Source organism: Dermacentor variabilis, chromosome 7 (assembly GCF_050947875.1).
Source record: "Dermacentor variabilis isolate Ectoservices chromosome 7, ASM5094787v1, whole genome shotgun sequence".
Classification (NCBI taxonomy): Eukaryota; Metazoa; Arthropoda; class Arachnida; order Ixodida; family Ixodidae; genus Dermacentor; species Dermacentor variabilis.
In genome coordinates this window covers 128,617,546-128,739,441 of record NC_134574.1, presented here as the reverse complement: position 1 = coordinate 128,739,441, position 121,896 = coordinate 128,617,546, and the positions used below count along the sequence as shown (strand labels likewise).

The window sequence follows — 121,896 nt, the reverse complement described above, 5'->3', positions numbered from 1 at the left end:
GTGCGCTTCAGTACACAAATGTTTTCGCAGTTTTCTCCCACCTAAATGAGGCCACGGCGGACGGGCATCGAACCCATGACCTCGCAGTCCGCAGCAAAATAGTACTGCGCATATCTACTCCACTACCGTGGCCAGTTCCTATTCAGCAGTGTCCAGCTAAACTTGCAATAAAGTCTCTGCGAACAAAGACACAACAAATAAAATATATAGAAAGAATTTCTGTTTATTCCATTTATGCACTTCTTTCATGCGCTCTATGAACCTCATTTTCACCACGCAACGCAGGCGCACATCAAAAGAACCTGTGCAGTTAATGGCTGTGGCTCATGCAAACCTATGTACAAACACAACCACGGCTAAAAAACAAACAATGCAAAAACGACACCAATATCATGCAAGTTCCTTCACTTCCTTTTATAGAAATCTGGCAATACAATGCTAGAGTCTGAAATGAAAAGCAGGCACAACCAAAGAAGATGCTTTATTTGCAGAGCCACAGTAGTGGGTTGCACCCTTGAGAGTGACCATTCAACCTTAAATCAAAAATTTCGCTATTAAAATACACATTAAACACAGTAATACTATCACCGTGTAAATGCAGACAGTTTGAATAACACTTGAATTAAATTGACTTTTGGAAGCACAATTCTCATTTAGGGCCTCAAATTTCTTGTACTGCTGAAAATAACTTCAAAGAAATTCAAGCACCATGTTCAAAACTCGATACCCAAGAACAGAGACCTATTAGAGTGTTCAAAATGAACAAATGTGATACATTAGTTTACAGCTTACACAGAATTCTAGCATCAGCTTGTCATTTTTGCAAAAGTCCTATTCACAAATATTTCGGGCCAGTTTACAAGTTATCAGTTTCCTAGATTTACAATTTGCCGATGATAAGTCTGCAAATTCTCCATGTTGTAGATTGTACAGTTTCTGTTGCCTAGTTAATCAGTTATAAACTTGATGCTTCCTTAGCTTTTACATTTCATGATTTTTATGGCAACTTTCTAGACCGAAATACGGAAGAAAAAGAAAACGCTACTTCAAAGGATCGGTAGATTTAAACCTCCTTCTCTAAATGCAACAAAGTGCATCAAAATCAAGCCAGTGAATGGCGAGCATAATCCATCAAAGATGGGAGCTCCTGCAATAAAGTTTGCTCTAAAATACACTAATTTACACAACAAATACTCGGATGATTACTGTTGCAAAGTGACTCAGAGGTAGCTAAAACTAAGCTAAACAAACTAACTAAGCTAAAACAAACAAAAAGAAACACTTTCCCACAGTTTGTGTGCAGGTAAAAAAAAAAAGCAAACAATCATAGTTACCAAAGATATGTCACCCAGCATTAGTTGAAAAGTTACGGATCGCATCAGCACCAAATACGTTGCAAGAAGGTCTTCATGTTGGTACGGTATGACTGAAGTTCACTAATAGTGGCAACTTGTCTTGCAAACACGCAAAAAGAAAGAAAAATAAATGCCACTGACTTGCGCAGAGACTAGACCAAGAAGACTAAGAGTGAATTCCACTGGTCGACGTGGAGCAGACTTTTCCTTTTTTTCTTTTGTGATTCGAAGTGGATTTATATTTTTAACTGTTTGTTTTTATTAAACTTGCTCCATGGTGCATTGGTGAGCTATCGGTGCAACAGGAGTACTGCCCAGCAGATGTGCCTCCTGCTTCACTGTTGAGGTATGGGTGCAAACGAAGCGCTTCGTGGTGTATCTCTCTCCTGCTTTCCATTAGGGTGTGGCTGCACCCTAATGGAGAGCAGTATGCAGTTCCCACCTGAGATCTCTGGATCTGCGAAGTTACAGTGCGGTCTAGGCGCCCGTTTGAGGATTTTGGTAGTGCCCGAGAATCGACCAATGGAATTCGTTACGAGTGAACTGACTGCGCAACCGTCAACCTGCACCGTGCAAACAGCCAAGAGAAAGCTTTAAAGTGTGCTAGGTTGATTTACAGGGTGCAAGAGAAAATTCGTGCCTTTTACTTCTAGTGGCTGTAACACTTCACGAAAGGAGCAACACTGCTCCAATGACCAGCTATTCCGCACGTACGCAGAACGGCACGCCACACATCACAACGCTTACCAAAACAGGCCGTGACGCGGTCACGTTGCAAAATACAACAAACACATTTATTGCCGCGCATATTTCTTGCTGCATTAGTGTGCTTTTGTAGTAAGTGTACACTTGGCAATGGTAATACACGCTAAGAAAGATTAAAAAGTGAAATGTCTCAAAAGCATGGCAGAACTCGCAGGAGACACAAAGTTCTAGCAAACGAAAAACATTGCGGGTTTGCCTTCACATGCAAGAGTCTTCATTCTAGAGAATCACAGAGAAAAGCGTAGCTTCAGTTCGATCACGTTAGCAACCTCCGGCAAGGCATATTCAGGTTCGGGGGTCCCTCGCTTTTGGCAGGCGATTTGCAAAAATGCATCAGTATGAGCCGGTAGAGGGAACGGTTCCCACCGGCTTCCCCGACAATGACCTTGACGGGCAGTAAAGAATGCATTCATAAATACCGTACGGAGAGTTCAAACACTTCCAAGTCACAAAACCTTGCCTACGAGCAACGTCCAGTGTTCCACGTCCACAGTACCTTTTGCTGTATGAACGACTAGCCGTGCTGAAGAATTGACGGCCGCATACTCCGAACTCCCTGTGAAACACAAGCAGATGAACGCCGCCTGGTTTTCTCAGCACCAATGTTTGGCTAGATGGAGTGCAGAGAATTTGCAAAAAATGGCGGTGGAAGGCGATGATCCAAGCTCTGATCCACGGCAAAAAGAAGAAAAATAATAATAATAAAATAATAATAATAAAAAGCAACACAGGCACCAGAATTAGATGGCACACGGGGATGAAAATGAGGCAAAGCAAGGTACAGGCAGGAGTCTGATTGAGAGTGCGCCAGCAGACGACACATGCACGGCACCTAGAAGGTGCCGTGCATGTTGGTGCTGCCGCCTTCTTGCCGCATGCGCTTGAGTGCCCGCAGCGCCCTCTTGGCGGCTGTGCACTTGGCGATGCGCTTGTTGCGGCCGACGCCGACGAAGCGGCCCTTGCCGAAGACCTCCACTCGGATCCGCACCTTGCCGTTGAGGGTCATCTCAGCACGCCTGCAGTGAATAAGCGTTTGTTTCAACACTACGGATCAACTGCCTTCTTGGCAATTGCAGGTGTTACCAGCGCAATTGTCTAATGAAAACCCTTCTGCATTTTGCATGTGTACGAAAAACACCTTGCCATTGAGGGTCACCTCAGCACGCCTGCAGTGAATAAGCGTTCGTTTCAATATGACTGAACTGCCATCTTTGTGATTGCAGGTATTAACAGCGTGATTGTCTAGTGAAAACCTTTCTGCATTTTGCATGTGCACGAAGAGAAAAATCGGATCAAAACTGTAGCTTCCTCCCAATGCCTCCACTAGATTCTCCATGGTTCAGTTCAATGAGACAGAACTCCCAGTCCCTTTAAATAAACAACCGTAGCCAGTGTTTACTTGCTGACTAGCCAATCAGAATAAACTGGCATGGTGTTGGTACTCACTCGAACTTGGCAGTCTGAGGTTCCAGCTCCAGAAGTTCCCTGATTGGGGACTTTGGCACGTGCGTGCTGAAATACTCTGGAACGAGAAGCAACAGGAAATGCATTCCGTTATCCTTTTGTGCAGAAACAAACAACTGCATATTTAGGGCATGCTCTTTGAAATAAAAAACAAAGCATGCTTAACTATGGATGTTAAAGAACCAGTGTATATCTTAATAAATGTGCAGTCGGGAACTGTCTCAAAAATGGGGACATGAAAATATTTGTTTCTCAAGCGAACCTAATATAGCGAGGGATCGAGCTAAAGCTTGTTAAATATGGAATTAAACTCTTCATCCACGCTGGGTCTTGGAGGAGGTGGGAGGGTTGCTTTCTGCATATCTTGTGGGTAAACTTTGGTCTGAATTTTGTGATCAAGCAGACAATATAATTTACACTAATTTACACAAAAAATATCTATCCAGGAAGGCCACGGCTGGCCACAGGCATTGAAAGGGCAGCCTTTACTGCCGTGAAAGTATGGATATACTGCTATATGCTCATAGTACTAGAGACATGACTATGTACAGTAGATCACATTCATTGTTTTCTCCATGTTTTTTTTCTAAGTGGAGCTTTCCTTGCCTACTTCTCCTGGGTTTGGCACATCTTGTGTCTGGACTAGCAAAAATTATCAATTAAAAAAAGAAGGCATGCATCCAGTGCTGAGTTTCAAATCCAGTGCCCCAGCCCGGCAGCTCGATTCTCTACCCCTTAGGCCACAGACGCATGCCTAAAAAAGCAACATAACATCCTTACTAGCTCCCTTTGTGCAAGCTAGCACTTTGAGATGCTTGGCATGTGAGTCACATCACATAGCAACAATTTACTTAAACTCTTTCCTTACCACCAGAGATTGTTTATTTTTCGTGTTTTTACGCTTTACCATTTTATTCCAAGAAGCATTATTCGCAACATATGTTACGATACATATTACTGTAGCTTAATCGTTGGTATTTTGAATTAAAGCAGAAATAACTTCTCAGAAGGGTTTTGAGAACTCTTAAGTAAACTTTTTAAGAAGTACCTCAAGATGCATGAATAAACAGAATAAACTGCGATTTTATTGAAAGTGTTGAGAGAAAAAATAAATCGGAAATACGAAAAATGTCATGTTCCTTGCTCCTGCATTCCAACTGCTCAAAGTTAGACTAGACGAAAAAAAAAATAAATGTATCCACATTTGGCAGCATAAATATTGGCCACAGTGATTCCCATGTTACGCAGGAAAACTGCAACATTGCAACTGTGAAATGAAAACAGGTATGTGCCAGTTGTGCAGGGAGCATTTGTTCTGACTCCTGTCACGAAGTGCTTGGTTACATTCTCTCTGCATTCTTTTCAGCTCTTGAATGCAGTGGTCGCCATGTCGAGGAACATACACTTCATAAGACTCGATTATCGTGCTCAATCGGCTTCTCTCAGTAATCAACCTGGCCTTGCGTCCACCTTGAACTTACACTGCAGGCTTCACATGGTTTCTACGGCATTTCTAGTAATGAATTAGGACACTTGTACAAGCTGTGCTTAAACAGTAAACAGTCAGACTGCTACTGAAGCTTGTGTGGAAGGGTGGTCAGTAATTGACTGCATGCCCCCTAGCGACTGAACACTCCACACGCAGTGTGGAAATGCCAGCAGATAAAAGCTGCGAAAAAAATTTTTAAGTAGCTTTAGATACTAGTAGAACATCATAATCTAGACATGCACTCATCAGCATGTGTTGATATTTGAGGCATTGTTAGGGCAGCTAGCCATCTAAGCAAAAAATCAGACAACCCAGCAAACCCTCCTATGTCTTCACTGCTGCTGTCCTCTCAAAATTATTTACCCGAGCCAACCAAAAGTGCACATTTTGCATTGCTGGATTTGGGAAGTGCGAGAAGCACCGGAGGCCAGTTTGAACAATACCTCCTGTTCAATTTTTATATATTGAGACTCCCCAATGTGCCGAATGTTTCCAAAGCTGATGAAAAGTAAAAGCGCAGTTTTCATTTCAAATGGTGCATAGCACTGTTTGTGAAGATTTACAATGTAAATGTTTGACAACATGTTGAAATGCTGCTGATTGAATTGATTGAATTCCAATGTCCCAGTAAGGAAAGAGCTAATGCGTTAATCCTCATGGTTACAGATTAACATTGCAAGTAATGAAGAACAGCAAAAATAATCTAACACGGGCATTAAAGGTTTGGCGGCACATTGGCAGTACATTGGCAGCACATTGGAAGGAGTGTGGCTCCAATATTGCTAGCAGCAACAGAAATAGGCTCACAAGAGAGATAACAGCAGCAGCTGAAATAGAGCGCTACAATACATTACGCGCCAGTACTCCCTCACCATCGTTATCAAGAAGGAGCTACAATTTTGCCAAGTCACATGTGGAAGCCATGTAACACAGACAAAGATCTCTTGTTCATTTGTTTGCTAGTTCTGCCTGTATAATTAGCACATGCAATTCTTGAATCAGGGCTTTCAGGCTGCTTTTGTAATTACGTGCTGTAAAATTGTACACTATCATGGCTGCAACAGTTTATAAATTGAACTTGGGGCATATTCATGGCTAATAAATTTCACGAATTCATGTTTGGGCCGTACAACTTATTTGGGCCGCCAAAAAGTCATATTTTTTTTCATTTCTGACTTTTTGAAACAGTGCAGTCTGTTCAGCCCTCTACGTGGCACTTCAGTCACACACGTTTTTCGTGCATCGCTTCCGGTCCGAGAGATCCATTGGTGAGGCTGCACCCGCAATCAAGCCAGCAAAATAATCTTTAATGCAATTAGCATTCTTTGGTTACCTTACCCAATTTCCAGTTTGCTTGTATCTAACCTCTTTCATACTAACTTGGGTCACTGGGTTAGTGCCACTGGGTATATGACACTCTTCAATGACCAAAAAAAGAAAAAGAAAGAAAGAAAGAAAAATGTCTTTAAAGTTAACCTTGTATACAGGTTGTTTCAGCGAACACTCTCAAACTTTTTAAAACATTGCCTGTGGCAGGTAGCTCAATCCTAGTTTGAGGTGGTCTACTCGAAGCGCCGGACACTACTAGCACAACAAACTGAAACGCAAGATAAACTAATTAGCTTTTTAACTAATTGCCTTATGGCACAAGTTGCAATTCACAAATTCTAGTCGTGGAGTTTGCAAAGTGCGTCCACTCGGAATAATTTTACAGGATAACACCAGTTTCGAGATATTAATTCCCAAACTTTGTGGAGAAATGCACTGGCGTTCCAGTTACTTGTGTGCTTCAATGCATAAAACGACATTTTGCTAACAAATTAACTCTAACGCCAATGCGGTTCTCCACAAAGTGAGGTCGGGTGGGAGCAGGACATGGCATCGTTACGACACTCGCTCTAGCTCGCTCGATCACCTTATATGTTGCTAGTTGTAGTTATGGCCGATGTAGTAGCAGCATTACAGATGAACGATTTAGCCGGAGCAAGCGTCCAAACGTTGCAATGTCCTGCCCCCACGTGACCACATACTGTGTCATGATGTCACAGCACAGTATCCTCCTGGGAATTGAAACCCAAACTGGCTGCAGAAAAGCTATTATATTAAATTATTGACAGCACTTCAAGGTTCCCCGCTACATTTTCTTGAGTTTAGAAGTCTAGAACTTTCATTTAACACCAGAAAATGAATAGTCGAAAATATAGTGTCAGTAGCCCTTTAAGAACTGGAGTAAACGACTTCATGGTGCAAAGAGTTCCAGCACACGCACCAATTTCGGGCTTCATCATGGCGTAGTACACCTGCCAGACGGTGTCCAGGGACATGTTGGAGTCGAGGAAGATGGCGCCGGCCACCGATTCAAAGATGTCGCCCAGGGCCTTGGGCACTTCCACCTCCTCCGCCTCCTCGCACTCTTCTTCCTCTAAGTAGTACTCCTGTGGAGAGAGAGAGGCGCTTGCCTGATGTGCTTGGAAGGAAGCAGGGATGACAAAAGAAGCGTGACATGGACATAGCCAAAACAACTTGCTTTTCTTGGAGTGCCACGACGGGTTAAAGGGAGACTAGAGGAAAGTATTAAGTTGAGCCTGACTGAAAGACTGAGCTTATGCGATAACGAATTATGCAATAACGAATTCATCGCTCGTAGCAAGAAGAGAGTTTGCGCAAGCGAGAAAATGACGAAAATGGAAAACCAGAGTGGTGCCACCTGTCATGGAGTATGGAACCTCTCTTGTGTGACGCATGATGTGACGTCACGACACCGGGCGACAGGTGGTTTGAGGAACGCCGCCAATGCACATTGGGAGAGAAGTGCCTGATCCGCTGGTAGCAGCAGAGGTGGCGATGTGGAGATTATGCCACGGCCTCAGTTTTGGCGTGGGCGATTCAAATTGAGGAGTGGCAGCAAAACTTTCAGTGGAAGTTTTCTATGTGACAAATTCGTAAATTGGCATCCAGAAAACAATGATAGGCTTCTGGATAGATAGGTCAGATAGGTCATTGAATTAACTCATCAACTTAATATTTTCCTTTTGTGTCCCATTAAATTCGATAGGTTGTCAGTTCTTGCTGGTATTCTTCTACAGTGCACTGACTTGCTCTAGCTACGCTTGCATCTGTGGAGTATAAAGTAGCAACAGGGTCACGAGTGTTCACAACTGTTGAAAGTAGTGCTTTTGTGTGTGTCTATGTGCCTTCTTTACGTCTACCCAGTTTGCGCTTCTTTACTTGTCTTTATGGAATACCACTACCAACATGCCCTACTGCCACCTTTACGAGAGAAGTAGGCATGTGGGAATATTGAATAATGCCCGATTCGACTTGGTCTTCGAATCAAATAGTCAGTATTTGTAAATACAAATATTTTTCAAATAATTTAACAATTCTCTAGTGTGTGTAATCAAACATAAAATTGGAGGGAAAATGTAATAAATTTCATCCTGGGGCCCATAGTAGACATAAAACGCAAGTTACATATGGCAGAGCCAGGCTTTCCTTTCTAAACCGCTATCATAAACACTCTCTGAAGAATTGCAGGTATGCAAGCAAACTGTCTATCTGTTCCAAATGCTCCATTTGGACTCTTATAAAGCAGTGCTTTATAACAGACAATTTTACCACAAAAACTTGCTAAAATTGTGAATACTAGCACTTGAACAAGATTTTAATAGTATTAATGGTTCAAAAGACTATCTTTTATGAGAAAACTATTTGAGAGGTATTTGATATTCAGTTAGTTTCTGGTACATTCGAGTTTACAAATCCGTAACTCTGTGCCAAAGATAGATATCGCAGTTCAGTAAGCTGCATCTTTTAGAGCATCTCAAGGGGACAATTTTGATACATGAATTGACAGCTTATCTCAAGCTGCTACAACGATTATGAGGGTTTTGCAAAAGTCCTACTCAGAAATTAGTGGTGTATTTCAGAGCAGTGTATAATACATCAATTTTGTCTGCTTTAAATGCAGTATGAGGTGCAGTTTACAGAATTGTGACATCCTTTTCTTTTTTATTACCAAGTTATAAGTTGTAAAGTTGACACTTCAGCTTTCTGAAATTTTGCAATTTGAAAAATTTTCTAAAAGAACTTGTGGCGCAAACTGAAAATCCACTTCCTAGAGTTACTGATTCTAACTTTCCCCTTTAAATAAAACAAACCTCATCAAATTGATGCAGTGGTTGCCGAAAAAAATTATTCTCCCATTGTCACGTGTGTATTTAGATAAAAGCTTCCAAGCTAAAGCTTTCTTTTAATTGTGCATTTATTGAGAAAGCATAAGAAAGGTGCATATCGCAGTTTGTTACCATGTGCTAGGGTTCTCACAATGATGAAAGGTAAAAAAGGCAAAAGGAAATTCAAATAGGAAATGAAACGAAACACATATACTGTCTTTAAAAAAAAGCAGTTTCTGACATCATTATAAAGGAGTTGCACCAAAATTTCCCCTTTTACACAGAAGCACTGGCAATCAAGATGACTGTTAGAATTTAGCACCGATAGCGAAATCGTGGCAGAGCGGCTCAGAACATCCGTGGGTGCTGGTCGGAGAGTGCAGCTACTAGCTTCGAACAAGCCTGTTCCCGCATCTCCCGATTATCTAAGAGACCCCACGCAAGTCTCAGTTGGTTGCTAGCAAAGCATCAATGTCACTGTGATGCAATTACCTGCCAGTGACAATTCAAGCACTCAGTTTTGGCGCAAAACGGAACTGGAAGTGGATCTCGAAATCTCAAAAATTTGCAATGGTGCAAAGAGGCTTTGTCGGAGAATTTGACTCTATGACATTGTTCCTCATAGCAGGATCTCATGTAGACTGCATATAGTGGCATCAAACAGCCTGCTCAGGTGTACAATAATTACAGAAACTGATGCAGAACAAAGCAAAAAGATTGTGGAAAGAGGGTGCTCCAGAGATCATGAAGGTTGTAGGAATGGGGGCCTATCTATTTACAGCACAGTCCATTCTTAAAGGGAACACCTAGCTGCTAATAAATACAGTATAACTGAAACGCCTCTACTTTATCGAAAGGAAAAAAAAAAAAAGAAAAAAGGAATGGCTGAGAGGGCACATTAGGCTTACAGCTATGCAATGAAACAGTCTGCATGCCTAAATTCCACAATCAAGCTGTAATCAGCAGCTAAATAATAACTACATGCGTCCTTTAAAAGCGGATCACACTGCACATTAAAATAGCAGAGACGTGCCTTCTGCACTTTCCATGGAAGCATACCAATGGGAGAGTTCTTCCATTTCCTTGTTTTCCTGCATTCACTTGCAGGCACAAAAGGCTTAGGATGAGCTGTTGATTACCACCAGCAAATGTTCAAGAACATGTGCAACCTCTCGGTGATGTTAGTGCCAAAAATGCATAGCAATTCAGACAGATGGAGCACTTGTACCTGCCACTGTTGGCAATTCAACATTCTGTAATGGTGTCAACAACTCACACATGAAATACCAGCAGAATGTTTTTCTGCAGACAAAAGCACTGCAGCCGTAAGAGGACTTACCTCATGGTATCCAAGCCCGTTGTTCAGTCTCTTCATCTCAACAAACCTCTGAATGACTGCAAACAGACCCGGTGACACATTCTTGAAGTAGCGATGGAAGTCATACTTCACTGCCAGCGAGGCAAAGAAAGTGTTGTTCACGAGCGCTGACCGCAGGTCAGTCAATGTGCCTGGCGAGTGGCGCTGGGGGTCATCATAGAGGTGCCGGGTTATTAAGTAGTCCAACACTGCATCACCCAAGAACTCAAGCCGCTGATAACAGTCTGTGAGTCGGTTGTAGTGATATGACGCGTGAGTGAAGGCCTGGAGGAGATAGGCACGGTCCCGAAACCGATAACCGATGCGTGCCTCGAACGCATCGTAGCCAGAGAGAAGCTCATCTAGCTGCGGTCCCGCGTCGGGCACAACAAGCGGTGGCTCTAGCGTACCGTAGAGCATGACACCAAAGTTTGGCAGCGTCTCCGCGGTGCAGTTTTTGGGAAGCACATCGAGTCCCAACCAAGACATGAAGAGGAGGGTTGCGTGAGGTCCGCATGACACGAGGTAGGCACCAATCAACGCTTCGACACAGTCCGCAATGCTCTTGTCAGGAATGCTGTGCTGTGTCAGGAGGTTGTACGGCACGTAGGGCGCGGTGTCGAGGGTCTGCTCGTCGGCTAGGACCTCGTCGAGGTTTCGGACCTTGTTGGATCGCTCGGCGAGGGTCTGCCGGATCTGTGCCTCATCCATCTGGGTGAGTCCAGTGAGGGCTGCAATGTTCCAGTGGCCTGCCGGGAGGCCCGATTCGATGAGAGCCCTCTCGAGTCCAGGAGGCACAATGTAGCCGGGAGGAAGCCAGTTGTCGCTGGGCTCAAACTTGGTGGCCACCATCAGACCGCCAAGACTGCGAGCCCGGCCGAGTCGGTAGAGGTTGAGATTGCTGATCTGGCGGCTCCGTAGGTGGGACAGCTTGCCCTCGTGCACGCTGGGATACGTGCAGTAGAGGTGGGCTGTCACGGCGTACTTGAGAAAAGAGTCGCCCACCGTTTCGAGACGTTCCAAATTTATGCCATCGTTGGCGTTGGACATCGTCAGTGCCTGGAGCAGAATGCTGGGGCTCGGGCCACAGTGACTGTCGAGATCGGGCCGCTCGTCGAAGCGAGCCTGTGACGCGTCTCCGCCTCCGAGCTTGATGGAGTCCCTGTCCGGCAAGAGCTCGCCAAATGGTAGCACACTCCCTTCCGGTGCCTTTGGGGCCTCCCCTCCAATGGTGGCAGCTCCACCGTCACGGACTGCTGGTGCCAGAGGCTCATCTTTCTTCAGGGGCCGGTCGTCTTCGTACTCCGCAATAAGCTTTAGTGCCTCCGAGACTTTGCGAAAGGACTTGTAGATTGTTTTCTGAGCAGCAAGTTTCGCTTCGTCTTCGTTGCATCTCCAAACTTCCAGTTTCTTGACGCACTCCTCCCTGAGTGCCGCGACCTTCTCTTCGACAAAAGGATCGACCTCTCGTTGTTCTTCCTCTGGCTCCTCCACGAAAGCATTCACGGACTTGCTGCGCTGGTCCTTGCTGCAGTGTGATAACCAGTCCAACTGTTCCTCGGGCCTTTTCTCGTCGTCTTTGTTCTCCGACTTGTCACTGATTTTGAGCAAGTGGCCTTCATCTTCGTTGCCGCCGGCCTCAGACGGAGACTGGTTCCACTCGGATCGTGAGAAGTCAAGCTCAGGATCTTCCTCGTCCTCGTCAAAGCTGTCCCAGATGTCGTCGTCACGGCACGAGGCCAAGTCTAGCGACAAGCCCTGCATGTTGAACACTCCAGGTGCTGAGATGTAGCCCAGTCCCGGCATGTCCAAGGTGACGAATGAGCTGTCCTCCATGTCCGTGTCCCACTCAGAGTCCCAGCCCTCGGCTTCGAAGTTACTCGGAGATCCGTAGCGGATCCGAGGAACCGGTGTGGGCTCGCCTGGTAGTTTGGGAAGCGGTTTCCAGTCGAAGTTGGGGCCTTTGGGTCCACCGAGGTTCAGCGCGCTGACCTCAGCGTCAGCTAGCTGGTCGAGTTGGTCATCGTCCGGAATGTGGACTTTGCTTGGATCGAACGTGTCGATGACGAGTTCCTGGTCCTGAAAAAAGCAACAAATATGAAACCATTAGAATGTGAACACAGAGCTCAAGTTTACATGGAAAATGGCTAAGGAATTAGTTTGTAACAATGGGTTTCTACTAGAACTAACCTTGGAAGTATTAGCCAGCGCCGCCACTCACAAACCTTGGCGGCGTAGTTCTAGTAGTAAAACATAAAATACCTAAGAAAGTGGATGGGAAAACAGCACCGCAGTAGTTTAGTTGGTTAGAGAATCGCACACGCAATGCGAAGACGTGGGATCATTCCCAATCTGTGGCAAGTTGTTTTTTCATCCACTTTCATTGCATTAATTTATCATTTTTTAATTCAATTATTTAGTACAAGTAATTTCCCCTATGTTGTCTTTGGTATCTTTGTTTGTTGGCTTCTTACGATATGATTAACAAAAATCAGACTCCTTGGTTAACCCCCTTTCTTCTCGTTCACACACACACACACACACACACACACACACACACACACACACACACACACACACACACGCACACGCACGCACACACACACACGTAATTGGGCCCCTCGGTTAAGCCACTTTCTTCTCGTTTATTACATAACGAGAGTCTTGAATCCGGAAACATTGATGCTTTCAGGTAGCATGCGTGGGTTTATTGACCAGTTGCCTCCACCCAAAGAGATCACAAACTCGTGATGCCTGCAGCAGAAAGGATGTTCCACATCCACTGCCAAGGTTTGTTAGTGGTGGCACTGGCTAACACTCCCAGGCTTCTAGTAGGAAGCACAAATACCCAAGAAAGTGGATGGGGGAATGGCGCCGTGGTAGCTCAATTGGTAGAGCATCACATGCGTAATACGAAGATATGGGATCGTTCTCCACCTGCGGCAAGTTGTTCTTTCATCCAGATTCACTTTCATTAATTTATCCATTTCTTTAATTCATTTAGTAAAGTACAAATACTTTCCTCTATGTTTTCCTTGGTGTCAATGTTTGTTGGCTTCTTCTGATATTCTTAAGAAAAATTGGGCCCCTCGGTTAGGCCCCTTTCTTCTCGTTTATATATATATATATATATATATATATATATATATATATATATATATATATATATATATATATATATATTTGCACTATGCCTCTGCTGTACGTTAACCTCGGTGTTGAACGTGTGACCTTGTGCTTAGCAGCAGAATGCCACAGCCATTACGACACTACAGTGGACAAGCGAACAAAAGTCGTAAACAAGATTTCAGACTGCCACTTGAAAGAAATCTTTTAAAGAGACACTAAAGAGAAACGCTAAATCATTCAAGACATCTACAGCGCTCCTTCAAAGCTTTATTTTGATTAATTCTGCAGCAACAGGTTGATCATTTGAATAAAAAAATGAAGGTCAATGTTTAATTTCCTGAATTTCACACTGCAACCTCAGCCCTGGTACGTCGGTATGACGTCACAAACTTCACAGTACATAATATCTTTAGATAAAAAAAAAAAGTTAAATACTATATATGTGCAGTTTTAACATGGTTCATCGTTGAACACATGAATAATATAGCCTAAATAATGTATTTAGAAATGTAATAAAGGCCACACAACTAATTTTTTACGCTTTAAGTTGGTTTTGACACAGTCGGGGCTTGTATTTCGAAACACCCCATTTCGTCTCGCTCTTTAATCGTGCATTGCATGAAGGGAGCAATCCTAGCAAAATCAGCGAGGCGTAGCCCAGCCACGTGCAGACCAATGACAAAAAGCCAGAAAAATCAAAAATTAAGTGGGCCATTAAAAAATTACAGTCCCAGGGACATGCGGCCATAGCGAAAGCAGGGCGTACCATGCGAGTGCCTACAAGCAAACTCAGTGGTGGCCCGCCTGTTAGGCAAACAAAGTGTGCGAGAAACTCGCAGTAACCAACCATTAGATCACTAGAGGTTCTATCAGTTCTCGTTCATCACCTTGCAAATGGAGACGCACGTATGACAGTATCACCGGGTGGTGAATGCCAACCTCCAAAAAAAGTTATCACAATCTCATGGAAGAGCCATGCGGGCTAGCCTGTCATGCCAACAGTTTGAGAGGTAAGAAATGAGATAAAAATCAGTTTTCTTTCCAAACTCATAATTCGGAACAGTACTCGGGACAGTGCCAGTTCAAAAGTGTGGGAGCACAGGTGCGAGCATGTGTAAAGTGAACTAGGCGAAGCTGTAATATAGTCGACTTCCATTAATTCGACTCTGGTTAATTGAATTTTTCAGTAAATTCGATCCTGACCGAAGGTCCCGGCCGGTTTCCATGGAGCCAAACTTTCGTTATTTCGATCCTAAAATTGGCCCTTGCCGAATAACTCGAACTTGACCACTCAGCAAGCATGTGCCTGATTCCTATGGTGACCCAACAAGAGACTCCTTTTGGTGGCAGCATCTGCCTCGGCAAAGCTTAGGGAACAGTGTATGTGTTGAACCATCACCTTCTTTACTTTTTCAATGCCAGCACAATCACTCGATCCCTAACAGGAGCCATTGGTGCACCTTAGTGCAGGGAGTTGCAGTGATGCGACACTACCCAGATGGTACGACTGCTTGCATCACGTGCTTGCGTCACATGTGCGTCTGAGCACGTGCTGCTGCCATTCAGGTGGAGGAGTGGTAAACACTCTGTCCCTGTGTCTGCCAGGTTATGCCGCATCTGTCAGTGTTGCTCCGACTTCCACTGTGAGGCGCCACCCGGATGGTACTCTCCCCCGTGACCGTAAAGCAGGTGCAAACGCTAGACGATGGGGAAGAGTAGGAAAGGACGATAGGAGAGGGTGGTGAACGGTCGAATCTGGCTAGCATTGAAAAAAATAGAGGAGGCGCTAATTGAACACACATCCTTTTCTGTCGAAGACGCCTATTTTCGGCCTGCCCTAGGAGGATTTTCAAGCAATAACCGTAGCTCGCAATGCCTGATCACGATATATACCTGATTCTAATGTGCACCTGTTATTTTTTTCAAGAAAGGTGAGCCGAAAATTGCTTGCGCGGTGCAACTGGACGTAAAACGAAAACCAGCTTTGTGACGTTCAAATGCTTCACCGCATACCAAGGCTGCATTGCGGCAAAGCCGACTTCAAAGAACTGCGCGGCGAACCTCACTTTAGGAAACCGGTTACCAATGTGCAACCGATATTAGACTCTAGCCCATCTTTCTTGAGAACAAATCAGGCGCACGTTACATTTCTGCACTGTTTAGGAGCTTTAATGTCATTTCTAAGTTTTCTGCTTCTTATGCATAAAAAGTGTGCACATTTCATTTGGGGATGCGTTAGAATAAGGCAAATACTGCCAACTGAATCAGTGGTTTGTTTTGGCATCCTCCCTGCATCTTGCTTAATTTGGCATCGGTCTCGTCAGGGTTGAATTGATGGAAGTTGATTGCACTCCCAAACTACCGCAGTGAAGCGTAAAATCAGTTTTGGCAGAAGCACATTAAGAACTTTTTTTCTAGAAGCCACGGAAGGTTGCAGCACCTCCAGTGCTATGCTAGGCGGTGTTCCATTTCAAAAAGGTTAATTTTTTTAAACATTTGGTTGCCGCCATACATGTACGGTTGCAAACATTTTGGATTTGTTTTGTGTTGCCATATATGTATCATGGTGACCCTCAAAGGGTTAGAGGAATGATGCGCTCGAATGTGCATATTGTTGCAGTGGGGATACGTAGGTGGCGTTAGTTGTTTTGTTACACAATTCCGCAGTCATTAATCAACACATCTGTAGTGGCATAGATGAACATGACGAGTGTCTCAAAGAGCTATACCAGTCGGCGTTCCATGATGAGTGCACCCTGCAACTTGGTTGTGTGAGAGCATGAGCTTTTTGCATCGGCGCCTTTGTAAAGGTGGCGAAAGTGCACCCTCAGACTATGAAATGGGGTGAAAGAGCCAGAGAAAGGTACTTGCTTTAAAGGGTGCTTTCAGAGATGCCAACGTCACCCTTACCTGCTGGAACATAGGCGGCTGGTAGGGCTGGGGCGCACGCCACGCGTTCATCGCTGGCGGCGGCGAGATGCAGACCGGCTGGATGCCCGTGCGCTCCATCAGCTCAGCAGCCCGCTCTTCTTCGGCCTTGGCGGCCTCCTGGGCCTTTTGCAGCACGTCGGCCAGGGTCCAGCCAAAGTCCAGCGTGGGCCACTTGAAGCCCTTGGGGAGCTCCAGCCGACCCACTTGCACCTCGCGAGCCACCGTCAGCCGCAGCTGCTCGGCCAGCAGCAGCGAGTTCATCCTGCAGTGTGGGGCGTCAACACGGATACTTTTTGTTGTCTCACTTTGCTCTTAAAGGGACACTAAAGGCAAATTATAAGTTGATGTGGACTGTTTAAATATCGTTCCAGAAACCTCTCAATGCTTGTTTTGTGCCACGAAAGGACTTAGTTTACGAGAAAATAGCATCTGAAATGTGCGAATACCTTTTTCAAAATTTAAATCTCTCGCAGCCCAACTGGGGGAGTGGTCACGTTGAATACGCCATCACCAACCTTCGCAGCTTTCGGTGAGTAAAATGGCGCCCGACAGACGGCGGCACTGAGCCAAGACAGACAGGTGGATTCGCCGGTGCAGCTGCTTTTTGGTCAAGTGGCGTACACTGTTCGGGCATCCCGCAGCACAACATGGAAGTTGAATTCTCTGCTGCTTGGAGTTTGTGCAAGTTTCGCGAGCCAGCAAAACCAGCGCAGCACTATGCGATAACGGAACTTCTGAAACGCGAAAGCGTGGGCAGTGCAGGGTCAAGCGAAAACGAAACCTTTCGACTGGCCGCGTCGTTGTGAAGGTTAGTTTCAATGAGTTCTTTTTTCTAAAAAACTAAATAGAACTCGATAAGCAGCATTTTATTTCATCTTATTATACAATACAATAATGCTTTTTGCAACAAGTGGTTGAATGCTAGTCACAGAATTTAACTGAGGAGTGCTTTTATCATCGGGCAAGTGCTTGAATGTCCCGGGGGAGTCTCTAATCATGTCCTGCCTTTAGCTCAGTTTCTCGATTATTAAGACCCTCTTCGGGATAATATTGATGCCTTAGAGATTATTGAGAAGTAATCTATCACTATAGCTTGACTTTATATTTGCCTTTAGTGTCCCTTTAAGGCATGTTGCAAATATCGATAGAAATTTTGCCATTCTTCCACTGAACAGGGTGTGGAACAGGGTCTGATCTTGGGTGTGTTCCAATTCTGTTCAAAATTAAGAGGAAGCTTTAGCTTGTGAATTCTTATCTAAATATATGGAAACGAAGAAATTGTTTTTCTCTGCAACTGCTCACCGACTTCAATTAAGTTTTCTGCATTTGAAAGAAGTTAAAGTCTAGTAAAGTATAAAGTGAATTTGCAATTTATGCCTTCAATTTCGGAGAAAAATTATAAACTGCGAAATTAAAAGGCAACAACTTAAGTACCACAGCATAGACTGCTTATAGCATAAGCCGCCGCAGTCACGAATATCCAGACTATAAGTGGTACCACATTATAACCAAAACAATATTTTCCGAAGACTGCATATGTGCAAAACATGCATGCCAAGCACCTACATGTATTATTATGTAAACCGCATTATTTTCGTCTCGTGTGGCTGCACTATAAATGGCTGACCACATGGAGCTGGGATACGTGTCTCGCAAAGCAGATACATAAGCACGTGTGCCTCCAAGGTGCACATGGAAGGGAAGGGCAAACTGCCACACGGTATGCACACAATGGAGAGGAGCGCTTCGTAGCACGGAGCACAGTGTTGCTAGATCACCTTCGGGGTAAACTTTTATGTTTCAGATTTCAGGCAATCGTGACTGAGAAATCTGATCCCTATTGGATCCCTATTGGGCTCAATTGCAATCGAAAGCGCCTCGTGTGAAGCCTGTACAAATTATGAGCACTTGCCTATTATGGCAGCCTTGGGCATCCACATTTCTCACCATCTCGGCCCACGAGTGCCTCGTCACATGCTTATTCTTATGCTGCTTGCACATCGCCGGCCAAAGTGCAGGCCGAGCCTCAACGCAGGTGACCAGCATTTCATTGGTGATAGTGTCCATCGTCTTTGTGCGACACGGAACCAGCGATGACTCCCAACATCTCAGCACAATTGCGAAACCCCAACAACCTGTTTCAAAACTCGTGCAGAAGTTTACATGCCGGCCACGTCATGTCAATGCAGAAGCTATTTCTGTCGCGTACAATCAAAATCATGCTCAAAATAAAGCACTGCCTACGCACACGCGGCCTGCATGCCTCCCGTCTCAGACGGGTACGACAGGCGCGCAAGGCCTCACAAATGTGTTTAATTGAATCGTGACTGAGCATCCACTTGGCTTGGTCGCTTTTGCAGCCAAACGCACTGCGCGTTTCTGGAGCCCTTTTAACCCTCCATGTATCGGCTGTGCAAGCATGTCGATACCGTGACAGTCCGGCAGTGCCGGCTTGTGCGTCAGTTCAATTACCACTGCAATAAAAGTAAAATGACCACGTGTGGCAATACAATAGAAGGAGACATAGCAATAAACACCACGGGGAAGCACACGACCGACCTGTAGAGGATGCAGGGCAAGCACACAGCCTTGCGCCACAGCGACGCCGGGAACGGGTGGATGGCACACAGTTCGGGCACCAGGATCTGCTTTTGCTGCAGGCTCTCGCGTTTAGCCCGCTTCGTCTGCTCCGACGAAGTGGGCAGCGTCACACCCTTGCGGTTCACGTAGCGAGGCGTCAGCAGGTTGAGCCGTGCCGACGTGTGGTCCACGTCTAGCAGCGGCTGCCGACCGTCCACCACCCGGATCTGGTACTTCTCCCTGCACGGTGGAGCAGGGCGATCACGCAAGCTCAAAGTTCGAGGGGTATCAAGTTTGGAAGTACAGTCAAATCTCGAGATAACTAAGCTGCACTTGCAGCGAAAAACTTTCTTAAATTGCAAATTTCATTCTTTTGAGGTTTTAAAGTTTCAACACTCAAGACAACTTCACGATTTCCCAAAGCATTCCTGGAAGATAGTATCTTGTCAGTAAAAATTTATTAACAAATTGCAAGAAACTCGGGTAATAATAGTGTGGTTATGAGCGTCAGCGTGTGCGGTGCAGATTGTGCTGAGAGCAATGTATCAATGTGGTTCACAGCATCCGAGATTTGCGTGTGTTGCATCGCGGGGCACCTTACATCTGGGACATTATGCCTGACTATGCTTGGTGCCCGCAGCCGTCATCAGATGGCGCCCACAAATTAAGCAAAAGTGTAAAAGGATATGAATATTGTGATATTGGATGTGAACTTGTGATAATTTCACGAGAACTTATTCTTGGCCTCGTTGGTGCTTACTAAAGGACATGTTTATATTACTAAAGAGACAAAGCACATACAGGAAGAAAAATGACGACATGATCGGTAACTTACAACTTGTTTACCAGGTACACAAAACAGGAATACTATGTATACAAGTAGATGACACGTGCAGAGTAGAATGTAGAAGTGACAACACAATCAATGGCTATAGGGGCATTCAGGAGTTCAAAGTTCAGTACTTGAAATCTCCCCTATTGTCCAAGTCAATAGCCGACAACGAATGCAGTTGTGACCTCAAAACTGTGGTCTCAAATGTGAACATTCCAAGAGCGCCTTTACACTCATAAAGATGTGGTAGTAGAACCTTGCCTGTAGTATGCGTCGAACGTATCGAAGCCTGCGTCTGGAAAGTCGCTGAGTGGGTTCAGGTCGTGGCAGATCTCGGCCACATAGAAGAACTGGGGCTTGTCCAGGTTGCGGTACCAAGGTGTCACCTACGGGAGTTCCAAGAGAAAACATACGAGGGGTTCTGTAGAGTTGTATACTAACACTAGATTCCTTCGGCATAACGTAACCTAGACAGCCACCAAGAGATGGCTTCTACTACTAATGGCGACACTAGATGTTGAAGCACCACTCTCCACCTATGCGGCAAAGCACACAAATGCCGTGAAGGCAGTTTTGGTTTTGCATGCGACTGCACCGCGCAGGCAATTTTCGCTCCATATTTTGTGGGGAAAAAGAAAAAGAAAGGGCACGCATTAGAATTGAGTAAATATCCTAATCAGACATTGCGAGTTACTGCTGTCGATTAAAAACATCCTTAGGGTAGGCAGAAGATCGGCGTTTTCGGCGGGAGATTTTGACGCATTCACTGTACCCTAAGCTTCGCTGAGACAGACGCTGCCGCCAAAAGTGTCGCTGTTGGGATCGCCATAGAAGCCAGGCGCATGTGTGCTGACGGAGACGTTCGGCCCAGATCGAATTAATCGGACTCGAATTAACAGAAGTTGGCTGTAATAACAAGAGGAAACAAGAGCACTGAATACATTTTCTTCTGCACTCATAGGTGTCATCTACAGGAATGGAGTGAGTCGGTATATATTTCAGTAAACGAAAACTGAAACTGGTTTGCAGAAACAAGGACTACAGTAAATTGTTTAGGGTACTTCGATGTTTGCCAGTACCTTTGTTTAACCCTTTATGGACGTCTGCTGCCTACAGGCGACATACCAGAATTTTTTTTTTCTTAGTGAGTTTCGGTGTCGAGTACAAAGTTTCTAACTAAATGTCTTGAACCAACACTGAACGACAGACAGCTAGCGTCATTTGTTGGTTGTTTTGGGCATGCAACGCATTTTCTTTTGAAAGCACAGGTAACAGACTGATGCATGATCTCCGGCTTCAGTGGTATAACACATTAAAGCAAATGAAATGTACATTTGTGGATCACATATGACGAGAGCTGTCTGTACAAATTCCAAACGAAGCCATAGGTGGGCTAGGGTGAAGCCCACCTCCAGTTTTCTGCCTGGTGTATCCGCCATATTACTGAAGAAGTTCCCTTGATTACGCCTACCCTCAATGCGTTTTGCACATTTAAACAGAAAATAACTTTTCAGGTATTTATGCACCTTGTCCTTAAAGGGTTAACACAAGAGAGAGAGAGAATACAAGTCAAAAATGTCATGTGTGCTCCTCTAAATCAAAACAGAACTAGAACACAGCCTTTTTCAAGCCATGAATGTGACCTTCTGGGTCTGAAATCACAGCACTGGGCTAGTTAAAGGAAGGCAGGCTTTCTTTCTTTTTTGTCACACTGGACCACGGAGGAAGAGAGGTGCGATCAAACACTCACCACAGTGTCGAGGTAGTCTTCTTCCTTGAACACAAAAAGCTCGCGTTCTTCCTCGGGCACTCGGCGCGGCATGAACTTCTCTTCCTCGCAAATGCGCTCGACGAACTGCCAGTCGATGGTTGATGAGCCTGGCTGGTTGTCTGCTGTTTGCGCTGTGAGTGGCACAAGAGAGTAGCAGCTTGGCTTGAGCCCATCGCAGCCCAACCTGTATCATGTTTGCTTTCCTCCACACTAAGCGTGCCTGCTAACCCGTAAACATTAAAATTCGCAAAAAACACTCACAGACACGACACAAAGGAGATGGGGTGAGGACAGGGAGCTGCATGCATTATTGTTTGTTTGCCCAAAGCACGCACATTTTGCAGGATACATATGCATTTTATTTATGATTATTTATGCTTAGACACAGCACAAAAAGAGCAGCAAGCTAGGCACAGCAGAGACTTAAAAGCAATACAGTGTATTAGATCACAGTGGCTTTTTGAGCAACTTTGCCTTTGCCGATTTAGACTGCTTTAGGAAGTTGTCTGAATAAAGTTGCTCAAGCATTGGCAGCACACGCTGGCGTCAGCGCAGCACGCCCGACCGCGGTTGGTGCCGACAGTAAAGAGTCCTCAAATTGGGAGACCCGTGGCAAGTTAGCACAACGGAATTGCAGGAGTGAATACTGAACTCGCGTATTCGATGCAATCAGCGTGCCTTCTGGTGAATAATCAGACAGACCTTCACAAATGCTCTCATGCTTTCTATACACGCTGCTGTTGTAGTTCCCTCTGTCCGTGTCATGTTAATCGTGTTGATCTGCGTCGTCGACCTGAATGAACCTTGTAATGACTGAAATCACACGCCGTGGGAATGCTGCGCATGCCAGGGCACCGACCACAGTCTGATCATTCACCGAAGGTACCGACATGCAAAAAATTGAATATTCGAGAAACCGAATATTAGATATTCTATTCATGATTCAAATGAATCAAACGTTCCCTATTCAATTTAAAATTCAATATTCGAGTATTCACACACCCCAACATTAAAACATTTTCGTGAACAGTCTATCTTTCACAGAACTTGATGTAGCAATCACAAGATCACAGAACAGGCCCCAAAAAATTTACTACGAATTTGGGAGAGTTGGCAGGTACGCTTTAGCAACAGATGCATGGTCTTCTGGAAGATGCTGAATGTTGCAGACTGCTTGTGTGCCCCAAATACTGTTAGCAATTCATAATAACCTAAACAGCTAGAATGCACAACAAAGGCTCGAAACGGAGCCCGTGTTACAATGAATGACGCTAGTTTCATAACTGCTAACCATGCTGGTTATTATAGCATTTACTGTTTTGCTTCCGCGATTTGTGGGCAGAAGTCTGCCCAGCAAACTACAGTAAATCCTCTTTAATTCGACCCCAGTTCGACCCACACCAGTTGATTTGGACAACTCTCAGAGCTTGGCAAGCGTGGAGTGCCATAAAAGAGCAAAAGCAGCGCTAGTGTCCAACCAAAACGAAGCGGCGGAGTCCGGATCGCAATAGTTGTCAGCCAAAATTGTATGTGAACGGCGGGAAAGCGAGAAGACTTTGTGCCTATTTGTTCCCTCATTATTGCGTTTGAACAATGATGTGAACTTACACTGTGAATGGCAACCCTTAGCAGACTCATTTCAGGGCATAACGTTGCGAGTTGGACACGTCTACGCAGCATCACCCAATGGATAGCCCAAAGGCTTACATCCTGTTCTGCCTTGCTGTGTGCGTCTTGTTCACCTGTCATGCACTGCACTTTGGGATGGTGTAGCACTGAATGCCGCAGATTTTACATTTCTTAAGCTTTCGTGAAAGCTGGTGCTCATGCAAAGCAACTGCTAGCAAAGCCTTGCAAGGTTAAACCTTCCTGCAGACGTCCTCCTCACCCTCCCGAGTTGATTACAGACTGAACGATGCCTTGTGCGCATAATTAAGCACCTCACCGGCATTGATGGGCACCACCAGAAAGGAGCATGCGTCGCCCTCGGGGTTGAAGGTCATTGGATACTTCTCGAGCCGCAGAACGTTGGTAAATGTGTATCGGTGGAAGGTCGTGAGGTCACGGACCTGCTTTGTAGACAGCGGGCCAATGTCTGAGCTCACGTGTTCCAGCTCCACCGTCACCTCGCCCGACCGCGTGAACACCGGGAAGCTGCAGATCTGCCAAGGGGAAAACGCGAATGGAAGAACAGATGCAAAACAAGAGCATTAAGCATTTACTTTGAACAAGTACCATGCTTTTCGCACAGAAAACCAACATTTTTCAAATGGAACAAGCTCTGCCTGCAAACAGTTGTTGCAGCACCTGATCATGCTTCCCCTGCTGCGCTTCAGCAATAGCTGTGCAGCAAGTCTTAGAGTATCGTGTCAACAACAGTTTAGGTTATGAACGTGTGTTGCACTAAATTGCAGGCCTGCGATTTCATCAATGTGCCCACCTTGTGTAGCATTTGAAACAGCAGCACTTATAGGTTTGTATTTTACGAGTACATACGATATGGGTTTCATCCTTGTTAAATATGTTAAAACATAGTAAATTTTTTTGTGTGTGAGATCTCATGCCATGTGACTTGTAATGGTGAATTGTGATCTCCTTATGCATGTGCGTGTTTGTCTCTATTCATGTGCGTGTTTGTCTCTATTAACCGTTTCAGGTGCTAACTGTTTCTGTTCACTTAAAACTGACCACAACCACATTTCCTACATATTCAGAATTATAAAAAACGTACAGCTATGAAATAGATTAACAATTTTCCATCCTTTGGTGTGTTTTGTCATGTTTAAAAAATGTAGACTCCATGCGAAAACTCATACGGAACATTCAAATAGGAAAACAAACTATTTCCTGCCTAGCAGGCCTGAAAAGCACCTATCCAGTCATGCAAAAGTTGCGCCTGGTACTCACACTGAGTAAAAATACCCAACCGTCTACATTTCCATTTATGTTACAAAGCAACTTGCACTTGCTATTCAAACTTGCAGCACAATTCCAAGCAGAAGTGTTTTAAAATGTATGTGACACATTTTTAAATTCCATTACTTTCATCAGTGTCATTGCTGTTGATGCACAACCTTGGCATACACAACTGTGTACACAGCGCCTCAAACGGGTTAATCTACTTCTTTGCACATCATGTACAAGCGCCTATGTATTTGCAGCCATCACGTAGCCACCAGCCATCTCGCCTCACCCAACCTTTGCACTTGCCAAAGATTACCTCAAAGATAGGGCACGAGGGGCCAATGGCAGGGCTAGAAGAGGGTACGTGTGCTTACGTAGCGGCCCTAGCACGCACTTAATCAAGGTACTGCACACTCATCTCCTCCCTTTCCACCTTGTGGGAGCTTTATCATGTGACCTCCGACATTAAGGGCGTATCAAGCCACAATCCTTCTCATCTTACCCTCACATGCATCCCCTCGCACTCGCAGCGTACAGCGTGTGAGGCGTGATAGGATCTTATCACACTTGCACTTTAGAACCTCATGCTGATGCCAACTGCCTAAATTTGCCTGGAGTGTCCATATATTTGGTCCATATAATTGATATTTCAATCTTAAGCATACAGAATGCATTCTGTTTGTTAGTGGCATAGGTGAGCGCTAAAAGCACAGCACCTTCACTGCACTCAACAAAAAAGAAAGCTATAAAATGGTGCGAATCACAACATACAGACGGAAAAAGAAACGTGCTAGTACAGTCGAACTTACTTATAGCAATATTCAAATGACATGAAAATTCCATTGTTATAGCCGATACCTGTTATAAGCGGGTTGCTTGAAGAAAAAAAATCAGAATGGGGGATGGCGTAGCTACTCTGAGGAAACTACAAGGGCGGGGAGGCCAGTTCTCCCCATCACCTTCCTCCATCCGGCTACGGATTGTGTTGACTCATTTAGCTGTTTAACTCTGCTTCCTGCATGCTCCGATTGCATGTTGTTAACAAGCTGCGACTGTCAGCGTTCAAAAATGGCACTGCTATAACAACAGCAAAAAGGGGTCATGGGCGGCAAGTTCTGCCGAAGCATCGCTCTGGTGGCCCCAAAAGGCACCTTTTAAAAAATGCGGGAAGGTTGCCGCAGCAGCATCTGAGCTTGAGAAATCAAAAAGAAACACTGGGACGTGATAGCCACAAGCATCTTGCCACATACTTCCCACTGGCTTGCATGAGAAAACCGCATGTCTATCAGCCTTGCTTGCTTTACGCCCGAACAGAGGCCCGGGCGGGCGCATGCGGCCGCCCAGGCCGCTGTATAGAATGCAGCCCCCCTCCCTACCCTCCCCCTGGAGCCTTGCGTGTGACTTAAGACGCTGCACTTCCTCCCAACTTCCCTCCCTTGTGTGCGCAAGATTGAGCTGCGATCGCCAGCTTACCCTCGCCTGCGTTCGCTCGTACATACAGCATACACCGTGCAGCAACGATTTTGTCGCCCCTTGAACTTTATACGGAACCGCACAGCGACAGAAGAAATACGCCTGGACTGTCCATGTAATTGCTATCGCAATAAAAAGAAAAAGAAACCTGTGTGCGATCTGTATTAGTCCTGATTACAGAGTAGAAATCATGCAACTCAAAGCAGACATGCCAAGGCCACAAGTGTGCCAGAAATGCGTTCCACGAGGCAGCAGCTTCCCAAGCATAGGGAACAGACAAACTAGACGTACCAGTGGGATCCGCCTGGAGGTGACCAGTCCGAAGCCTCGTGTGGTGTCGGCCGGGTCATGGATTTTGCGGCCACGCGTGTTCTGCTCCTCTGGAATGGGGCAGGTGAGCTTCATGCCGAAAGCGTACAGGTGGAACTCATCGTTTTCGTCCACCCGCTTGCCCTTGAGCACCTCGGACACCTGGCATGGAGAGGTGAGCGACAGGGGAAGTCAACCGTGAGCAAATGAAAAGGTGCGCACTGTACCCTATCACTTGATGTCTTTGCTTGAACGTTTGCTACAAGCACGGTGACTGGCTCTTAGCAGTGGCTCTGGATGGGGTTTTGCCTAATACACGTGCTTGTGACTCTGGCCTCGTCGCCCACTCCCTCTAATTACCATGACTAAATGACCCTGCTGTTTCGTGCTTCCTTACCAGAGTTTGCTCGGGATAGGCATAGCACTGCAGGACCACCCAGCTCTCAAGGCTACAGTTAATAAAGAAACATTTTCTCGTGTCACCCCTCCCGCTTTTCAGATACTGGCTGTCTTGCATAGTGTAGCCAAATCAACTTTTATGAATGAAGTAATTCCACAAAAAGTGGTTGCTTACAGTCGACTTTCGTTAATCTGACCCCGTCGAGGCCGACGAAATTGATCAAATTATCTGGCGGGTCGAATTAAACAAGATGCGGAAAAAACGCCAAACACACTGCTGCTTCATTTAGTAGTATTTGCCCTATCGCCAGGCTAACTACCCACTATATGTGGACTGGCCAAAAAATGGTTGGATTGTCTTGAAAAAAAAAAAAAAAAGCCACAGGGTGGCCTTATAGGCAGCCCACAGCACCTCAAAAGCAGTAAATTGTTTTATGTGTGCCATCTTTTTAATGTCCACAGGACCAGCTTGATTTAATTAGGTAGGCCGTACATGTATTTCATGTACGTATGGCGCCATCCTTTAGATGTTATGTCGAGACAATGAAAGGACCATACCTGGATGTTGATAGGATATCGGTGGTTCACTGGTACAGCCAAAAATCAAACTCGCACCCACTTTCTATGTATCCAAAATAGAACACTAATGTAGAAATGACATTAAAGCTTCTAAATAAAGCAGAAATCGACAAAAATCTAACGAAAAAAAAAAGTCACTTGCCTGCACAGCACACCCAGCACAGTCACAGTGCAAGCTGGAGAAGCGGCTCCATAGGAGCTTCATTTTCAGCAGCACGTACTAGAGGGTCTTTGCGGCAAAGCCTCTTTGCGTTGTTTTCTCAAGAATGATCTGCGCTGTCCGGCCAGCGTTGACGACGAGCTATAGATTGGGATACTCACTGCACTGCAGTCTGCTGAGCCTGACTGTAGCCGCGCGCATTTTACAATTCTACGACACGCTTCTTAAGCAGCGGTTCGTAGCTTGCAAGTACGCGTCATAAGGTGTACTGAAGTGTAAACACAGGTAACGAAGCTACGCGGCACTCTAATTGCATCCCTTGACCCATGGCATGATATGATGGTATTGAGGATGATGATAATGATGATGATTATTGATTGCAATCCCCTTTGATACGGGGCGGCGACAAATATCCATCAAGCCTGTTTGAGTTAACCAGGTTTGGCTACATGCAACTGCCACATGTTGGGACGCCCAGTGTAATACCATACAACTGCAATGCCAAGTTTTGCATGTATTGACGCTATGCAGCATGCAAGCCATGTGTGATGAGGGGGAACATTTGGATGCTGATGATTTATTAAGGCAAAAGCTTTAAGTGGCTCATACTCGCAATGGCCTTGAAGAACATGCATGATAAGGTCCAACAAGAACTATCACCATCAGCAATGGCTCCTACCCCAATAAGCAAGCAAAAAACGCAGTGGCTCATCCCTCTCACAATGCACAGGCTACAAGCACTCAGCAAAGTGAAGCATATCGTGCATACATTAATTGAAATCACACATAAAATGTACAGAAACGCAGCGTCTAGTCGATTGGTAAAAAAAAAAACATGTGATTTTCTCAATAGCTCATACCCCCGTAAGCCTGAGGCTACAAGCGCTCAGCAAAGTGAAGCGAACAGAGCATACATTTGTTGAAATCACCCATAGAACACACAGAACAGCATACATTTCAATCCCCTGCTGAGAGGGTGCAACGTAAAGTCGAAGACAAACGTCGGTGGCGCGAGTCTGACCGCTACACGAGTGTAAAGCTGCAGCTAAGCGTCAAAAACAAGCCAAAGAAGCCCAACTGCGAAAACAGCAATGCGACGATGCGAGACAGTGCATTACTAAGTGTGCAGCAGGCTTTCGCCTTCACGTGTTTACAGGAGTGTAACATACTGCCGGACTTTTGGCATCCCCTTTGAATAGGGCAGTGAAAGTTGCCTAGCTTGCTTGATGTAATCAGGCATGCTATACATGCTTTTCATTCTGGCATTTATATACATCTCCTTAATCTTCTTTTTCTTCCTCAAGACAATCCATTTCTTGGCCAATCCCCCAATGTGGGTAGGAGCCACATACATGATAGGACACCCAAACAACCTTGTACTGCTACCTATGCAACTGCTACATGACGTGCGACCTAGTGTAATAATATGCAAACGTAATGCAAAGTGTGCATGTATCGGATGCTTTTCAGCGCACATCTCACATCGCGTGACAATGGCACAATAGGATGCTAATGCTCATGATGATTTATTGGCATCTCCGTTGAAACGGGAAGTGACTAATAGTCACCTAGCCTGCTTGATTTAATTAGGTACGCTGCGCATGTATTTGATGTAAGCATGGCGCTGGCCTGTGACTTTTTTTTCTCCAGACAATCCATTTTTTGGCCAATCCCCCGTAATGGGTAGGAGCCTGGCGATAGCTGCGACGGACATCGGCCACCGGCGGCGGCGGAAAACATCGCCAACCGAAACGGCTACTGGAATGAGCCCACAACAGCTTACGTTTTAATATAGGCAAGGGTTTAATATGTGTTGCACAATGGCAGTTGGTTTCTTGAAGTCAGCTTCGCCGCAGGGCTTTGAAGTAAGCTTCGCCGCAGTACACTTGTGTTATGCGGTAAAGCATACAAAGACCTTTTTTAGGCTTGCAGCGCAGCTCAGAAAGAGCAAAAAAGGAAGGAGGTAGGGGTAGTATCACAGTACCAAAATAGTACCAAATCGTACCAACAGTACCAAAACCGCCTTTGCGGTTTTGGCACTATTGTGTCTGACTGCACCGCACAGGCAATTCTCGGCCCAATTTTCTTGAAAGCAAGAAAGGCACGTGCTGAAATCGGGTGGTGGTGGTAACAACTTTATTGACACTCTGCTCAGTTATGACCTGGCAGGCCCGAGTCCTAGAATGGCCCCTCACGAGGAGCGACCCTTTCGGCCCAGGCAACGAGGGCTTTTTGTACTTTTTCTTCCGGCGTTCTGAGCAGCTCTTCCCACGTCTGTTGTGAGGGAGCTGGCAGGAGCGACCTGGGAGGGGGTAAGCCCTCGCACCCCCAAAGAATGTGATTTTGGGTAGCCAATGTTTGATTTGTGCAATTTTGACATATTGGGTTCCATTGCCCGTTGGTAATTATGGCTAGCCAATGTGGGTTGGGGAACGATTTAGTTTGGATTCGACGCAGGATCGAGGCTTGCGCTCGCGTGAGGCTTGCGTTTGGAGGCGGGTAAATTCGCCTTTTTTGCTTGTAATAGTTTGTTATTTCCTGGTATGTCGTCGGTGCCTCATCCATGGGATCCGAGTCTGAGGGGCACATCTCCCGGTTGATTAGACCTCGGGCTACCCAGTGCGCCTCCTCATTCCCTTGATTCCCCGAATGGGCAGGGACCCATTCGAGTTCAACAGTGTTTTCATTATTAAAGTCCCGTAGGACTCGCGCTGCACATACGCCTATGCTGCCTCTCGAAAAGTTGACTATTGCCCTTTTGGAGTCGCTTATGATAGTTTGCACGGAGGGATTCATGATGGCCAAAGCAATGGCAGTCTCTTCCGCTTCCACGGTGGACGCTGTTTTTATGGTCGCGGCGTTGAGGATACTTCCCTCTCCGGTCACGATGCTCACTACGTAAGTTTGGTGATTTTGCTTTGCTGCATCGACATAAGCGGTGTGCTGGTTGTTTTGGTACCTTTCCTGAAGGGCCTTGGCTCTGGCAGACCGCCTCTTGTCGTGTCTCCCAGAGAGCATGTTCTTGGGTAATGGTTTTATAGCCAAACAACGGCTTTTGACCGCACCGAGTAATGTTGTTCTTCCTGCTGAATTCATAACGGGATTCAGCCCGAGTTTACTTAGAATAACTCTGCCAGTTGCGGTGCGGGAGAGTCGTTCACGTTGGGCTGTTTTATGGGCCTCCACGAGTTCGTCTAGGGTATGGTATATACCTAGCTCAAGTAATCGTTCAGTGTTCGCATACCTCGGGAGACCAAGGGCAGCTTTATGAGCTGTGCGAATGACGCTGTTAACCTTTTCCTTGTCAGAAAGGCGTAGGTGGTAGTAAGAGAAGGAATACATGACGCGACTGATCAGGAAAGCCTGCGTCAAATGGCAGATATCAGCGTAACCAGACATTGTGAGCTACGGTGATTACTTGAAAAGCTTCCTAGGGAATGTCGAAAATAGGTGTTTTTGACAGGAGATGACATGTGTTCAATGCATTATTCACTATCCCCTAAGCTGCAACTGCAAGGGGTCGCTATTGGAGTCACTGTGTGGCCTAGGTGCGTGTGTGCTCCCTGGTAAAGTACCAACACCTTTCCAGTGCCCTCATTTGTGTCCTGGCCTGGGCACCTTAGCTGTTTGTTTGGTTCAAATCTAAACATCAGTTCTGCTAACCAAAAGTGGGACACTTCGTACTTTCACTGCCACAAGTTCAACCCACAGGACAACCCCAAAACCGACCTACTGAAAGTGCATAAAAAGACCGAGGACATTTCATGTACAATGGCTCCAAACATTTGCTTTACCAGACTCTATTGTTGAGGGCCAGCTACCTAAAAGCTAAACTTCGTTCCCCTCTCTTTGGCTTAGTCTTTGGATAACTGGCCTTTGGCTAAGGAACATTATTTCTTTTCGTGCTAGAACACGATTACGCAAGCAGCAATAAATTCGATACCTTGGCTTTGCCAAGAGAGACCAGCGAGTGCAATGCGAGTGCCGACCTTCTTGTCGTAGTACTGTCGCCGTTTCGTGGTACCGGGCCGTGGTCCACCAGGCTGGATGTCCTCCTCGGGAAAGCGGCCAGCCGACCCTTGGTCAAGTGCCATCCGCATGGCCTCCTTCCCCTGTGGAACCAGGTTGTCGTCAAGTTCGCCTGCGATGAGTGGTGAGTGAGCCACATACATTTGGACAGCAAGCTCAACCGACCCAAAGAGAGCACAATGGACCCCAGTGAACCAGATGGCACAGCTCACCCATTCTGTGCAGCTCTTCACATGTCTTCAGTGCTGCCGCCTGCTTTGCCAGAAGCTTGCTTGGCATTGGGTCCCCCTGTGAATCGACACAAAGATTAGGTGAGAATAGGCTCGGCTTTGCTGGTTTCACACACCAGCTTGAGGGTACCACCATACCAAGGGTGGTACCCTCGAGCAATAATTTTCAAGGATACAGTACCTTTTGTCAGGTTTTATGTGACTTGGCACTGGACATGTTGAAGTGCCAACAGTTTTCGTGGCCCTGTGCAGCACGGTGTTGGCAGTATACTTCAACACATCTGGTGCCCGGTCACTCAAAATCTTGCAAAGTGACCATATCTCATAAAGCGATCACTTGAGAGTACCGCCCCAAGACGCTGAAACAGCTCGGCGCCATCTTTACTACAGCAATGTAACAAACAGCGCACTTCCATGTGCATAACTGGTTCTCTTAATCAAAACCTTTCAACAAAATGGGGCGGGGGGGATTCTACACATATATGACAACTGACCCACGCAACTACTTTAATGCAACGATGCTTGAATATACATTGCAAATACCTTAATGCATTACATTCCATTAAGTACAATTAATGATGTGGAACAATAAAGAATCCAAGTCCACGATGTAGACTGTTGTCCGTTAACAAAAGGGCTGAATTCACGGAAAAGCACTGCTCCTGGTGAAGTCCACTTGCCGGAGGATCGGCTCCAGATTGACCGTTTCCCTTGTTAGCTCACTGTTGACCAAATGAAGGGACTAAGACATGCTGCAGCCTCGACAGCAGCCACTCACCACGATGCACCGCCTGAGGGGGGAATTGATGGGCAGCCGCAGCGAACAGCTGTAAAGGGTCTCCTCAGCGCCTTCCGTCTCGACCTCCGCCATGCTGCTGATAGGCGTTAACCTCGTGAACGTGTCGCTAGGCAGCTTGGCGCAGTATCTGGGTGTGGAAAAAAATAAATAAATAATGCACCAGAGGCAGGGACGTCAAGGCACAGGCTTGTGCAGCACAAGATACATGGATGACGGAGGACTTTACCCAAATACCATGGTTCGATTTCAACCCAAGTTATCGAGGCAGGGCATTGTGCTCAAACTAAAACACCAGATCATAGATGCGGGTGCAAAAGCTCTAGTCACCAAGGCGATACTAGGGCTCAATCTGTCACGCACAAGGCAATACTACAAAATCTCCAAGAGCTGGATGTAGGCAGTAAAACATACGCCTACATCAAAGACTTCTTGACGGATCGTACGGCAAAGCTTTCAATTCGAGAAACCAAATTGGAGGCACTTAAACTAGGTAATAGGGGTACCCCGCATTGTGGCAATGATCCCGCAACGGGGTACCCCGCAACGAGGCAATGATTGGTCTTCCTGCAAGACTCTAAAAGATAGAAAGACTCTGACACAGCCCATACGTGGACGACATCACCCTCTGGGTGGCGGCTGGAAGCAATGGGCATGTGGAAGATATCCTCCAAACAGCAGTGAAGACGGTCAAAGACTACATCAGAGACAAGGGACTAAGATGTTGCTAAAAAAAAAAAAAATCAGAACTTCTGCCCCATAGACCCACATGCAGGCATCGAAAAAGCGCTAAAGAAAGGCTGGGAATTGTTGTCACAGTAGAAGGCACCAGGATACCAATAGAGGAGAGCCTGAGAATACTGGGACTCCGCATGTACGAAAACGGCCACAATGGAGAAGCCATTAGACTACTGGACAATAGTGTTCAACAAACAATCAGACTAATAAAGCAGACATCCAACTGGAACTGCGACACGGACGAGTACAATCTCATCCGACTAATAGAAACATTCGTAATCGGTCGTATTGTATATGTGGTCCCTTACCTCAAGCTCTACGTTGCGGAGAAAGCCAAGATAGAATGCATTATTAGAAAGGTGGCGTATAAGCAAGCCTTGGGACTTCAGGCAAATACGTCAAACGAGAAGTTCCTGGCGCTCGGCATGCACAACACACTAGACGAACTTATTGAGGCCCAGAGAGTGGCACAGTATGAAAGACTCGCACAGAGTTTGACGGGGAGACACATCTTAGACGACATTGGAATAACCTACGAAGCACAGCACGGACTGCGGAGAGACATCCCAAGGAAAGTAAGGGAACATCTTACAATACCGCCAAACCCTAGGAACATGCACCCGGAGTTTCACCAAGATAGAATAATCGCAAGAGCGAGAGCTCTCCTCAAAAGATTCCGTAGTGCTAAGGACGTGGTCTATGTGGACGCGGCGGAGTACGCAAATAGAGTATGTCGATAGTTGCTACGAGTCTAGAGGGTGACTCCAGAGTTAGTGGTAGTGTAAAAACAGGAAAGGCGGAGGTGGCGGAGGAGGCTGCCTTAGCACTGGCAATAGCCTCCACGGAGGCTAACATCGTAGTCAGCAACTCCAAGACAGCCGTCAAGAACTATGCCAAAGGACGAATCTCACTGGAGGCGCCGAGAATTTTAACCAACTTTCGTGAAGATTGAGACGTTCACATTATATGGGCACCCGCACACTCCTCCCTTCCCAGGAACTAAATAGTGCACAACATGGCTCTATAAATGATGGGCCGAGCAGGTGACATGCAAATACTGGGAACGGAGAGAGACCGGATGACCAGCTTTAACGAGATCACCAAACACTATAAATTGGGAAGGGCCCATTTCCCCTGGCACACTCCTCGCTAAGTAAACAGCAAGTGACGGCAAACAGATATATATCGAAACCCAGTAGCCTACCACCACTACTACCCGGAAAATTACGCAGGTAGATGTAGATTCTGTCAAGAAAGGGTGGACCTACAACATATGGTTTGGTCTTGTCCTCGGACACCCATACAGAATAAAATACACAAGACCAGAGAGCAGCGGGATACCGCATTGCTCAGTTGTGCACCGGAAGCCCAACTTAAGGCAACCCAGCAGGCCAAAGATGCCACCAGGGCCCAAGGCTGTCATGTAGGTAGAGAGGCCTAGGTCTCAAATCTGCTGTACTAAAATAAAGATTATTCCTCCTCCTCCCCCCTAAACTTTCTGTTGCAAATCCCAGGTCCCATAAATGCAGCTTCACAATGCCTGAAAAAATTAACAGGGGTTGGTGAAATTCAAAGGCTTTTTGGCTTCGCCACAGCTCAGCATGAATAGGCGATGTTGGTTAAAAGTGATCAAATCACCTGTTGACCAAGGCAATGGCAGTGGACATGGTGACCCTGGGGGCATCTTCAGCCTCCAGCGGCTTGTATGCTGGCTTCAAGCTGTCCGCATAGGCTGCGTCGACTTCTTCATCTATCGTGGTGTCCTCCACGTGGCTGCGTTCCAAAAGAATCTGCAACGATTTAAGCCAATACACTTTAAACATGTGGACATGTGCAAACATAAAAAAAAATTTTTTAATTAAAAACTTAGCACTCCGCGCTTGACAAAGAGATACAATTAAACTTTGATATAACAAAGTTGGTAAAATCGGCAATTTGCTTTGTTATATCGAAAGTTCATTATACTGAAGTCTGCCCTTTTATGCAAATGAGTATTGTTGCCGATTGATCTTTCTTAAACGAAAGGGACCATAAAATCAGTGCGATATGACACAGGGAGGTGCAGCCAGCCAGCCCAAGTCAAGCCAATGCAGCAAGGTCTGTTTGCCTGCTGGCTGTGTGGCCAATCTCTTCGCTCACACAGCAGGGTCGCGTGAGAGCGGCGGATGAGCTGCCGTGACACAACACAGTTGGCACGCCATGTTATGTTAAGTGGCACACACTGCTTGACCACAACAGACTTATGTAGCGTGCCATCTGTTCAAACGTGTTGCCGTTTCACTGGTTTCACGACAATATAAACAAGCCAACTGGAAAGTGGAAGCAGTAGACTATCCATCATAAAGAGTGTTGTACCAGCTGCTAAGAAGCCGCAGTTGCACGTGCTGAAGACTTCTTCCTGTTGTATTAGTGTTACAGTTCATTTTCATGTGCAGCCCCGTAGCACCATATTTGCACAAATCTAACGCACACCTTTTTTCCAGAAAAATTCGACCGAAAACGGCCTGCATATCAAAATCGGATACGAAATGGAAACCGTATTCGCAGCGTTGGCAACAGCCTGCCGTCAGAGCCGTCAGGCACAGCATCACTGTCATCGCGAGATGTGACAGAGCATGTTTTCGTGAAGGCTGCTGGCTACGATATGGAGCAGTATTCTCAGTCAATCACATCGCCAGGTACTAGTACTTTTGTGAGATTTCATGCAACTCGGCACCAGATCCGTCGGCGTACACGGCCGCCAGCGTTTCTGGTGCGGTGCCAAGCTCGCTATCGGTGCACAGTGCCGGGAATGCTCTCGGCCGCATACTTCGACAAGGCTGACAGGTGACCGCTTGAGAATAATGTCCCTGTGTGCTTGGCATCTGTGACCAATTAAACGCAAATGGCGACGACCACGTGCTGCTTTCCTTAAGAAAACTCACACAAAAAAAGTTTTCCTTCTGTGAAGGTAAATTCTGGCACGTCTCATTTTTATTGTCATAGCAATTATTTGGACCCTCCAAGCGAATTTTCGTTGTTGTCGTCGTCGCTGCCATTGTTGTCGCCGTTGCCGTGGGGTTCCGTACGCGTTTAGCTATATGTAGGCTATATGCCATGCCATGCTATATGAGATGCGGTATATGTGCATGATAATGCCCCACCATTCTATCACTAAAGTTGCTCTTACCAGGTTTCACATTCTTGCCAAAAATTATTCTTAAGAATTTTGAGAATGGTACCCCGCAAACAAATGCCAAAGAACGAAACACCGACTTTGCATGTGTTTTTTTTTTAATCTTCTCAGACTTAAATAATATAAGTGCGAAACAATAACAAAGCTCAAACCTGAAACTTATGTTGTTTTACTGGCATGGCTATGCACTACCTCAGGGATTGGCCCAGGAAAGAGATTTGAAACATACCCGATACGGGAAAGTGGTGGTAAAGTCTCTAAGAAAGACGCTGGCTTCCATTAATAAACATGAATGAAATTGTCTGATGGTTGGATTAAAACAGAGGACACCTAGCACAATAACTCATTTTTACTTGGGCAGATCACGTTTACTTCAATTCATGCTGCCACTGCAGCTACAAGTCTGACACATCGTGTAATATTCTAACATATTGCTAATGCATTCATTGCTTTGCCATTGTGGTGAAACTGTGATACTTTTTCCTGATTGTTAACATTAGGGGCACACTATCTCTTGCCTTTCTAATTGGCTGCATGTTACATTGAGGTGAACTTTTCTTTTTCCTATTTCAATCCTGCGATAACGGAGTGCGTGTTAGATTTGGGGGTGCATTAGAATCGTGCAAGTGCAATAGTTTGGTGGGCCACGAAGTTTTCTGCAAGTTTAAAATTTTGTGCCTCAGTGGGAATACATGCAGTAAAGGGCAATAACTGATATGTAACGTAATGAATATAACAAGTAATGTTGACTTCCCCCTCAACTTTGTTATAAGGATGTTTAAATGTAAAGGCAGCAAGGGTCAGTGTACTGAAAAGCCTTAGGCTAATGTTAAGTTCAGGCTGCAGATTTCTCAATGCATGCAGGAATTGTTCTAGGAAAAGCTTTATAAAGAAACAACAAAACATCCGTTGCGCCCCCACGGGGATTTGAACTTTCAGACCCACAGATTGTCAGATCAACTAGGTGCTAAATTTAAACGAAGCGAGCAGTAAGAGACAAAAGGCAGGCTAAGTAAGAGGAGGAAGAAAATGCTGCATCTCGGCATTTTTCTGTCACCGTGGGGTGCCACCTCCTCAAAGAAAGATCACAAGAACTAGAGCTTTCACTGAATACAGGTTTCTTCTTCTTGAGATGAGATTGCTTGCATGTGCCTACTAATGTTTACTCCAACCGATACAGTACAAAATACTGAAAAACTTATTATGTATAATGCTATTGTGCAAATTATCATGTCACTACTTTGCATTAGGAGCGAAAGTGCACCTTTTTTTATTTTTTTATTTTATTTTTTTTTTTAAGATTAAATTTGTCCTATTTACAGCCATCTAAATGGAGCTAGATAAGCTGAGAATCGGAACTAAAACCTCACGCTTATTAGCTGGATGCCTCAAAGACTGTGCTGAGAGAACAGAGCCTGCTCCAAGAGGGACCAAATAGACAAAATATTATTCTAGAGCAGCAGTTTCCAACAAGACTTCCGAAAACCCACAGACTGTCCTCCTGAAATTAAGGGCAACTTCGAGGTGACGTCAATGAGGCGATCTCATTTCTACATCAGGAAAAATACCAAAATGCATGTGGTGCACTGGAAGCTGCCTTAATTACAGCAATTATTTCTAGTTTTGGTATGGAAAACATGAACTTTTCCGAGTTGTTCCTGATGCACTCTGCGTTTTGCCCACAAGATATTGCAGTCAGCCTTTTCTCTGTAGTGGCCCTATCACTACGATGACTTCTCTATGAGATGCAAAATTTTAGAGCAGTTGGTTTTTTAAAAGCTGAGCCACATCAGCAGAAAAATTCGCTTGGCAGAAGGGCAGCACTCCTGTGCCAATCAAAGGACGGACCTGAGAGCTTTCCTTTTTCTTTTTTTTTTTCAGCATGCTGCACACCGCCCATAAAGGCAACCAATGAGAAGCACAATCACGTCATATGGGCTAGTGCCATGAGGAACTATGGCTTCCTACAGGCTACTCCAAGATCATCGCTGACAGAGGCTATCGTGACTGCCGTGGTGGAAGAGACGCTGGCCAGTGAAAACACACCAACACCAGCACAGTTTCCTGTCAGTATGGCCCCGCCTTTTTCGTCACTTTGAAAGTGGCATGACATTTACGGCATTTTTCAAGAGTTTCAAGGACCTTTGCATACCCCTACCAAACATGATCAATGATTCAGCAAGATTGTTTAGCAGGATTGCAGGAATTAGGCCTCAAAAAAAAAAACAAAACACAAACTTCGTGTTGCGCATATTGCACACCTTGTATCCACTTCAACCGGCTCCCAATTCCTGTAATCCTGCTGGAGCAAACTTCACACATCACAACATCTCACCTGCTCGGTGGTCCGGTAGTCATGCAGGTCGCCCAGAAAGCGGCCACTCTCGTCATGGGGCACCAGGACGAAATAGCGCGACCCGGCGGCCTTGGCCTTGCCCTTGGACTGCACGTAGGCCCGGAAGTTCTCGGGTGGATCAAAGCGCACCACCAGGTTGCAACGGGGGACCTGTGTGGAATGGCCGCCCTTTCACAAGACATTCTTTCGCATGCTCCGATTGGTGTATCGTTGCTGCTGTTTAAACACTCGCACTTGCAGGCTATCTCGCTCTCAAGTTTCAAGTTTTCTGTACGTTCCTTTGAACAACGTGCTGCGTAAACCCGCTGTAATGACTTAGTGCCTATGGCGTCCCGCTGCTAAGCACGAGATTGCGGGATCTAATTCCGGCTGCGGAGGCTGCATTTCAATGGGGGCGAGATGCAAAAATGCCCCTGTATCGTGCATGGGGTGCGCGCTGAGGAACCCTAGGTAGCCAAAGTTCACCCAGAGCCCTCAACTACGGTATGATTCATAATCAGGTCATGGTTTTGGTACGTAAAACCCCGAAATTTATTATTATGCAGGATAAACAGGAGTTCGGGGTATGCACAACTCTTCCAGCTAAACTGTCAGCTCATTCATACTCGGATATTGCAGATGCAGCATTTCGTGGCAGACGCAGCTTCCTACAGCATTTGGGTGCATCACTTGCTTGTTTCACACAGAGTGATTCCCTTTCCCCAGCACAGGGTAGCCAGCCGGTATTTACACTGGCTAACCTCCCTGTCTTTCCTTCCCTTTTGCCTCTCTCTCTCTCTAAGCAGGCGTTGTCTGCAGCGACACTATACAAGAAATGCCGAGTTTGCAAGAATGTAGCTGTGATTCCGGCCTCTTACTGTAACAGTAAAACAAGGCATGCGCCATGCTCTGCTCTAACCCTGAACAATGGTACAAAGAGCCAGGACCGCTGGTCCACTGCCTGTTTCGCACCTACCTATTCCGTTATGCATTCATCACGAACTGATAACGGAAGCTAGGCAAAAATGAGAAAAGGTGACAGGGTGAACATTAGTTAATAGAGCATAAACTAGCTAATACGATTTCCTGACTCTGGCCAATCAGGGCAGCGTATGAAATCTCAATTTTATCCACTTCAGGTGCCAGACAGATACAGCTTATAGATAAGGCTGCTGAAGCTTGTGACATTAGCAGCATGTTCAACACGTTTGCATAACACGTTTTCCCCGCTACTACCTTCTTCAGAGGAAGGAATGCTGGGCAAGTTGGCATTACATTACGTTGATCTACCAGCGTTATACACGAGGGGTACGAAAAGAAATGACAATGCAAGTGCTGGAGATGTCCCTTCTTTCAGTGCTTCTTGTGCATTGTGCTACAGTATCATCACACAGTCTACGCTCGTTACAATGGAACCGCGTACAACAGGCTTTTGGATATAACGGACCATTATTCACCCTTAGTTTGTTTTACCTATGTTGTTAATGCAACAAAGTTCACTTTTAATGGAATGCGCTACAACGGACTATCAGCTAGAGCAGACGAAATTAGCGTCAATTTTTTTTTCAAGATCGGGCACATAAAATGTACTTTTGCGGTGTTGCGACGGCCTGACAACTGACTTGCGAGGGTCATTCGACGATCGTGGCTCAGTACCGCGTGCGCAAGGGAGGGAGGCGGAGCAGAAATGTGCGATCTTCTTTTGCGCGCTAGGCACAGAGGAGGCGGTTCTACTCTGGTAGTGCTACTTACGGCGTGGCTGCCGTATCTTGAAACCAATCTGCGATGTCGACAAAGTGTGCCCAGTGCAGGTAGCTTCGTATACGCTGTGCCTTCAACGTTTAGTTCTCATCGAAGCAAGAGATAGCACAAAGGTCAATTCACTCGCTGATGATGCCACGCTTATCTTGCTTAATTTGCAATCGCAATCTATGCTTCACCTGTCGGGCGAAACTGCAACTTTCTTTGTTCATTTTTTACTTTGGATGCTCGTCACTCACTGTTTTGCAATAAACTTGTTATACATCACGATGAAAGTTTCGGAGAGGCATTTCGGGTATCACGGACTTCGGATAAAACGGACATTTCTTGTCAGATTATCAGGGTCCCTTGTGACGAGAGTCGACTGTACTATGTTCTATTTTCGCAATCCAGCAAAAAACATACTTTATGGGTTACAAAAAAAATTAGCACACTCAACTTGCCACTGTTGAGAGCACCAGAGTGCATGCTTTAGATTCCAGCTGACTGAAATTGAGCGCTCAGAACCTGTTCACCTGGTTCTTTCACACTGCTTGGTGGTGGTCTCACTTTCATTCTGAAAGCGCGACCCAGATCTGCAAGAGTTTGGGTCAAATGGCTGCAGCAACTTCTGTTGTTAGCACGCCATCTGCTGCAGTGGCAGTTATGTGCGTGTGTGCCGTGCGTGCATCCACCCCATCCGCTTACAACAGAAGCCGTGCTGACGTGCTTCTGCATCAAGCCTGATAGCTCTGGAGAGCAACTGAACGTTTGGCTCAAGCACACTTTTTCTGGCTACGATCTAGAGCGGGCTTTGCATTTTTGCGATTGGAGTCAGGGCGATCTAGAAACTGGCCAAATGCATCCCGACACGCGCAAGCGTAGAGACCTGGCTTTATAGTTGACCAGATTACATTTTTGTCCATAATATGATTTCAAAATTTTCTACAAGCTATAAAAATTTTGTATGCTTTTCTTGTGGTTGGGAAGCTTCATGTTCATACGTAGCACTGGGACTGTGAAACTGCTACTTGGCCTCTGAGATCAGCGTCGCTTCGCACGAACACAAGTCTTGGAGGCAATGCAGAAATGCAGCAACCTCCATAGGTACTGAGCCATTGTTATTTATCCCACTGCTAATGTTCTCAGCTCACCATTACCTGCAGAAAAAATAGCTTACAGATCCAAAATGTATTCTTCATAGAGCACTTAGTAGAACTGCTGCAGACTTGTGTATCTAAGGCAAAAAAGCTTTTTTAAAAGATGGGCATACACCAAAAAGAACACCCAAAGGTTTAACTAGCAGAAGAAGCTGCATGCCACAAGCTCGTCTCATTCTAAACAGAAAGAAAATAATGACCATTCACACTGACCTCTATCCCTTCTTCCACGACACTTGTAGCCACCAACAAATTGCACTCTCGCGACCGGAACTTCTGAAGCACTTCCTCTTGTCTCTGAAGGCCCAGGGGGGTCAGGGTGTTTGGCAAACTCCGCAGACTACCACTGCTACGATTTGAGCTCGCCTCCCCGATCGCCGACGGAGCAGTCCTTCCCACCAGAAAGTTGGGGGTGATGAAACCGTACTCGTTCGGGCACCGCGTCGCCAGCTTCGAGAGCCACATGCTCAGGATGTAGGCGGTGATCCTCTGCCGCACAAACACAATGCCGCACAACGCGTTCGGGTCGTCGACTAGGTCGGCCCGGTGGCCCGTGGTTCGGAGTGGCACACCTACACTGGTCGACACAGAGGGTGTCAACACACTTGTTGCTGACGCACTACCAGACACGTCAACTTTTGGAGCAGACGACAATGCAGTGACTCCCACGCCTGTTGCAGCGCACGACGTGGTGTCGCCAGTTACGGGAACTTTCTTGTCTGGCGATAATATGGACAACCTGTTGATGTTGTTGGACAATGCAGTGACGGAGTCTTCCGCATTTTGCACAACACTTTCCACATCACTCGGAGCTGTCACGGGCTGGGCAGAAGAATCCACCACAGCCGATTTGCTTGTTTCCTCTGTCAATGATTCACATTCCTTGATGGAATTTTGCAAAGCTGCACACTTGTCCTGTCCAACATGCGAGTTGGCAGTGGTACCTGCAAAGGAAGGAAAAAAAAGCGAAACAATTATTACTAGAACACACTCTTAGTTGCTAGACGGCGGAGAATCAAAAACAAAAAACAAATGGCAGTTTTCCGCTACGACAAGCAGTGAAATCGACAGCAAGGCTTAGCACTGTGCTGAAGGCACCTCAGAATGGCGACATAATGCGGAACGCTGACAGAAACGTTACAGGTGTCACACCTCAGTGGTGCACAAGATGAGACCGAAGGATAACTGTCGACGTTTGTGAGTGCCTAAATAAAGGATCCGATAAACGCATCTTAGAGTTTACTCTCCATCATGATGACACCAGGGCAGACAGCATGGTGCGATAAGCACGAAGCTGCACAGCAGCAGGTGGAAGGCCAGAAATGGAAGGCTGGACATTGCTCTGGCTCTGCTGCAGAGCCAATTGAGCGAAGCACAATGATACGGCCATTTGGCTTCGTCGCTTTTGCATTCAAATTCACTGCGCATCTACGGAGACCTGATCCTCCATGTGCGGGACACACATATGCGTCGACATCACGGCAGTGGTGCCGACGGTGTGAATGTACCTCGTACATTTGCTTAATTGCTATTGCAATAAAAGATCTTAATGTTCCCATTCAAACTCTGCCTCTTTTTCTTTGAGAAACTTGGCAGTGTGTTCTAATGCACCGCTGTAAGCAACTCCGAGATGTATAACAGCAGCGAGACGCCATCCAGCATTCGCTCTGTTTAGCCATGTTCGACTACAACCACGAACAATAGAATACAGTTCGACCTCGTTAACACGAAGTTGTCAAAAGCGGGGGAAATTTCGAGATAAGCGGAGTTTTCAAATAAGCAAATTCACAAAAATATAAGGCCCAGGCCGCGCGAAGACCCCATACAGCTTTTCAAAGTAGGCACCAGCGGCCGCTTTATTTCTCGCAAGAGCTAAATATACCAGGAGCAGTATTTATGGCAGATCACTTTTGCGAGATGCCGCACAACTTAGCACCCGACACGTCAGGCATCTATGAGCAACAGCAATCTCTGCACAGAGCAAAGCAAACGCTGCTGCACGTAGGCACTGAAGTGTCCAAAGCCTTGTCATGTGAAATATAGCGAAAGTGCTCATATCCCACCAAAAAAGAAATCAACCGGCAATACTGCCCTAGGGCAGAGATTTCGTAGCCACGCCTCCCGCTCAATTACGTGCCACTATTTCCTGCACCGTTCTTGGCAGGCTTATCCCACTGATAATGCGTGCGGAGCGTCACTATGACCACCGACGAAGCATGACAAGAAACAGCATCGGAAAAGGCATTGCTACAACATCGCAGCACTGAACTTGTTACTTAAGAAAATGCCAAACACATTCGAAACATTCAGCTCAGCTCGCATAGCGCACGGCATGGCCTAGTGAGCTGATTCACATAGAAGCATAGAGCAAAGCGAATAAGTTGGCTGACGACTCCCAGCACGCACGTGAGCTGGAGTTGTCGAGGTCATGCGTACCTTCTCAAGGCCATTGCCCTTTGTCACGGGGTCAGAGGAACACTTCGCCGAGATTATCAATGAGATTGCGCCTGGCTGTGAACAGCAGATGATAAGAGTGGCCCAGAATGAAGCGGAATTTGCTACAGACTTGCAGTCTTGTCCCTTTTTGGCGATATCACAGCTGCGCACGAAGCATGGAAACCTCTGGGTGCCGACTTTTTCCCGGTATTTTCGCAGTCAAGATTTTGAGGTATCCGGAGCATAGCGCAAAAGAATTTTGAGACAAAATGTGAAATATACGTGGAGTTGACACAGAGTCCGGAAAAAATTTCGACTTGACCGATATCTTGAGATACCAGAGTTTGAGTCAACAAAGGTTTACTTGACATGCCAGACTTGGGATTCTGGGAAAGAAATCTCGCCTTATATTTGAATAAATACACTATGTTCACTGGGCATTACGGGGTTAAGATAACATAGCAGTCGGCAATGAGAACCAACTTGAAAAGCTACTGTGAAAAGCTTTTTGGGTCTGAGGAGGTTAATGTGGATATTGGACATAATGAAAGTGTTTTTGCATTGGATGAGACATTGTTGAAATGGGGTATGAGTCTAAAGATGCAAAATTTCTGAAAACCTGTAATGACTTCAAAAAATAATTATTTTTTTGCAGGAAAAATTGTAAATAACTTGGTTTCACACTGTTCACTAACATATTTGCAGCAGAGCAATTATACAGGTGAAAAACATGAACAGTGTCAACATATTTTAATTCTGTCAACTATAAGTTCAAGAGTACAATAAACCCTCGTAATAACGAAGTGATAGGGATGGCGAAAATAACTGCTCATTCAATAAAAGTGAATACCTCTTAAATGTTAAAAAATCAAAGGTGGAATGGCACAATTCCGCGAAAGTTTGATGCATGTGTCACGGGGTGCATTTCTGATCACAATCGCGCCAGATCTGGATCGATTGTGATTGTAAGCGGCCATTCAATGAAGCAAACCTTTACTGAGATGCAATAAGGACAGTCAGCTGAGCATGCCAGGTGTTTCTGCCATGCATGTGTAATGCCTGCTCCAGTTTGGTCAGGCACTGCATAAGGTAATGGGCACAGCCTATGCATTCAACTTTGTTTCGCAGCAGACGGAGACTCTCCCGCGTCTGCACCATTGTTGGTGTATCACGACACTGTTGATCCATCGGCTTTTCATCCTCATCGGGCCACCACGAACCAGGTCTAATATTTTGGTATCTACAGCTGGGGTGATGACGGAACATCAGCGTCAGCCAACGCGAATGAATCGAAGTTGCCCTCCACTTATTCGCTAACGTTGAATTCCAATGGCAGACCATGAGCGCTCGGCCAGAACACGAACGGAGCGCGTCGTTCCGACTGAGATCACTCTCGTCAAATCTTCGAATGGAATGTGTGTGTTCCTGCGGGTGCACTTAGTACAGGGAAATCAAGTGAGAGAGCGCTAGACTAGAGGTGGATGGGGTAGGCCTCACCACCACCATCATCTGTATCATCCTAGCATTCCAGGCATTTGTTTTTCTTCTGTGTAGGAAGAATCATTAATGGACTTGGGAACTTACAGTGCCTGAGTCGCAACTGTCACTGTCCAGGAGCGGGAACAGAAACGCATGGCACGACGTAGCGTCCATGTTTTCCATGTCGTTCATAGCTGCCTGTGACCGGAAACAGGCTACCATGAAAGGAAGCAGAGGTGGATGAAGGAAATACGTCACACGGACTTCCGGTCAAATCTTCCGATTTCGGCGGAGCAAATATTTTTGCTCCACAGAGCGATACAGAATCGGTGGCTGCTCCCAATCTGCCATTGGAACACGCAACTCACACTCTCATTCTGCCATTGGAATAGGATTGCTCCATACAGAGCAGAAAAACTTTATCTGGATCTACCTTTGTAATTCAACATAACGTTTCTGTGCACCGCTTCGTAAAGATTGTTGCAAACGTTGTGACCATCGCCAGGCTCACCTTGCAGCCGGCATATGCAAAATAGTCTGCGAACTTTGCAGGTGCCAGCTCTTTCCATGAATGGTTTAACAAATGTGTGGCACGATGCAGGTCTATGTTGAAGCCCTTGTTGGCATCATATCTGATGAGCATGCACTATGAAAGACTCTTGCAGCATAGCTTTCGCCTGGTCTCAATAACGTCCTGTTCCATAGGCTGCATAGGGCCAGTCACCCTTCTCCAACTCGCATATCAAAGACTTTTTGCTCTAAGGTCAGACACTTTCGCGCGGGGACTGGTGGTACCGTTTCCAACTGAATACCACAAACGCACATGGAATCCACAGCTCTAGGTTCGACCATGTCCTGTGTCCCAAGTGCACTGCCACTGTGTCTGCAGCCGATCCACGAAACTGTACTTAGGAATGTGATGCTCAGAACTGATCAACAAGAAGACTATGAATGATGGTTCACGGACAATACATTTCAGAAGTCGCTTTTGCAGTATCTACACGATACAGGACTCCATGATTATATGCAATTTCATCTCATTCATCTAAAAAAAGAAAAAGGAGAAGAAGAGGAGACTGTAGCAACAGCTACCTTGCTGCTGCTGTGGCTGCTGCTGCGGCCTGTACTCTCGCAGTATCCGCAGCAGGTGCCTGAACTTGGCCGGCTGATGGATTGCATCACTCGGCTCGAGATCCGTAGCCAAACCCTCGGTGAGTCGTGCGACTTGCTGGATCACCGTGTGGACCACCAGGAGTGCCATGCGTGACCAGTTCACGGCGGGACCCAGGCTGTCCACCGCTTGGGACACCTCCTACAGATGCAGCAAATGAGCGACTGATTCGACAATCTTTTGTGACCCTTTCCACCAACTAGAAGGTGCAAGGTCTGTCCAAGCAAAAGTTTTAAAGCGAATAATTTATTATTACTTTTATTTTTTTTACCTGTTTCACCCGTTTTCGTGGTTCGTCAGTGGTCGGACTCGGCAAGGAGAGTGTTTTTTCCCTTACAGCACCAATCAATGTTGCTTACATTGCCAATCAATATAAATAGTTTCTGCACAACCTTTTGTCTTGATTCTAACTTTCTAGCATCTTCCTAATCTTAACTTCCTAGCATCAAGAGTCAAAAGCTTTCAGCATGAGTGTCTACTGAAGTGTGCCAATATTAGACATTTTAGAATAACAAATTGCATATTGCCACTTCGATTTGGTCTTCGAATAGAACATTCACTAGTCGTTAATATGACTATTTCTTCGATAGTTTTCAACTATTTTAGATCAACTATGCATGAATAAGCGCAAAACTAGAGCGGAAGTGCGATATATTTCTGCGGCGAGAGTAGACATAAAAAGTGACAATTTACGCAGTGGAGCTCTCTATGCACTGCTCAGGGAGATAAACTTTTTCTTTGAAACCCGATCAGTCCCACTCTCTGAAGAATCCGGGGCTTGCGAACAAACTGTTTATTTGTTCCTAATGCTCCATTTATGTTTTTAATAAAAAACACAATCATAATGTGCAGTGTAATGACGGAAGCTTGCTAACATTGTGAATATATGAGGATGTGAACATCCTCGTATATTCATGCAGCCTGACAAAAAAATATAAAGAATAAAGGAGAATTTTTTCAAGGTTACCCCCAACCGCAATAGTTTTACCCCCGTATGTTGTAATACAAAACTCCCAGCCCCTACAAGAACACCTTCCACAAGAGTGAGATTTGGATAAAAATTGTTGAGGAGCTGGGGTACAGCAGAAGAGTAGCAGGAAAGTATTGCCGTGTCCAAACTTCTAATGCTTTTGCAGAGCCAGGTGAATCTATCACCACCACCTTCGAGACTTCCGCTTCTTCAGCTGCTCCTAGCGCATCTCCAAAAACAACAGGCTAAGTGGAATAAAACTATTTATTCGCCTTCTATATTCATATTTAAAATCAGTGCGGGTGATGTTGCACGCAATCACTTTTTATGATGAGCAACAGATCCATGAATGAACACGTTGCTTGAAATAGTGTGGTGAAAAGCGCCACCACGCAGACAAGCGTGCTCACAGCAGGCAGAGTTGTCAACAGCGGTGCCGGCAGAACAAATGACAACAGCTTGGATACGTGCGAAAGACAACTTCCGTCCGTGAGGGGGTTTTGACTTTGTTTTCACTTCCCAAGTGTGAACAGAGCATAAATGTCTACAATGGTCCCCCCGCACTGAAAACCAGGCCACAAAGAAAGACATCCATCGTCAAACGGCGACCGCTGCGTGATTCAGGTGCCCAACAACCCGACACAGGAACCAGACAGGAAGCACACAAAAGGGAGTTCACCTTGAGAAACAGGTCGGCCACCTCTCGGGCACACCACGGGCCCAGGGTGACGAGCATGTAGCCCAGCTCGACGAGGTAGCGCTGCGACTGCCGCAGCGAAGCCTTGTTCCGCTCATCCAGCTGACCCTCCGTGCCCCCCAGGAACTCCATCGCCTCGTCCAGCAGCCTCAGCGCAGTCTCCAGGTTTTTCGCGGACTCCCCATCGCCGCTGCCGCCGCCATACACAGCGTACTCGACGACCACTTCCCTGGGCCGGCTGCCGTACTTGCCAACGACCGTCAGCTCGCTAGAAGTGCACGCGACGCTCTGGAAGCCATCCTCGAGTTCAAGGATCTCCGCCTCAAGCAAAGAGGGTCGTTGTCTCTTCTTTGTTGCGAGTGGTGCCGCAAGCCCCAGCACACTCAGCCGGCCCTCAATGACGTAGTCCATGACGAAGTTCAGCACAGGCTCAAACTCAATGCGGCGCAGCGCCTGGTTGCACTCATCGAAGACAAGAAGGTTCAAGTGGTCGACGAGCTCTTCGGCGATGTCTGCATCCGCATTGACCAAGTGGCAGGTGAAGGCGCCGGCCGTCATTACGAGGACGTGGTGGTCGCGGAACAGTTTCGGGAAGTCCATGCGCTCCTCGGTCTTGCCGGTAGGATCGCCGACAAAGACGGATTTGAGATCGGTGTAGTCCTCCATCATCTTCTGGTGCCGCACGCCGGACTCGGCTGCACGAAACAAACCCCTTTGATTGCATACATCAACTTCTCTGGTACTTAGAAGTATTTGTGCCTCCTTTTTGACTTTTCCCAGTAATAAATTTATGTGATTCATATTTCACGAAGCTATAATAATTAAAAAGGCCTTGGCTAGTGAAACCTGCTAATAAAGGTAAGCACATTCAGCACAATGAGCATTCTGAAACACACTCTGCAGGCGCAGTATGTTAAACACAGCTGATATGAATACTGTTCGAGTTGAGTTTTCTCTATCAACCTGAATGAGAATGCCAGAGCTGTCCTTACCTGATGGAACCAGAATTAGCACTCGCTTGCCACCTGCAGCAAAGTTTTGCCGGACCTGGTAGGCTAGTTCCTTGACCAGCATCACCACCATGAAGGTCTTCCCTGATGACAAGAACACGATGGAATTCTGCTGCTTTGCGGTGTCCAGTAGCTCCACCTGGAAGCGGCGCAAGATTGCTGTTGCAGTGGGAGTGGAGCCGGGTCTGCTCCATGCAAAAGCTGAATATGTGCCGGCATTGGGGAAGGCCTAGCAACACATTTAACTAGAGGTGTGCGAATATTGGAAACATTTGAGTAACAAACCAAATATTGCCTCATTTGATTCGGTTTTTGAATCAAACAGTATTTGAATATCTCAAATCGTCAACAGTGTATAGAACAAAATTGGAGCAAAATGATAAATTTCATCCTCGCTGCCATAATAGGCTGGATGTGAGATGTTACACAGTGGAACAAACTATGTTGCTCGAGAAGTCAAAATACTTTGCGCTCGCCAAAAGTTCCTGTGCATACAAACGAACTGCTTATTTGTTCCTAATGCTCCATTTCTTATGTTAATAAATGGCACTTAGAACATGCAGCATAATTACAGAAACTTGCTTACATTATGAATACTGGGAAGTGAACATCATTTTATAGTTATCATGAAAATGACTGTTCATTATTAAAAAACGATTAGAAAAGTGTTTCATACTTGGTTCATTCTTTGCACTATTAAATTCGTATTCGATTTGGTCCCAAGATTTAGTATTCACACACCCCTACATTTTGCAGTGACAGCTGTTAAGCGACACCAAAATGCTACACTAAGTTCAGTCTGAGGTACTCTTGCAAAAATGAGATTAGCATCTATACAAAGAAAAATGGGCTCATTACTAATGGAGAAAACGAACGGACAAGTTTTGAATTTTGTGCCCAAGCTACAGCACTGATGCGTCAGTATGAAGTAACGGATCTCGGAGTACTCTTGCATGTCTGAGTTATCTTTATCAGAGAACATTCTCAAGACTAATTTGAGCTGACTAAGTATTAGGCAAATACAATACAATCCTTGTTTGCAGGTGAACTACCAACAAGCAACGGGCAGGTGCTGTCCAAATTTTGCCAATGCCGCGTGGAAAAACAGCACGAACATGAAGCCCATTGTTTGCTCTTGCATCTTTTCTGCCTCACCAAATCTTACGATGAAACTGACATTTCTCGTATTACAGAAGCGTAAGCTACAAATCCAGTTTATCATACCTTTTTACCGTAAACCTTTAAGTGTACACACCTCAGCTGACTTGCAGCATCTGTGGCTGATATTACGTTTTCTCAATCATTATTTCCTTTGGCCAAAAGAGGTTGCTGGAAAATAAAACCACGCTTGTTCCCGTCCAAGTAGATTTATATCATTTGGTTTAAAAACATATATACAATTGATGGAGTGAAAGATGTGGGAATCAGCGGGCAGGCAACTGCAACTGGAAAAGGTGCAATGCTTGCGTATTCCTTAGGAAGGAAGGGAGAGAGACATAGAAATTAAAGACAGGAAGGGAAGGAAAGTCTACTATGTATAAGCCGCAGTCAAAAGTTGGTTGAAAACGCACCAGGTGAGGGCAGTAGACTGCTAAAATAAAATTAGCACTGGCCTAAGCACTTGCATAAATTGTCTAGTACTTAGCTATGGCTTATACAGTTAAAACGAGTGCTCACCTAAGTACTCAGCCAAGTACTTAGGCGAGTGCTTACTAAGTATAAACTGTATCTTCATCTTTGTAGTTGTCACTGTCAGCACGTGTGGCTGTAGTCATTGATTATTGTTTGTATGTCCTGTTGCTACATCTCTGGGTGGCACTTACAAGCTTTCCTTTGGGTCACTTCTATAACACGGTAAATAAAGACCACCTAGATGCTAGGTAATGTTGTTATGAGTGCCTAGGTGCCCAAACAACCAATGACAGGTTGCGTGTAGGTCAGCTGCTTCTTGATAACGGTTACAAACATATCAGGGACAAATTTCACTTCTTTCTTTCTCTTTCATTGTATTCTTCTTGTGGACATATATTTTGCCCTCTTACTGTCAAATAAACAGTTCGCTTGAGCATCATCAAATATGTGTGATGATATTCCTTTGTACGTGTCTTGTTTGAGCTATGCACTGATTCACAATGACCAAAAAAGAATGAGCAATCTGTCTTAAAAGATAGTTTTGAAGATGCGTCCCTGTCAGCCCTTCGAACTAAATAAAAATCTCAAGATTAGCTATTCATGAGGTAGTGCCCTTATTTTCTTAGGAGGCACTTCGAGCACTATATATATATATATATATATATATATATATATATATATATATACACATTCATTGGAGCAAGAAATAGGTTATTTTTTAATAGGAATACACGGGGGAAAATCAGGGGTTTCATTGTCTGGCAGCCCAAAGTCCGGGATTTCTCTGGTAAGGTTCACGAACTATTAACTCAAGCAATTCCCTCCATATGGACACAAATATTCTCTTTGAATAAGTGAAATTCCACACAGGAACATGTAATAGATGGTAAATGTGTAAGAACATGTAAAGGCAAAGAGAGTTGCTCGCAAATCATGTGACAAACTCAGTTCTATACAAATCATCATTGCCAGGCATTATTAACAGATTGAAATGAAACGACATTAAGAACAAACAACAGAGAGACAGGTTTTGCAATCTATTCTTTACTTTTTTTATCTGCACTTCTTTAAACAAAGGAAAAAAAAAAGTAGTGCACATGGTTATGCTTCGTAGAAAACGTGATGCTTTTCCTTATTTTACAAAGCCGTTGTTGATGTACATTATGATATGCATCAGGAGCATTTCTGTGTCCACCCTAGGGACATGTCGGGCCTTTCGTCCCTATTAACCTGTTGGTTACCAGTGTACGCTGTTGCAAGAAAATTAGTGGAATACTAACTAGACGACTCAGCCACCCTTTGATGAATGTAACGTAGTTGGATAAACATCCTCCTAATATCACAGCTGCCATTCGCAATGAACACGTCATTAACACTGCGTTAATCCACTTTGTAGTACATTACTGCCATTTACATGCATGTAAAGTTCAGGAAATGCAATGCAATGTGCCATATGTCACATTCATGTAAACGGGGCTACTAAGAAAGCAACAAGCTAATTCATTCATTCGGCACTGGCACACCCTGATTATGTATATTTATATATGTTGGCCTTCACTCGAGTGTTGAGTGAGAATGAGGCATTACCATATTCATATAACAACAACGACGACGACAACGACGACAACAACAATAACAACAATAATAATAATATATCTTGACCAATTGCCCACAAACGCTGGGCAGTGTTCATTAGCTTTGTTACACCTGCATTTATTATTATTCTTTAGAAAGGAGCAAATGTCGAAGAGAAATCGAGATTAATGCTATGTTTATAAATTTTGTTCGGGGTGCAAAAATCCAGAATTATTGGGTTTTACCCCAAAACAAAGACACTATGTACGTGTTCCCTCGTTTTGTACGGCAACTCTACTTACCACTACCACCGTACGCCTGAGTCATTACTGAGAGCGATGAAATTCCAGAACTATGGGAGCGACTTTCTCAAAGCCATTTCTGCAGTTACTGATGAGACAGACTGTCGAGACAACAAAACCTGCGAGTGACTTTTGCAAATGCCCAGCATCTACCAAGCACATTTTATTCTCTGTAAGTGTCAGTGTCTCTACGCGATGCCTCTGAGACAACTTATTGTGGAAGGATTAGTAATATGCAAGAACTACCGCAATGATCTCACTCAATTTCACTGCAACCGCTGATATGACATCATGGCGTGGGCCATATTCTGAAACCGATGCACTTTAGCGATACTATAGCCTCGACCATGCCTTCGCCATCTGCGCGCACAGATTGGCTGTCTTAGCGAATTCGGATGAGCTACGTCATCCAACTTTGCTCAACCAGCCAATCAGGACGCGCCTGACGGCGATAGTATCTCCGAAATGGATTGTTTCGGAACACGGCCCATGAGACATGAATAAAGCGCTTGTTGCTATTATCGTGCCACAAGCAGCAGCATCGGTGTCGTGGCATATGCGAGGATAATGAATTGCCAAAGGACAAGAATGAAGCCCTCGAACGTCGTTTCGCTATAATGTGTGCAGCCATCGCAACATAGCTAAACCCCGCATACACAATCTGGAAGTCAGCGGTAGCTGCGAGCCACTGGCTGACAGCACGTTATCGCAGCTACACAAGATAGTCAGCAAACAAGAAAACGAGAGATATCGGCACCGCAGGAGCAGATAAAATATCCCAAGGCAAGCAGTGTTTGATCGGCTCTCGCGGGATCAAGATGTTCCCGTTCGAAAGATGCGAGAAGTGGCGCCTTGTCGTACGAAACGGCGCAAATCGCGAGCGTATCACTTGCGTCTTGCGGTCCACGACAACTTTCGGCGAGAAAAACTTTGTGTCCGAGTTATTACCAGGCAGAGGAGAGACGGAGTGAACCATGTATGTATCTGTCAGGTGTGTCTAACCTGGTATTCCAAGGGCGTGAACGTCTTGGTTTGCACGTTTTCGAGGAAGTGGTGCCGACGTTGTCTCGGCTGCGGCGCCTCGCCGACGCCGGGTCTCTTCACAACCATCTTGGGCGAGTCGCAGGGTGATTCTGCGCCGAATCTGCGAGCACGACGCAGCGTGCAGGTCTCGTAGATTATCAGCAGCCCGGGACAAACTGGACCACCGGTTTACAAAAGGCAATGCCGCACACTTCACATACACGCGCGCGCAAAGCGATAAAAACTCGCAACCTCCGAGACACGTCTGCTAGCCAAGCCCCATTTCGAGTCACCGTCCGATGTTTCCAGTGGTATGCACGGTCAGCTCCTGACGGCCATGCGACGTACTGGTAGTTTTGGAATCTTTCTGTATCCAAATAAAACGGCGATTGCTTTCAGGGCATCGTCGTCTTCCGACGGCAACAAAATACACACACCAGCGGGCAAAAACCGAAAGGCGCACAAACTGAACCGATGTAGCGATTGGTTGATAGCGTTCACGTGATCACTTGTAGCCAATCACGAAGACAAAAGCAAATTCGTCTTGGGTAACATGGCGGCGCCCATGTGCGGCTTGGCCGGTGATCTGGACAAATTTCGAATCACGTCGGTGAGGGTCGTTACATTCGTTGTTTTGTGTTAGTAAAAAACTTCTGAAACGCATGCGTTCGAGGAAGCCATGTTCAATACTTTCTCGTGCGATCGGTGTAGTATAAGTGTTCTCTTGTTTTCAGCTGCCTGACAGCGTCTACTACGTTCCGAATTTCATCACAGAAATTGAAGAGAAATACCTCCATGACAAAGTCTACGACGCACCCAAGCCAAAGTGGGTCCAACTCGCCCGCAGGCGGCTCCAGAACTGGGGTGGGTACTAAGGCGGACAGAATTCGAACTCCAGGTCGCATGGTTAAGTAAAAGTCTACGTTATACTTCGGTTTACCTTCGCAGGTGGACTGCCCCATCCCAAAGGCATGGTTTCGGAAGCTCTGCCGCAAGTAACTTTTTTCTGATATTGCCCGAAGCTAAACTGCGATAACGAATAACTGAGCGCGCGAGATGGAGAAGGTGCTTTGAACTCGTTTGAAACTTTCTGCATCTTTGCGTCGCTCCCATTTCATCAGAATGCTCGGAAAATTGAGAATTCGTTTCATCTTGATTATAAACTGTCAGCCGTGGTCGGGGCCTCCCATCGCTATGCACACGCCAAGTCGTTACTATGTGCAAGAAAACCTAGAATCTGAATAACGCTAGCGTGAAACTGCAAAGGCAAGGGTATAGGTCCGATTGAATGCGGATTTTCTCTTGATCTGAGAGCACTTGCAATAGTACAAGCTAGTGTGAAAATTGACGGTACGATTGACGAGGCCATGCGCACTAAAAAGTTTCACTAGACATAGCTTTCTTGTATGCTCAGCGAAATCTTCACTTCTGATTGAGGTACGTAAGGCAGAGTTGCATCTCGGTTATTGCATTGATTTTTGCTGATGGACACTCAACCTTGATGCAGTGGCTGAAGGACATATCTGCCAAAGTGGCTAGCCTGGGAGTCTTTGGTGAGAAGCTGCCAAATCATGTCCTCGTCAACGAGTACAAGCCTGGTGAAGGAATCTTGGTGGGTTTCACAAACCATTGTCGTGCCACTTTCACAATTCCTGTCTTCAGTAGCACTACTGTAGTCTGTAGCTAGCAGGTGGCTATGTTTTCATTCGGGTGATTGCAATTGCAGCTTGTGTGCAATTAATTATGCATTTTTCAAACTTGACGATGATCACTAATGGCATCCCCTTTGCATCGAGTGGTGACAGATAATCGCCTAGCATACCCGAGGCACATGTTTCCATAACCTAGCAGTCTTACCTATCTCTGCTTCATCTCAATGGCATGCGTCTGTGGCAGTCCTGTGAACATCCCTTGTTTGTTGGTTTTGTTTGTTGCCAGTCTTCACTGCTGACAAGTTAGTGGAGTACTCCCATCGGCTTTGAACGCCAAAGCTTCTGCAAAGTGAACATACTTGAGAAGAATGATGATTTATTGGCATACCCTTTAACCATGGGTGGTGACACATAGTCACCTAGCCTGCTTGAGCTAAAGAGGTACTCTATAAATGCCTATCAGTGTAGCATTCTGCCTATATCTCCTTAATATTTTCTGCTTCCTGAAGACCTCGATATTCTACCTTGTATGGTTACCTATTCCTGTAATGGATTCAGTCCTATCAGTCTCTTTGCTGCATGTTTCCCACCAATACTCAACTTGTGCAGGCTGACATGCGCTTCCTGGTCACTGATGATCGTGGAAATATTCTAATGAGCTTGTGAACAGACTTGTGGCTTACATGACTGAGTTACTTTGCATACAGTTATCGCAGAATGAAATGTGACAGTGAGAAAACTGAATGGATTGCACATTTTGCTTTCCACATTCGCCAGTACTTACCAATGCTTAGCATTCCGGCTGAAGTACCTATATTTCATTCTGGCATGACTATGCATCCTCAGGATTGGTTAAAACGTGCCTGTTTTCTGGGAACCAGGTCTTTATTAGAGAGGTCAGTGACTCTGTGGAAAGGCTTTGCTGTCTGATATGCTTGTACATATCCAGGCCTACACAACACTGACAAAAAGAAGATTTCAGTGATTTCATTGCTGTGCCTATGTGATATACTTGTGGTAGAGATGGTCTGGTTGACTTTTGGCCATCCGGTGCTTCTGCACATTGTTGCTTTGTGCAAAGCAGCTCGTCACGGCTACAGAGTGAAAAGAGAATAAATTTTCCTCCAATTTTTTTCATAGCACTTTATTTACGCTATCGATGTTGATCATTTGGACACAGGTGAAGTCGAGCTAATTAAGCTTCAGGCATGGTGTGTTTTTGATGGGCAAGACATCCTAGCAAAAGTAACAGTTTTCAAGCGACGCTTGTATTGCCTCGCTAGTATCGGCGTCAGTGTTGCTGTATGAAAAAACTCAAGCTGCGTGAAAATAAGAATTGCTTGTCGGTCTGTGGATTCGAACCCCCGACCTCCGCGTTGCGAGACCACCACGCTAAGCGATTCAGCCACTGTTGGACCATCATACGCAGCCTTTAAAGCAGGATTTTATATGCCTGAAGAAGTAGACACAGCGCAAGGCATGAGCCAATCACAGGCACCCTTCCCTCTGGAGGAGGGAAAGGGTGATCACATTTACTCGCTTTGCGCCCTCTAGTTTGGCGCCCAGCAGTCAGATGGGGAGGCTGCATTTGGCTCGTTCTGCTGGAGAGCAGGCTGTGTTCAAACAACAGGAGCGCTTCTTGCGTTCGGCTGAAGAAGAGGCGGCGTTTCATGAACGCTGCCTGGAATTCGCTCGAGAAAGGGCTCGTCGTCAACGTGCCGACCTCGCCGTGAGGGAGTGCGAAGCCGAGGTGTTACGACAACGGAGAGCCGCAGTCCCCGAGCTTCGCTTGCAGCCATTTTTCGTTTGGGGAAGGGTTTGTAATTTTCTATTTCTTTTTGATGTCTTCTCGTCACAGCCTCACGAAGATGGCCCACTGTACTACCCAGTGGTGACTAACATCACCTTGAATTCGAGTACCGTCATCGATTTCTACAAGCCACGGAAAAGCACAACTTGCGAAGTAACTGCCGATGCAAAGGTATCGAGACTTGCCACATATGTAACCGTTAATGTCCACCTTAGGCTCTGTATTGAACAGTATAGTATACATGTCTTGATAAGGTGGAATCACTCTTAGTTCTGTTGTGCTCTGTGGTGTCTTAAATGAAGGTGTGTTACTGGCATGGAAACTAGCTTGTATCTCTAATTTTCATTGACTGTTGTCTAAATAAGAGCACCAGCTAAACATGACTATCACAGTTAAGCCACTGGCTGGTTAGTTAAGTTACAGTTAAGCCACTGGCTTGGATTTTGCACAGAAGTAACATTTCACGGTGGGCTCAGTTTAATGCCACATTCATGCGCCTTACTTCCTGTTTTGTTCACAATAGCTCTGAAACGTACATTTTTGATGCCTCTAAAGACGATTTCATTGCAACGGAATGGTGACACTGCAAGGCTTTGCAATGGCAGAATATTTGATTGCCAATTACTCTGCTGCTCACACAAAGTGCATTTCACAACTTTTAATCTGAAGATATTTTGACAACCGAGAACCAATTCTTGTGCTACCCGTTCCTCCTACCCGTACCATGCATTGAGGGACACCGTGGCTTTGCCATTTCACTCGTTGCCGCTTTTCTTTAGTCGTAATGTGCATAGATCAAATTGCAAATGTCTATGTGACGTAAAGACTGCAATTTTAAACTATAAGTATGGTGCACTTAATAACAGCAGACTTGCGTATGGTAATCTGATTGCACACATCTCAAGTACTAAGGTTTCAATGCCACTTCGCGCCACATACCAGTTTTCGCAACTTTCCATGCCAATTGTAAATTACAATTCCTACTGAAATCGCAAATAGTATGCTTGATTTTATCATTATAAATCACGGTCATTCCATTTCTGCTAACGTCTTGCAACACGTTCTGGCCGATGGTCAGTCGATACATTCCATGCCTTTTCTAGGAGACAGTTCAAGGTGCCTTTAATCATGCACAGGTGTGTGATAGTGTGCGTGATACAAGTTTACAATGCCTACGCAGGACACGGAGACGAATTCCCACATAGGCTCACTTCTGCTGGAGCGGCGGAGCCTCTTGATAACAAGCGGGGCCATGTACACCGATTACCTCCATGGCATTGAGGGCAGGACGAAAGACATCATCGACGATTCCATCAAGAACGTCGATGCCTGTTCCGTGAAACAGGGCACAGTGCTACAGAGGGAGACAAGGGTTTCCCTCACCATACGAGTTGTTCCAAAAGTGCTCCGAGCAAATGTGCTCCAAGCACTGTTCAAGAAGTGAACCATCTTTACAGTCGGGGACATTTGAAATATGCTTCTTTCGCTCTGTCATGATGCATTTATTGAGGCAATGAAATTGGAAGGACTCTGAACCAAAATGAAACTTTTGGCTCACAAACATGCTTTCCGTCCACAGGGTGCGTATGAAGTGTTTACGAGCCCGTCATCACTTTGTGTGCCTACCTCAACTTTGCATCAGGGGCATAACAGTCAAGGAAGATTGTTTTTGTTTGTAATAAAAGCAACCACATGTCTTTGTTTATTTGTCTTTTCCATCTGCTTTCATTATGACATATCAAATGTGTTTCATTTGATACATCGTGTGCACGGGTGTCTGCAAAATGTTGCTTTGCTTATCACTTCGAAGGTCCTTCATTCTTGTGGAGTACAAAAGCTGTGCTGAGCAGAAACGGTGCCAACAAGCGTTGTTCTACAGGAGACTTCAGTTGATAGCCTAGCGGGAGATATGCTTCAGATGCTTCTGAAGTTTGTGCTTTTGTTAAGGGTAACTCGTTACACATGCAGCATGTTGATAAAAGAACTGATCTTGTGACTGTTTGTCGTAAATCTTCTCATTTGCAGCAAAAAAGCAACTGTGCCATTTAATTGGCATTCTTGCATCATAGCTGGAACTCTCGAATAAAGACGTGTAAACAAGAAGAAAACTGCCCTATTTGATTTGACAATTATAGTAATAAAGTTTGTCAAACGAAATTAGTTAATGCACTTGTGCAATAGATATGACCCTCGAAAATTTTGTACATCGTGAATAAGGAACTCGTAAATTCGATCAGGCGTGTTTTCTTTATAGCCCCCCACACCTTTTCCTTTAGGTGTTGAGCTGTGCTACCTAACGGGTCGCAAAAAAAAAAAAAAAAACGCACACACACGCAGAGAGACATCTCCCTCTCCGCAATCATTCCCTCCTGTTGAGGCGCATTCTCATTTTATTGTACATACACATTTTTAATGTTTCTGCATTGGAGTTTCAGTGGAACAACGATACGTTTGGATATAGGGAGTTACAAAATCTATGGTGCAGAAGGGGCGAATGCGAGGTGCTCCGTTTGCGACATGAAAATTGCGTGCTAGGTTTCGTAGCAGACGACGACCGGTTCGACCGTCGAGCAACGCATTACGTTTGTGAAGTTTCCCGTGCCACTGCTTACATTTAGCGGTAGTCAATGGGCAGTCGTGAGTCGCTGCCTCTCTCTGCGCAAATTTATATGATCGGCGAGTGACGCACAACAATGGAAGAATTCATTATTTGAATTGCTTCAATGAAATAATTCCGTCAGCTCGATACCGTCTCATCTGGTAGGCGCCGAGTAGCCGCGGTAGCGTGGCCGAGCGGTCTAAGGCGCTGGTTTTAGGCACCAGTCTGATAAAGGCGTGGGTTCGAATCCCACCGCTGCCATACCTTTTTAAAACTGTTTTTTTTTTTTTTTTCAGGATACACGTTTACCAATTAATTTAACGAATTTATATCTAACGACTTCGAGAGCGTGTACTCGAGGTACCTTTTTTTTTCACTGGCACGATTTTCGCAATTGTTGGCACGATTGGGACGAATACCGCTTTACCAGGGAGTAGTAAAATCCTGCTTCGGTATGAACGTCGTTTCGTAATCTAACCCTACAAAAAAAAAAAAAAAAGCGCGAAGGCGAAGGTTTAGTCAAAGTGAACACGTGGTCAGCTATCGCTTATCTGCGAGCTTGTTTGTACACTGGATCTGTACATTATTTTTCATATAGGAGAGGAAGCGTGTAGGCACTTGTTCTTTGATTGGTTGTGGAAACTACTTCTCTACTACCGAATATGTGTTTGCGAAAAAAAAAAGAAGAAGAAGAACCGAAGGCGCACTACGGTGATTGCAAAGCAAGCAGACGGTTCAAGGCTTCTAGTTTTGTTCGCCTGTATTTATTAAAGCATACGAGGACACTTAGTTTAAAAGTTGGTACATTAGGGTTCGTGATAATCCAACATGGGCAAAAAAAGGTTAAACTAAATTACTCGCGCTAACACTGACGATGATTATGAGTGAATTCCGCGTTGAAACTGGGCGGTTGCACCTGCTCCCAAAACGTCATTGGTGCCACCACATTAATTCCGGCATATGCTATTAAAGTTCACGTGTAACGTTAAAGAGCCTAAATGTTTTAATTCCACGTCCTTGATGGCTGTAGCAAATAGATGATACATCATTCTGAAACACGCAATTTTCATATTCGACATCGCTTTGGTTCGTTACCGGTTGCGCCATCAACATTCCAAAAGTATCGTACTTAGTTTGCTGCCGTAATGTTTACCCGTTCATTACCGTCTTTAAACCCCAAGGCTTCGTGGAGACTGAGCCCATTTTTTTTTAATCTATTTCTGGGCGTGTATTTTGACATCCCAGCAACCTCTCCGTATTTGTCTCCGCAAAATACATTTTGCTTGCTAGTATGCCGACAGATCATATTCTTGGGTAATTGTGAACCTTCTTAAATGACTTCACGTTGTTACATATTACGCAGCCTGCCCCATAGCCTGAAAAGAAAAAGTTTACTGCCCCTCGAGTTACCGTAGAATATTCCCTGCTTCATCTCGATCTTCGCTACGCTGTAGTTTTCCTTTGTTCTATCCGTAATGAGGCCTGCATACTTACCGGCCAGTTTTCTCGTTATTTTTCGTCTCTGAGAAAGCGAGAGTTCACATGTTTCGTCTACACAAATACACTCAACATACACCCAACATGCTGTTTCTTGTACGTCTCTTTCCACAAGTTAGATTTTACTTAGTATTCCTAACCCATAGAAAGATGTCCATTCCATGTCTCCATGTACTACATTTTTTTTTTCATGGGCTTCTTATAACGCTAATCTACGAACTGATATTTGGTTTCCTTCGAGCCCTGGCACTATCACCGACCTTAAGCATATAGCACAACATTTCCGAATGCCTATCCCCAGCTACCACTAACCCTTTCCACAGTCGATCTGACTATACTCCGTAATGCAATACCCAGATAACGTTATCTGTTTTATTACACCTGCCTTTCTCTTACCTTTTGCTTCAGCAAGTGCACCTTCGTGAGTTGTCGCCGCACGAGCGGACGCCATGTTCGCGCCACAAAAACACGTGAGATTCCGAAACCATGGCGTCAGCGCCACGCAGCGTGTACTCCCACACCATTGTAGCTCGACTTTGTAGTTCACCATTGCAGTTCACCGTTGTAGCTCGACCGAATTCGTCGAAATTCTGCACGAAGTATCGCATTTCGCAGCTTTGGGAATATACGGCCATAAGGTCGAAGGGGAGCCAGCTTTAAAAAAAAAAAAATTGCAAGGACACTGCGTATGTGTGTTACCGCGGTATCGCATTTAACTCACACCGTAAGTATAATCACACTCCGGCAGTACAATCACACGCCGTTCTGGCATTTCATTAACTTTTGTGTGAAATAAAAAAAATACATTAATATTCGTTCGCTATTTAGGCACCTTTAATGCACTAATCGAGCTAGGCTCCACTGAAACCATAAAGGAGTGGCAAGCTAGGTTAACGCAGATAAAATATAATATATGCTAGTGTAGTCCAGCCATTATACTTCCAACATAGGCCATTAATTATGTTTGGAAGCACGTCTATTCGACCTCCTCGCGTAGAGCAAGTCTGCCCTAGCCATTCGTAGATGTTATTCTAGACTTTTGCAACACGTTCTGTGTTTCGTGTGCGACTGTGTGCTCGAGAAATATTCATCATGAAATATTCACCATGCCAGGTGTACGTGTTTTTTTTTTTCCTCCTTGAAAACTGCAGCAATTATGCTGAAAATCGCGTTTGCAAATCTTTGCGGCCTTTCAGGGGTTCGCCCTCAGACGATAGCCCTATACTGTTCTTGACGTGTACTTGCCTCCTAATGATTTGCGTATAAAGCTATTCCGAAGTTTGACTTTTGATTCAACGTCGTGGCATACAACGCGAATCTTTGCACGGAGGAAGCAGTTTGAAACATTAGTGGCCGAGCCAGCGTTCTACAAGCCGCCTGTCAACGTGAGCACCGCATGCAGCAATGCGAAGAAACGCATGAACCGGGAATGAATCGACGGTCACGGTTCTACGGTGTCCCAAAACGAAATTTGTTTAGCGCCACCGAATTACGTGGCGCTTTCGGAACCACTAGACAAATAAACGGTGTGCGTGGGTGGATAGGAAGGATGGGAGTTTAATAAGACTTTTTTTCGTTCGCGAAAGCTATACATTTGCCATCTGTTGCGCCCGCATTCGTCATACCACGTGTTGAGCATACTAAGTACGAAAGGTTTGGCGCGTACTCACGCTGACACAGCGGGCGTACATTCGGGCACGCAATTTTCTGGACCGTGTGTGACGCGAAAACCACCAGCACTGCGCCGAATTCAGCGTGTACAACGAAGAAGCGAGAGGCAACGAGAACATTTAGCTGGCCCTTTTTTTGACTGGGAGTTGCATGAGAAGGCCATGTCAAAATTCGGCGTTTTCCCTGCGGGTGCGGTCCACAAACTTTTGTCACCGACTGGTACTACACCGAGCGGTTTCTCGCGAACAACGCAGGCCCGTGGAAACTATTTCGCTTGCGAGATAACCTGTCGTATACAGATTCGCACAAGGGTACACAGACGTGCGCTTGGGTGCAAATCATATCCTCTATTCGTAATTTATTTATCAACTCATATGTTCGAGTTCAAGCAGAATTTTTTTTTTGGTGGGGGGGGGGGGGGCTAGTTGGCGCATGTTACTGAAGCACTAAAGCGCCAAACAGACGACACAAGAGACAAGGACGAGCGCTTTCCGTGTCTCTTCTTGTGTCGTCTGTTTGGCGCTTCAGTAATTCAGTAACATGTGTTCGAGTTCTGTTTTTAAAAATGCTGCTCGCAATGGTGATATGCAAATTGTGGATTTATTGTCTCTTGAGCACCCCAAAGACAGACGACGTACTCGTAGAAGTGCCTTTATTGTGAGGAATGTTTATTATTATTCTTTTTTTTTTATTAACGCGAAAGCCTTAAGTGGGGCTCGTTGCAATGGATCATACCCGAAAAGAGCGGCGTCTGGCCCAGCGAGACAAGAAATATCGACATCGGGAATGGCTCATACTCCCGTTAGCAAGCAAAGGTGCAAGAGCTGAATATGAATGTAGAAACGAAAGAAAGAAGGAAGGAAAGAAAGTAAGAAAGAACGAAAGAAAGGAAAACGTAAAGAAAGAGAACAAAAGAACATTTAGGCAGTGCATTGGGGGCCCGCATGTGTCGTTGAGGAGGCCGACCTACGACGCCATACATTTACTTAACACTGCAGTTCATTATGTCGCCTTCCCGCGTTACAGGAGTGTAACATGCTGCCGAACTTTTTTTTTTTTTCGAAAGTTTGCCCACGGCATAATTCGGCGGCTGTATATATAGGTTGCATTAGGACGTATAAATGAACCGTATGAGGAAAAATTTCACTTTGAGGGAAATTTAGTTCCGTGTTTCACACGTCACATGATTAGACAAAAGGTCGTCAGGGTTTCGAGACGAATACACGTTCAGAATAAAAAAAAAAATGTCCAATGTGCAGGTTATCGCACTTAATTCTGAACGGTAACCAACGCCGATGTATTAATATAGAGAAAAGGTAGGTTTAGTATTGTTATTACTCTTCCCGAAATGCCGCGTCGCTGGAGAAGAGTACGGATGGTAGTAACAACGCTGGTAGTGACGTCATTGTGTGCCTTGTCCAACCAGAAGACGTTACAATGTTACATAGGTGTTTTCCGCCAAATAAAAAAAAATTAGAAAGGACTGCTAGTTAACTATTACGTCACTGGCAGTGCTTTGGACAAGCGGTCATAAGCAGAGTGTCGTAGGTCATTGCACTAATAGATTTAATTGTGTCATATCTGGTTATACTGTGCTCCACAAGATGACATCTACCAACGCGTCTGCTCGCGTCTACGTCACCGCTAATCCGAAATGGCGTAAGTTTTAATGCATTACACAGACAGAACAATACTAATTTCTCGCACTTTCTAGGTTCACCCCATAATTTGTCTGCATTTTGATTAAACATTCGGCTCTGTGGAACGTACAGCCAAAGGTATAGTCTGAGGGGGGGCGATTACGACGGAGGCCCGTCTTACACGGGGCTCACGCCGCCTTGATCGGGATACACAGCTGACTAGATATATAATCAATGAGCATGAATACTATCTATACATGGATAGCTGGAAGTGTAGCTCAACAAACTGAACGACACAAATCAACTGGTGTCACGCTTTGTTACACAACACGTGAAGTAGCCATACCTCAAGCTGGGATTGGTTCGGCGACCGCGCGTGCCCACCGTCAAGCAACCAATCACGTAACGGCGAGTACACGTCCGTCTTGGAAACACGTATAGACATATAATAGAAGACATGCGCGCTCTGCGAGAGAAAAACGGCCGGCTGGATTTTATTTCTCTTTTCTTCGTGTACTTTGTGACAGGAATAAACACTGATTGAGTGATTGGCGTTGGGAGGCCGAAAGTCCCATTTGGGAACCATGCTATGAAAACCCCCTACACCCCCCTCTCCCCTGAGCATGGCCCTGACTTTACCGCAGGTACCTACATCGTCGGACGCGTACAAATAATCTCGATGCCACTGCATATGTGAGGACAATATCTTTGGTAGAGCCTGGCACACGCACGCATACACATTTCGCGGCTGAATTCCAACCACACTCTTTATGACTAGATCGAAAGGAGCTGCATCGCGCGCTCTCCGCGGTTAACTGGGAGGTAACAACACGGCGGACATCAATCGCGGTTGTTTGCGACGATAGGTGACCGGCAACCTCGTAAGGACCCAAATATTGCACCCCCGGGTCGTGCTATACTCTCGCCCGATCACGTGCGAGGGTGTTCTGAGCCCACCGCCTGACAGATGGCGTGCATCCTGTCAACGCGCTTAGAAAGTACGCGACTTGAAAATAACGTTGACTAGAGGTCGGGTACAACTTTAGAAGGCAGCGGCGTTGGCCCCTCCAAGAATGATTTCTTGGTGATTTACGAGCGTATAGTTGAAACGCTGCAAGAACGTCAGAAAGCTAGAGAAGCACGAATATCAACCAAAATTATGTACCATCGTTTCCACCACGGAGGAAGGAAACAATTTAAACTATAGGGGGGAGTATTACGTCTTATTTCCCAAACCAACTTTCCGTGAAGCCATCCCATTCGCCTTTTCTCTCTCAGAAAGTTGGTCCAACACGCAACCCTGCTCGGCAGACCCGGCCCAGTTTGCTTGGGTCCCGGTAGGTTTTAGTCGACGCGCACTTGTTCACGGTACTCTGCCAACCGCTCTGTGAACGTTTTCTCCAGAAATATGTTTTCGCAAGCTCGGCGGATTATGTTGCGACGCATATATATATATATATATATATATATATATATATATATATATATATATATATATATATATATATATATGTCTCCTTTGCAACGTGGGAGTACGGCGGGTTCAAGTTTACTGTCACACCTTTTCGTCTTCTTTCTTATTCTTTTTTTTTTTCAAAGAGAGTGCGCTGAGCGTATGCAGGTAGCGTGGCTGTGAAAAACACTAAAACTTACCCGGAAGTGATAATGTGATCGGCCGACTCTTCCCTGCGTAAACGTTATCGCCTCACCCTCCCTTCCCGTTTTTCTTCCCTTCCTCCACGATTCCCACGGCTGCGGAACGATCGCAGCGCCAGATTTCCCCCTAGCAGCCTTTGTAGGGAACTCTACGGTCGCACCCATTTCAAATGGCCGTGCACAGCGAATTCTGCACGCACTGAGAGTGACGTATCACCGGCAGTGTCGGACTAGGAATACAGCCGCCCCATACATGCATAGACCTTATAATCACGGCGGCGACGATGACAAGTATAACGACGACTCGCGCGGGCGGCCATTTTGCCCGCGTCGCAGATAGGCCTAACGGCAGCAGTCCGCCGCGCGTAGTTAACAGCCGTGCAAACACATATGGGCGCTATGTCAATCGCGTGGGAAAGAGTTGAGGCGATATCTCGGGCAGCTCGAGGGCTCCCGCACGAAGGCGTAAGCCTCCAGTCACGACTGCCTGGTTTTCCTCTGCCTCCGCAGGTTGAGGAGGGCCTGCCGCTCTGACAGCTGCTCGTTGTCCTCAGCGTTGTCTTTCCGACGGGAGGCCAAGATAAACTTCGCGGCGACCAGCAGCCAGGCCATCGTGAGTGCTGAAAGAACACGAATGACAGAGAGAGAGACACACACACAGAGAGAGGTTGACTCTCTGGCGTAAAAATGTGATACGCCAGCACGTTATCATTTGACGCGTGTTCGTTATCGGTAGCAAGGTTGGATATTATGTGATCCTACAGTCGCATAGGCGCGAGCGCATAAGCTGACACACACACACACACACACACACACACACACACACACACACACACACACACACACACACACACACACACACACACACACACACACACACACACACACACACACACACACACGCACGCACGCACGCACGCACGCACGCACACACACACACACACACACACACACACACACACACACACACTGGAAAATCATCGGGAATACGTGATCAGCAGGGCTGCTAAATAAAAGATTTGGCAGCTGTGAAGCACTACTGCGCTGCATACTATTTCTCAAGCTCGCAGAGGGCGCCTTCTATATGCCCTTTAGCTCCGCTCGTTATTGTACGGGCTACATGTTTTTTTTTTTTAATAATTATTCTCACATCATCACGATCGAGTCCGGCAACAAAAACAAGGCGCAATAAGTCACTCAAATCAAAGTGTGCAACACGTCTGCACGTACCGCTCAAAAAGATGGGGAACCAGGTCGCTCCTCGCATGGCTACGGATCGATGCACGAACAATTCGTTGCCGAAGTAGCCGAGGTAGAGCGCCAGGGCGCACACGGTCATGGAGAGGATACTGCGAGGGAGCGGGAGACCAGAATATCGGTATAGTACGAAGCACTAGACAACGAGTACATACGTGCGTACGTACGTGTGTGTGTATGTGCGTATGTATGTATGTATGTATGTATGTGCGTATGTATGTATGTATGTATGTATGTATGTATGTATGTATGTATGTATGTATGTATGTATGTATGTATGTATGTATGTATGTAAAAGGAATAGAGAATAACCAGATCAATAAATTTGACCGATTCATCTGTATTTAGTGACACAAGCCGCCACACATAGTCTACCCGTATTTTACATAGATTCATTTCACTCTCTTGAAATGATTAAGCATTGCGGGCGAGGGAGGTTAACCCGCATGCTTCAGTGGTGGCGTCCCCTGGCGGTAGTGGCTCTCACTGGCGAATCGAAAGACAACTCTGCTTTGAAGCAGATTTCTTTCAATATTTCTTTTTCCTCTTTACATTTCTTGTTTTTTACCCACTGCAGTAGCTTAGTGACATGTGGCCTGCCTTGTAAAGCTGTCTTGTTCTGTAGCTCTACCAACCGAATACGTCTTTCACTGTGAGTTGCAATACCGTATTTGCTCAAGTTTAAGCATCCCCGATGCTGTGTTGACACACAGGAAGTGCAAAAGCGAGAATAAATGAAAAGAAAGTGCATGCCAACGTTTTATTTACTGCTAATCTAACCACCCAACTTTATGAATTTGGTCATCATGAGCGTTATGAAAAGCGATTAGGGGGCTGCTTAAGTTCGGGAAAATATGGTAATTGCACCGCGCGTGCTGGCGAGCGCGCAAATGTAAGTAAGGTGCACATACGGCGGCTTTTCGAGGAAAAAGCTGCAATGCATAAACACCAGGCCGTTGAATATCGACCAGAAGGCGAACGTTCTCTCCAATTCTGGACATCCTGGAAGGCCTGCAGGATATATATGAGACTTTGTGGATTACTCGTTCACAGTGCGAGACTCTGTCCAGTCCATGCGAAAAGTTAGACACCAAGACAAGATAGATAGATAGATAGATAGATAGATAGATAGATAGATAGATAGATAGATAGATAGATAGATAGATAGATAGATGAAAAATATGTCGAATCACGGTAAGATAACTAAAATCGACCAAGGACGTACTTGAATAAGGTAGCACGATAACGGTCTGAATTTATAAGAGTTCATGAATGCCGAAGCAGCCGTATGTCAGAATTTGCAAGCATTTGCTTATATATAACCATTTATTCATTCATTCGTTATTCGTTTGTGTGCTTATTTGTTTGTCTGCTCGTTTCATTGCTTAAAGCTTCCTTCTGGGAGCTTTCTCTTGGAGATTGCTCAGATAGGCAAACGCTATCACATTGTCGAAAGTCGTGTAAGCTGTTTGCAGGACACATGAAATTGAAATAACCTAGTTCTCTCGAACAGTGGCAGGAGAAAACAAGATTTTCGAATCAACACTATTAAGAAAAGAAACGGTTCCTTAGTCTGACCTGATTTCCATGCGCCGCGTTCTCTTACTTCAGCCTCTTCGAACCATTAAACAGTCACAGTTCAAGAAAAAAAAAAAAAAGTCTACACATTGGCTCGGGAGCTACGCCGACATCAGTTCAATGACCCCAGCGTCAGGGGGAACGCGAAACTCCTGTAACTCCCACTTCACTGCGCACAGAAACAGTATTTAGGAGAAGCCAAACTCTGAACACCTTGCGGGGACGCATTTGGATAAGGCACAAGGCGAAGTCAGTATTCTTAAATGAACAAACACGGCTTAATCCGAGTGTACGTGTTCCACAGAGAGCAAACAAATCAGGCAAGCTCACCGTCGGAGCATCTGAGCTCGATGAAGACCCTTTGCTGCAAGAAATTGTCGTCTCTGAGGCATCGAAAAGCGGTGGCAAAATTTGCGACCGACAACAACGCCAGCCAACCCCGCAGGGGATGCACAAGCCAATGCGTCATTTCTTCGACCTCTTAATTGCGAACTCCAGTTTGCGTCGGCCAGGTATTAATAAACAACGACAGACTTTTTTAAAAGCACACAGCATTTGGTCTTGATCTACAAGTGGCGTGTGGCGTCTTTGCCGACACGCGCGGACAAATGACTCCGATCGTTGTCGTAAATAGGTATTTCATCAGCGCCCTCCATGGCCAGTTTAAAATTTTTACGTTCACTAAATTAAACCTTGTAATAGTTGAATTTACTTTCTAATAAAAAAGTATTGAGTTAATAAAAAAAGAGCAGTTATTATAGTTTATAAATAGAGCCCAATACCCGACGCCTATGACGTGTTTATAGTTCTCGCGGTTCTCGCAATAACTTCCGCCGTATTGAACTAGCAAAAGCATAGCCTTTAAGATTAGCATATTAAATTCAGAGAGCGTCACCATTTAACGTAGATTCGAATACCGCCAATTTGGAATCGCTGACATATAACGTGCAAGCATCGCATTAGAAATATCAGACAATAAAAATGTTTGTAGCGCGTTCCTGCTTTTAGAGCTCAATCCCAGATGCAAGCAGTGAAATATCACTTCATCAGCAGGCGTGGCTCCTCACTCAATGTTGCAGAAGGAAAGAGAACGCGAACATTGAGGTGTTGGCTGTAACAGTTTTTCCAAGGAGCAACGATCTTGCTATCTCGCGCAGAAAGCCCGCCACTGCGTAATTTACAGCGGCCGAACGCCGAACCAGACCGCACCCCCCCCCCGCATTCTTGCTGCTCGCAGCGCCGCAGCGCGGCAACCACAGCGGCGGGGAGGGCGGAGATGGTTCACTATAGAGTTACTGTATACAGTATATGCTACCGATGCTACCGCAGGTAGCAACATGCAGCAACTCTAGTGCACTAGGGAAGACATGCACAACGTCGCTTCTGTACGTGCTGCCACCGTGTTCAAAATCTGGTCTAAAGATCAAAGTTATGCAACTGCATACCTCACCACAATATGATTTTCACTTTCAGCCTCAAAAAATTTGTTGCGTACCGGTTCAGCGGCTGCTGTGCCTTGAGAATCCCGCGTATTTTCTTTTTTCCCTCCTTAAAGGGAAGCTGAAGAGTCGGTCGGATTCAATAAGACGCTCATATACGGATGCGGGAACCTTATAAACCATGTAGGTAAAATTTTGGGGGGGATTTTTCAGTTAGGAGCGACGCAATCGCCAGTTAAAATTGCGCTGTAGCTCCGCCCCCCGTCGAACGCCACGCGCTGCAGCTGACGACTATCCTGACGATGCTAGTGGAGACCGGAAACCGCGGCGTAGTGACGTCAACACTGGTGTTATGTTCCTGCGCAGTCTCCGCGAACGTGCCTGACCGTGCTTGTTTCTGCTGGCGTGCCGTCATAATCTGCTTCGATCGACCCTGCATTCCTTTGTTGGTGTGTTTGCGTTTATGTAGAGTGGCATAGTCAACGTGCGCAGCATCAATTGAAGTGGTGGGCCGATCATGCCGGCTTTCTGTGCAGCCTACGGTTGCACGAGCACCAGCGGCCGCGACGATGTTGTCTTCCATTGCTTCCCGCAAGACGAGAAGCTTTCAACTAAGTGGGAGGCTGCTGTGAGGCGAAAGAATTTCAAGCCCACAAGAACAACAGTGCTGTGCTCTAACCACTTCCGTGACGACGATTACTACCAGAATTTATCAATAATGCGTTCGTTGGGTTTGCCAATCAAGTCGGCTCGACTAAGGCCCGGAGCAGTTCCGTCAGTGTTCGCGTACACAAGCAGCTCGTCACTGCTGTCAAGGCCAGCTTTCGCGCAAAGAAAGAAGCTTGAGGTAAGAACCTGACCACGCGAACCGTTGTTCAGTGTAGTTTACTGCGTGTAAACTACTGATTGCGACAATGCTTTTTATTGCGAATGCAATATACTGCTCGCACTTTCGGCCCGTCGGTGGTCGTGGCGCGCCTCCTTACTGCACACTTGATCAGCTGTGAACGTGCAAGAACTGCTTGTACTGGCTGACTTCACTACACAATTTTTATTTTACTTTTCTTCAGCGTGTCGTTTTCTACTGTTTTATCCCCACAAGAACAGGCCGTTTGCCTGCTTTTCGCATTGTTGCACGAGTTCTACATGATTGTGCAGGAGGGTACGTTGTCACTGTGCCACTATAGCAAGCAATTTACTTAATCTACTAGCTGTACAGTTAATTACCTTGCAGAGCAAGTGTTCATACAGATGCAGTAAGGATACAAAGTCCGCAACATAGTCAATGTTTATTGGTTTCTGTGCAAGAAAAAAAAAATATCCAGAGAAGAGGTGCAACTTAACGTGCATGTAATGTTTTATTCAAGCCACGGATTTAATGCTATCGTAGCAAATTCATTACGATAGCCTACACTTTCGCTCTGTCAAATTTAGACCGAATTCGACGATCCACGTCTCCGCTCATTGCACTTGTCGTGCTAGACGCCATTTTCCAAAACAAACCGGCGAAATAGCTCCGTTGACAGCTGTCCGTGCAATTTCGACGGAAGATCGCAGTGATCGGTGCGACTGTGCGACCAAACGGTTGGTCGCAGCCGAAAATCGGGGGGTCGGCACTGCGACTGCGATTTTCATCGCAAACGACGGAAATCGCACTTCCGGTGCGACGAAAATCGCATCATGTGAAACAGGCTTTACATGTTTCTAGTAAGTTTCTAATAAGCTCATGATCACATATATTAGTGTGTAAACACATATAACGATATCCGCTGCGATTACTATCTTTATAAGTAATGAAATACCATGCTACTTGCAAGAACATATATCACCCGAGGATTTTAGAACAAATTTCTGCATTTCAACTATACGCAATATGTGGTTTATTCAATAAAAGACCACAAACTGGGCTTTTTTGCGATGACAAACTTATTCCAAACTTTACTTACATACAGGCAAGAAAAGAAATTATAGACAGAAATATTGTTTTCCTCAATTTGTTCACCTGCCACTGTGGCTATAGCATTCTGCTGCTAACACAAGGCGAGGGGTTGATTTGCCAGCCATGGAAGTTGCATTTCGATGGGAGTCATAGGTGAAAAAAAAAGCTCTTGCACTTAGATTTAGTTCATCACCTTTTATTGAACCCTTACACTTCAAAATACTATTGCATAGGGGGCATGCTTATGCAAAATCTAGCACCAATAGAAAGCAAAGGGCAGAATTGTAAAACAACCATCTTTTGTGATAATTCGAGTGTGTAAATATTCATTGCATCAATATGTATTGTTCAACAGCACTGCACAAATAAGCATGATCAGGTATAGCAAGTACTCTGTCATGAAGCTGGTTCTACAGATGTATAAATGTCAAGGCATGAATGTTCATACTACGTCGCACACATAGCACAAAGAAAACCTTTTTCAAGAGTTGTCCCTTCTAGCAAATATGAGTGGGCCATAAGCAGCGGAAACTTTATTGCAGGACATTGTGTAATACCGCTTATGAAAGAATGAAGATAGTGTAGAGGCTTTTAACAGCAGTACCTCATGCTGCTCTAATAAGAGGAACAATGAGCAAAAACGTTTCTGGTAGAGCACTTAAACAGTAACTTTCTGAAAGACAGAAAATTCCAGGTGAGAGTTGGAGGTACATTTGGTCCACACCACACCAACAACATGGGTATACTACAAGAAACACTACAGCCTATGGTGTATTACAATCTATGGGAAAGCTATCTTATACAGAAATCAAGAATAATGCAACAAGCCCTCGATAACACCGCAGACTTTCTTGTCCAGTCTGGCCTCTCGCTTTCTGATAAGTCAGCTCATATCGACGTCGAAAAAAAAAAAAGAAAGACTAGAATCAAGAACTACCCCAGATGGCACATTGTGATCCACATAGCTGGACAAATATGCCCGCAAGTCAACTTCCACAAATCCTCAGCTAGTGTAAGCCCATGACAGCAGAGCCAGTACGTGGGTGAAACAATTATGCAATGCATGGACGCAACTTCCACACCTGGTGAAAAGAATAATCTCGAAATAGTGGGGGTGGACGAGTGGATACTATAGAAAATCGCAGATGCTGTGCTTGTGTCGAAGGTATGGTACGGTATGAATTACCAGCAGCACACAAAAAAAGACAACTCATCGAATACAGGCATCGGGTAGTAATAACAGGTCTTTCCAACTTTACCATGCTTGAAGACCTCCATGAGAAAGAGCTAACGAACAAGCACCTAGACAGAGTAGAGTTGCAGCCTGCAGCACAAATTCTTTGTCTCAAGAGATAAGAACCTCGTCCCAAGATACTATGCCAGCTAGCATATGAGATGCAAAGACGACTACCCCTCCCTTCAGAAACACAACCTCGGGATTACCTGAACTTGAAACACAACAGGCCCATACCGTGGAATATGGGGGCAAACAATTAGGCCAGGAGACTATATGCAACTGCCAAACACACAGAGGAGGTTACTAATCATGAAGATGCAAGCAAACATAAGGCACATATAGTACACTGATCTGGCAATAGCAGTGTAACAGTAGTATGACACTACATAAAACTAAACCCCATATAAGTGAGTACCATTCCAGGTCATCCTACACCTAGAAAAGCTGAACTGAAAGCAATCAAAGCAGCACTTGTGCAGATTACACCCTGCACAACACCCTGCCTGGATTCACCAGAAACTGTCTGGGCCTGCACATCACACAAGATTGTCAGGAAAGTCAGGAGACTGACACGCGACTTGCAAGAACATGGTCAGAAATTAAATTACAGGATACATAGCCATGCAGATATTCTAGGACACAAGCGGGCTTATAAGCCTGATATAACTGAAAACTAGATGAGTTTGTGTGTATTCATTATTAACTAAAGTGCAACAGATAGACAACAGACAAGAACGAAGCGCTCTGTGAGTTCACTTCGTTCCTGTCCATCGCATTTCTGTTGCACTATAGTTAATGAATTCATAAGGCTGCACAGGAGAAGAATGATACCTCTGCCCAAGGGCCCGATCTCGCATCCAAATCCACGCGTGTGCACACACACACACACAAATGTTGCAAGAGTGCATAGCATGAAGCAGTATCAACAAGATGGCACTAGATATGGATGAGGACTAACTTTCAACTGAGGTTCATTTGTAAAAATGTGGCGAGTTATATAAATTTCCAGAAAAAAAAAGGATGGTGAGCAAAACGAGAACAAGGTGAAAGCAGGAGCCAACGTTTCGACAAGTGGACTTGTCTTCTTCAAGGTCCACTTGTGGAAACGTTGGCTCCTACTTTCACCTTGTTCTCATGTTGCTCATCGTCTTGAATTTCCATCTCCTGCGTTCCCCGAGTTTTCCCCAGAAGAAGAAAGACATCTTTGAAGGATAGATAAAAATTGGTACTTGATGCAGCCAAACATAAATAAATATGCTACGGAAAGAAAACACAGAAAAATTCCAAGTGCAGGAAAAAAATTACAATTGCCAATCCTGCATGCCAACACCTTTCAAGAAACACTGTTGTTATTCCAATAGACAGACTGACAGCTTGCTTATACAAGCACATTCTTCCAGTTCCATGCCATTGGGAAAAAAATGAGTTTCCTGGAAGGTAGCCACATGCACACTTGGTGATCGCAATGTCGTTTTTTCCTGGACTTGTATATCTATATCTATTTTCTCCCTTTCCTGCTTTTATGTTTGGTTTCATCAAGCACTAGTCTTTATCAGGTTTTATTGCTGTACTACTTTGTGGTAACCTTTATAGATCACTGCATTTTCACAATAAACCTTTTAATTAGAAGTTAGCGTACCCTGTTCTTACTGCTTCACACTGTACATTCTTGCTACATTGGCCAAATAAAAGATTTTATAAGGTATCATGAGGGCCACTAAAGTGACTTGTTGCAACCTAAAAAAACAAAAAAAAGATAGCCTGGCTGCAAATGGCACTAGAGAACACATAGGACAAACAAGAAAACCGAGATGATCTAACAACCAAAAGTTTAATGTACACACCGAGTAAATGCTTGCTGACAAGCAATAGACTGAACATACACAAAAAGGAGAAGCAAAAATTCAGGTGCATTTCCTGACAAGAAATGCATCCATTTCTAACGGAGGCCGTGCTGACAAGATTAACCCAGCATTTTTAGATCTACAGTTTCCGTAATTTCTCTAGGCAGCCGATCTGCACAGAATGCTAGCTTCTTCCTCTACAATGCACGCTCAGATGTGGAGAGTGCATTGTAGAGGAAGAAGCTAGCATTCTGTGGAGATCGGCTGCCTAGAGAAATTATGGATGCTGTAGATGCAAATACACTGGGAGAATCTTGTGTCAGCATGGCCGCTGTTACACTTTCAGAGATGGATGCGTTTCCTGTTGGGATATGTATGGACACGCATCAGATCTTGCTTCTGCTTTTTGTGTAAATTCAATTTATTGCTTGTCGACCAGCATTTACTCGGCATGTTCAATAAACTTTCATTTGTTAATACACCTCATGATTGTCTTGGTCTCTAGCAGAAAGGTGTTCATTCTTTTTACAGTGAAGCTGTATATGCCTAGGCGAAACACTCATGGTACGATCCCAAAAACCCTAGTGTAGGGGTATGAGCCATTGTTTAAGGGGGTGTGAGCCATTGCATTTGTCTGGCATGATGGACGGAGACATTTCTTGTTGGGTAGACATAGAAATGCTTATGCATTTCAAACATACATTTATTTGCGTATTATTGCAGGGAAGGGACACAGAGGGGGATGGGGTTAAGACAAGACCATGATGTCATTATTATCTCGCAGCAAAGGTGTGGTGGGCCATTGGCTAGACCGATAGTGACGTCGTTTCTCTCTAGCAGCAGTCTCTCTCCGACTTCCCAATAAGTTTGAAAATGTGTCTCTGTATTTAATTAAATGAAATGTGCAGCCCCGGTGTGTCACTTCGTAACTACAATGCATAACTGAGTCATAAACATTATGATTAACGCATTACAAAACACAAGTGCGTAACATAATTCAGAAAGACTTTGATGGACCCGCTGGATTAACATAATGAACCACTCATTGCACTTTCCATGATGGTGATCTTGCAAAGTGCAATGTGTGGCATTCCAAATAAACAATGTGATAAACCCAAGCCAAACATGTGCATAACCTCATTAAGAAACACAGACATAACCAATAATATAGAAAGACTTGAATAAACCATTGGAATTAACCCAGTGATAAACACCGGGGCTACACATTTCAGCTTCGCTGGCTTACCGTCTGTACAGGGTGCATGGGCAGTAACTTTTTCTGTTATTATTTGTTAAGTATTATATAATGTTGTGCCAGTAAAACACATTGGGCTAGTTGGTGCAATGTATTGTTATTGCTTTTTTTGCTAGTTTTTTTCTTAATGTTGTGCCCTTCTTCCTTTTGTAACAACTTTTTTATTCCCCCTTGCATAATACTCCAACCTTGCAGCCTGCGAGGTATATAAATAAATAAGTACATAAGCACGCCATTCATTCATCTGCATACACCTTGCACCATTCCTTGCTCAACAAACGTCACTGCGTTGACGTCTCGCAGCGTGCATCTACATTAACTGCCGTTTGCGTTTCGGTATGGTTTGTGAACAGTGTAATGCATAAAGATTACATGACATTAAGGTTGTGACCTGTGCGGTGCATAAGCAAACCTTGCAAAAGATGACATGTTGGATTGTTGAAAATAAGACAAATTGTATACATCGCAGTTACCTTAACAGCATTTAATTGACCTCTTGACAAAAACTTCACATCGCATAGATTCCAACATGTACACTGAATCTGCAGTTTTCTTTTTTGCTTATTAATGCAGTCTTTACTGCATGGGCCACATTGTAGATTTGAAAACAAAGTGAAATAAATTTGTTTGTTGCAATATAACAATATGTGTAGATCACTGCAATTGTAACACCAGAACTTGATACAAACATGCACACTATATGATGCAGACAAATGCTCAGGACAAACTCCAGAATGTTTGCATCCTGGTACTTATGAAAGTGAACGGTTTCATTCCATGGCTGTCAATGAGAGGGAGAGAGAAAACTAAATTGTGTTCGTGGAACAAAAACGCATTGATAAGCTTAAACATATAGTCATTGCTTAACACTTTCGAAATGAATAATTATAGCTTGCCATCGACATTGAAGCAGCCTTTCGACAGCAAGAAAAGGAATCAGTTTTTCCAGCTCTGCACATTGAATTGCAGGAAATGCAAGCAGGCATAAAATTCTGCCAATATAATCTGTCTAGGAATACCAAATTGGAATAAACATTGAGGCTTGCATTTGTACTTTCTCTGGCTGAGCAATCTAGTTTGAAATGACTCCCATAAGCATGTCGTAACAATGTTGATCTAATACAGGTTAAATGCATGACTAGCTTAAGAAATCTGGATGATTGTTATAAATTACAGTGAAGAAACTATAATATCTAATAACATTAATAATATAATAATAATATTTATTTCCACAAAACAGGCTAACCGTGAGAGGCGTGCGAGGCTGAGCAGAAAGCTGAAAAATTGTACGGCAAATGCGCCTGCCGTGAGCCTACGATCCTGCATTATGAATAGCGCGTATTGATATGGTATTCTTGTTAGAAGTTCCGAGTATACTACCAGCGCGAGACACGGGACAACAAAGTGGACGAGAAGCGTGTCTTTTAGAATGCTATGTTACAACGTACAGGTTTCTACAAAAGTGACGGTAACTGCTCGAAACATTTGATGCGTCGGCTTTTGCGCCTTTAGAAATATTTAGAGAGGGCTCCTATATATATATTCGCAGCGCAAGCACAGCGATGGACGAACCAGGCTAGCGCTAAGGTTGAATTTCACAACACAGTTTTCATTCCACGTCGTAATCACACAGATCGTTTGAGGCTTCGTTCAGGGGCACACGCGGGCGTTCGGGTTAATACTTCTTGTTGCGTTTGGCGTAAGAATATGGCTAGGAGCAGGCACCACATATGCGCAATGAAGGGCAATATACACGCATCATTTCTCCAGAAGCTGACGCCGAGCACGGGTAGCGCGAGGATCTTGTTGGGCTGACACGACGACTTCGTGGCAGCCGAATTCCGAATGCTGCATATGCGGTGAGGGTAGCTGTATGAACTTGTCGATAGGTCATCTTGTAGATTGTTGTAGCGCAGGCAGAACGAAACGGTCATAGAAGGTAGATAAGACAACACACAGCGCTGAACCATAGAATAAAGAATCGCTGAACCACCTGCGAACAGCTGTTTACGTACGCGATGTCTACTGAACTACAGAAACCGCCGTCGCGCACTCCAAGACAAATCTTAACTAGCGTTTTTAAATTAGTAAACGTACATATTATTTGTTTCTAATCAAGATAAGTCAATTGTATTATAGTGTAAACGTTTTATTCACTACAATAAAATAATTATGCAGCGTGTGCATCGAAACCTGGCAGTAAGCAACCCTGGGCGTCGCACCTGTCGCATTGTTGAAATCGCAATAATGTGAAATGAGCCCTCTAAAAATCGCATTGCGACGCGTGCTAGAGCACCGATTTTCGTCGTTGCAGTCGCAGCATGTGAAACAGCCTTTGCACACCTGCGCGTCACGTGACCGTGTGACGTCACGCCAGACCGAGAGACGGGGCCTTCGATGGTGGAGGCGAAGCCTTGCGCGCCGCTGCTGCGGCGCTGCCGAGAGAGGGCGTTCGCTGGTGTGACGTCACGCCAGGAGGATAAGTGGGGCTACACAGCTCGGCTCCTCGCAGTGGTCGGCGCGCCATAGAGTAAGAAATTGACGCGCTGCCTTGCGCTATGTCGGATGATGTGTACAAGGCGTGGCTGGAACGATCTGCTGCGGCCAAGCGACGGCGCCGTGCTGAAGAAACAGAAGAAGAAAGAGAAAAACGGCGAGCTAAACAACGTGCGTATGCAGCAGCGTGGCGAGCACGCCGATCAGCATCGCTTGATGCGGGTGCATCTACAAATTCAGGGCCAAGTTTAATGAGTGGTGTTAACGGTAGCGAAACTATGGAGACAACCAGTAGTTCGGAGACAAGTTCCATGGACGCTCTTAATGCCGAAGAGACTATCATGGATGCTTCAAATGGTGACGATGCTGCATCTATGAATAGTATAGAACGCTACAACTTCAACAGAAGAAAGCGCCGTGCTGAAGAAACGCTGGAACAGAGAGTAGAGCGGCTTGCTAAAAGAAGAATGCAGTATGCAGCCAAGAAGGGAGAACGCAACGAGGCGAGACGAAAGCAGAGAGCCCAAGAGAAGGAGGAGCGCTTGAATAACAAGGCACAGCCAAGGGTATTGCCTTCGCAATCTTCCAGGCTTAACCAAGCTAAGCCTTCAGCCAATTTTTTCTTTGTCCTCGGAGCACCGAGAAAGCGTTTTCCTCGATAAGGCTCCCGGCTCCCGGCAAATAAAACATAAGAAAGACTTGTAGCATCGAGTGGCGCATTTAAAAATGAAAATGAGGGAAACCACAATGCAAGAGACATTTCCTTTATGAACACGGAGGAGTAGGATAGTCTACGTAGCCTCTTTCCTTCAAATGTTTCATAACCTTCAAGAGACGTGTCACAGAGGTCTGGGAGCAGACTTTTTAGCTATGTGGCAACCATTAAAGCCTATTCTAGCTGCCCAAATGAATGCAAGTATGGAGAAGCTAACATATATATAGATGGTGCCTCTTTGCCTAGAGATGGCATATGTGATTCGCAATGCAGCTGCAAAATTCATCTGTGCCATAAAGCGAGTGTTGAAGTTATTTTTTCAAGACATGGAAAGATTTTACTCGTACTGAAGTGCACTTTCCTTTGTCCTGTTTGCAGCAAGAGCAGCATATGTTTTTTGCATTTTCAGGTTCCTACTGAACTGTTAGGCGACATGGCTTGCACTGAAGACTGCTCTACAAGAAACCTGCCACTTGTAGATGATGCCCAAGAACCAGCACTGAGTTCCCATAAAGGTGACAAGTGCGTTCAAGTCATCATGCGGCCTGCAAACTGCTCTAAGGCATCACAGGTGAACATGAAAAGAAAAGTCAAATCAAAGGCAGCACAGACAAAGCCTTGTGGTGTTTCTATAGGTATGTATGCTCTATTAAATTTAGCATGCCTTTTTGAGTGTGTCCCAGCTGCATGCTTTCTTTCATTAAGTGGAATAATTTATGGGCTGTAATAAGGGAATTGTTGATAACTATACTGATGCCACAATGTTCATTACAATGTTCAAGTATTTGTTAGGAGCAGGTTTGTCATTGCTTGGCTGCTTTTGGAGTCCATGCCATGGTCCACAGATTGCTTTGCCTGGCTGTAGTTTGTTTAATGAACAATTGCTGTTTCTACTTTGTATGTTGTCTCCTGCATCTCTGGACTGCATCAAATTGTTTCACGATTCAGTGGCCAGAGGTGACAAAATGATTAAACGTGACTGTTCCAGGACTCGGTTAGCAGCCATGCACTACAATGAGAACAGGGAGAAAAGGCAGGCACGCACACAGGATGGCACTTCTCGGTGGATTGTGAAATACCCGAAAGCCACAGGAGACAATGCGGTTGCCTGTCCTGTAACGCAGCAACCCAGACATGGTAAGCTGATGGTACTCCGCTTCATTTGTGCACACATACATTGTTTTGTGAAATCCTAATGCAGGCTATGTGAAGAGACTACTGGATGTGGTTATGCTGGATGCTGCGACAGTGTTACGGACGAGAAGGACCACAAATGCGAAGATTCCGCCAACTCTCGGCAGCCGCTTTCCTAAAGCATCAAAGGAAGAGCTTGTAAGCAGGCGGAGAACGAGATTGAACAAGTAGTTAGATATAAATGGTCTTGTAGCAAAATGTAGTGAGAATGCCAACAATATGAAAAGCTGGTTTGCTTCTAACACAAGCCATCGTGGACTCGTGACACAGTGCATGACAAACTACCTTTGCGACAGCTTCACGACATCCATGTAAATAACTTTATAAATATGTGTTTGTATATGCTAGGTTTGGCTGTTTTTTCTATTTTACATGTGTGGCAACCAGATAAAATGACACCGAATAAAATGTATATGTGCTTCCAGATTCACTTTTTACTTATTGTGCCAAAAACTTTTACTACATGCATGAAAGTTGTAAAGTCAATTGGCAAGTGATGCAAAAGTGGTTCATAATGTCAAGAGCGGTGCATGCAGTGATTCAGTTCCTTTACTAACACATTTTTAAATACTCCGGTGCAGTTTGAAAAATGTTTGAACCCTGTGTACACTCCATTTTTGAGATGGATATTTCTACCGGGCAGCACACAGGACAATTTGGCAAAATGCGCCTCTCGTGCTTGCTCATTCTTCTCCATATGAGCCATGCAAATTGCCGATATGCAGCATATCTCAACTGCCTGTGGAAGTGAAAGTAAATTATATTACAGCACATATCTCATCTATATCAAATATCACCTGTTTGTGGAGTGTTTGTCACCTTTTCCTGATAAAGTGGTACCTTGCTGCTTAAGTGCCGCTTCAAGCACAGTCCTGTTCAAACAAGTCTTTAAATTTTCATGACCTTGTGATGCATTGTGCATGCTTCTGCTTTTGAGTGATTTCGTTAATTTCTTGACAGCAGCAGCAGTCCTGTTCATTGGGATACAGTGATAGCACGAAGACAGAGTGAAGTGTGTTTAAAATGGCATCACTGAGCTACCAAAAAAGCATTTGCATTCATGAACACATGCAAAGAACTAGTAACAAATTACGAAGTGCACTTTAGCTTGATACATTATTAAGCGCACAGCAGGTTTGCCACAGCCATACCTGTGATTTGGCCTGCGCAGTTGCTGTATATGGCCACAGAATGAGAGAGGACGACTTGCTACTAGCAGGATTTCTAAACGCAACGCGAAAAGATAGGAGGAACGAACACAAAGACGGGACGGGTGTGGACGGACGGATGATAACTGGTGTTGGAAAGCCTTATGAATACACGAATTCGCCCAAACCTGGATTTTGATTTACTGCTAGCTCCTTCGTGTCAGCACGCTGAACGGAAAGTGCATGTTTATCTCCCACCCTTGATGCCGGTATCGTCGCAAAGCGCCACAAATTTTCTATTTGCACGAGTGTTGTAAAACAGCCTGCATACAGCTACCATAACGCAGTGCAAGTGTAGAGTTTGCATGTGCTGGAAAGCCAGCACATGCCAGGACGCTACGCTCCCCCTTCTCTCGCGCACAGCAAGAAACCATAGAATAAATGGCAAGAAACCGGCCGTCTCGCGTAGCTGACGGAATTCGCCGCCTTTAGGCCCTGTTTGCGCTCGAGCCGTCCATTGCTGCAAGCCGTACCGCACGCTTGTGGTCGCGCAAAAGATTGCACATATCAAATACTTGTGCACAAATTTCAGTTTACAATGTGTGAGGTGTACACTGTGTACACAGTGTAAACAGCAATTTGTGCACAAGTGCTGGATATGTGCAGTATTTCACGAGAAAAGTTTGCCAAAGTCTGGTGCCTACTGTCAGCGGCAGGTGTGTTCGTGTACTGCATCGCTGTGTTTCTTGTCGGACGGGGTGAAGTGATGGAGCAAAACCATTCTCAGGAGAAATGAGAAAAGCGTGCGCGCATGAAGCAAACCTACGAGCGTCTCAACAGAAAATATTTGCAAAAGAAGCCTCCAACGCAAAGACTTGTCGCCGTCAACTTAGCGTGAACGAACGCTGTCAGCAGTGAGATAGCCGAGCATCTAACGGCGGCGTTCAAGCATTGTGTAGGACTTGAGACTGAATAACTGAATTCAGTTATTTGGTTGGAGTCAGTCTCAAGTCCTAATCAATTTCCCAACCAGACAGGCAATTCTGTCAAAATGTTTAGCTTCAAGTGTTGTGTAGCACCGTCAATTGATTGCTTTCCACCAGTGCTCACCGCGCGCACTAGCTGTAGTATGCGCGCTGTGGCACAGTCACGCATAAGATGTGTTGCCAGTGCTAAATATCGTTTCTCACTACATAGCTTCGCACTGCTTTTCGATTCTCGTGATATGTTGCAATTAAAAATTCCCAAAACAGTGTTAAGAGAATGATTTAAAAAAAGAAGACATACGAGAAGGTAGGCACAGCAGCTTGTGAACCCGCTCCTATAATACCTCTACCCACGTCTGTAAATGTATGTTTTCTTGCGTTTGTCAATTCTTTTTATTTCCCACATTTCTTATATTTGAGATTTCATTAGTTTTTGCGTTTGTGTGTGAATACGTGCCTGCTTCCATGCGTGTTTGCGCTTACTCTTATTTCTGTCCTTTTATTTTATCTTAGCATTTGTTTTTGCTAGTTTTCTTTCAGCAAAGTCTTTTTACACATTTTCGTTAACCGCTCTCATTCAAAGCACTAGCTCCTGTACACTGCAGGGCTGGGCTCTTCCACTTTTTTCACTGGTCTACCTCGTCTTCTCAATCTGCCTCCTCGCTGTGTTTTCCGTTCTTGCTTCTTTTGTTGTTGCTGCGATGTGATTAACCAACTGGCTCAAAACAAATTTTGATCGCCTATGAAAACAAAGGTTTACAGATACATTTTCTTAAAAGCGTCATGTGGGTTGCACAGTAACTTTGCCTCTTAGCTCTGTTTGTATTTATGCATCAGTGCATGTGGCAGCTCGCCAGAAGTGCACATGAAAGGCTGCACATTGCGAAACAACACCTTGCTATGCTGTTGCATTTTTCATGCATTCAGTCTTAGTAAGCAGACGGTTTCGCTGCCCATAACGTATGATGGTAAAAATTTTCAACACAAATAGCATTGTGCAGTGGGGTATCATTTCCTGTCTGGCGCTTTCATCGTTGCAAAGACTTTTTTCAGTGAATGAAGCCCAGTAAAGCAGTGCACCGAGAGCTTTTGCAACTTTCACCATTTATTACTTCACCAATGTCATTGTCTGAACCTGGCCGTCGATCACCATGCTGATGGCTTGAGAATTAAATAATTGCCTCAATAAAACACATTCAACTTTACTCGGCATATTTTAGTACAAACAATGCTAGCAGAGTTATTCAGGGTGAATAATTGTGCTTACATTGGTGTTACTTGCCTGGTCAGGTAAATGAATACAACAATGGCTGCGGTGCGACTGTGATTTGATGTGCAGACTGCAAACGGTGCCTTTCAAGCGTGCCCTCGGCTACTGCTATGAATACCTACCCGAATGAGTATTTTGGGCCTCACTAAGCTAATGATGTTTGATAATTGTTCTCTTATTCGCATTGCTTGCCTGGGCCAGGTAACCAATATAAACAATGCCACCACATGAATGTGTTTTTGCATGCAAGCTGCCAACAGTGGCTGTCATTTTGCGCTGATTGCTGCCGTTTCACCAACAGTGGCGATGGCATGACTGAGCTTTGACGTGCAGACTGCTAATGGTGCCTATCAAGCGTGCCCTTGACTACTGCTATGAATAGCTACCCGAATGAGTATTTTGGGCCTCACTAAGCTAAATATGTTTGATAATTGTTCTCTTATCCACATTACTTGCCTGAGCCATATAACCAACATAAAGAATGCGACCATATGAATGTGCTTTCGCATGCAAACTGCTAAAAGTGGTGGTCAATTTGGCTTTGACTACTGCTGTTTCGCCTACAATGGCTACGACATGGCTTTGCTCTGAAGTGCAGTTGCTAAAGTGCCTTTCAATCGTGCCCCGACGACTACTATTTCATCACAGGGCCCGTCATGCTCGAAGGTGGCTGCCCAATAGAGTATTTTGGGCCTTCTAATATTGGCATTATTCAATTCAACAGGCTGGAAAAAACAGTAGGGGCAGCACAACTATATGGAAGCAGGCCGCCTAACAGGGACATTTTGCTCTGCATTGTGCTTATTTGTTCAGGTGGCTTGATGAAATTAAATGACTGTGCAGTGGAGTAAATTGAACTGACGGTGTGTTTTTGTTATTGCTTGGCTGCATGTATTGGCCTTTAGGTGCATGTAAACTTGACGATGGCTCCGACACGGCTGCTATTGTTTTCCTTTCGACATGCAGGCTGCCAAGATTGGCGGTCAATTTCGCCTCGGCTGCTGCTACTTCACCATATGGCCCGTCAACTCGAGAATGGTTGCCCTAATGAGCACTTTGGGCCTCACTAAGCCAATGATGCTTTATAACTGTTCTCTTATTCACATTGCTTGTGTGAGCCAGATAACTAAAATAAACAATGCAACCACATGAATGTACTTTGGCGTGCAGGCTACTAAGAGTGGCTGTCAATTTCACGTTGACTACTGCCTTTTCGTGTGAAGCTGGACAGTGGCTGCGCGAATGAGCATTTCGGGCCCCACATAGTTATTCAGGTTTAATAACTGTATTTGCATTCAGATTTTCCAGCATTTCAGCACGTTTCCATGCCAATACTTATATTGAGCACGATCTGTGCAGGACGTTGCTTTTTCATAATTGAGCTTCCATTAAGAGGAATATGTCACCAAATGAACTGCTTATTTATTAGAGATGTCACGGGAGAATTCTTGGCTGCTGCGAACCCACCGGCAAAATTTTGGTAGCCCTAATAAGGGCCGTTCTTTCGTTATTAAGAAGCTGTTATGCTTCATTGAGTGGCTCAATGCCGGACAGCTCGCAGTCAGAGTTGCTTTCTTCACTGTCATATTCACCCAGTTGGATGATGATGGGTTGGATGTGGTCAGTTCCAGGTGTATCAAGCCTGAACTTTGCCTCCAGGTCCATCACGTGGTGAATGTTCTACCTCCAGTATTTCGCCGTTACATGCTTGATTTTTTCCCTCAAGACATCTTTGACCGTGGACAGCTTGAAGTCTCTGTTGTCCGCAGCGATGCCATTTTTCACCTTTGCCCACACGAGCTTGACAGAATTAAATTCGCAGTGGTACGGTGGGAGCCCGAGTACCATGGAACTGGCCCTTCAGCTGCATTGTCTACGATTTTGCTCAGAAAGCGTGGCTTTACAGATGCTACCAACTCAAGCAGCTGCTTTTTAACCATCCTTTCGCTGTAGTCGACGTTTTTTCTTTTGAGCCACTCCTGTATTTTTTCCTTCTTCCAAGCTGCCGTCGGCAATTTCTCTTCTCGCCGGGAATGGTAAGGTGCATTGCCCAAAACAATGACGCTATAACCAGCAGGCAGCTTCTGCAGAACGTCATTAAACCATCCCTTGAAGCGATTGCCATCCGTTTCCTCGTGGTAGTCACCTGTATTTTGGCCTCGGAATATATCCAAGCAGCCGTCGACGAAGCCATCCTCGCTGCCGATGTGCGTCACAATCAGGCGCTGGCCTTTTCCAGAAGGCTGTTTCAGACTCGTCGACAGGCCATTTGCTCGAGCGTATAGGCGTCCGCGCTTCTGCACCACGGTGTTCGTCCACACGATGGACCGAGTGTGTCCCACCGTCGCCCATGACTTGTCCAGGAGAAAGATCTTTCGGCCTTCCGCACGGTAGCGCTCCACGTCACCAAGGTAGCGATTCCGCCATTCAGCAATGTCATCCCGGGTCGATAAGCAGTATAATAAGCAGCGAATTGCAGCACCTCTTCTCGTGCTTGAATCCGGTCTCGACAAGCAGGCGACGCACAGTACACCGCTTCAGTGATGGGAGATCCACGCGCTTCGAGAACTCGTTAGTTATCTTCTCGACCGTCGGTATATCGTTGCGGCGAAAGAAATCGTGCACACATGACCTCGGCGCGCACAACGTGAAGCTGTCATACTTCGTGCTGCGTCTTCTTTTCTCCGCATTTCGTGGGCGCTTTAGCGAGGGCGTCGGCAGTTTGCCACCCGAAATATGCGACGCTTTGACCTCCCTCCTCACCTTGAACACTGTGCTTCCGCTGACACCGACCATCTCGGCGACAAACTTGGTCGTGGCCTCCACGCTGTGTTCAGGCTCCCTGTTACGCCGATACGTGTAGCAGCTGGAGGATCACGTTGCGTGAATCGCTGTTCTGGATGCGGCCACTCTTGTTCTTGTCGAGGTTCCTTGGTGGTGTGAACATCGAGGCGACACAAGGGTCGTTCGGCAACAAACGATCGCATTTCGATGTCACCTCGCTGAGCTCCATGTCTGAAAACTCGCACGGAATGCGTTGCGCGAACAGGCGAGATTGCAGGCTTGCAAAAAAAAAAAAAAAAAAATGTGAGAAGGGAAAAAATTTGTGAAAACTCAAAACCAAAAAATATAAATTTTATGTTATTTAACACCAAGAGTGCTTATTTAAAACGATGAAGGAAGCATTTGTGTACCTTTTCTGCCTCGAGTATTCACGCCCCAGGTTTGTAATGGTTGCGATAAATGCATGTTCTATATATAAGTACTTGTTCAATAGCAACTAATTCATTTTCAGCTCGCAAAAGCAGTAGTAAATGTGCCGTGTACATGTAAACAAGCGCAAGAGCCATGCAGAGCTGCTCTTTCTACTTCTGTCAGTTGCACAATGAAGATAAAGAGCAGACGACGCGCAGCGTTGTGAAAGGCACGGGGTTATATTTCTGTCGCGATCCGGCATGGTGCTGTGGCACATGAGAGCTCTACTAAACCAGTCATCAAAATACAAAAGTATTTATTTACACCGAGAATTGCGTGTTTCAGAAGCACGATTTTTTGAGTGGGATTATTTTAGTCGCGGAGGCAATCGGCTGGCGCGCTTCGGTCATCTGGGCGGGGCCTCCCCTTTTTTCTAAAGTTGTATCCGACTATAGATCGCTGAATGCAGCTTTGCAAAAAACATACTCACCAAAGAACATTTCCAACACGAGGAGATCCTAAGACTTCGCTTTCGTTCGCGTCGAAAGCACTGCTTGCACCAGCATCTTTTGCTTCTTCGAGAGGTAGGCTCTTCGCAATCGGCTCGTACATGTAAGGAGTAACGCCGAACTCCCCAGAAAAACGCAAGCTCTCGAAATTTTCCATTACCGTCTCGGCAAAACAGCACCAAACTACCTTGCAGCGTGCTTCATGTATAGCGGCAGCGGTCGGTTCGGACGAACACATGGGACGAACACCATTGTTGACGTCACGAGGCGCCCGACCAATCACAGGTGGAAACGAGACGCGCGAGCTGCGCCGAGTCTGCTGCTGCACTTTTCGTCGAAATAAAATGTTTGCGCTTTCTTTGCGCCGTACATGCCCGACCTAAATGCTTCGAAAATTTTTTCCTGCCTACTACTCAATTTAGTATACTCTTTCAGGTTTGTACGTCTATACCAACTGTGCGACCCCCTTCTCTCGTGTACACTTTCCCCCGCCCGCTTCTGCGCATGTCACCCTCCTGGTTGTTATTCCCGTTTCGGTCCCCCCCCCCCTTCTCTTTCCCTTCTTTTTTTTTTCTTTTAATGTTTTTTAAACGCCCTCACCAACACATTCCGAAGTCAATATGACCTTTTTCGGCGCCTCAACCCAGGGTATCGCTATTTCTGGATGCCGCCGTAACGACACCTACGTCGAGCGACTGGGGCAATGCCCGTTGAAAGACCATGCCGCTGCCTTTCGGTCACCCCATACATTGCACCGCAGACTCCTCATCGCCATCTTAACTACTTCGAAATTACTCGATGTATTGCTGCTATGCTACTCGAGTCACTCTTTCAACTCGTTGTTTTTTTCTTTTTTTGTCTTTTGTGTTACTCGCGCACTGACCGCCTGACCGGCTCTTCTAATGCCACAAGAACATGCCGCCAACGACACCCCTGAATGCTTCCTAAGCTCTCGCCTCCCCAACGCTCTCCCAGACCCCGTCTTTCTTAAAAAATTTTTATCTTTCTTGTTCTTTCTCTCTCTTTTTTGTCTTGGTGTCGCCCTGGCCACATTTTTTTTCTTTTCTCTGCTTTTCTTTCTTTTCTTTTCTCCCCGCGTTCCCACTCTCCCGCTCTTTATCCCCTCGTCTTGGGAACGAAGCTCACAGACGTCGGACGACTTTAAAACTACCCTTTAAAACTAAGATGCCGAGGATGACGAGGCCGCCTTTGACGAAGATAGGTCCTCCTATCGAAACTTTGCCCAGCCTTTCTGAGGCACATTATCCCTGTTTACAAACTTTATACCACAGTGTGCTATTCCACCTGTCAGCCCCTTTCTTGATTTTGGACTACCTAATGCTTTGTCACTCGAAAAAAAAGAAAAGAAAAAATGAATGCTGTCAGCTGTAGCTATCAGCTATTAGTAACCTTTTTTAAGCATGAAGCAGTCCTTCAAACACTTAAATATGTTCTACTTTATGAATGTTACATACGCAGGTAAGGAAAATCATCCGCCGATGATCAATATATCCTGTACTTCATTTTTGCGTAGTAATCTTTAATATCTGAACTATCAATGTCACACATACTACATTTCTTGCACATTTACCCTTCGGGCAAATTTATTGCAATGCACGTGAAATGCGAATAATATCCATAAATATACCGGACTCTATCGGAAGACATATTGGCGCATGTTTCTGACATGTATATATTTGACGTGTATGTTTTATCCCCGACTGACAAGGCTCTCTAAACTCTGGTTTGTGTAAGCAGTGCGAAAAAAGAAAAGAATAAAAGAAAACGGACTCTGGCGAGTCAGTGCAATGTTCTTTTTGTTCTTTTTTTTTTTTACATTGCGCGAGTGTCTGGTCGATTAAGTGATTGACGGACAGGAAGACAGACATACTAAGAATCGGTGCAGGGCGCAGAAAGTGCGGTAAAATTATCGCACGAGGGACATCTTCAAGATATATAAACAAAATCCAGGATTCGCACCCATGACACATCTTATTTCCCTGTTTACGGCCGCCACCAGCCACTGACACCCACTTTCACATTCAACCTTTCCCTTTTATGCATCTCTAATTCTTAATATCTGTTCCTAATCTTTCTTTTCAGCTGGGAGGTAGGCGGCAGGTTGTCAAAGAAACTTGTTTTTGGGTATTGGACCTCCCACCCCGCGCTTCTGCCTATGCTTACTGAATCCAAAAAAAAAAAAAAAAAGAAAAGAAACGGAGAGAGAGAAAATCACCGCCAATGTAATTGTGAAGCTGGTTGGTCAGCGAAGCTGTGGATGTGATGCGCCTAATGCAGGGCAACTTGTCAAACATTGATTCCGCGGTGTCAGGCCCATTATACGCATGCACATCGCTCTTCAAAGTGATATATGACACAAACACCTGTTTCAGTGCATTTTACGAAACCTTTATTTCATTTATTACTTTGAAATTATTGCGATAACTACCTTGTGGTCGCTATGATACACAGGCATGTTTTCCGTTCTCATTCGAGAAATGTTTTTTTTTTTTCGCCAAAGTTATATCGATGCGTGACCCGTGTACGGTAGTTGGTTGAATCGGATCGCTGAAGTAACCGAGGCCAAACTCTTCCACGAAGTGGGTGAACTACTGATTTGTTACCGGTTTTTGAGGTGTCTGCGAAAAGTCTGCGACAACGACCACCGGCGAGGGATTGACGGCAACGTACGTCGATCAATGCGGAAGTGCGCGCGCTAGCTCGTCATCAATCACGTGGTTGGACTGATTTCTTTATTTTTGCGTTTGGTATTGAAACGAAAGCCGGTGCTGTATATTCGCTTCACGCCTCTGCCTTACGAGGGTACGAGCCATTGTTCCTGGCCCTGCAGTGCAGCCGGGATCGGCCCACTGGATTTTCTGTCGACGCGAAAAAATCCCGGGATCCTATCCATAGACAGCTCCGCTGCTTAAAAAAAAAGAAAAAAAAAAACGACATGACGTACAAAGACATGAACTAACGACATGGCATCAACGGGTGGAGCATGCAATGTAAAAAAAAAAAAAAAAGAAAAAGATAATTAACGGTGTGCGCCGCGATTAAGACGCGATCCTGTTGAACGCACAAGGACGCAAGTACGGCGGCCCGTCAGTTAAATTTGAATTTCTTTCTGCGCGGCCACTCTGACGCACCCGAATTATTTTTTTTTATACCCACAAGTCGCTGTTCCTGGACTGCGAAACAGATCGCTCATTTCGCTAAAGAATTTCCAACAAACGTACGCCCAGCTGCTCATTCTCGGATAGCACGAGCCTCCAGGAAGCCCGCAGTTTCGTTCGGCGCGTACGCCACGGAAATACCGCTCACGGTCTACGTCGTACCCACCTCCTGATCGATTTCCTTCCGTTATACTGCACCACAAAGTAAAGGTGTGCGGAGAAGTGCACTTGCGGCATGAGCATCGTACGAACATTGATTCCTACGGTGCATTTCACAGGGGAAAGAACACGCCGAGTCGCTTTAATGCCCGCCAGGGAGAAATAGAAAAATTGTGAACATTACGTTTAGCGCAGCGAAATAGAGTAGCGCGTAGCGGTCGACAGAAGGGAAACCATCCAGTGCCGCTGAAGAAATCCAGATGCCGCCACTGGTTATACAACAGAGCACAAAAAGAATTGAGTGGCGCCATTTTCCAAGCGCGGTGGCGCCACCTACTGCACCAACGGCTCCAAGCGAGGCGACGGCAGGCGCCGCTTTCGCTTTGACATTTCTTAATGTTCTCACGAAGGACGGGATGGTGAATTTCAGCTAGCGAATTTTGTAAGTGAACTTCAGCTTCTCGGCAAGGTTGTGCTGCAAATCGGAATGGCTGTGGCAAGCGCAACGTCCGCGGACGGATCGGATCGTTCGGGTAAGTCCGCGTTACCTTTGCATGCGGAAACATTGGTTCCGTGGCTATTCCACTCTGATTTGAATGTCTGACAATACGCCATGAACTAGTAAAAGCCTTGCAGTACGCGATATGCTTTACCTCCGCGTTGTAGTGCGTGGAAAAACCTTGAAAACAGGCGGCATGCCCTAGGTTCGAGTAAGCGTAGCGCACGTGCGCGGATGCCCAGATGTGTCCGTTTTTTGTTTCGGGACGGCGGAAGAATGAATTAACGTTAGTTCAACCGTGTCGGATCTACTGTGCAATGTATGCGTACGTTTTTTAACAAACATCGCCGCTCTTGCCCTCTGCCCAGTAGTTACGATAAGCAACACAAACCAGCTTTCATACGTAAAGGTTTCGAATAGTTGCCGAAAGGAATTGCGAAATTTCGTGGCCACTAACGCCAGTGCATGGAATTCAATCGGTTACGCATGTGTTCGATTGTCATGAGAGTCAGAACTTTGTAGCGGTGCGAACACTTTCGCGGCATTTACTTGCGAATCAGGTGCGGAGTGCTATGGCGAGAGCCGTTGTACGAAGCGCACCTCGGGCCTTTGTGTAATCGAGGCCCGTAGACAGACGCGTACACATAGAGAGACACGCACAGATACACACATGCAGAGACAAAAGGACATGCGCAGCTGAATTCGCCACAGCGGCGCAGCTCTCGACGTACATCGTGTTCGTCGCAAACGGTGCTCTGCAAACGGCTTCGTTTTCGCTGGTTATTTGCACATCCATATATGACGTAGTGACGACCCGATGATGTTCTGTACTTGGATGTTGCGGGCACAGACACCAGTGGCGTAGCAACAGGGGGGGCCGGGGGGCCGTGGGCCCCGGGTGCAAGGGGGCCAGTGGGGGGGGGGGGGGTGTGTCATATACGTCTGAAGACACCCCTCTTTCCGCCAGCTACTCCCGTTGGGGGGGGGGGGGGGAAGGGTGACAAAGAAGACCTATGGGCCCCGGGTGCCAGACGACCTAGCTACGCCACTGACAGACACATTGAACACCCCGTAACACACACACGCTACATGCACGCGAACGCGTCTTGGCAGCTCAGGGAAGATGGCGGCCGGTCGCTGGGTTTCGCTTTTGACTTCTTCAGCTGCGTGCTGCCCTATCAAAATAATGTGGCGCCTGGGCTGTGAAGTCTGCCAGCTGAAGCGACGCCGGACACAAGTTTCATCGCATGCCACCGGTACAGGAGGCGACGGAAACGACGGGTTCTTGCGATCCGTCGGTAAGTGTATGGCGGCGGCAGCTCGATCGCTCTGCTCCGAACGTTTTATAATCGGCAGGGACGCTATATATATAGCCGTAAGCATTTTGTCTGACAGCGTTTTGCTGTCAGACGAAATTGTTATCCTGTTGGAGGGGGAACCGAGCTGCGATAGCCACAACGTCGACTATGTCCCGAAGCTGAATTCTGGCCCAACGATGCCCTCGGAGGCCGAGATCTCTTCGTCTATAGCTGCGAGTGGTTTTCTTCTCTGCCTTTAGCTATACAGCTGTTACGCTCGCATTGCATGGTCTTAGTCACACAAAACGGCGCTCGGAAAGGCTGTGCGGCACAATAAAAAGTTAATTATAATTCGTTCGCTCATCTTCTCCCCGATTGCATAGAAGCTATATCTTGCTCGGCCCACGCATGGCAACGCCGTAGCTGCCTGTAGACGGCCTGCAGGCTGTAGGTTTGCGTTTCTCCCGGGTAGTCAGAAGTCGGGCGATCCCAGCATGCGCTGCTTCTTATCACTGCACTTATCGGTTCTCGATGCAGCTATGCGACATTGGCAGGTGCTCCACGAACCAGAATAGAATTACAAAAAAGAAGTTACTTGCCATCCCGGCTCTGCGAAAGTGCATGTCCCTCGAAGCTGTTGAAAACAACCACTACAACTGCTGCAACTGTCGAGTATGCAATGCTTTATTGCTTTAGAGTAATGGTAGTGACAATAGCTTTGCGCTCGCTGTGGTGACCACTTTCGCTACATTCGTGGCCAAGACCAAATGGAAACACGAACTGTACCGCGCGGCTGGTTGACTGGAGTCGTCGCAGCAGGCGAGTCCAATGTTGTCCCTGAAAAGCGACAGGAAACATTCAGTCTTTGTTGTCGGGTTTCGCAATGCCAACATTATAAACTCGCCTTCCCGTGACGATCATCTACGGTCCGTGACGATTATTCCCACGTCGCAAGCTGCCTTCGCCGCGGCAGCAGCCTGCACGACAGTAATCTTTACCGGGAAACGTATGCGGGGAGCGCTGCGTTCTTGACATTGTTAGCAGAGCGCACCTTATAATCAACTACGTGGTTTGGATGGTCGTTTTGTGCTTGTTCTTTATTGAAGCGAATGCTGCGCTGTATGTTGTATGCGTAATAGGAAAGAATGTACGCACTTTTCGCTTCAATCGCTGAAGGTTATATTTTTTTTTCCGTGAGGACGATGCCGCCAGAAATCACGACCAAATAGAGGTTGACAGCTTCGCTGTAATGTTGTTTTGGTTTGTTTTGCCGGCAGCCGCTCCCTATCACAGGAAAAGTAGCAGGTGGAGTGTTCCGAGGTTGAATTATATATTGATTATTAAAGCGAAACTTTCTTTGCCTCTTCCTTCGACTTCCCTACTGCTGCTGCTGTGGGCTGCTGTCGCGCACGCCGACTCCGGAGGTGGTTCAGAGCTTGTGACAAGCGCGTGTAAGAGAGGAAAGGTGACGGGAGGAACTGGCCGTCACCCCACCGCTGGATGGATGGATGGATGGATGTTATGAGCGTCCCCTTTGGAACGGGGCGGTGGCTTGCGCCACCAAGCTCTTGCTACTATGCTGCCTAATATCCTACCTAGATTCACCAATGAAAAAAAAAAACCACTATGAACTACCACGTCCAAATTTTCTGATACCCTATTGCGAACTGTGCTTTTGTACGTCTCCGTCTTTTGTCGTTTCCCTACTTTTCTTCCACCAATCCTCCAATCGCCTCTTACTGATGTCTATTGCGGACCTGTTTGCTTTACCACTGCTCCCGCTGAACCCAAGGGCTTCAAGGAGGCCAGTGGTGCCTAAATCGACCGCTGGATAGACGTCTTCACATTCTAATAAAATATGCTCCGTCGTTTCCCTAGCTTTACCGCAGCAAGCACATGCTTCTTCTTCCTTCTTATATCTCGCTTTATAGGTGCGTGTTCTAAGGCATCCCGATCTCGCTTCGAAAAGTAATGAGCTTCCCTTTGAGTTATCATAAATGGTTTCTTTCCTAATTTCGTTTTTTCCCCTTAAGTAGTTACTCATGGCAGGTTTCTTTTCCATTGCCGCCACCCATGAGATTAATTCAGCCTCTCTGACTTTCCGCTTGACCTTCTTTGTTGCTGTGTTGCCCACCCCACAGGCCGCATACTTGCTGGTAAGCTTCCTAGTTCTTTTCCTCCACTGTGAATCAATGTTTTGCCTGTACAGATACCTGAACACTCTCCCAGCCCATTTACTTTCCTCCATATTCCTCAGCCGTTCTTCATACTCAATTTTACTGCGAGCTTCCCTCACTTCAAAACTAGTCCAGCCCATATCCCCTTGCACAGCTTCATTTGTAGTCTTCCCGTGAGCGCCCAATGCGAGGCGACCCACTGACCTTTGGTTCCCGTCGAGTCCTGATTGTACCCCTGATTTAAAGCAAACAACCGCATTTCCAAAAGTAAGTCCTGGAACCATTACCCCTTTCCACATACCTCGGAGGACCTCGTACCTATTGTATCCCCATAGCGCTCTGTGCTTCATTATGGCTGCATTTCTCTTCCCCTTGACTGTTATGGTTTTTTCCTGTGTTTGCATATATCCGTTGCCTTCGTTTATCCATATACCAAGGTATTTATATTCTGTTACCCGAGGTATTTCTTGGCCCTGTATCTCCACTGTCTGTTCACTGTTTTCATTGAATACAATAACACCTGATTTTCTAACACTAAATTTCAAACCTAAATTGTTGCCTTCCTGTCCACAGATATTAGCGTCGAATGTGCACAATGCCCTCTGGAGCTCCCTGGCCGTCGCCACGTTAGCCGCTTGACAGCTGTAATTATTCGCGACTCCCCTCGGAAGCATTGCAGAAACTGCAGCGCTTCCATTTCTACTACCCTGCGAGGCCAGGGGGGACGCAGATAGAACTGTAGAGAGGAGAAGGAGAGCGAGGAGAAGAGGCAGTTCCCATATAAGAGAGGAGGGGAGGTGATGTAAGAAGGCAAGGAAGAGGACAAGCTTAAGTTCAAGGTACGGTACAGTAGGTTGCTGCTATTTCTGAAAATAAAACGACATGCAAATATGCGGGCAACTTACGCAGGGCGTGCAGTAGCAGAGCCGCATTAATTAAAGCGCACCGCAGGGTCCAGGAGACACTAAGGAAGCGGTCGACCGTCAAATCAACACTTCTGTGCCCGCCGCGTTAGCTTTCCGGCTATAGGTCTATTCGATTCAGCGAAGTTTCTCTGCACCTATTCACGGTGCACTGAACCTAGACCCTCGATTCCCCGAGGATTCCCCTAGACCCTCGATTCCCCGCACTCAAAGAATGCAGGCATTCTTTGAGTGCGGGTGCGTTTGGCAGGCATTCTCAGATCATGAACAGCAGGTTGCTATTATCCCTCAAGAGAAAAGTATATAATAGCTGTGTCTTACCAGTACTCACCTACGGGGCAGAAACCTGGAGGCTTACGACAAAGGTTCTACTCAAATTGAGGACGATGCAACGAGCTATGGAAAGAAGAGTGATAGGTGTAACGTTAAGGGATAAGAAAAGAGCAGATTGGGTGAGGGAACAAACGCGAGTTAATGACATCTTAGTTGAGATCAAGAAAAAGAAATGGGCATGGGCAGGACATGTAATGAGGAGGGAAGATAACCGATGGTCATTAAGTGTTACGGACTGGATCCCAAGGGAAGGGAAGCGTAGCAGGGGGCGGCAGAAAGTTACGTGGGCGGATGAGATTAAGAAGTTTGCAGGCATGGCATGGCCACAGTTATGACATAACCGGGGTTGTTGGAGAAGTATGGGAGAGGCCTTTGCCCTGCAGCGGGCGTAACCAGGCTGATGATGATGATGATGAAAGAATGCAGCACGGTAAGCTTCTTTACATCGATTCCCACAGTGCGTGGGATCTGCATAATTTTTTTGTCGGTGAGATACCGCCTCGTCGTGCCTGCCCTGCTTGCCGGTGTGCATCTAGTCTGCCTTCTCCGCGCGCCGCTCCTGCAAAGCCGCGTCCTGTCTGCGACCCCCACCTCTCTTCCCCTTACCCCTTGTGCAGTGCGGTTGAGCTGTCCTCGAATGAGGAACAGTTACCGCACTACACTTAGCCCCCCTTTCACCCCCCCCCCCCCAATCAAGAATCTCTCTCTCCTGTCTGCGCATAGGGGGCACTGCGGGCTCACGGGGCGTCAGCTGTCCACGTTGCGCCAAACGTGCTGTCTGCTAGCAAGTGGGCCGTTTCGCTTCGTTCCAACGTTCGACAATGCCTTGTATACCTCTCTGGAATTCCGGCGCTCGATACAGAGGCGAAATTGTTCCCTCTTACGTTTCCGTTGCTAGGACTCTCACCTTGACTGAGCCCACAGGGGCCGTCACCATATTCCGCGTCTCGTTAGTTTCGTCTCCCCGGCCGTTAACCTCTGGGCATTCGCGCTTGCCCCTGTCCCCTTACGCGTTACATTAACATTTTAGGGCGTCGTAGTTTCAATTGTCTCTGCACGTGCATATCGATCGCGGATGTCTCGTTTTCTTCACAGACGCCATGGACGTGCAAAGCCGTAACGAAGAAGTCGGCAATTTGAAAAAAAAAAATTTTATTTTGTTTACGTCTACTTTTTTCTTAGCTTTTGCACGTACGCTTTCTCTCTCCGTTGGCGTACCCATCCTTTTAGGAACTAAAGAAATATTCATTGTTGGTCGCTGGTCGTGTGGTGGTCCGCTCTCTAGGTCCCATAGTGTCGGGCGCGCTGTATTCCCAGTCACGATCAGTGACAGTATGTAGTGACATACTATCACTATATATATATATATATATATATATATATATATATATATATATATATATATATATATATATATATATATATATATATGCTATACAGAAGGCGCGGCCCATCAAACGCGGTGACGATTGTATTGGGTGATCCCGGCGCACACTTAGAAGCGACGCGATGCGCCCCAGTTAGCAGACGACAGCAGTGTGTCAACAATATACACAGTGCTCCAAAGTACAGGGTCGTCCACTCTTAGTACGAACACGGCGAAGCGTGACCGCATAAAGCCACTCAATGGCCGTGCGCCGTTGTCTTCTGCTAAAGCACGGTGCGCTACCACGCTTTAGCAGACGACACGAAGCCCCGCCTCCAAAGCCCCGGTGCGCCTGCGCCGCTTAGCTTCGATGCGCGGAGCGCGGGCACGCTGCGCCGTGTTCCTGCTAAGAGTGGACGACCCTGTACATCGAGGAGCTGTTGCTCGGAAGACGAAAGAGCGCAACCTGTGCGACAAAGGCATCACCACAAGATCCGAAGAGCGCTTCAGATGTGGCAATTAAGCCCTCGCAATCGTCGCAACTACGAGTAAGCGACGATTCCTTAGTGGCGCCGGTGTCTATATTAAAAAAAAAAAAAACAGCGCGAAAAAGACGTAGACGCGCAAAGACACGACAAATACAGCGCCCGCGTGTTTGCCGTATCTTTGCTCGTCTACGTATTCTTCGCACCTTTTCCCCTTTTTTTTGTGAAGATGGAAGCGCACAAACTCAGCTTTCAGCTTTCACAGCACTGGTGCCATTAGCGATTGCGAAAAGTCCGCCCTAGACGAAGGTATAGATTGATGTCAGCCGCGATATGACATTTGCATTTTAATCGTCATGTAAACGTCGACCTAGACAGTTTGCATCGTGATTTGTGCAATGTTTGCCTCTTCTGTATCACTTTTTTATTATTACGCATAGAACCGTGTGTGCGTCTCTTCTTCTTGTCTGTTCTAGTACGAAAAAAAAAAGATGTTCAATTACCTGAAAAGGCAGACGGTTCTTGCGCGACAATTCGCAGTGTCCAGGTTGCTAACTAGTAAGATCCAGCAACTAACTCTTTATTTATTCACCTAAGCAAACGTGCTCCAGTTGCGAAATTCAAGCCGTTCAGTAGTGAAGAAGCCATGCATGTCCAGATATCCGCCTCCGAGGTATGCTAAATATTAATTAGCGTTGCATTTAAGATTCACTTGAACTGTAAGACGCACGGTTTTGGGAAACTGTTAGCCGGAACGCCCACACATTTCGTAGCTGTAAAGGATGTTGACAAACGGCATGGAGGCTGAGAAGTAATTTCACCCCAGAATTGTGGAAGATCGCCGTTTTCGGGCTTCGCCGAGAGCAAAACCAGCTGGACGCTTGGGTCAGGAGGCGCTCTTTGGCGGCAAAGAGCCCGCGTCGCCATCTCGGGTCATCTCAACCTGTCGCATGTGCGGTCTGGAAACGTGGGGAGGGGTGAGACGTTGGGGGCTCTTTGGCTAGGAGGCGCGGACGGGAGGTCTGTGACGGACCACGAGAAAAGCTTCGTTAGGGCTTCGATGGGCATGCCGGGGGTCAGAGGGGCAACTTCAAAGCCAGAGGGATCGATGACCCGATGTGCGGTCTCTTGAAAGACAGGCTGGCGCCGGAGACACAATCCATCTCCGCACTTGCAGTTTTATGGGGCCCGCCGGAGGAGACGAACCACGCACAAGACGGCATGGTGAATCGGTGGGTGCGCTTTGGCAGTGGCGCCTTTTGCGGCACGCAGTGCGCGATGGTTGTAATTAAGGTGCGAGGACGGGGCGGCGCAGATGTTAGTTCCCCTTAAGTGTTCTTCAATGTGTCGGCATACTTTCCCACACATGTCGCAGAGCAGGACGGTTGGGGTGCTATTTGTTTATTTGTTGTTTGACGGTTTCTTTCTCTCCCTCTATCTCTGTGAATGTTCCAAGGAACGCAGAGAGAGAGAGAGAGTGCGAGAGAGAGTGACCAGTGAGTTGACAGCCCAGTTGACCCAATCAGGTCACTGAGGTGTCGTGATTTGCCGTGAGGGGATTCGGGAGGAGCAACTGAAGGGTTAAAATCTGGCTCCCGACCTCTCACGGAGGTTCCGGGCGCAGGAAAGGTGCTCTGCACTTTCGGCTCTGCCGAGTTAGGGCGCCGGTCCCAGTGTAACCGAAGGGTCTTGACCTGCGAACGGCGTTGTGCACTATCGGCTATGTCGAGTTGTTACGTCAGACTCACTGTATATAGCTGTCGATGTAAATATCGTGTAGATAAAGTCTTTTCTCTAAGTGCAAACGTCTATGGCGTCCCATCTCTGATGGAAGCGGAGAAACGGCGACGACGGCAGCTGAAGACAAGTTTCTCTACCAAGTAAGCTGGTTATACGCCAGCTTGGAGCACTTTGTGCTACAAGTAAACCAATGCAGAAAACTTAGTGTAGCGCGCTTTAGGGGCGGTTATTTCGACAGTGTCGCTAGACTTGCTCGGCTTCAATTTCGAAATTGTAGCATGTATGCCCTGAAGCTAAAACACGAGAAAGTTAATTTGCCAATATTCTTATTTATACACACGGACATTGTGATTTCTCACCTAACGTCCGCCGTCGGCTCCTCCCTTAATGTGTAAAGTGAACACGAACATCGAGTACTCCGCTGTAACAGTTTTTCTTGGGTGGACCGGTCTCGCTATCTCGCGCAGAAATCCCCACTGCATGCGCAATTTACAGCGGCCGAACCAGCCCGAGCCGCCCGCATTCCATCGCTTCCGCCCCTTTCGCGACAGACGCTGCGAGTTCTCGTGGCGCAATCTAGTGGCAGCCGCAGCAGTCGCCACGGCGACCGGAAACGGCTGATCCAGGGAATACCTGCACACCGTTATGCTACGCCGTGTCTGGTCTAAATCGAATTTGCTCGAAATCAACGTTTATGCGACTGTGTGCACTCCACTACAATTTGATTTCCCCCTTTTCGGTCTCGACAAATTTCGTTCCCACAGGTTCGGCGCCTGCTGCGCTCGTTTATTCCTAAACCGGAAGTCCGAGCAAAGGGGCGTGAGACAGTTGCACGGCTTCGGCGCTCGCCTGAAATTCCCGTGCACAGACTCGTAGCGACGTGCCCACTGCTTTCGCAGACGACGTGGTTTGATAAAGGATATGTTTCTCCGAGTTAGGTACAGTTCGTAGGGTTCGAATGCGCTACACACACACGCGCGCGCACACACACACGCACACACACCTACCAGCCGCGATCGATGAGCAACGCAAGTGAAACGACGAACGGCTTCTGCGCTCTCCTCCAAAGAAAACCTCGCTTCTTCGCAGCTTCACGCAAACGTTCGCGCTCAAATCACTGTTGCGAGAACAACAACAACAAAAAGAAGTATTGGGGTTTGGTGCAGTGGGGCAGCGTTAATACCTCGAGCTGTGTCACTCCAATGGGCGATTATGCAATACACGGTTGAGATGTCGCACGGATTCACGGCGCTCGCTTGCCTTGTAAGGAGATTTTTCTTGCCTGCTTTCGTAGACCCTGCTGATAACGTCAGCGCCCATTCGGAACTGGCTCTGCTAGATATGATAAATAATCCCGATAAAGCTGGCGATACGAACTTGTCGTGACGCGCACAGGGAAGCCATGGGAGAAGGCATGTTGAATGTGACCTCGTCGCTTCCTACCAGTAATTATTTTCGCCGATTTTGTCGACTTACTTGTTTATTAAACGGGAAGTCCGAGTTACGGGCGTGAGGCGTTGCACGGCTCCGGCGCTCACCCATACCTCTATGCAGACTCGTAACGACGCCCCCACTAACTTTGTAAACGATATGGTTGGAAAAGAATACGCTGCTCCGTGTTAGGTGCAGAGCTAAACACACGCACGCACGCACGCACGCACGCACACGCACACACACACACACACACATACACAGACGAGCCTTGGTCGATGAGCAACGCAACCGAAATGTTGCATGGCTTCGGCGCTCGCCTCGAAACAGCGTCGCTTCATCGCAGCTTAACGCAAACATTCACGCTGAAATAAATGTTGCGAGGAAAAAAAAGATGATTGCGGTTTGGCCCGGCGGGGCAGCGTTATTACCTCGAGCTGTATTATTCCAATTGACGACTGTATCGCAGCGTATGGCGGTGCCTTGGAAGTGCCGGAAGTAGCTGCAACCTTTGAACAGCAACATATTAAACTAGACGCACTGCGTCAAAACAAACTCCAATCAATGACGACGGTATCGCAGTGCGTGGCCATGCCTTGGAAGTCTCGGAAGTAGCTGCAACCCTTGAACAGCATGAAGCAGTGGATGGTTGCGCGGGCGTGTAGAGACGCCGCACGGATTCACGGCGCTCGCCTGCCTCCGAAAGAGTTTTTTCCTGCCTGTAATCGTAGACTTTGGTGATGACGTCTGCGCCCATTCGGAACTGGCTCTGCTAGATATGATAAATATTTCCGATCAAGCTGGCGATACGAACGTGTCGCGTTGGCGGCCGACGCGCACAGGGGGAAGTCGCAAACGGGGAAGCCATGGGTGAAGCCATGTTGAATGTGACGTCGTCGCGCCTTGCTACCAGTAATGTTTTTCGTCGATTTTGTCGACTTGGCTATGTCTAGGTTTTTGTCGATAAAATTATAATTTGGGAGAAAGAAGTGATTGCTTTTTGGGCTCTCTGTATGCGACTTGACATTATCGACCGTTATGCTGTGCTACGTCACCGTGCTGTCGAGAGTATCTGCACGCGCATATTGTTGAACCTCGCGTCTAATATTGCAATTTATTAATAAATTAGGTAATAGTGCAACACTTTAAACTAGAAGCACTGCGGCAGAACAATCCTAGCATTCCCCAAAGCGAGTACATGAGGTGCTGTGCCGTAAAAGGCGTGTTATACTGGCACGGGCTGATGAGTGCACTAGAGTTTATTTTCGGGTTTGAAATGGTGGGTTCAGACCTCGGACCAGTGCTTTTTATCGCTTCTCGGCCTTTTGGCTAAGATCAAAGTGTAGTACGCTTTGGTTTTGAAGCGGTAAAACTCTCGTACTCGGACATCCCTGCTGCCCTTGGAAACCCCGGACCTTTGGAAGGATTTGCTGCCTGCTGTTTGAGTAAGTGTCAACATTGCCTGATTCACTGCTTGCTTTTTCTTTCCTTTTCTCTGTAGTACTTGTATTTTTTTTTCTCTCTCTCTCGTTCGTTTGTAAACTTAAAAGTTTCTGCATGCCCTAACTTCTAGAACAGTCGTAGTTCCCTTTTTTTTTTTCTCTCGCTCGGCGGCCCCAGCGCCGCGAGCCCTTGACCATGTCTTTGTGTGCACGCTTTTGCATGTAGCATATCCGTTGGTTCCACGTGGGCCGCGGTGAGCGACAAGCTCACGTGCGGTTCACAGGCCCACTGGTGAGATTTCCTTTCTTTTTTCTATCTTTTTCTCTCGATTTGGGTGCACATTCCTGCATGTAGCGAACATTCCGGCCACAAGTAGGCTTCCGTGAGCTATTCCGCCCACGAGCAGTTCACAGGCCTACTTGCCTACTCCGTTTGCTTTTTTTTTTTCTCTCTTTCTTTCTCCTGCTTTTTCACGCCGCGGATTATCTGTCATTTTTTTATCAACTAGCGTCCTTGATTTTGTACGCAAACCCTTGCATGCACTAAAACCTTGTCTTTGCGTAGGTTGCTCTGAGCAACACGCTCACGTGACTCCTTTCCTGTTTTTTACTTTCCCACTATCGAACGAGATGGCGCCACCTGTCAGCCCCCCAGACGCCAGACCACCAAGCCGGATCCCAGTTCGCTCGCCGCCCGCTAGACTGCCGCAACCTGATTTCAACCACGCCAGCCCCGGCGCACAGCCGATACGCAACGAGCAGGAACTAATACTGTTTTTTCCTCTCCCTAGTTGCTTCAGATGTACAGAAGAAGGCTGCTCAACGAGCTACTCACCAGCAGTCTGGACATCTCGACGGCAATCCCTTCAGCGGCACCTGGAGCAACAACATGGCACCAGGATCCTAACAACTACACATTTCTGCACTCTTTGCAGAAAGATACTAGGATCCCGGCCGACTTCGCATGGATGCCTCGCTGGCGGCCAGCACGACCTCGCAACGCGGATACAACACCCGCACAAATGCACTGAGTGCCCCTCTTCCTTTCCTTCCAGGAAGGGTCTCGACAACCACCAGCAGGCGCACAGGAAAAAAGCGGCAGCGCGGCAAGCCTCGTCCACAACCCGGCCAACTTCAGCGGCAGGCAGCGATTCTAACACTGACGCTCCACAACCAGAGACGACACCGACTCCGGTCCCCTCAAGGGAGACCACACCTGCACCGACGCCAGCTACTTCAGCAAGTAGCAGCCCCTCGGCTATGCCCTCTCCACCGACCTTGACTATAGAGGCATCTCCCTCTTTTTCAGCAGAAAGCAGCGAACCAGCTGCGGCGCTGACCTCCTCTCCCCCCTCTCAGCAGGAATACGACAACAATGAGGCAGCACATGACAGCACGACGAACAGCGCGGCCACCCCCTCTTCTGGTGCACCGCTGTCACCTGCAGCCACCGAGAACGACGACGCCTCCCAGGAAATTGACCCTATTTCTCTCGCAGGCCCGATCGAGGATGACGGCGTGCTAGCCAAGCACGCCCAACAGATGAGGCAGCTGCAACGCGAGCCAATATCGGAAGCTGGATGGGAGCAGTTCACCGAAATCCTGGACGATGCCGTACAGGTAGTATGCGCGGCGGTAAAGCTTCCTGTAGCCTCTGCCAACAGGAAGCCGCGCCGCCCCGTGAATCCTGAGAATGCTCAGCAGATTCAGACGCTGTACCGGCGCAATCGCCGACGTGCAGTGAGGCTGATCGTGGAGGGCGAGTCCCAACTCTGCCCGATCCCCCTTGACGAGCTGGAGGAACACTTCAGCGAGGCTTGGGGGCCGCGTGAAGCCGACACCGCTCTGCTTCTGAGCAAGGTGAAGCGAAGCGACATGGCTGAAGTCAGCCTTGCGCAGTTCACTGACGGCGAGGTAGTTTCCCGTCTTCGCAAGAGCGAGAACACCGCCCCCGGAAGTGACCGCCTCACCTACCAACACTGGCGCTCCACTGATCCCGAAGCTCTTTTTCTCACCGCAGTGTTCAACGTGTGCCTGAAATACCAGAGGGTGCCTGCTGCCTGGAAAGAGTCACGGACTGTACTCATCCACAAGAAGGGAGACCTCCGGGATGCCGCAAACTGGCGCCCCATTACCCTTGGGAGCACGATTTCAAAACTGTACGCGGGCTGCTTGGCGGCTCGCTTACAGGAGTGGATCGCCTCCCAAGAAGTGCTCTCCCGTTGTCAGAAGGGGTTCCTGCCGTATGATGGTGTGTACGAACACAACTTCGTACTGCAGGAGCGCCTGGACGCGGCGAGAGCTGGCCGTGGGGACCTGTGCGCGGCATTCCTTGACTTCGCCAACGCGTTCGGATCTGTACCCCACAATGCTCTCATTGATGCACTGCATGGCGCTGGTGCGGGTGATAACTTTTGTGCCATCATTGCTGATATTTACAGAGACAACAGGACCAGCGTCATCGCAGAAGCCGGGATCACCTCACCGATAGAAATCTCCGCCGGCATACGTCAGGGTTGCCCACTGAGCGGCCTCCTGTTCAACCTAGTGCTCGACCCAGTTGTGCGTGCGCTTCAGGGAGGTGACAGGCAGCACAATGTGCTTGCCTACGCCGATGATCTAACGCCGCTAGCTGACGAGCCAGGTACGCTTCAGAGCCGCATTAACGTAGTGGCAACTCTGTCGAGCCAGCTCGGGCTACGTCTGAACCCCGCGAAGTGCAAGTCACTGCACCTCTCCGGAAAGACACCCGTGGGGACAAGACCGACGACCTTCACGGTCTACGGCACCCCAATCCCATCAATCAGTGACTTCGAGGCACACGCCTTCCTCGGGCGACCAGTCGGGTTCTCGGTGCTACCGGACCAGGCAACCGTGGACGAAGCCATCAACGTGGGTCGCCGCCTGCTTACCTCGATGCTCGCCCCGTGGCAGAGATTGGACGCCGTTAAAACATTTGTATTTCCGGCGCTCAACTTTGCCATGAGGTGTGGCTCCCTTGGTAAGGCAGAGTGGTCTCGCCTGGACACAACGCTTCGCCCACTCATCAAGCGGACCCTCTACCTGCCTGCCAACGCTGCTAACGACTACCTATACGGTAGCTCCGCAGCGGGTGCCATTGGCATTCCTATGGCGGCAGAAGTCAGTGACATCTGCAGAATTGACAATGCGTTCAAACTTCTTTCCTCTGCAGACACTGAAGTCCAGGACCTGGCAGTGCAGGCGCTGATCGTCGTGACATGCAGGAGGTTGAGGCGCATTCCAGAACCGGGTGACATGGACGCCTACCTGAGCGGCGAGACTGAGGGTGACTTCCGGGCCACGGCGACCCAGCTCCAGTCCGTGTGGACTGAGGCCCGCAAGGCTTCTCGGCGTCTTGGTGTCACCTGGGAATTCGAAAAGGACGGCCCCCGTATCTCCAGGGGTGACATAACACTTGGCCCGAGGAAACGTACTAAGGTGGTGAAGACACTCAGGACGGCACTGGCAAACGCACGAGATCACGATCTCCACCAAAAACCCAGTCAGGGGAAAGTGATGGAGTGCGTTGCCGCCGACCGGAGCAGTTCCCACTTTGTACGCACCGGCCAATTCACAAGGTTTGCCGACTGGCGTTTCGTTCACCGGGCCCGACTTAACGTCGTTCCCCTGAACGCAGCGAGGCCATGGGCTACGGCCGTGGACCAACGGTGTAGGATTTGTGGCGGTCAACCAGAGACCCTGCCACATGTCCTGTGTCACTGCATGACTCACAGTCAAGCATACACCAACCGCCACAACCAGATCGTGAACCGAGTGAAAGCCGCTGCCTCCGCCAAGTTCACTGTCACCCACGAGAATCGACCAGTAGGTAACACTAATCTCCGTCCTGACCTTGTGCTTTGCAGGGGCGAGGAGGCGATCATCATTGATGTAACCTGCCCGTTCGAGAACCGGCCTGCAGCCCTGAACGCGGCCCGCCAGGGGAAGGAGGAGAAGTACCAGCCAGTCCGGGAATACCTGCTGCGGAAATTCCAGAAAGTGACCGTGGAGGCCATCATCATCGGGGCACTTGGATCGTGGGATCCCCAAAACGACCGGGTCATGCGCCGCTTCTGCAGCCGCAAATACCTGCGGCTGTTCAAGAAACTTGCCGTGAGCGAGACAATCGCTGCATCACGAGACATCTATGCAGCGCACATCACAGCCAAGTGAAGAACAGCACTAGGTAGACACACACTACACCAACACACACTTCCATGCCAGCACAAAAACTTCCAAAATACTCAACAAACACTAAACAAACACACACCTCCATGCCTGCCCAAAAACTAACACGAAAAACTCTACTAAATTCACATCAATAAAACCGTCTTTCACGGGGAAAATGTAACAAGCATTTTTTCAAAAACCTCTGTTCTTATCAGCTTAATATCTGATACGGGTCCTATTTGGACCCAAGATATTAAACTTATTTTTGGAATGGGGCGGAGTGCTTGAAGCTTGCTTCACCTCCGCCACGGGTTGGCCCGGTATTGCACTGCCTCCGGGATCGGCCCACTCACCCCTACGGGGGTGAGAAAACCTTATTCAATCCAAAGTCAGAATCAAATTAGATGATACCCATGAAAAGGTGTCATAATTGTGGCAAACCGTCAAAGAAGGTTCCATTTGCCCCCCTGTAATCTTTGAAAGGCTCAGCCCCTGCACGACTAAGCTTTGCGAGAAAGCCAGCTTCACGGTTGGGCAGGCTATATATATCGCACGCGTACAGGAAAACCTCGAACAGTTAAAGGCACGTTCTCAATTTTTCGAGCACTATGTACGTGTGATAAACCTTAGAGCGCACACCATTAATGTGCATGGCTTTCGTAACGTGCAAAAGCAGGCATTCGTCGGCTTCCGACCTCGTCTTGCTGCAAGGGAAGATTTATTTTTAATATTTAAGCGATGTCTTGAAGTTCAAACACGCTTTATATATTGATAGCTTATTTTCGTACGCCACCACGCGTTCGAGCGGCGTCGGAGTGCTTATTTTCAACCGAAATATATTGCGCCTCCATCGCGTATCCTTCGACGCGTTCGGACGCGTACGCGTCCGATTACTGTGCACTCATGGTCCGGCAGTGTCTGCAAATTCCAATAGCTTTTTAAAATGATTGGATGTATATATTTGGATGTATATATTCTAAATTCGCGTCCGGTAATTTTTTTGGGCGACTTCAATGGCGCACTCGATTCGGATGCACATGTTCAGGGGCAGGCCAAACGGCAACACTAGGGAGTTAGGTCGTCAGGTGCAGCAGTTTGCGCTTCTTGATGCGTACGAACTGATTCACGGTAGCACGTACGTTTGGACGTGGCGTCGCGGGGCATCGTCGAGTAGGTTGCACAGAGCCTATTTTCCGCGATGTCTTACTGGATACGTCGGTTTCGCTGAGGTGCGTTCACTCCCACCTTAAACTGTATATGCGTAAGTGGTCACCGCCCCTTCGAACTACCCTAACGAACACAGTCAGCTCGGAGCACATGGCATCTCGACTGTCGCGTCCTACACGACCTGACTCCAAAACTGGATTACTGCGGGCTGTTAGGGCGTCGCTTGTCAGAGCCGACTCAGATGACGGGGATGTGTTAAAAATTGGAGGACGCTTAAGCTTCGCCATCAAGAGTGGAACGCGACAGCGTTCCCGTCGACCCGCCAAGGGGTATTGGGCTACGGCGCAGCGACTACGCGCCCCGCATCGGACGCGGTGAGCGTCGAGCAACGCAGCGTTCGGCGCGACAACGAAATGTGCGCCTCAGCAAGCGACGCACGCCTGAGCCTTAGAAACAGCTCGTTTCTAAGGTAACACTGCGTTCACTAGAGGCGCTTTTGTACCGCTTTGAAGCATCGAACTCTTGGCTCAGTGGTAACGTCTCCGTCTCACACTCCGGAGACCCTGGTTCGATTCCCACACAGCCCATCTTGGAAGTTGCTTTTTATTTATGAAGTGCCTGCCGTGATTTATCGCTCACGGCCAACGCCGCGGACGCCGACACCGACGCCGACGACACCGGCTTTTCTGCGACACGAGCTCCTTAACGCTATCGCGTTAAAAGAGTAGTGGCGTCATCGCTGCACTGCGTCGGGCCGAGCACCCAGGGCTCGCGTGTCCAGGTAAATGGCGGCGTTGGTGACGAAGTTGCGCATCGCTCAGCGCAGCCCGCGTCCGACGGCCGCTACGTGCGCGTGGAAGGACGAGCTCGTCGAACGCTCGCCGCGCATTCATTCGTCCGGCGGGATTACCGGCCCACTCCGCGGACTCGGACGCCTCGCCTAATGTCGGTACCCGCGAGTTTTACGACTTTGTCGCGCCACTTCAGAGCCGTGACACAAAGGACTCTCTCTCTATCAACGCTGCCCGAGCGTCCGCTCATTCCCTGCTGAACGCACTGCCACGCGTTGCCAGCCAATTGTGTTATCGTATCGTTAAATTCGGCCTTTTTAGGTGCATTACCTGAAAAGGCAGACGCTTCTTGCGCGACAAATCGCGGTATCCAGGCTGCTAAATACAAATGTCCACCCACTAACTTTTTATTTATTCACTTAGCCAAACGCGTCCCAGTTGCGAAATTCAAGCCGTCCAGTTGTGAAGAAGGCATGCATGTGCAGCAGAAATCTTGAGACAAGGGCCGTTTTCGATCCTCGTATCCGCCTCCGAGTTACGCTAAAGAATTGACAAGGAAATTTATTCACCCGTAGGCACACTTACAGCTGTGGTAGGAACGAAAAGTACAATATGAGGTACATCACATGTAATACATCATACTTGATGTAAACAAAAAAGATTAACAAATGAAATAATAAATGGTGTCTTCTTGACACTGGCTTTGCCACACACAACAACAACAACAAATCTCATTACCGCATCCACGCAAAAGCATTATTGTCGGCCTCGAATTTATGAAAGGTACTCGGGGCACATACAGACACAGTCTGAACTCGGGCAACCGAATTGAGCATTATTCTGGCTGTAGAAAGACTTTGCCTCGGGAGACGGTTATGTACCGCGTAGACCAGCGGCGAAGAAACTCGACTTCACCGAGTTTGAACAACTGTTCTTCAAGATGACCCCATATTAACACCCGTAGTTTCCGCATTCTGGGGTACATTGCTCTATTTGTCTGTCGAGATCGTTCTGCGATGTTACGGAAGCACCACAAAATGTAGCTAGCGCTGTAGTAGACGAGACTCGCAAACCGATCTCGGCGCTGTGGTGGCCGCACGATGGATATTCCGAACATTCTTGCAACTAGCTTCCAGAAGGTGCGTGCTACAACGCAGTCCTTTACTACATGCGCGTTGGTCTCTGTTTGTGCGCAATATATGCATTTATCATTCGCTACCATATGCCAGCGTTCAAGCCTGTCTTTTGTAGGTAGAATGCCCCACTGATATTGCCAATGAAAGTCCTTCACTTGAGAGGGCAAATCAGGTGAAAGCACAGCTGTCCATGTTTGTGTAGTAGCTGTCCGTGGAGGTACAGCTGTCTCACACAACATTTCACAAAGCCTGGAAACTGGTGTCGCACGCCACTTTGTAATTCTTAGTTGTACAAGCTGGCTTTGCAAGCGCGCAGCCGCCGCATACTGCGGTGCTGGCGTTACTGCCGTCGGAAGCAAGTTGCTTGTACTCTGCGGCATAAGCGTTCGACGGTAATGGCCCAGCCAATAAAGGAGCAGTGGCCTACCAGGGTACTCATCATCATCAAGTAGATCACATGTACACTTAGTGCACAACAGCCTACCGAATGTAACTATGCACGGCAAGCTCCATCCTCCGCTGGATTTTGGCAGACGCAAAAATTGCTGCGCTACGTATTGCGACTTGTTTAGCCAGAACCATGAGAAAATAAGTGAGTTTACTACTCGAACTGTTGGTGACGGCGGGAGAGCTACCCTTGCAGCAAACCATAGTTTACTGCACAATACGTTCTTAATGAAGAAAGCCCTTTCTGCCAGCGGCAGTGGCGACGCAGTCACTGCTTCTGACTGTTCTTTAATGGAGCTGACAATTTCTCGCCACGTGTGAGGTGAAACACCACTTGTACAAAATTTGATACCTAGTATTTGCATATGCTCGGTCTGTTTAATGTCCCCTGGTAGCGTTATTTCGCCGCGACCTAAATTTAATGCTTCACATTTTCTCATATTTATTTTGCCCCCTGACACTGAAGCATATTGATTATAAATACGAAGTACCTCTACAAGACTGTCCCCATCCCGTAAAAACAAAGTGATGTCATCCGCATACGCAGATACTTTTATGCACCCGGATCCCGACATAGGAAGACCTCTTATGAGCGGGCTCTCGCTAAACCGCCTCAACAACGGGTCAATCGCAAGCACAAACAATATGGGTGACAAAGGACAACCCTGCCGCACTCCCCTTGTCACATCAAATCTAGGTGTTAAAATGCTGTTAAGCAGTAGCTCAGCTGTTGTTCGCGAATACAACATCCGCAGGATGTCTACAAACTCTTCAGGGAAGTTATAGCATCGCAAAACCGCAAATAAGTACTGGTGTTCTAAGCGGTCGAACGCTTTGGCTTGGTCCAAGCGTACTAATACTCCTGAAGCTTCACGCGCTGTTGTGTATTGTATGATATCACGTGTTAAGTTGAGAGACGAAAATATACTCCGACCCGGCACGGAACATGTTTGATGTACACTGACTATTTTCGGCAATAATATCTTCATGCGGTTTACAAGAAGGGTTGTCAATATTTTATAGTCTTTGTTGAGCAGCGTTATAGGCCTCCAGGATGAGGGTTCTGCAAGGTTGGAGTCTGGCTTTGGCAAGAGCATTACGCGACCCCGATTAAACGATTTAGGAATACCTTCCCGTGCAAGAATGCCGTTAAGGAGCGACACTAAGGCAGTGCCAACTTCCTCCCAGCAAGATCGGTAAAATTCGACTGGTAAGCCATCTGGACCGGGCGTTGATCCGCTGTTCATAGATCGTATAACACCAAAAACTTCTTGCAGATTTGTTGGAGACAATAAATTCTGGCCTTCTGTATCTTCTACTTGAGGTAGGTTAACGCAAAAGTCTAAAATTTCTTCACTCAATAGCTCTGCAATATAAATCTTTTCCGATGAAAATGCGTCTGAGAACCAGTTCCGAAAAATTCTTTCGATATCTCGCCTCGCACCACTCTCTGTGCCATCTTCTATAATAACTCTTTCAATGAAAGAGCTGCCATTCTGCCTCCTGCTGGACGCACGAGCCAGCCGCAGTACCTCAGGGTCGGAAATTGGCCTGTTGGTCATCCACGCCTTTGCAGAGGTGCGAGAGTACCAGCTCATAAGTCTATGGTAGCGTTCACGCTGAAGATCTATAGGTATTCGCGGATTAACTGTGTTTGGGAGGTACCGTCTCGTACTATTCTTATCCTTCTCAGGCACTCACAAAGCTGCTCGGTCTCTTTCCTTTTTCTTTTCCTGCTAGCTGCTATGCATACTGACCTCCACCTTTCCTTTAAAGTATCCCACGCTTCGATAGTGCATTCATAATCGCAAACTGCTGTAGCTACTGACGCTTTTAGTTCGGTTAGAGTCGCCTGGTCACGCAAAGAAGCAATGTCTAGTCTCCACATGTCAGTGCGTTCACCTGGCCTTCCCTCGAGGTTCAATATGACAGCGAAAGGGCGATGATCTGAAATGTGCCCGGCGTCCGCGGGGAGATCGAGGATGCTGCACTGGACAATTTGCGTTGTTAATTCAGGGGGGAAATACATTCGATCTAGACGACATTGTGATTGCCTTTGCTGCCATGTGGCGCCAAAGCTTCCGCCATGCATATGGACCCAGGCATCCGATAAATTGTATTCTTTCGCTATACGAGATAATTCAGTTGCGTGCGCATTGGAAGCGTATTGTCGTGGCCCTCGTGAGTCGTGCATGGGGTCGAGCACACAGTTAAAATCGCCAACGATAGAGAATGGGTGGTTGTCTAACAAAAAAGGGGAGAGTCTCGCAAAGAAGTCATTGCGGTCTGACCATACGGCGGGTCCATAGACATTCAATGCCCGAACTTTCCTCTCACCCCAGAAAAAATCAAAAGCTATTACACGACCTTCCAAGTCAAAAAGGCGGTGACTTCCATGTAGAAGCACCCTACGAAAAACCACCACTCCTACACCGCGACATCTCCCGGGGCTATATGAAAAATAAGCTTTAACAGAAAATTCATCGCAAAATCTTTTAACTTCCTGCTTGTTTCTCAAGTTACACTCCTGAAGAAACAGGAGGTCGACTTTTTTCTCGCGAGCGAAATGGATTACTTCCCTCTGCTTATCTATGCTACGAAATCCTTGTGCGTTAAGTGTCATTATGTGCAAATACATGGTGAGTTGGTTGCGTACAGAAATAGACTAAGACAAATGGCTTACCACAAGCTAGTTGCGAACTGAATCGGCGTCGTACATCAGTGCAACAGCCAAAACACGGCAAAGTCAGCAATGACTTAGGAGTATCACAGCGGCGAAAGCGAAACGGGCACTGTTCACGTTCTTCACACAAGTTAGCCGGAAGCAAGCTGATTACTAAAATACCGAGGTTGCAGACGCTCGCACAGGGACGGGAACGCGATGTCTGCGCCAAACACCGTTCCGTCAACGCTGCCTGAGCTTCGTAGCGGGGAGTAAAGGAAAAGAAGCCCTTACGGGCAGCAGATGCAGTGTAAGGCGCCATTGTTAGTACGTCTCCGAATCGGAGACAACGTCCATGGTAATGGTGTCTCGTGGCATTTTCTTGCATTTCTTGGAGGGTGTCGCCATTGGTTCTGATGACGTAGAGCTCTCTGAAGAGAGCACTCTCTTGGCTTCTTCAGACACTATTTGCGAGCGCGTGCGTCTCTCATTCACCGCTGTACTAGTACCACTCGCAAGCGCGGTCGTTGTCTTGCCAACCGGTGTGATCCTCGACGGACCGGCCGAGACTTCGGGGAGGCCGCGATGGCGTCCAGCCGCGTTCCCGCTAGCGTTCGGTGTTGGAGCACATGCAAGGAGCCGTTCCCGCTGTGATAGCGTAGACTGGGCGTCTAACGTAGGCTCTTCATCGTCTTCCGTGGCAGACGACGCCATTGTGGCAGGTGGCGTCTCGTTGCTCTCTTCGTCAGTAGAGGGAGAAGACGCAGCGTCGCTGGCATCGGGGGACGCCGGCGTCGACGCCTCTGGGGCACGTTCTTTTCCTGGTTGATCTGTGGCTTGCGTCTGTGCTGCCTCTTCAGAAGTATTCAGGCTCTATTGGGGAGGCCCAAGATGTCCTACAAACAGCTATCAACGTTATCGAACGGCATGTTCGCATAATGGGGCTCTTCTGCTCGCCAGAAAAGTCCGAATTGCTCACTATTAAACCCCACAAAGGCGACCCAGGCATACATCTGTTCATACACGGTCAACAAGTGCCTAAGGTACATAGAATCAGGATCCTTGGTCTGCACATCCAATCTAACCTAGATGCGGGTTTTACACTGAACCTCCTCGATAAACAAATAAAACAAATCTCAGGACTGGTTCGCCGGATTGCGTCACGCAATCACGGCCTGTCTGAAAAGGACACCATGCAAATGATTGAAGCTTTAGTGGTCAGCCGCCTTGCCTACCACCTCCCGTATCACCACCTCACTCAGAAACAAATGGATCAGGCTAATCGTCTAATCAGACGGGCGGTTAAGACCGCACTGAGGCTGCCGATGCGCGCTAGCACTACCCGCCTCCTACAGACTGGTCTCTATAATACCGTCCAGGAAATCATAGAGGCACAGAGGAGTAATCAGCTTCTACGCCTCACCCGAACACCCACTGGGCGAAACCTACTCCGAACTCTGGGGTGTGAGCCAAGCGGCACGATCCCGATGGAAGAGCCGTGGTTCCCCATTCCTGTAAGACTCACAGCTAACATGCAACTCAAACCGTTGCCACGAAACATGAATTCGCACCGCTATCCGGGTCGACGTAAGGCGCGGGCTGACTACTACACCCGACGTTACCAAGATCGCGAAGACGTCCTTTATGTCGACGCCGCGGTCGGTCCGCTCAGAGGAACGGCCACGGCCGCTGCCATGACGGAGGACGGACGCATTAACATCTCTGCCTCGATTAAAACAGCGCGCACCGATGTGGCTGAGGGGGTCGCATTAGCCCTAGCAATGGCGCATGCGGCTGGGGATTCTGCCATTACAGAAATCTGCACCGATTCCCAAAGTGCATACCGTTACTTCCTTCAAGGCGTAGCACCTAAGACAGTCACACACATTTTGCAAAACATTCCTTCGCTCACCAGGTGACTATCACGTGGGTACCTGGGCATGAGCGTGTCCCCGGGAACGAGCGCGTTAATGCGCATGTCCGAGGTCTTTCCCTCCGGACCCTGGACGACCACTCACCCAACCCCATGGAAAAGCCAGGAGAGGGGATCTGCACCTACCACCAGATTACCACGTATTACAGGGATGGCAGACGAGATTTACCTCCCCCTCACCATTCCCTTACCGCTCATCAGAGTTCAATCTGGCGCCAGCTCCAGACCAAAGCATTTATTTCTCCCTATCTGGCACATTTATTTCACCCTGGTCTCCATAATCCACAATGTACCACCTGCCGAGCGCCCCGGGCAGATCTTTACCACTGTCTGTGGAGCTGCCCCACGCCCATGGCGGTAGAGCCTATTCCCAACCCTTCCTTTTCCTCGTGGGAGGCCGCTCTTCGGGCCACTTGCTCGGATGACCAGCTCTGGCTGGTGGACCGCGCTTGCCTAGAGATGTCGGCCAGGGGGCTCCCGGACGTCTAGGAGCCCAACCACATTCAAATAGATTCAATAAAGTTTTATCCATCCATCCATCCTCGCCCAGTCCTGGCTGGGCGGGCGTCACTGGTGTCACTGCAGCAGCATACGAACGTGGCAACACACAGTCAACAGTGGCGTGCTCGCCATTACAACGTCTGCATGGCGCGTTGCACGTTGCAGTCGCATGGCCGAAAATGGCACATCGGGCGCATCGAGCTGATGTGCAGGTGGCCCCAAAATGACCTTCTGCTCCGCACTTGGAGCACACTCTCTTCATTCCTTTGTATTCCAGCATTAACCGAAAGCCAGTCACCATGATGAAATTCGGTGGAGGTTTTACCATCTCGAGCTTGACCAGTCGGCTGCCATTGCTGATGTCCGTCCTGTCCTTGAAAACGACGTCGGAAATGCCTCGGCACTTCCCATATGGTGCAAGTGCAGCAATCAGTGCGTCGTCACTGACACAGGGTGGAAGACGGCAGACCGTCACATAAACCACTGGAGTGCCCATGCGTTCCAGCGGTACGACCTTGTTGGCGAGCAGCAGGGAACCTTTTGCCGCCATCTTGGCTGCCTGAGCCGCGGAGCGGACAGCTGCCAAGAACTTGTTGCCGCCGTGATGTTGCAGATACTGCAACCCTCCGGCACCTACGACTTCTTCGATGGAGTCGATGATGGTGTCAACCGGCGTCGAAACCGGTACATTGAAGAGAAAGCACTGGGCTTTCGTTGGGCGTTGGGCAGGCAATTGTGTTGGGCAGACTTCAATTGTGTACTCGATTCGGATGCAGATGTTCAGGGGCAGACCAAACGGCAACACTAGGGAGTTAGGTCGTCTGGTGCAGCAGTTTGCGCTTCTTGATGCGTACGAACTGCTTCACGGTAGTACGTAGGTTTGGACATGGCGACGCGGGGCATCGTCGAGTAGGTTAGACAGAGCCTATTTCCCGCGATGTCTTACAAGCGACGTCCCTGTCGCTGAAGTACGTTCATTCCAACCTTCACCAGTATATACGTAATTGGTTACCGCCCCTTCGAACTACCCTAAGGAACACAGTCAGCTCGGAGCCCATGGCGTCTCGACTGTCGCGTCCTACACGACCTCGACTCCAAAACTGGATTACTGCGGGCTGTTAGGGCGTCGCTTGTCGGAGCCGATCCAGATAACTGGGATGGGTTGAAGGAGCAGTGGCGTCATCAGTGCAGTGCGTTGGAGCGAGCGCTCCGGGCTCGCGTCTCCGGGGAAATGACGGCGTTGGTGACGGAGTTGCGCATCGCTCAGCGCAGCCCGCGTCCGACGGCGGCTACGTGCGCGTGGAAGGACGAGCTCGTCGAACGCTCGCCGCGCATTCATTCGTCCGGCGGGATTACCGGCCCAGTTCGTGGACTCGGACGCCTCGCCTGATGTCGGTACCCGCGAGTTTTACGACTTTGTCGTGCCACTTCAGAGCCGTGACACAAAGGACTCTCTCTCTATCAACGCTGCCCGAGCGTCCGCTCATTCCCTGCTGAACGCACTGCCACGCGTTGCCAGCCAATTGTGTTATCGTATCGTTAAATTCGGCCTTTTTAGGTGCATTACCTGAAAAGGCAGACGCTTCTTGCGCGACAAATCGCAGTATCCAGGCTGCTAAATACAAATGTCCACCCACTAACTCCTTATTTATTCACTTAGGCAAACGCGTTCCAGTTGCGAAATTCAAGCCGTCCAGTTGTGAAGAAGGCATGCATGTGCAGCAGAAATCTTGAGACAAGGGCCGTTTTCGATCCTCGTATCCGCCTCCGAGTTATGGTAAAAAATTAGCGTTACACTTAACATCCATTCGAACTGTACGACGCATGGGTTTCGGAAACTGTTAGCCGCAACTCCCGCGTATTTGTAGCGCGCTTAAAAGGCCGGTTATTTCGAAAGTGTCGCTAGACTTGGTCGGCTTCAATTACGAACTTGCAGCATATATGCGTTGAAGCTAGAAAATGAGAAACTTAATTAGTCAATCTTGTTAATTAGCTACATGGACATTGTGATTTCTCACCTAAGGTGACCATATGTGACGACAACAGCAGCGAGAGTGCGGCCCCAAGAAACATTCATTCACGGGCCTTATCAGTCTACTGAACCGGAACACAAAGCGCGTTTTTAGGCTGTTTCTCTGTGCCGAAAGTCTATTTTTTTTTTAAGTTTTGAGATAAAATACATGCGCACTACAGCCTCAATGATAATACATGAAATTCTTCGTATACCTTACGGTGACCTCGACTTGTAAAATTGTCGATATTTACAGAGGAACAGCGCTGAAAATATGCGGGCTCAGATTTTAACGCGCTCCTGCAACTCAGTATTTCGCCGCGAACGCCCGTCTTGCTCGCTTCAATATAGTGGGATACGTCAGCGAGCAAAACCGGAAGCCGTCCAGGGCCTACGTTTGTGAACAGCGAAAGGGACTATATCGTGAGCGTTAAATCAAAGGACGAAGGATTTCAACATGATGTTCCGTGGCCACTCCCTTTTGCGAAAAAGTTAAAGAGAAAAGTGTGTCACACGTTTCATCGGCAACCCGTCCACTCCTCCCTTAATGTTGCAGAAGCGAACGCGAACATCGAGTACTCCGTGGAACAGTTTTTCTTGGGTGGACCGGTCTCGCTATCTCGCGCGGAAAGTCCGACACCGCGCGCAATTTACGGCGGCCTCAACAAGCCCAAGCCACCGTCATTGCATCCCTTCCGCCCCTCTCGCGACATGTCTGCTCGAGTGGTTGTGGCGCAACCTATAGTGGCAGCCGCCACGGCGACCGGAAACGGTGGACCCGTGGAATACCTCCACACGGTCGCTTCCGTTATGCTACACCGTGTCTGGTCTAAATCAAATTTCCTCTAAATGAACGTTTATGCGACTGTCATATATTTCGCTGCAATTTGCATTTCCCCTTTCGGTCTCAAACCGCTTCGGCGGCTGCTGCGCTACGAGAATTTCTCGGCCTTCTGGCTAAGATCAAGTTGTAGTAGCTTCTCGGCCTTTTGGCTAAGATCAAGATGTAGTAGCTTCTCGGCCTTTTGGCTAAGATCAAGGTGTAGTAGCTTCTCGGCCTTTTGGCTAAGATCAAGTTGTAGTAGCTTCTCGGCCTTTTGGCTAAGATCAAGGTGTAGTAGCTTCTCGGCCTTTTGGCTAAGATCAAGGTGTAGTAGCTTCTCGGCCTTTTGGCTAAGATCAAGGTGTAGTAGCTTCTCGGCCTTTTGGCTAAGATCATGTTGTAGTAGCTTCTCGGCCTTTTGGCTAAGATCAAGGTGTAGTAGCTTCTCGGCCTTTTGGCTAAGATCAAGTTGTAGTAGCTTCCCGGCCTTTTGGCTAAGATCAAGGTGTAGTAGCTTCTCGGCCTTTTGGCTAAGATCAAGTTGTAGTAGCTTCTCGGCCTTTTGGCTAAGATCAAGGTGTAGTAGCTTCTCGGCCTTTTGGCTAAGATCAAGCTTCTCGGCCTTTTGGCTAAGATCAAGGTGTAGTAGCTTCTCGGCCTTTTGGCTAAGATCAAGTTGTAGTAGCTTCTCGGCCTTTTGGCTAAGATCAAGGTGTAGTAGCTTCTCGGCCTTTTGGCTAAGATCAAGGTGTAGTAGCTTCTCGGCCTTTTGGCTAAGATCAAGGTGTAGTAGCTTCTCGGCCTTTTGGCTAAGATCAAGGTGTAGTAGCTTCTCGGCCTTTTGGCTAAGATCAAGTTGTAGTAGCTTCTCGGCCTTTTGGCTAAGATCAAGGTGTAGTAGCTTCTCGGCCTTTTGGCTAAGATCAAGGTGTAGTAGCTTCTCGGCCTTTTGGCTAAGATCAAGGTGTAGTAGCTTCTCGGCCTTTTGGCTAAGATCAAGTTGTAGTAGCTTCCCGGCCTTTTGGCTAAGATCAAAGTGTAGTAGCTTCTCGGCCTTTTGGCTAAGATCAAGTTGTAGTAGCTTCTCGGCCTTTTGGCTAAGATCAAGGTGTAGTAGCTTCTCGGCCTTTTGGCTAAGATCAAGGTGTAGTAGCTTCTCGGCCTTTTGGCTAAGATCAAGTTGTAGTAGCTTCTCGGCCTTTTGGCTAAGATCAAGGTGTAGTAGCTTCTCGGCCTTTTGGCTAAGATCAAGGTGTAGTAGCTTCTCGGCCTTTTGGCTAAGATCAAGGTGTAGTAGCTTCTCGGCCTTTTGGCTAAGATCAAGTTGTAGTAGCTTCTCGGCCTTTTGGCTAAGATCAAGGTGTAGTAGCTTCTCGGCCTTTTGGCTAAGATCAAGGTGTAGTAGCTTCTCGGCCTTTTGGCTAAGATCAAGTTGTAGTAGCTTCTCGGCCTTTTGGCTAAGATCAAGGTGTAGTAGCTTCTCGGCCTTTTGGCTAAGATCAAGTTGTAGTAGCTTCCCGGCCTTTTGGCTAAGATCAAGGTGTAGTAGCTTCTCGGCCTTTTGGCTAAGATCAAGTTGTAGTAGCTTCTCGGCCTTTTGGCTAAGATCAAGGTGTAGTAGCTTCTCGGCCTTTTGGCTAAGATCAAGTTGTAGTAGCTTCTCGGCCTTTTGGCTAAGATCAAGGTGTAGTAGCTTCTCGGCCTTTTGGCTAAGATCAAGGTGTAGTAGCTTCTCGGCCTTTTGGCTAAGATCATGTTGTAGTAGCTTCTCGGCCTTTTGGCTAAGATCAAGGTGTAGTAGCTTCTCGGCCGTTTGTCTAAGATCAAGTTGTAGTAGCTTCCCGGCCTTTTGGCTAAGATCGAGTTGTAGTAGCTTCTCGGCCTTTTGGCCTATGGACCAGCAGACGTTTACTTATTTTTATTTATTTAGTTTATTTACATAATACTGCAGGCCGTGTAGCCCAAGCAGGAGGGGCAATGTAACAAATAAAGAATACGCGTACAAAAGGCAGACTTGCAAAATATGAAACTTAAGAAATGAAACAATATAGCACGAAACAGCAATGTTACTTAGGAAATACTAATAATATGAGTCTAAATTTATTCAGGGGAGTTCAGGTGATGGAAAGGGATGAGGTTCAATTCTTCTATAGTTCGAGGAAAGAAAGAAAATTTAAAGAGGTTTGTCCTGGCAACGTAAGGGGAGAGAGCGAGGGGGTGGGAATGACGGGTTTTCCTGGATGCAGAAAGAGTTATGGACTAGGATCTAAAGAAAAGTTACGGTAGCATGCTAGCATATCATGTCCTCGCTAAAACGAGAGAATCGAAATGACAAATGATTTGCCCCCCCCCCCCCCCCCCCCATGTAAGAGTCCACCTATATAGTGGACTCCATTTCGGCCGCTGCTGGTTGGCTAGGGCCGCTCGCCTCCTCCTCGCTCGTAC

The 121,896-nt window shown here is 46.8% G+C and overlaps 4 protein-coding genes, 1 long non-coding RNA gene, 1 other non-coding gene and 2 pseudogenes across 9 annotated transcripts; 5 read left to right on the top strand and 3 right to left on the bottom strand.

Annotated features, from left to right (window-relative positions):
• Nucleotides 1–205: 205 nt before the first annotated feature.
• Nucleotides 206–54,627, bottom strand: Dcr-1 (Endoribonuclease Dcr-1). Its single transcript, XM_075699237.1, has 20 exons — nucleotides 54,150–54,627; nucleotides 49,621–49,777; nucleotides 48,611–49,323; nucleotides 46,883–47,102; nucleotides 42,089–42,819; nucleotides 38,976–39,146; nucleotides 35,104–35,255; nucleotides 32,710–32,857; nucleotides 31,914–31,989; nucleotides 31,662–31,813; nucleotides 26,517–26,696; nucleotides 23,794–24,010; nucleotides 21,828–21,979; nucleotides 20,339–20,463; nucleotides 19,225–19,485; nucleotides 16,645–16,927; nucleotides 10,588–12,684; nucleotides 7,343–7,508; nucleotides 3,567–3,642; nucleotides 206–3,136 (listed from the first exon to the last, which is right to left on the bottom strand). The coding sequence occupies exons 1-20, from the start codon at nucleotides 54,255–54,257 to the stop codon at nucleotides 2,953–2,955; spliced, it is 6,369 nt and encodes a 2,122-aa protein (XP_075555352.1). The 5' UTR covers nucleotides 54,258–54,627; the 3' UTR covers nucleotides 206–2,952.
• Nucleotides 52,977–59,337, top strand: LOC142587899 (putative RNA/DNA demethylase ALKBH6). 2 transcript variants are annotated; one of them, XM_075699241.1, is made up of 6 exons: nucleotides 52,977–54,123; nucleotides 54,905–55,034; nucleotides 55,119–55,165; nucleotides 55,678–55,782; nucleotides 57,681–57,803; nucleotides 58,813–59,337. In XM_075699241.1, exons 1-6 carry the CDS (start codon nucleotides 53,983–53,985, stop codon nucleotides 59,074–59,076), a joined length of 810 nt encoding a protein of 269 aa, XP_075555356.1. In that variant the 5' UTR covers nucleotides 52,977–53,982; the 3' UTR covers nucleotides 59,077–59,337. The 2 variants fall into 2 exon arrangements, with proteins under 2 accessions (XP_075555356.1, XP_075555357.1); XM_075699242.1 differs by lacking the exon at nucleotides 52,977–54,123 and adding an exon at nucleotides 54,685–54,780.
• A 1,074-nt stretch (nucleotides 59,338–60,411) lies between these two features.
• TRNAL-UAG (transfer RNA leucine (anticodon UAG)) lies at nucleotides 60,412–60,492 on the top strand. Its single transcript has one exon. It is a non-coding gene; the product is annotated as a tRNA-Leu (tRNA).
• A 6,058-nt stretch (nucleotides 60,493–66,550) lies between these two features.
• LOC142587896 (ergosterol biosynthetic protein 28 homolog) lies at nucleotides 66,551–70,145 on the bottom strand. Of its 2 annotated transcripts, XM_075699235.1 has the most exons (4): nucleotides 69,861–70,145; nucleotides 68,864–68,963; nucleotides 67,926–68,044; nucleotides 66,551–67,315 (listed from the first exon to the last, which is right to left on the bottom strand). In XM_075699235.1, the coding sequence occupies exons 1-4, from the start codon at nucleotides 69,997–69,999 to the stop codon at nucleotides 67,173–67,175; spliced, it is 501 nt and encodes a 166-aa protein (XP_075555350.1). In that variant the 5' UTR covers nucleotides 70,000–70,145; the 3' UTR covers nucleotides 66,551–67,172. The 2 variants fall into 2 exon arrangements, with proteins under 2 accessions (XP_075555350.1, XP_075555351.1); XM_075699236.1 differs by lacking the exon at nucleotides 68,864–68,963 and having other exon boundaries at nucleotides 69,861–69,972.
• A 929-nt stretch (nucleotides 70,146–71,074) lies between these two features.
• On the top strand, nucleotides 71,075–82,075 carry LOC142587894 (THAP domain-containing protein 1 B-like). Of its 2 annotated transcripts, none has more exons than XM_075699234.1 (4): nucleotides 71,075–71,816; nucleotides 80,865–81,090; nucleotides 81,444–81,592; nucleotides 81,657–82,075. In XM_075699234.1, exons 1-3 carry the CDS (start codon nucleotides 71,487–71,489, stop codon nucleotides 81,452–81,454), a joined length of 567 nt encoding a protein of 188 aa, XP_075555349.1. In that variant the 5' UTR covers nucleotides 71,075–71,486; the 3' UTR covers nucleotides 81,455–81,592; nucleotides 81,657–82,075. The 2 variants fall into 2 exon arrangements, with proteins under 2 accessions (XP_075555349.1, XP_075555348.1); XM_075699233.1 differs by lacking the exon at nucleotides 71,075–71,816 and adding an exon at nucleotides 79,462–80,306.
• A 12,477-nt stretch (nucleotides 82,076–94,552) lies between these two features.
• On the bottom strand, nucleotides 94,553–103,210 carry LOC142587128 (uncharacterized). Its single transcript, XR_012829364.1, has 2 exons — nucleotides 102,779–103,210; nucleotides 94,553–94,729 (listed from the first exon to the last, which is right to left on the bottom strand). It is a non-coding gene; the product is annotated as an uncharacterized LOC142587128 (long non-coding RNA).
• Nucleotides 103,211–108,166: 4,956 nt separating this feature from the next.
• Nucleotides 108,167–108,334, top strand: LOC142589150 (U2 spliceosomal RNA; annotated as a pseudogene).
• A 12,878-nt stretch (nucleotides 108,335–121,212) lies between these two features.
• LOC142589134 (U2 spliceosomal RNA) lies at nucleotides 121,213–121,386 on the top strand (annotated as a pseudogene).
• The last annotated feature ends 510 nt before the right edge of the window (nucleotides 121,387–121,896 follow it).

Bases quoted from the DNA above. Each gene is read 5' to 3' on its own strand.
- LOC142587896 (XM_075699235.1), bottom strand. From the start codon at position 69,999: ATGACGCATTGGCTTGTGCATCCCCTGCGGGGTTGGCTGGCGTTGTTG. The intron at 68,045-68,863 runs GTATGTGCACCT...GCTCCCTCGCAG, and splicing joins TTTTTCCTCGAAAAGCCGCC to TATCCTCTCCATGACCGTGT. The intron at 67,316-67,925 runs GTACGTGCAGAC...GTGTTCTTTCAG, and splicing joins GTTCCCCATCTTTTTGAGCG to CACTCACGATGGCCTGGCTG.
- LOC142587899 (XM_075699241.1), top strand. From the start codon at position 53,983: ATGCGAGAAGTGGCGCCTTGTCGTACGAAACGGCGCAAATCGCGAGCG. The intron at 55,035-55,118 runs GTGGGTACTAAG...TTACCTTCGCAG, and splicing joins CAGGCGGCTCCAGAACTGGG to GTGGACTGCCCCATCCCAAA. The intron at 55,166-55,677 runs GTAACTTTTTTC...ACCTTGATGCAG, and splicing joins TTTCGGAAGCTCTGCCGCAA to TGGCTGAAGGACATATCTGC.
- LOC142587894 (XM_075699233.1), top strand. From the start codon at position 79,803: ATGTCGGATGATGTGTACAAGGCGTGGCTGGAACGATCTGCTGCGGCC. The intron at 80,307-80,864 runs GTATTGCCTTCG...TTGCATTTTCAG, and splicing joins ATAACAAGGCACAGCCAAGG to GTTCCTACTGAACTGTTAGG.
- Dcr-1 (XM_075699237.1), bottom strand. From the start codon at position 54,257: ATGGTTGTGAAGAGACCCGGCGTCGGCGAGGCGCCGCAGCCGAGACAA. The intron at 21,980-23,793 runs GTGAGGTGCTTA...TGCCACTCACAG, and splicing joins GGTGGTGCCCATCAATGCCG to CGCAAACAGCAGACAACCAG. The intron at 16,928-19,224 runs GTCGGTCGTGTG...CCCACACTGCAG, and splicing joins TTGCCCTGCATCCTCTACAG to GATGAACTCGCTGCTGCTGG.